Raw genomic sequence first — 132979 nt, forward strand, 5'->3', positions numbered from 1 at the left:
GTATGACGGTGATGTTGACACTTCGATTTCTACTGCGGTTATAATATAATATAATTAATAGGCTGCCACTCAAAGATTTAAATCATAACCGCACTAGAAATCGAAGTGTCAACATGACCGTCATACCGAAGAAAAAATAAAAATAAAAAAAACAGGGAGTCTGGAACACTGACGCTAACCATTACCTCGACGTGTTTCGACTTATGAGTACCTTACAAGTAACGTGTGTGGACGTGTGTCAACGATCGCGTAACGTGACAACAACACGTTACTCATGGGTTAGAAATAAGTTTTGGGTACGCTAAACATTACCTCGACGTGTTTTGACTTATGATTAACTTACAATTAACGTGTGTCGACGTGTGTCAACAATCGCATAACGTGCCTACAACTTATGGCCAGCGTAGCGGAACTTGTGAGTCATACGCTGGCATAATTCGTAAAATTTCAAGCATGCTAAAATTTGAGGACAACCGCAAAGTACGATGAAAGCCAGCGTACTACGGCGTATGGCAGTGTTTTTCAGCGTGCTCTCAATGTTTCCAAAACTTACCCATAACGTATTCGACGTGTCAGCGTTTTAGACAAATTTTTCAAAAATCGGCATAAGCTGGCTAAAACGTCAAGGTGTGACTGGGCCTTTGCACTTGACTATTGCAAGATGCGATTCGTGAATCAAGGCTCAGCATGCGGAGTCTCAGAGTAGGTGGTATGACAATTCGCATGCCTTTGTATATGATGCGGTCCATAACCGAAAGTTCACTCTGGGAATCCCAGTATGGTTGAAGACAGAATGATACATCTCGCCTGGCCTCTGGCCATCCGTCAAGAATCATGGACTGTAAATGACGGAGTTCTGACTGAGTAGCTTTTTGAAGATCTGCATACCTCTCGTCAGAGATGGATAGAAAGTCCAGCATTGAAATATGCTCCAAGTTGTCCAGTTCCGAATGAGTATCTGGCAGGTAGGCTCAAGAAAGGGTGTCTGGAAGCTGCATATCCTCCCCTCTTCTGTACTGAATGTTGAGGTCATACCATTGCAATCATAGTAGCATGCTCTGCAGTCTCATCAGAGCGGACAGCAACGGCTTATTGGTGATCATTTCCAGAGGCTTATGGTCATTGTAGACGGTGACTGGTTTCCCAAATATACAACAATGAAACTTCCTTGCAGGCATGAACTTTGGATAGCATCTCCTTCTCTATTTGTCCATACCATGTCTGCATCTCCGTAAAGATCCTGGAGCTGTATGCAACGGGTCAGTTGTCCTGTAAGAGAACTGCACCAAGTCCACTTCGACTAGCATCACAGTGAATCTCGACTGCTTTGTTAACATCAAAGTACACAAAAACAGGTGGAGAACAGCAAAGTTCCTTCAGTCTCTCAAATGCTCTGGCTTGAGCCGATTGCCAATGATATTCAATGCTTGATTTCAGCAGCTGGCGGAGTGGAGCTAACTCGTCACTCAATCGAGGGATGAACTTTGACAGATACGTGATAAATCCAATGAAGCATCTCACAGCTTCCTTATCAGTCAGAATCGGCATACTATGAACTGCCTCAACTTTGGCCGGATCAGGCGATAATCCATCAGCAGACAGTATGTGTCCTACGTACTGCACCTGTGGCTGGCGGGTTTTGCACTTCTGCAGATTCAACTTCAGATTGTAATTTGTTGCTCTCTCAAAAACCTTTTTCAGAATTTGATCATGCAACTCCACGTTTGGACCAGCTGCAAGAATATCATCCATGATTGTGAATGCTCCATCTATGCCTTCTATCATCTGGTCCATAATCCTCTGAAAATTTTCAGGTGCACATTTCAGTCCAAAGGGAAGCCAAAGCCACCTGTACCTACCGAATGGTGTATTGAAACACATCAGATAGGATGACTCCTCATCCAGTTTGATTTGTAGGAATCCTGACCGCGTCAAACACTGAGAACACCTTGGCATCAGGTATACTTGCAATGACCTCCTCAACCTTGCGCATGGGATGATGCTCCCTCTTGATGACTTTGTTCAGATCAGATGGATCAAGACAGATTCTCAGTTTGTCATTAATGAGAGATACCACCATTGAACTGACCCATTCAGTTGGTTAATTGACTTTGGCAATGTATTCATTGGATTCCATCTCCCTCATTCGGGTTATTATACATGGCAAGAGGGAAGCTGGTTGTCGCTGCGAAGCGTGCATTACTCCCTTCACACCAGGTTCCAATTTAATTGTATACATGCCTGGCAGAGTTCCAGTAGTTCGCACTAGGTCCAGATATTCCTTCAACTCAGAAAGAATGTCACCGTGATCCACTTCAGTTCCAATGGAATCGAGTCTGATGATCAGACCCAGAACTTCAGCTGTATCTCTGGATATTATGTTTTCCTGTGAGAGAGACCACTTCAAGGTTGTGGTGAATGTCTTGCCACGGTACTGAACAGGAAGATTCACAGCTGCTATGTTTTATCCTGCGATTCGACCAGGTACACAATACCTTTGCTGATTGATGGATTTTGGCAGGGTGCATGAGTCGCTGATATCAGATAGTGTCATTGTTTTGCAGCGAGCTCCAGTATCAATTCTGAAGGTCATTTGCCTTCTTGATACCAAGAGAGACTGTCTCCATTTATCACCTCGTGATGCAGCCATTGTCTGCAGTGCACTGATCCATAGATTTTTTCCATTGGTTTCACCCATGTACTCGGTTGTATCAGCACAAGCACCATCCAACTGAGTTTCAACTGAATGTATGCTGGCACGTCGACGGTAAGCTGCAAGCCAATGGTTCGGTTTCTTGCAGTAAGAGCAGGTGGATGTAATTGCTGGGCATTCACCATGATTCCATGCATGATTAGGATCCTTACCACAGTGGTGGCAGCTGTCCTTACACTGGGGTCTATTCGGGGTTGATCTCCTGTGTTATGGCAGTTGTGGTGCTGGGTTCAATTGTGGTTTCGGCCTCGCATGTTTGTAGTATACTGCAGCTACACTTGTGTCCTCATCATGGACAATGCGAACTTGAGTCCTTGAAAGCTAATATTGCTGACCCACTTGAAGAGCTTTGACCAGCATAAGTTCCTCACCTCTGTCTAGTAGGCGCTCTTGGACCGTCTCCTCGTGCACGCTTTTGATAATTGCATCCACAAGCACATCTTCAGATTGCATATACTCACAGTCCAAGAGAATGAGATGCAAGTCCTTAACAAAGTTGTCAAACGATTCCTCGGAGCTTTGTTTCCTCTTGAACAGCCGATGCCACATGATGTGCTTGTTTTTTCGGGGACGAATATACAATTTAAATTTATCCAGAACTTTGTGTCTGACATTTCCGAATGAGTATCTGGCAGGTAGGCTCGAGAAAGGGTGTCTGGAAGTTCCATATCCTTCCCTCTTCTGTACTCAATGTTGAGGTCATACGGTTGCAATGGTATGACCTCAACATTCAGCACCGAAGAGGGGATGATATCCCACTTCTGACACCATGCAACCTAAGCAAGACTCCAGCTTGTAAGCCATCCAAGCCACGCCGGAATTGCCTTCTTTATTTTTCTAGTTCCGTTGAGATAACCAACAACAACAACAGCACTAAAGTTGTTTCTGAATTGCAGGCACTACAAACATATTGTTACGAATTTCAGAATCCGGTCTGATGAATGCATCCACACATCCAGGTCCTCAAACAGTTATTTCCTTAAATGCATGTTCAGATTAGCCCCATCCCCATGTCTAATGGGATCTTAAATGTGATGCGTTAAGAAGGGTGAAGGGTAGATCCCCTCTCTTATGGGAAGCTTTTTTTCTTTATGACAGACACATTTACACACATTTCTTTCACGAGCTCTGAAGCCTGCCCCCATTCTTCCTCAGCGGAAATCTTTTCTGAGCTCCGATGCCCACCTTTTTTGGGAGCGCACGGGTCGTCATGGTAACCGTGCGCCAGTGGGGCGGGGTGAGCTTGGGGCGGACGGCACCCCGCGGAGATATAAAAACGAGCCAGAGGTACGTTCTGAGAGAAAAGCGTGAGGAGAGAAAAGGGTGAGGAAAAAAAAAGCGTGAGGAGAGAAAAGCGTGAGGAAAGAAAAGCATGAGGAGAAAAAGCGAAAGGATAGAGGAAAAAGCAAAGGGCAAGAGAAGCGAGCAAGAAGCTGGTGTCTGACCAGCGCCGATGAGGCAGTTCATCCTTTCCAGTACTTGGGCAAGCGAATGTGTGGTGCGCGTGTGGGTGTCTGACCAGCGCCAACAACGAGACGGTTCGTCCTTCCCAGTGCTTCGGCTGGCGAGCGTGTGATGCACGTGTGGGTGTGAGCAGCGCCGCCAACAAGTGAGGCACAGGTTGGTCACCAACAACACCAGGGTCTAAACCCATGACAGATGATCTCGGTGCCCTCCAGACTTCGACTGGCGTTCAAGGCTGCCCCGCAAGAGGGTGTACGGCAAAGCTGAGTGCTGGCGACGGACGTGACACACGCACACATTTCAGGACGTTTTCGCTTCACGGACGACTTTCTGGTGAGCGAGACGATTCTTCCCCCCCCTTCCCCCTCAATGATCCGTTAGTTACCCATGTCTGTGTTTAGCTGTGAGTCGAACCCCCGATAAGCATCTGCTCTTTGTCTATTTCTTGGCATTTTGATTGATTTTGCTTTGAAATTCATTCTTTATTTACCTCAGCAAATAAAAAGTTCTTTTTATTTATTTATTTATTTTATTATCAATAAATAATTTGTCGATTTCCAACCTGTCCATGTTTGTTCTTTCCTTCCATTAATCCAGCATTGTCCGAACCGAGATAGACTGGGAGGTAATTACCACAGATTTGACCAAAAATAGTCGGCACGCACCAGCGGTTAAAACGCTCGGCTGTCCTAATTAAAATCTAATCAAGATAACATTGGTGCTTTGCTGAGGGCACGCTATCTGCTCAGGTAACCACGTGACCTCGAGTTAAACGGAATAATTAGACGGCGGACACTGGAACTTGTGGTTGACTGGGTGGCGTTCGTGGTTTTAAAACAACCCACCGTACCACAACGTTGTGAGCGGTGGCCCCAGGTCCGGCTCTACCGAGGACAACCGGGGATTAATCTCCCTGAGTGACAAGCTGGTGTCTTGGTACCCGTGGCCACTATATATTACATACACCATTAAAATAACAAAATACAATATTACATACACCATTAATATAACAAAATACAATATTACATACACCATTAATATAACAAAATACAATATTACATACACCATTAATATAACAAAATACAATATTACATACACCATTAATATAACAAAATACAATATTACATGCACCATTAATATAACAAAATACAATATTACATACACCATTAATATAACAAAATACAATATTACATGCACCATTAATATAACAAAATACAATATTACATGCACCATTAATATAACAAAATACAATATTACATACACCATTAATATAACAAAATACAATATTACATACACCATTAATATAACAAAATACAATATTACATACACCATTAATATAACAAAATACAATATTACATACACCATTAATATAACAAAATACAATATTACATACACCATTAATATCACAAAATACAATATTACATACACCATTAATATAACAAAATACAATATTACATACACCATTAATATAACAAAATACAATATTACAAACACCATTAATATAACAAAATACAATATTACATACACCATTAATATAACAAAATACAATATTACATACACCATTAATATAACAAAATACAATATTACATACACCATTAATATAACAAAATACAATATTACATACACCATTAATATCACAAAATACAATATTACATACACCATTAATATAGCAAAATAAAATATTACATACACAATTAATATAACAAAATACAATATTACATACACCATTAATATAACAAAACACAATATTACATACACCATTAATATAACAAAATACAATATAACATACACCATTAATATAACAAAATACAATATTACATACACCATTAATATAACAAAACACAATATTACAAACACCATTAATATAACAAAATACAATATTACATACACCATTAATATAACAAAATACAATATAACATGCACCATTAATATAACAAAATACAATATTACATACACCATTAATATAACAAAATACAATATTACATACACCATTAATATAACAAAATACAATATTACATACACCATTAATATAACAAAATACAATAGTACATACACCATTAATATCACAAAATACAATATTACATACACCATTGATATAACAAAATACAATATTACATACACCATTAATATAGCAAAACACAATATTACAAACACCATTAATATAACAAAATACAATATTACATACACCATTAATATAACAAAATACAATATTACATGCACCATTAATATAACAAAATACAATATTACATACAGCATTAATATAACAAAATAAAATATTACATACACAATTAATATAAGAAAATACAATATTACATACATCATTAATATATCAAAACTCAATATTACAAACGCCATTAATATAACAAAATACAATATTACATACACCATTAATATAACAAAATACAATATTACATACACCATTAATATAACAAAACACAATATTACAAACACCATTAATATAACAAAATACAATATTACATACACCATTAATATTACAAACACCATTAATATAACAAAATACAATATTACATACACCATTAATATAACAAAATACAATATTACATACACCATTAATATAACAAAATACAATATTACATACACCATTAATATAACAAAATACAATATTACATACACCATTAATATAACAAAATACAATATTACATACACCATTAATATAACAAAATACAATATTACATACACCATTAATATTACAAACACCATTAATATAACAAAATACAATATTACATACACCATTAATATAACAAAATACAATATTACAAACACCATTAATATAACAAAATACAATATTACATACACCATTAATATAACAAAATACAATATTACAAACGCTCGTGAGGTAAACCAAGAGAAAAGTCATTCTGACATTGCATCCGGATCGGGAGCATCTTCGTACGAATCGAAAGTCGAAATCATAATTGTATTGAGGTATTTATTAAATCTCGCACCCACCTTCGGACAGTGGCTGGGACCTCAAAACGTTCCACAGAAGGTTTGGCAGGGCTAGCCCTAAAACTGAGGGAGTAGTTCAGGATCAGACGTCTGTCCAATGGACGGCGCACAGTGATGTCTCAACCAGCCTGTGAAACGCTTGAGTGACAGTTTATCGTTGCCTAGACCGTCCTAACCACCCAGCACAACCATCCTGTGGTGGAGTCTGCGGGCCTACGGGGAAGGGCATGGTGGTGTGGGAGTGGTCGGAGTGGTCATTGTATCTGCAAGGGATATAAGGTGTGCGCGCCGCCTGAGGAGTCGTAGTAATGCTGGAGTCGTCCGGCTCGTGAGTGTGCTTATACGCAATAAAGGAGAGCCACGGGCAGAGTACGCCCGCGCTCGTGCTTGTGCACCACAGCCCGGCTCGACTGTTCCTCCGCATCGTGTCTGCCTGCTAAGCATCTTCTATTCAGTACATTACAGTTGGCTGACGAGGATCTTCGGATCGGCGTGTGCAGGGCGGCAAGTAACCCGTGCGGTTCCAAGCTACGGAGCCAAGGGTCTCGCCAGCACGAGCATGGCAGAAGGTCGGGGCACGGCGCACGGACGCGTACCCGTGTTCGGGGGAGATGAGTTCGAGTTGTTTTCTGAACAGTTAGGTTGCTACTTTCGCGCGAATGATGTAGAGGATGAAGAGAAGCGCAAGGCGATCTTGCTCGCCTCGCTATCAACAGAGCACTACCGGCTGCTAAGTGATTTGGTGGCTCCAAATAGACCCAGTGATGACGGGCTATCGTTTCAGGACATCGTGGCGAAAATGAAGACCCACTTGGCGCCAGAGAAGTCGTTACATCTCGCGCGGTTCCAGTTCGATCACTTCGCTAAGGGTGGCGAGGAGCGCGTTGCAGACTTCGTAGCACGGGTGAAGCATTCGGCTGTGCCGTGCAAATTCACAACAGAGGAACGTCCGGCACGGCTCAGAGATTGTTTTATTTCTGGTCTGCGAGACGCAAAGATGGTAGCAGCCATCCTGCGGTTGACCGACATCACATTCGACTCGGCGGTCGCGACTGCTTCGTCTGTCGAGCAGACACTCACGGATGTCCGCACCATTGCTGGCCAGGACGTAATGAGTAGCTCCAGCTGGGGCATGTCGGCTAATCCCGAGGTCCACGCGGTGACCGCACAAGTGCCGCAGGTCGCGCAGCCCGGAGTCCGCGCGATGGCTCAAGTGCCGCAGGTCGCACGCGCGCCTGGCGGTGCGGGACGAGGGGCACCGCAGCACGGTCGCACCGGGAGCGAAGGGGCTTTCCGGGGGTGCTGGGGGTGCGGGGGTCCGCACCTGCGACAAATGTGCCCGTATAAGAACACCGTGTGTTTGCATTGTCACAAGGTGGGACATTTGAAGCGTGTGTGTCGGATGGCGGGGGCCTCCGTTGGGGTCTTGGATGACGAGGTGCGGGAGGACCCCAGTGACCTGGAGATCGGCCTGCAACCGGGGCATGGCGATGCCGGCGAGCCGGAGCAGGAGATGCAACCACGGTTGAGTCTGTTTTCCGTTGGTTCGGAGATGACGACGCCTTTCACGGTGGAGGTCGAAGTGAATGGCGCACCGACCGTGTTTTGCGTGGATATCGGGGCTGCGGTGTCGGTCATGGGTGAGCAGGCGGCTCGTGGTCTTCGCGGTATTCGCCTGGTCAAGACGGCCTTGTCGTTATACACGTACACCGATGAAGCGATTGCACCGCTTGCGAGGGCCGACGTCTCAGTGCGCTACCGAGGTCGACGCGCCCGACTCTCGGTGTTCGTTGTACGAGGGGAGGGGCCCGCCCTTTTGGGTCGGGACTGGCTGGCACACCTCGGACTGGATCTCCGGTTCGTACCTCCAGTTGTGCCAGTGCTCTCTTCGAGGCCTTCGTCGAGTACCGAGGGCGAGGCTCTGGCGGCGGGGCCGCATCGATGCAACGGGAGCGGCCGTTCGTTGCTGCCTGCGGCGGTGATGTGCGGTTCGGGAGCGGCGAGAGCCGTATCAGCTCTCGCGATGAGTTCCCGCATTTCGGTGGCGCTCGTGAGGCAATGCGCGCCGGTGTTGTTCGGGCGGCTGCGACAGGTTGCGGTGAGCCCGTGGCGTTAAAGGGAGTCGCGAGTCACAACATTGAGTCGACAACCAAGAAACGGACTCGTGATGTGGGTTGTGGGTTGTTGTTCATGGCATATGTGTTTTTCCTTGCTCTAGTGATGCAGTTTAACGTTGTTGAAGTTAATGCCAGCAGTTCCCGTCTGAAAGTGGATTCGGCGGAGATCAATCAATGGGATTTGTGTTATGATCAATGTGATGTGGGGGCTTTGGAAGCGGTGGTGGCGAATAAAGAGGTTGGGTTGGCCTTCCATTGTCCCGGGCCGCGGGTTGTTGCTTTGTCATGTGCTGGGATTTTATCAGAAGAGCGCGCTGTACGGAGAAATGAGTTTGCAATGCTTCGAATGATGTTCGTAGCGATTTATAACGAGCCTATGATTGAAGTGTGGTTTAAATGGAATTGCTACTGTCTAGCTGCCGTGTGGGTCTTGGAGATCGACTCGGAACCAAAACTGGTGCACTGGTCTGCGTTACCCCCACCTCTGGTTGCGAGCGCAGCTCTCTGTGTTCGCTCAAGGCCGTTTAGACGGGCGTTGGCATCTCAACTGATTGTGGTGCGCGGGTTGTTTTGGAGCATTAAGTGCGTACAGCCAGCGGCGCTGTTCAGCGCCCCCGGCCAAGGTCGATCAAGGCTGGCGCTGGCGCCACGGCTTCCAGACAGCGGGCTTCCGGCCTCAGAATGTTTATCTACGTCGGGTCTGCCTGGGGGGAGTGGGCCGGAGGCGTTTGATGGTGCCGGGGGAGGTTGGCTCGAAAGATCGCCACGACCTCGGCGAGGGCCATGTCAGCATGAGCCGCCTGGGGGCGTTTCCGCTGTGTAGGGCTGCTGTGTTTTTCGCCTTGCTGCTTCATATCGGTAACGCGGCCAGAGTTTGGGAGGTGCTGTGTCTTCGGAATCTGGTCGTGGCAGCTCCATTAACTCGCTTTCACGCATTATATGATGTGGTGTGCTGTTCTACTTCGCTGTTTTCATTATATTTTCATGGTTATTATACCGAAGTCCTTCGTGTTGTTTATGCTTCTTATAATGGTGATCATTTAATAATCATAGTTTTAGGGGGGAGGAGTGTGGTGGAGTCTGCGGGCCTACGGGGAAGGGCATGGTGGTGTGGGAGTGGTCGGAGTGGTCATCGTATCTGCAAGGGATATAAGGTGTGCGCGCCGCCTGAGGCATCGTAGTAATGCTGGAGTCGTCCGGCTCGTGAGTGTGCTAATACGCAATAAAGGAGAGCCACGGGCAGAGTACGCCCGCGCTCGTGCTTGTGCACCACAGCCCGGCTCGACTGTTCCTCCGCATCGTGTCTGCCTGCTAAGCATCTTCTATTCAGTACATTACACATCCCACTAACCACTAAATCAAACTGTTATTCAAATATTCAAACGGTTTTTATAACGGGTTTCTATATGCTGCCCTGTTTCCTCGCAACCACTGAAAATGGTTTAATTTTTTGTTGAAAGTAATATATTTAGATAACTATCTCGTTAATAATATCTTTACTATTCATATTGTATTTTACCAATTCTATTTGTCGTTTTATGTTCTTAGACTTGTTTTAAAACTTGTTCAAGAAAACTTGTTTTAATCTGCTAACTGTAACTCCCTGTGTTAGCATAAGTCTGACTAGTTGTTTAAACCATTGACAAGTTCAGTGCTGTGTGTGATTGCTCTCACAGTCCTAATTATTTAACCTGTAACTGTACCATGGAATAGTTTCTTAGTAATGTTTCTGTCTAAAAAGGCATTCGTACAATGTAGATTGGAAAAACATCTCGTTTATCAAACAATTTGGTGTGAAATCTATAAAAAAAATTGATGTCGATTTGTAATTCTAAAAAAGAAACTGAAATGAGAGTTTGGTTTTTCCTTTTGTGATTCGAGTTCTTTTGGATATATATCATGAAGCTGATCAAATACAATAAATATTTTAAAATAAATACCTGAATAAAACACACACACACACACACACACACACACACACACACACACAAACACACACCTCACCTGTCCCTTTGGGAATAGGTGAGGCTAAGATTTTTTTTTAAACCCTCAGGGTTTTTGGACAGAGGGAATTCACAAATGACTAAAGTAGAGTTCAAATCCACAAGACAAAGACAAGCAGGCATGCTGAAACAAATCAGGGTAGTGTGGTGGTTGTTGGTGTTGCATTTTAGTGGGTTCCTCAGGTTGGCAACCCCGTGAGACCTTGTATTACTGTTCTGGTGTATCGTACCAAATTTGGTCCATATTGGTCATGTAGTTTGTGATGAAAATGTTTCTTGGTGAATATGAGGGATTATGAGAGGGAGGCCGTGGCCACCTTTCCAGGGGAGAAATGGCCTTGGGAAGCACAACATAATGTTCGGGCATGGTGTATGGCCAGTTTTGTCTGGATCCGGTTGTCGGTTTCTGAGAAGATTTTTGAATGAAATACCAATATTTGGGGTAAACCCCCCATTTCAGCCCCTCTAAATGGGCGGATCAAAATGGGGAGCACAATTCCATAAGACCTTACGGTCCTGATGCATCTATCTATAATTCCAGCAATCTCTGTGTGTCTGTGTGTGTGTGTCTGTGACCGCTGTTTCTCGACAACCACTGGTCCGATCTCATTGAAACTTGCCAGGTATATTGCTGGGGACCTGAGTATGTGCCTTTTCAAGGTTTGATATTAATCTGACAAGTGGTTTCCAAGTTATGGCCATTTATTTACCAAACCAATGACAGGACACGGTGCTATGACGTGACGATTGACGTCACAATTCTTTTTTGTATTTTTTTATTTTTGCACGTATGGCCACTCACGTACGGGCACACACGTATGGGCCCGCACTAGTTGTACCAAATTTGGTCCATAATTAATCGGTCAGGTAGTTTTCGTCAAATGTTAATGGACGTACGGAAGGACACCGGGACCCACTCTATGAGCTTATTTTGGAAAAACAACCGAATTTTTTTTATTATTTTTTTTGGAGGAACATGGGGTGCCGAGGCAGTTTCATTTGGTGAAGCTAAAGGAGTACATTTCTGCACGGGTCGCCACTCTGACGCAGGATATGACCTCGACAATGCGAGCGGGAAAAGAGATTAACTATCACCAAAAAGGTTGTCTTACTAAAACAAACTCGACTCAAACTCAACCACTTGCCGAATTAAATTTCCTTGTCTGCATGTACCTTCACACTGGAAATTTTTACGAGAATATAGCTATTTTCCTCGCCATCAAGCTCAGCCTATTTTGAGGCGAACTCTCGCACTCTTTCCCAGCTCTTCTCTTTTAATTCAATCAAATTTCCACTTTTTTTATACAAACATGCATAAGGCACCGCATTGTTAACCTCCGCCATCTTCGAAGATGGATGGAGGTTAGTTTTCTCCCCTTTCTGTTTGTTTGTTTGTTTGTTTGTTTGTGTGTTTGTTTGTGAACAGTATTACGGAAAAACTCCTCGACGGATTTCGATGAAACTTGGTGGGGCGGGGGGGGGGGGTTAGGTATGGTCCAAGGATCATGCCATTAAATTTTGGACTTGGTCCCCCCCCCCAAAAAAAAATTGTTAGAGAAAATTTTTTTTTTTTGCATTTCTACATGTTTTAATTGATTTCCAACCCCCCCTCCAAATTTTTTTACCCCCCAAAATAGAGAATTTTTTTTTTTGCATTTCTACATGTTTTTAGTGATTTCCAACCCCACCCCCCCCCAAAAAAAAATTGTTAGAGAAATTTTTTTTTGCATTTCTACATGTTTTAAGTGATTTCCAACCCCCCAAAAAATTGTTACCCCCCCCCAAAAAAATAGAATTTCTTTTTTGCATTTCTACATGTTTTGTGATTTCCAACCCCCCCAAAAAAATTATTACTCTCCCCCAAAAAAATTGTTAGAAATAAATTTTTTTTGCATTTCTACATATTTTGTGATTTCCAACCCCCCCCCCAAAAAAAAAAATTGAGAAAAATTTTTTTTTTTTGCATTTTTACATGTTTTAAGTGATTTCCAACCCCCCAAAAAAAAAATTGTTACCCCCCCAAAAAAGGGAATTTTTTTGCATTTCTACATGTTTTTAGTGATTTCCAACCCCCCAAAAAAAATTGTTACCCCCCAAAAAAAATTGTTAGAGAAATTTTTTTGCATTTCTACATGTTTTAAGTGATTTCCAACCCCCTCAAAAAAATTGTTACCCCCCAAAAAAAAGAGAATTTTTTTTTTGCATTTCTACATGTTTTAAGTGATTTCCAACCCCCTCAAAAAAAATTGTTACCCCCCCGAAAAAATAGAGAATTTTTTTTGCATTTCTACATGTTTTAAGTGATTTCCAACCCCCCCCCCCCCAAAAAAAAAAAAATTATTACTCTCCCCACAAAAAAATTGTTAGAGAAATAATTTTTTTTTGCATTTCTACATATTTTAAGTGATTTCCTCTTCTTCTTATTTCGGCTGCTCCCGTTAGGGGTCGCCACAGCGGATCATCCGTATGATCCGCATAGTGATTTGGCACACGTTTTATGCTGGATGCCCTTCCTGACGCAACCCTGGTCGCCTCTTACGACACAGGGATATGGTACACCTATTTAACCGGGGTATACCATTTTAACTGGGGTATACCTATTTTAACCGGGGTATACTATTTTAACCAGGCCCAGTACACTGGTACTCACTTTGCTGACCTCGGAAGGATGACAGGCTGAGTCAACCCCCTGGTGTATTAATTCAGTGGCCCAACGGGGCTTGAACTCAGGACCTTTTGGATCCCAAGCTGCTGCCCTAACCACTGCGCCAACACCAGGCTCATTTTAAGTGATTTCCAACCCCCCGAAAAAAATTGAGAATTTTTTTTTTTTTTTTGCATTTTTACATGTTTTAAGTGATTTCCAACCCCCCCCCCCCCCAAAAAAAAAATGTTGGAGAAAAGAACTATAACTCTCAGCATTGCTGACATCATATTTAATGAATAACATAGAAGGTTCACTTGAGTGACCCAGCAGTATTGGCGGCGGAGGTTTTGCACTCTCCCGAGTGCTCCCCCTCTAGTTTCTGGTTGCTTTCTTCAACAACTAGAGTGGACCAGAATTATATGACGAAAATAAAATAGTGCCGTAAATTCATCCGCCTGCCTCTGTTTGGTCGACGTTGCTATAGCACTGAGTGATCAGGCCACTGTGAATATAATGTAGTGATCTTGTCCTCGGGTTAAATAAAAAAATAGGACCACTGGACCTGTAGCTTATCTAGGCCCAGGCCTAATGTTGTAATGCAAATTTGGAAGGATTCTGACTGGTGGGTCTGGAGAAGAAGATATCAAAAAAGGAATTAATGCAATTTTCCCAAAAGTTGACCGAGTCAGCCATTTTGACACACTTCCAGTCACGTAATCAGCATGGCCTCCACAATTTAACATTAGGACCGTGTCCTAATGTTGTAACCCAAATTTGGAAGGATTCTGACTGGTGGGGCTGGAGAGAATTCTTGAAGGAATTTACTAAGTCGGCTATTTTGACCTACATAAAGTCAAGTGACCAGAACGAGCTTTGCAATTCCGGTTACCAGTCACGAGAGGAATGCTGCTGACAAATTTCAGCCAGGTGGGCCCAGCACTTTGGCCGGAGAAGTCGAAAAAGGAGACGGATGGACGGACGGTATGCGATGACAATACCTTATCCTTTATCAGAAATGTAAACTCCAGATAAGCTAATAATCTTTTGTGGTGGAATATTAAGTGTGGAACAGTAGATTTGGACTTAATTTATGCTGATCTAATATTCAAAATGAAATGCACTTCTCCATTATATATTCATGGCTATCTATCATTATATATTTATATATTTTGGCCTCATCTATCAAAGATAAAGAATCAGTTAAAAAATTATAAAATTCTCGGATCCGGATCTTCACCAAAATCTAAGCAATTCGTCCTTGTCACACACCCAAGCTGTCCACAAAGTTTCATCTGAATCCATCCATAACTGTTTCGCAAGGAATCACAAGGAATATAGATGCAGGAGCAGGCCATTTGGCCCATCGTGCCAGCACTACATCAACACCAGACCAATTTATGACCGTTGTCCACTGCCAAAAAATGTTTTTGTCGTTTTTTCTTTCTTTCCAGGGGGAGTGGGTAAAGGCGGTTCCTGGGTGAGAAACACACATCAACCACACACCGCCCCTTGATGGGACCCCCCACAAACAACACTCCACACACCCACACACAATCATCCATCCACACTCAAGGTACCGCAAAGCCCTGCCAATGTCCCTATACCCCCTCCATCTCCAATACTTACAGGAACCTATCTAATTCTAATTTAAACTTATCTACTGTTTCTGCTGCCACTACCTTTCCAGGGAGACCAGTCCATGCATTAACGACTCTCTGAGTAAAAGACCCCTGCCTTACTACCGTTTCAATTCTCTTCTTTGCTCTCAGACTACGGCCCCTCTTCCTCCTATCTCTGGCCACTTTGCTGAATAATTCTTCTGCACTTATTTTATTGATACCCGTCATTATCTTAAACATGTCCATCATATCCCCTCGATACCACCTCCTTTCTCGTGGAAAAAGCCCCATCTCCTTCAGCTGCTCCAAAGAGCTAAGTCGAGCTTGGCCCGAAATCAATCTTATTGTCCTCACTGAACACTCTCAATGACATCTATGTCCTTCCTGAGTTGTGGTGACCAAAATTGCACACAATATTCTAGATGTGGCCCTCACTAAATTCCTGTACAATGTTAACACCTCCTCTTTTGATTTACAAATGATCCCCCTCCGAATACAACCCAAAACCCTATTTGCTTTACCTATAGCTGCCTGGCACTGTGCTGCCTGCTTACGTCCATTATTTATTACCACCCCCAGATCCTTCTCCTGGGTGACACGCTCCAAAATTACCCCTTGTATCCTGTAATCTCTATTTTCATTGTTATTCCCCATCCCCAACACCTTACACTTGCTCAGGTTAAATTCCATCTGCCAATCTTTCGCCCAATCCATGCAAGTATCAATACTTTCCTGAATCTGATCATCACCTCCTCTGCTATCCACCTCACCTCCAAGCTTTGTGTCATCCGCAAATTTGGAAAGCTACACTATCCAAATCGTTGATATAAATAACGATCCAAGTACTGATCCCTGAGGTACCCCACAACTTAAATCTCCAGCAAGATATCCTCCCACTCACAGCCACTCTTTGCTTCCTACCACAAAGCCAGTTTGCAATCCATTTAGCTACCTGACCAGCCACTCCACAAACCCTCACTTTGGCGAACAACCTCCGATGTGGTACCTTATCAAATGTCTTCTTAAAGTCCTGATATACTACGTCCACTGCCTTTCCCTCATCCACCCAATCAAACCCTGCTACATAGAACTCTAAAAGATTTGTGAGACAAGAACTACCTTTGGTAAACCCATGCTGACTACTTTTAATTAGTTTGTATTTATTTAAATGGTTCCTCATCTGGTCCCTAATTAATGCCTCCAACACCTTCCGCACAACTGAAATCAAACTAACAGGTCTATAGTTTCCCAATTCTTCTTTGGATCCTTTCTTAAATAATGGTGTTACATTTGCTTCTCTCCAATCCTCCAGTACCCGTCCTAACTCCAGTGAGCTGTTGGAAATATCCATTAACATCTCGCTTACCTGCTCACCCACTTCCCTCAATACTCTCAGGTGCATATTATCTGGACCCAGAGCCTTATCTACACTTAGATTTCCGAGCTGAAATTTGGAGAAGAAGAGAGTTAAAACAGTCGTAAGGTGGAGGTCTTTTATTCAGAGTCAAGTAGGACTGGATGCATGAAGTAGTTAATGCATGCAATCCATACATCCATCACAAGCACACTCTGAACAGAGCGTTGGTGGTGCCAAAGCTGTCTCCTGGGCTATTGGGCACAATCCTGGACAGGTCGCCACTCTGACACCAGAAACTCAAATGGTTCAATCATCCCAGAAAGCTGGTATTCATTTTGCTGACCTCAGAAGGATGACAGGCTGAGTTGTAACCTCACCTGTTATTCATTCAACGGCCAAAAAGGATTTGAACTCAGGACCCTAGGATCCCAAGCCCACCAACCTTACCATTAAGCCAACACCAGGCATATGCATGGAATTGGTCTCCCTGGAAAGGTAGTGACAGGAGAAACAGTTGGTAATAGATAGGTACCTGCCGCTGATTCCCCATTTATTTATCTTTCTTTCCCTCTTCCTCGTAGTCTGCAGCTGCTGCTAAAACAATAAATCAGTTTGGAGAAGTTGTCACAAGAGGATCGAGGAGAATTGAAAACGACACCCCGGGCGAGCAAATTGTCCCACAATAGCATTGTTTCCATGGAGACCGCCATGTTGTTAAGAGGTGCTGAATGCTCTGTTCCGTTGGAGTGTTTGCTTGAGCACTTTGAATCAGGCAAGCCGCTTGCTAACGAAACACACTCCAGATGTGCAGATGCTACTTCACTCTCTGTTACTATGTTCCAGTGCTCTGAACTTTACATGATCATGTCATGCTCAAATTTACAAAACGTGTCATTGAATATTTTGCCTTCAGAAAGTCACATCATTTGTCAATGTTGGAGTATGGAGTCTCAATATGGCGGCCGGTATGGAGTCTCAATATGGCGGCCGGTATGGCGTCTCAATATGGCGGCCGCATGGAGTATCAATATTGTGGCCTCATCAGCAGACTCACTCTCATTGTCCGATAGTTCCTCCACGTTATAGAGCTCAGTGGCTCGAAATCGGAAAGTATAAATACCTCGAAATGACTAATCTTTGTTGAAAGGTGATAACTATTTTCCAAGCCCATTAGTATTATTCAGATGATAATTCATTATTATTGTGAGGACCAATTGAAACGAATAGTGTGTGATCGGGTCAGAAAAGAAGGGGAGGATTATATATACATGATTATAATATATTAATTAGCATACTGTTTTCAAGTAACAACAGCCGTTCAAAAACACTTTGGACCGCCGATCGTTTGTCAATGATATTTAGCAAAAAAAATTACAAGAAATATCGACTTCTCTTCAGGCGAAGAGTGCTTGATTTTAAAACGTCATAGATACGTCACGCTCAGTGCGAATAATGCGAGTGGTCGCTTCTTTTGGGTGTCTCAAGATGGCGGCGTGTTGACTTCAACATTCAGCGGTGAAAGTCAATCCAGTTTGTTTGGAGACCGGTGTTGATGATGCGACACCCAGGTGTGAAAAACTTTTAAATCTGTAAAGCAGAAAACTAGAAAGCCAGAAGGAATGCCTTTTTATTTTTAGGAACGAATAATACTGAGCGGAAATATGCGGTTTGATTTTTAATGGAATAATTTATCGTTTCGTTCCTCATCAGTCTCGTCACCATTCCAAATACTGTACCATGGCTGTCGGACAGGTGACTTGTTGATTCCGCCATGGAACACATACACACTCCCAGGGTAAGTACTCCAACCTCATTGTATCATGGAGCAAAAGTGAATTTCCGAGGCTTTGTGTCGTTTTCTGTTTTTCCTTGTAACTTGCTGTGAGTTTTGTTATCGTGTTTTCCCAAATCTGTGATCTGCTTTCCTCAAACCTCATCTCACGTTTACGCGATTGTATTCACGGCTGATTGTATCGTACCCAATCTTTCACCTCTATTCTTTATACCCTCATCCCCCACTCCTCCTCTTCACTTCCACCTCCCCCCTCCTCTTCACTCTCACCTCCTCCTCCTCTTCACCCTCACCTCCCACCCTCCTCTTCACCCTCACCTCCCACCCTCCTCTTCACCCTCACCTCCCACCCTCCTCTTCACCCTCACCTCCCACCCTCCTCTTCACCCACACCTCCCACCCTGCTCTTCACCCTCACCTCCCACCCTCCTCTTCACCCTCACCTCCCACCCTCCTCTTCACCCTCACCTCCCACCCTCCTCTTCACCCTCACCTCCCACCCTCCTCTTCACCCTCACCTCCCACCCTCCTCTTCACCCTCACCTCCCAACCTCCTCTTCACCCTCACCTCCCACCCTCCTCTTCACCCTCACCTCCCACCCTCCTCTTCACCCTCACCTCCCACCCTCCTCTTCACCCTCACCTCCCACCCTCCTCTTCACCCTCACCTCCCACCCTCCTCTTCACCCTCACCTCCCACCCTCCTCTTCACCCTCACCTCCCACCCTCCTCTTCACCCTCACCTCCCACCCTCCTCTTCACCCTCACCTCACACCCACCTCTTCACCCTCACCTCACACCCACCTCTTCACCCTCACCTCACACCCACCTCTTCACCCTCACCTCCCACCTCTTCACCCTCACCTCCCACCTCTTCACCCTCACCTCCCACCCCCTCTTTCATCCTCACCTCCCCCTCTTTCATCCTCACCTCCCCCTCTTTCATCCTCACCTCCCCCTCTTTCATCCTCACCTCCTCCCTCCTCTTCCACTCTCCTTCCTCTCTTCCCCTCTTCTCTCCTCCAACCACCACTTCCCCTCTCCCCAAACTGATTCCCTCTTCCCCCTTCTCGGACTCCCTCCCCCCTTCTCCGACTCCCCTCCACCCCCTTCTCCGACTCCCCTCCACCCCCTTCTCCGACTCCCCTCCACCCCCTTCTCCGACTCCCCTCCACCCCCTTCTCCGACTCCCATCCACCCCCTTCTCCGACTCCCCTCCACCCCCTTCTCCGACTCCCCCTCCACCCCCTTCTCCGACTCCCCCTCCACCCCCTTCTCCGACTCCCCCTCCACCCCCTTCTCCGACTCCCCCTCCACCCCCTTCTCCGACTCCCCTCCACCCCCTTCTCCGACTCCCTCCCCCCTTCTCCGACTCCCCTTCCCCCTTCTCCGACTCCCCTCCCCCCTTCTCCGACTCCCCTTCCCCCTTCTCCGACTCCCCTTCCCCCTTCTCCGACTCCCCTTCCCCCCTTCTCCGACTCCCCTTCCCCCCTTCTCCGACTCCCCTTCCCCCCTTCTCCGACTCCCCTTCCCCCTTCTCCGACTCCCCTTCCCCCCTTCTCCGACTCCCCTTCCCCCCTTCTCCGACTCCCCTTCCCCCCCTTCTCCGACTCCCCTTCCCCCCTTCTCCGACTCCCCTTCCCCCCCCCCTTCTCCGACTCCCCTTCCCCCCTTCTCCGACTCCCCTTCCCCCCCTTCTCCGACTCCCCTTCCCCCCTTCTCCGACTCCCCTTCCCCCTTCTCCGACTCCCCTTCCCCCCCTTCTCCGACTCCCCTTCCCCCCTTCTCCGACTCCCCTTCCCCCCTTCTCCGACTCCCCTTCCCCCCTTCTCCGACTCCCCTTCCCCCCTTCTCCGACTCCCCTTCCCCCCTTCTCCGACTCCCCTTCCCCCCCTTCTCCGACTCCCCCTCCCCCCTTCTCCGACTCCCCTTCTCCGACTCCCCTTCTCCGACTCCCCCCTTCTCCGACTCCCTCCCCCTTCTCCGACTCCCTTCTCCGACTCCCTCCCCCTTCTCCGACTCCCCTCCCCCCCTTTCTCCAACTTCCCCCCCCACAAAGTTGGAGAATGTGTGTTTAGTCGACCGGTTCGCGTCCAAAAAGGCAGTCAAAGGAACCTTGCACCTAACTGCTACACATCTGATCTTCATTGAGAACTCTGGAAACAAGGAGACCTGGGTGAGTCAACGGTTTTGTAACAGAATAATTTAGTTTGTGACACTGAGTAACTGGATAGGTGCCTAACGTTGATTGGTCGGGGGGGGGGGGGGTCTTGAAGCCACAGGAAGCGCTCAGCCTGCCATATTCCTTCTCCCACAACACCGAAAATCCTGTTTGCCTCAATACAAATACTTGCTTCAAGGTGCATATTTCCTATGAAAATTCCACCTTCCTACTTGATTTTAGTCCAGTCCCACTTTATTTTATTCGATTCCTGGGTTGGAAAAGCGTTGTTATAGTATAGTATTTACTCGCAAATACCACCCGTCGCGTCACTGACGGGAATACTGAGAAGGGGGGAGAGGGAGAGAGGGGGCGGGAGATTGAGAAGGTGGAGGGCGAGGGGGAAAGAGAGAGGAAGGGGAAGAATGAGGAGGGGTGTGGAAAGGGAAAGCAGTGTGAGGTGAGAGGAAGGGATGGTATACGTGCGGTGGAGCATCGATTACGAGTCATACTGTCTCATCAAAATGATTCTGCATAGAATAACAGTGGAGATGGAAACAAAATAATCTGAAATCCATTTTCTACCGGTCATACGATAAATACTGTGCAGAGACAAACACCATCTAGACACGTCCGGAGAGGAACACTGCCCGGACAAAATCACCGTACAGCCATGTCTGGTGATCACCACCTGCGGTGGAGCATCGATTACGAGTCGTACTGTCTCATCAAAATGATTCTGCATAGAATAACAGTGGAGATGGAAACAAAATAATCTGAAATCCATTTTCTACCGGTCATACGATAAATACTGTGCAGAGACAAACACCATCTAGACACGTCCGGAGAGGAACACTGCCCGGACAAAATCACCGTACAGCCATGTCTGGTGATCACCACCGTCTGGATACGTCAAGAGATAGGGAGGGAGAGAGAAGGAGAAGAAGAGAAGAGGTGTAGGAAGATGGTGCTGCACTGTATTGAGACAGAGATAAACAGGCATTGGGGGCATGGAAGTTCGCATAGAGAATGTTATGTTTTATGAAACACACACACGTATAGGTATTGGCGAATACAACCCATCGCTTTGATGATGGGAATATTAAGGGGGGGAGGAGCATGGAGGAGGGGAGCGAGGGAGGAGGAGAAGGGATATCGAGGGGGGAGCGAGGAGGAGTGCGGAAAGGGAAGGCAGTGTGAGGGGAGGGTCCGACCAGACATAACCATCGTCTGGATGACAGGTTCATTGAGTGGGCAGAGAGAGGGGTGGAGGAGCGGGGAGGAAGGGAGGGGTTGAGGAGGGGTGAGGGAGTGAAGAGGGGTCGGGGAGCAAAGAAGCAGGAGGGGTGGGGGGCGCGAGGAAGGACGACTCGCCCTGAAGGACGGGGCACGGGTGACTCGCCCTGAAGGACGGGGCACGGGCGACTCGCCCTGAATGATTAGCTCAGAATGATTTGGCATGGTTGTTCTTTCTTTCTTTTGTGGGTTTAATGGTGATTTCAGAGCCTCGAGGCTCTATATACGCCTCTCAGCTAAACATCTCGGATATGGATACTGGAGGCTTATATTGGTCGCCCCATTTCTTTTATGAATTGTAAAACTGATTGACAGAACCGGGGGTGCTTCTGAGTCAGATGGCAAAATGCATCTGGCAGGCCTGACCATGTGATCCCCATGATACGGACAGAACGCGGTAGATGTCATCTGGGCTCATTGTACCCAGGGCAGAGAGAGAAAACGTGAACCAAATCCTCGGGAACATTACACCAGTCACACAACACCGTGGGGTGATGCCCTATCCTCTGAAGATAGAGGTTGAGAGAACAATGCCCGTGCGGTTGTTGTTATTGAATTCAATCCACGCTGTCGCAAAAACGAGTTATCATAACAGGTTCTACCTCGCAGCAACTGCCGACAGTACATCTCATTCAGGAAGGGAAGTACACCACCATCCACTGTGGGGTGCTCGGCAGGCGGCTTAAGCACTCAAGCAATCACTCCAATTGAATGAATGGCTAATGATCGCGATGTCTGAATGTCCAAACCATGATCTAATTGGACAAATCAACACTTTTTTTTGGAGTCGGAACTGATGATATTTTCGAATCTGGAGCTTACATTTTGTAATTCTGGTTAGTTTCAGAGATTCTCTCGGTTATTCATATGCAGAAATGAAATAAAACCACAAACGCTGACGTCTCTGGGTGTTTAAAAGCACTGCAATGTACCCAGCTGTTCGTAACTATGATGAACAGGTATTCGATAACATGAGTGAGGAAAGTGGGGGGGGGGGGAAACAACTTTATTATGAAGAAATCATTGCGACCTATTCCAAATCACTGCATGATTGAGCAGGCCAAAAAAACGTGGTGGCTTCAAACCCCAGTGAGCGAGGTGGCCGATGATTTCCTGATGAGGGATATAATTAAATAAAGCTGTTAATTATCTTCAAAAGTGGTGTTTTAATTAGTTTTGTTAGTATGCATGCAAAGTTTCAGGCTGCTTGGTTTTATGGTTTTGGAGTTATGGAGGACAGACTGACAGACGCACGTGCACACTGACAGGCGCGCATGCACACACACACACACACACACACACACACACACACACACACACACACACACACACACACACACACACACACACACACACACACACACACACACATTTGTTTGTATCGATGAAATGGCATCTTGCTGTTGTAAAAACTGCAACGGTCGTGATCAAAGGAGAAGAGGAATCACATTTCATCGGTCAAGTAGAATTCAACTTGGTTACTAACAGTCCCATTCATTCATTCGGGAGAGCAAAGATGGCAGCCAAATGGTTTCAAAAAATGAGCTTCCCCTCCTTTCCAGTTAGTATCGAGATCAGTGGTTGGTGATGATTGGTTTTCAATGAGGGATTGAGGTGGAGGGAGGTGTTTTTGTTTATCTTCTTGCACCGATAGTCTAGACATCCTTCCTAAGGTCCACAAAATACTCTTACTATTCCTCTTGGAAGAACGTTTCATGTTTGATGTTTATCTTACAGAAATCGCTCAAAAATCACATTTCTAAACTCTACATGTTCCTTTTTGATTGTTCTCAGAGCTTTCCCATAATGCTGTGCATGCCGCCATGTTGGTTGGATTCACTTCCCGACAACAATAGCATCAGTAGCTCTACAATCAAGCGCGTTTATCTTGTCCTTCTGACTTGCTGCGATCGAAGGTTACGCTAATTCTCTTGCCTTGTTAGGTCTTGTTTACCTTTTGCTCACGGGTTTAACTTGCCAAGCAATATGGTTGCACGCGTTGCATTATGGGTACTGAAACCCCTCTATATCAGCAATGAATGTATCGTTGTCTTCTACTTTCCACACATGCATGCAGCTTGAATGCCTTTCATTATCCCCATGCTATTTTGAAGAAAAAAAATGGGGAGGGGGGAGGATATTGTAAGGCCATATAAAAAAAAAATTACCTGTTCATTGTCGATTTTTATTTCTTTTTTTTTTAGATTGAAGGAGCCACTTTTAATTTATTTATTACATTTATGTGTTTTCAAAATGGCCACCAGCTTTTAGTACCTGACCAATCACGTACCTGACATGGCAGTTTTTTTTCACCTCCCCACCTCCAAAAAATTTAATTGCATGAGTCATGTACCCGACATGTCAGTTCTCTACCCCAAATCAAATATGACTTGGGTCATATACCTGAATATGCTGGGTCATTCCATGTCAAATCAGCCCAAAAAAATGAAAGTCTGCGGTGACCCCCTCAGATTTTCCTGAAAAAAATTCTCAAAGCTACCTTAACATATATGAGGAAGGTTTGCCAAGTTATAGCTCTAAATTCCAAGTAGTGTCTGAAATATGGCCCTGCAAACACCCTAGGGGTGTTTCAATTCTGGCAGTCGCAAGTTGCAGATTTGTATCTGAAGCATTTTTGGAGGGCTCTAGATTCCAGAGTTTTACAAACGGCGTTCTGAAAATTCACACAAATGGCGTCTGTTAGTGAGGCTTTCAGAATCTGACATCAAAAATGTTCTACTTAAAGTACTTTTTAATATAAGTACTCTCAAATCTCATAACTTGGCAAACCTTCCTCATATATGTTAAGGTAGCTTTGAGAATTTTTTTCAGAAAAATCTGAGGGGGTCACCGCAACCCCTGGCTGAAATGACACAGAATGACTGTGCTTGGTGTTGGCTTCATGGTTAAGGTGGTGGGCTTGGGAATCTAGGATCCTGAGTTAAAATCCCCCTTGGCTGTTGAATTAATACCAGGTGGAGTTGACTCTTCCTGTCATCCTTCTGAGGTCAGCAAAATGAGTGCCAGCTTGCTGGTATCCTGTGTCGGAGTGGCGACCCATCCAGGATTGTGTCCAATACCCAAGGAGACTGTTTAGGCAGCACCAACACTCTGCACAGAGCATGGTCCCAATGGATGGATATACCTGACATGTCATGTACACACTCACCAAGTCTATTAAAATATAATCCACAGTTGAAAAATATATAATGACTGTATGGTGGAATACAAAAAAAAAATTCACACTTCATGTATATTAAAATGATTGGCTATGCCATATATGTATATAGATCTGCAGTAAACATTTAATACACGACTTGCATATGTGGAATGTGGACTCACCAGTGCTTCCTGGTCCAGCTCTCCACTAACGAAATCGGAGAAAACATCATAGAGCGAGCTTCACCCGTCAAGAACTGTTCTCGCATATCACGGCTTCAGGACTATAACTTCCCGTCCAAATTTGCAAACGGATGAAAACCATCTTCAGAAATGAAGCTTAAATCACGAAAATGATTCGTCGCATTCACACAATTTGCTAGTTTTATAACCAGTCGTAGCTTGCATCATTTTACTCGGAAGCATGCACTGAATTTTACTGCAGCAGCTGCGATGAAACTTACGTGTACACGGATCAGCATTGCTCACATATCGCACACGTAAACGGAAAGCGACAGTACAGTTATTGGCACTGCAACTTGGTGGAAGTTATATCAACTCAGAATCGACGTTGGGGGAAATTAATTATTCAAAGAATGGTGCAAGAGTCATATATGGAGATATGCATTTTTAAGTGATGCAAATCGCTTCAATATATGTTAGTCAGCTTGTATGTTTTTTTTTTGTTTTTTTTTTTTTGTTTGTTTGTTTGTTTGTTTGTTTGTTTGTTTGTTTGTTTGTTTGTCTGTAATCACGTATAAAAAATTCTGCAGAGCACAGTTATCATTGGAAATTTTTGTAACTTCGCATATCAGAGGCCTATAGAGGTCCCGTTCAGCGCATAAAATTTTGAAGGTCAAGGTCACTTTGTCGCAAATCAGGGGAGTTGACGAAACCCTTATTTTTTGAGTAATTTTGATCGGATCGTCTTCAAACTTCATGGGAAGATAGTTCATGGTCTGGCGCTCAGCTGATTAATTTTTGGTGGCGATTGGCCTTGACCTTCATATGTTTTTTTTTGTCTGTAATCACGTATAAATCACTCTGCAGAGCACAGTTATCATTGGAAATTTTTGTAACTTCGCATATCAGAGGCCTATAGAGGTCCCTTTCAGCGCATAAAATTTTGAAGGTCAAGGTCACTTTGTCGCAAATCAGGGGAGTCGACGAAACCCTTATTTTTTGAGTAATTTTAATCGAATCATCTCCAAACTTTATGGGAATGTAGTATATGGTCTGGCGCTCAGCTGATTAGTTTTTGGTGTCGATTGGCCTTGACCTTCATGGTTAGCACCTGAGGTCAAACATATTTGACCCCAAGGTCAAATTTTCAAGTTTTAGGAACCATATCGTGTAGTACCTCAAATTGAACACCTCGAAGAGTGCTTTCTAGATTTGTCAAGCTTGAGACATTATGACGTCATTTGGTGACGTTATGAGGCAAACATATTTTTCATGGTTACTCTGTAATTCTCATCGGAATCTCTCGTAGGCAGATATTCCTCAAGGAGTTGCTCCTGGTGGATAGCAGCTCTGTTCACCTCAGTGTGACCTTAAAGAAGTCACACGTGGTCACCTTTTGGCAAGATACGGGTCATCCTGTGGGTGACATTGGTTTTTTTTTTTGGGTTGTTTGACAGCTACCTATACTAACAAAAGTGTGTGTGTGTGTGTGTGTGTGTGTGTGTGTGTGTGTGTGTGTGTGTGTGTGTGTGTGTGTGTGTGTGTGTGTGTGTGTGTGTGTGTGTGTGTGTGTGTGTGTGTGTGTGTGTGTGTGTGTGTCCTCCATAACTCCAAAACCATAAAACCTAGCAGCTTGAAACTTTGCATACTAAGAAAACTCCAAGGAAGTGCAAGAGTGAAAATTGGATGGTTGGGTTAATTAAAACGCCCCTTTTGAAAATAATTAACAGCCTTATTTAATTATATCCTTCATCAGGCGATCCTCGGCCACCTCACTCTCTGGGGTCTTAAGGCGTTTCCTGGGTAATCTTGCTGGGGTCTGAAACCACCATGTTTTTTGGCCTGCTCAACGATGCCATGACTTGGAACAGGCCGCAATGATTTCGTAACGATAAAGTTTTTCTTTTTTTTCAATTTCCTCACTCGTTATCAAATGCCTGTTCATCATAGCTACGAATAGTTGTGTGCATCGCTTTTGTAAATACTTGGAGTGATTTCATGATTTTCCACTATCACTTCCGTTTCTGGTTCTTGAGCGACGGTGGGGGTTCTTCTTCAGGGACTCTGCGGAATTTCTCACAGATCAGTTTTCCGGTCGTTTTTGTCGTGTTTTTCTGTCATTTTATTATCTCGGTGTTTACTGTGTGTTTCTAGTTACCTCCGCCACCGAGGGTGAAGGAGGTGATGTTTTCACCCCCTTTCTGTCTGTCTGTTACTTGCAAAATCGAAGATTTTTCAAGTATATTGGTCAGTCGATTTTGTTATTCTGTCTGTCTGTCTTTTTTATCGCCGACGCATCACAATTTTAAACCGATCTTCACAAAACTTCACCACGTGGTAGAGTTTGTCATAAGGAAGAAGCTTATTGTTGTCGGGGTCAAAAGGTCAATGTTGGCCAAAGGTCAACAACTTAAGTGAGATTTATAAAATCATCAATTCTCATCTGATTGATTTGAAATTTGAAGAGGATTTATATTTCAGGTCACTGAATTCAACTAGCCAATTATGTTTAAGGTCAACATAGGACCAAGGTCAACAACCAAGGTGGCATTTCTAAAATCCTCATTTTTCATACAAGTGACTTGAAATTTGAAGAAGATTTACAGTATATTTCAGGTCACTGAATTCAACAAACAATTATTTTAGAGGTCAACATCCGAGGCCGGATTTCTAACATTGTCAATTTTCATCTGATTGACTTTAAATATGAAGAGTAGTTGCGTATTTGGTCATTGAATTCAACCATCAATTAGTTTTGAGGTTAAATTTGTTTTATGGGTTTTGCAAGGACTGTGCTCTGCACTATGTCTTCTTCTTGTTTGTCTATTTGTTTGGCTGTTTGTTTACAGGATATCTCAAAAAGTTGTGGATGGATCCGGATGAAATTTTGTGGACAGGTTTGGTGTGTGACCACGATAAATTGATTCGATTTTGGAGAAGATCCGACTCCGGATCCGACGACTAGAATTTTAAAGTGATTCTTCACCATTGAGAGATGGGGCGAAAAATGATATGTAGCACGATATCTCAAAAAGTTGTGGACGGATTTGGACGAAACTTGGTGGAGAGAATGGGCATGTGGCAAGGACGAATTTATTCGATTTTGGTGAAGATCCGAATGCGGATGTGGATATGAGAATGATTAAATTTTTAAAGTTATTCTTCACCATTGAGAGATAGGGCCAAAAACGATATGGTACTGTATAGTATAGCATGATATTTCAAAAATGTATTGTGCCCGATATGTTCTCATGGATCAGGCATTACGTGGTGGAGGTATACGCTCTACCGAGTGCCATTCGAGTTTGATCTTGTGTTAAAACTTTTGCTAATTATGCAGTTTTTGTCGTATTTTCATATCGGGTTTCCTTGAGGCCTACCCTTTTTCCTGTTTGTGTGTGGTTGTGTTTATTGTGTTTTCTTCTTATTACCATCAGTTTTTATGTTCTCCACTTTTCCCTCCACCCTCCGATCCCTCTCAACTGTACCCTCTGTTTCATGTCTCAAAATAGAACAAAAAAATACCTTTTACCTCACATCATACCCAACATAACCACAAGACTTTCTGCACCGACTCTTTTTCCTCCTCCTTCTGCCGGTCGATCTACCATCTCCTACTTTTGCCAACCCACATTCACTATACACCTTCACGATTTTTTCTTCAACCTTTCCTTTTCCTTATCTTGCGTTATCTTTATCAAAAAAATTTTTTTTAAAGGTCTCTTAAAATGTTACAACTTCCTCTTTCACACGTGTGGTTTTCGGTATTGTATCATAATTCACTACTCTTCTTCTTTCTCCTCTTATTCCTCTTCTTATTCCTATTCATCTTCTTATTCCTCTTCCTCTTTTTATTCCTCTTCCTCTTCCTCTTTTTATTCCTCTTCCTCTTCCTCTTTTTATTCCTCTTCCTCTTCCTCTTTTTATTCCTCTTCCTCTTCCTCTTTTTATTCCTATTCCTCTTCCTCTTTTTATTCCTATTCCTCTTCCTCTTTTTATTCCTCTTCCTCTTTTTATTCCTCTTCCTCTTTTTATTCCTCTTCCTCTTTTTATTCCTCTTCCTCTTTTTATTCCTCTTCCTCTTTTTATTCCTCTTCCTCTTTTTATTCCTCTTCCTCTTTTTATTCCTCTTGCTCTTTTTATTCCTCTTCTTCTTTTTATTCCTCTTCCTCTTTTTATTCCTCTTCCTCTTTTTATTCCTCTTCCTCTTTTTATTCCTCTTCCTCTTTTTATTCCTATTCCTCTTTTTATTCCTATTCCTCTTTTTATTCCTCTTTTTATTCCTCTTTTTATTCCTCTTTTTATTCCTCTTTTTCTTCTCCTTTCTTCTTCCTCTTTTTCTTCTCCTTTCCTCTTCCTCTTTTTCTTCTCCTTTCCTCTTCTCTTTTCTTCTTCCCATGTCTAAAACATCCCACTGTTACAACGTTTCTTTTCTTCATTCTCTGAATTCTTCTTTATTGCATCCCTCACGTAATATCTTGAATCTCATCTCTGACATTAAACATTTGAAAAATCCCAGTCTTTTGTCCTCCTCCCCCTCATCTGGCCCTCTCCCCCGGCTCTTCTTCAATCCTCCACACACTGTCAGCAACTCTCCCTACCTCCCCCCCCCCACTCCTCCCTCATCTTACCCTCCCCCTCCCCTGCACCCAAAGCCTCCTGCCCTCCCTCTTCCTTAACAGTGCGGACCTCAAACAATCGGGGCTTTTGCTCAAATCTGACAAATCTTTCCATAACATAAGGTTGCCAAATGCCACTAACAAACCCGACATAATCTGCTTATGCTAGGTTCCCACTGTCGTGCGATCCTTAACGAACGCCACGATTGGCCATTCGTACCTGATCATGGAATTTCTCTGAAAGTCTGTTCCCACTATCACGATGCGCGGCACGATTGAAATCGTGGTCTCACAGAGCGTGGTGTTTGTCTTGTCGAAGATCGATCCTGATCACCACGATTAGGAAGCACGATTAGATGCGATCTGTCGCGCTTTGTTACGATGCAATACGATGATCCCGATTGACAATTGATCGTGTTGATCGTAGAAAAATTTCGAACCGTTCAAAAATTTTCTACGATTAACACGATTGCCACGACTGACCTCAAGATCTGATAAGATCTGATAGGATCACCACGATTAGTCCACGATTAAGACCACGATTTCAATCGTGCCGCGCATCGTGATAGTAGGAACCTAGCATTAACAGAAACTTTCCTGCTTCAAGACATCTCTGATTCCTAGTATCTCTTCCTGCTTATTCCCTCCTCCGGCATGACAGAAATGAGCCTCGTCCTGGTGGAGGAGTTGCTTTCTTCATCAAAGACTCTATTTCTTACTCACCATGCACTGCCCTCTCTACCCCACACCCCCAGAAATACCTCTAGCTATAGCTTCCCCTCCACTCCCACCTCATGTTTATATGTGTGCTGTACCATCCACCAAACAGTGATGACTCCCTTTACATCTCACAATCCGAAAACATGGACCAACTTCTATCCTCTCCTCCCAACTCTCTCTCTTCCTCATATGTGGTGACTTCAACTGTCTTCATGCCAGTTGGTGGGGTGTGGGTACCTCTCTCACCTGCCATGGCACTTCAGCAAAAGATTTCTGTGACTCATTGGGACTGACACAGTCTGTCAACTTCCCGATCCGGATCTCAACCAACGATATTTCATCTCTTCTGGATCTGATTTTGACAAATTTCCCTGAAAATATCTGCTGTTCTTCCTCTGCTCCTCAGTTCATCTGACCACATGCTTGTCAAAGTAGACATCTCTCTGGCTGTTATTAGAGAACCACCTCAGCGATGACGAGTCTGGCACTTCACTCAGGCCGACTCGTAGGGTCTTCGAGCAGCCATCAAACTTCCAGATTGGTCTCCCATTTCTACTCTCACTGACAGCAACTCATCCTGGGAATTCTTTCAAAGAAATTTGCTCTCTCTCATGCACAGATTTATCCCATCTCGTCTTCAGTTGTCCTACCCTTCCTCCTGCCCATTGTTCCATTGAAGCCTGTGGTGAGGCAGTTGTCCTGAAACATTTGCCTTCTCCTCATAGAAGGCTCATCCAACTGAGGGAAATCTCAGTTCCTTCCACAATGCTCGGAGCGAGTGTGTATCTCCCCTCAGGAGAGCCAGAAAACAAAATCTTTCCAATCTCAAGTCTGAACTCTCAAACCTCTCTCCCTCCTTGAAATCCTGGTGGCGACTAGTTAAGTCTGTTTCTGGTGTATGTCCCCCCTCCATCCCCTCCCTTACCTCAAATGGCCACACAGCTGACGCTGCACGAGAAAAGGCTGAATGTCTAAACTCCGTGTTTCTTCTAAATCGTGTGTCCCAAACCCATCGCTTTCTGTACCCACTTTACCCAGTCTTACCCAGCTGTCTCTGGGACAGACTGTGTTCTTTTCTCCTGATAAAGTGGACAGCTTGCTGTCAAACCTCGACTCAGATTCTGCAACTGGTCCAGACGGCATCGGTCAACGTATCCTAAAACAACCTGCTCTGCTGCTCTTGCTCACCCACTCTCTGTTCTATTCATTCTCCCGTTTGCTCAAGATAATCTGCCATCTGATTGGAAATCAGCAAACATCACTGCCCTGCATAAAAAAGATGCAAACACAAATCCCTGCAACCACAGACCAATCAGCCTTCTCCCAATCATCAGCAAGGTTATGGAATCCATCATCGCTTCAGACATGAAATCCTTCCTCTTCTCCAATGGCTTGATTTCCGATCATCAATTTGGTTTCAGACCAGGTCACTCTACCCTAGATATGCTGCTTCTGCTCTCCCAAAAATAGATGGAGGTCCTCAATGCAGGACATGAAATCAGAGCCATATCCCTAGACATATTGCGTGCCTTCGAAACGGTCTGGCACCCTGTCCTGCTCACCAAACTCTCTTCCTATGGTATCGACGGCCATCTCCACTCATGGAACGCAGACTTCCTCTCCTGTCACAGCCAACATGTGGCCCTAAATGGAGTTCTCTCATCCCCTCTTCCTGTCCAGGCTGGAGTTCCTCAAGGTAGCATTCTGGGCCCTGTTCTTTTTATGGTTTTCATCAATGATCTCTCCGACTCTCTGGAAAATCCACTTTATCTCTTTGCTGATGACTCCACCCTCTGCCGCACCATCTGTCATCCCTTAGATCAGCAAGCAGCAACCTCTTCACATTCTGCAGATCTGGATAAAATCACAAGCTGATCCAAAACGTGGAACATGTCTTTCAAACCTGATAAATCTCACACTCTCATTATGTCTCCCCGAAAGGACCGTCTGCCCCCCCCCCGACCCATATACTTTCGCAACAACCCTCTTGAAGAAGTCCTTTTATTCAAGCTTCCGGGTCTCACTATCTGCCACGATCTTTCCTGGGAAGGCCATATTTCCAAGCTGCCCTCCGAAGCTAGTCGCCGACTGAAAATCCTCCGTCGTGCAAAGTCCTTCCTTGGCACATCTGAGCTCCTGACCACATACAAAGCTTTTGTCCACAGTCTGATGGAGTACCGCTCTCCCCTCTGGGCTGGTGCTCCCACCTCTCACGTTTCTTGGCTTCACCCTGTGGAAACTGAGGCATTTAGGATCATTGGTATCTCTTGCGATGAAGATGAGTCTTTGGGTCTTTCAATGTCAAACCAACTCCTCTCCAGCCTGCCCCCCCCTGTTCTGTCTGAGATATGTCCCCTCTCCCCATATTTCTGCAGTGTGCTCAAGTTCTGCCAGCAACCCCCTTCTGATAAAACGACCAAAATCAAGAATCACTGCTCACCTTCACTCTTTCATTCCTCTTTTTTTCCCACCTTTGGTACAAACTCACACACTCTTTTCAATCCCACTCTTCCCTCCAGGTTTTCAAAACAGCTGTTCACCACCATCTGTTATCTAACCCCATCCAAAAGCATAATCTTTTCTACCCCCACTAATCCACCCCAAACCAAGTCAGGTCAGGTATGGGAGCATGCGCCAGAGCAGCGCATCGCTGCGACCACTTTCTCCTGGTACTCCAGGGGCCTCCGTCTGGCCATCCCCCAGGCAAATGCCAGGCCCATCCCCATCCCCTTGAGATGCCGAACAACCTGCTGCAACCACGAGGCATGTGGTCAGCCTATTGGCCTCCTCCACTCACGAGACTCCCTCTCTGAGAGAATCTGGTGAGCAGGATCAGTGTCAGGAAAACGAGCCACATGTCCATACAGCCGCAGCTGACGCTCACGGACTATGCAGGTAACAAATCTCATCCGAGTCTCTCTCAGCAACCGCTCGTTGGACACAAAGTTCAACCAGCGATAACCAAGGATTCTCCGAAGAGACCTGGTACCAAAAGAATTAAATCTGCATCTCAGATCCTTAGTCAGAGTCCAAGTCTCACATCCATAGAGCAAGACTGGAAGCACCAAGGACCTGAAGACTCAGACTTTCGTCCTCCCGCACAGGTACCAGCAGCGCCACAACCCATTATCCAGTGAATCCATAACTCCCAGGCTCGACCCAGACATCTATTGACCTCTGACTCACAGCCAGTAAAGACATGAATATCACTGCCAAGGTAAGTGAATCTCTCCACGACCTCAACATCCTCACCACAAACAGGCACAGACAGGACAGCAACATCCAAGATGTCATTGAAAACCTGGATCTTAGTTTTGACGCAGGAATCCTGTAATCCCAGCGGCTCCGACTCCTCATTCAGCACCTCGAGAGCCCCCAAATGGATATCTAAAGTCTCCGCAAGGATGACTGCATCATCTGCGAAATCAAGGTCAGAGATCTTGACATTCCCAAACGATGCACCACAACTTGACAAATCCAGTCCATACAAGTGCTGAAAAGTGTGGGGACCAGTACACGCCCCTGACGAACTCCAGTCACAACTGGAAATAAGTCAGAGATGGTACCACCACATCTCACAGCACTCTCAGTACCAGAGTAGAGTTCAGACATCAGATCGATCAGTTTTGGTGGGACTCCACGAAGACGAAGAATCCTCCAGAGGGCATCCCGATTCCTTGAATCGAACGCTTTGCAGAGATTAGCAAAGGATGCAAGCAGACCCTGCCGAAACTCTCGTCTTCGTTCGGTGAGGACCCGAAGAGCAAGGATGCGGTCAATCGTTGACCTCTTTGGTGTAAAGCCTGACTGCTCTGGACGCTGGTGCTCAAGGAGATTGTGGCGAACCCGATCAATAATTATCCGAGCAAAGATGATGCCCGTCACTGAGAGTAGCGTCACCCCTCGGTAGTTGTTGTAGTCTTGTCGATCACCCTTCCCTTTCCAGAGAGGGACAACAAGACCCCTCTTTCAGTCAGTTGGGATGATGCCTGTGTTCCAGGTGGAGCACAGAATTGCATGCAACGACGTGCAACAGAATTTCCACCAGCCTTGAGAAGTTCAGCATGGATGCCACAGATCCCTGAAGCTTCACCTCATTTCAACCGGTTCACCTTAGCCTGTGTTTCCACAAACGAAGGTGGACCACAGTTGATTGGAGGGTCAGCAACAGTGATTGTAACACCCCTGACGTCTAACTCGACAGCTGGTGGATCAGCCTGGTACAACCGCTCAAAGTTACCGGCCCAGCGGGCCTTCACTTCGGACTCCTCTGTCAAGAGCCTACCACTCTCTGCTCTAACTGCAGTACACCGAGGGATGAACACAATGCGCGAATTCCCCTGTAACCAAGACGAGAATCATTTGACCACAGGTGACACTCTACCCCTCACAGATTCCTCGCACATAGGCCTCCTTGTCCACCCTTAGCGCACGTGCAGTTTTACGCCTCAGCTCCCTGAACAGCTCACCTCTGCCATTCAGCCTGCTCCTGCAACTCTCCTCAATGGTATCCAGTGTCCCTTGAGAGACAAAATTCTTCTTTGCCCTTCGGTGAGTTCCAAGACATCCACCGGCAACATCAAGGATGGTGGTCTTGGAGGTAATCCATAACTCTTCAGGACCTTCCAAAGCACCCAGACACCCCAAATGTCCACTCAGCCTGTTCGCAAACTCCTCAGCTACCCTCTCATCCTTGAGCTTGCCAACATCCAGCCTAGGCTGGGATGGTACCATTCTCCTGGATTTAAGGTGCAACTTAAGAGTTGCTACAACAAGCCGGTGGTCAGTATTGAGGAACTGAGCACTCCGGTAGACCCTGCAGCTCTGGATCATCCTCCAGCGACCGTCAACGAGGACATGGTCAATCTCCTTTGCCACACCGCCAGCGTTGGAATACCAAGTCCAGCGATGAGCTTGTGGGTGCTGAAACCATGAACTGGCCACCCTAACTCCATGACTTCTTGCAAAGTCAAGGAACTTCGTGCAATTCAGGTTCACAGTTCCAGACCCATGGGGACCAACACACGTCTCCTAACAATCCCTATCAGTTCCAGTCGATGCATTTAAATCCCCCAAGACTGGAAGTGCATCTCGCCTTGGGCACTGATCAACCACAGACCCGAGCGTGGCGTAGAATGCATCCTTCCCGGTGAGATCACTCTCCTCAGTCGGAGCATAAACAGAGACCAGGGAAATGACACCCAAGGAGTGACGAATCCTTAGTCTCATAATATGCTCGTTGACCATTGACATAATATGCCCAAACCCACCTCCTTCAAATTATCTGCTTTCCTTCCTGAAAGTCCCTGTGGTGTCCATATTCTTTACCCAGTGTACCCCACCCCATCCCTTCCACAGATCTCCTCATATCTCTGTTCCCCACTGTTTTTTCCTTCCCTCTCTCACTCCTCTTGTCTCCTGCTCCTCTTGTACGTTCTGTGTGTTCGCTCTCATACAAGCCTCGATGGTGTACACACACAAAAAGATTTTTAAAAACCTACTCTCACGGACTAATTAAACTATACATTCGAAATATTATTTCAGTTTTCAGGATCAGATATCGTCCAGACTCTAAGTGTCAAAATCTATTGAGAAATCTGATAATTTAAAGAAATGACGAGTCTTCGAACTAAACTGATATACGTATTTACTTGAAACAAGCAAGGCTATGTTCTCTCCTCGTCTTGCGTACACAAGAAAATGTGAAATTTTCAAACCATTGAACTTATCTTTTTTCTACAGTTAGGAGAATTATATTGAGTGAACAAAAAATCTCGAATGTCCCAAAATTAACTGGCTTCATTGAGCTGTATGATTTAATGCATTCACTGCGAGACCTCGCACCCTGTCCGTAAGAGGGACTGCCTATCCAAAACATCTGCTGGATCTGTGTATTTTTTCGGAGGTTTCGTGAGGTGCTCTGCAGTGAATCAAAGCAAATCTGGTAAAAAAAAAATGACGAGAGCGACCGCTAGGTGGGGGAAGTTACGTTGTCTCCCACAAGACTCCTGGAATTGTAGGCCATCGCTCACGGATAATTCCGTGAGGCGGTGGGTCGCTTAACCCAATGGTTCTCAACCTGGGGGTCGCGAGATTGTTTTCGGGGGTCGCGGGAACGTTGTCAAAACAAATAAACAAACAAATATATAATAAAGAAATTCATAAATATTTTTTGAAAATGATTTTTCAATTAAATCTCCCATTCCAATGTTATAATGTATTCATTATGAAACAGATTTGAGCAGCAAGTGAAGTGTGTGTGTGTGTGTGTGTGTGTGTGTGTGTGTCTGTGTGTGTGTGTCTGTGTGTGTGTGTGTGTGTGTGTGTGTGTGTGTGTGTGTGTGTGTGTGTGTGTGTGTGTGTGTGTGTGTGAAAAAGAAGAAGAAGCACAGTGGCGGGTGCTGAAAGTGAATGTTAGCGCTAGCTCACTACTGCAAGGTGGCTAAATATGGATAGGTGGCTTGTCCAAAAACGTCTGCCAGCTCAAGATGTGGACCAAGACGACACATGTGAAGGTGGGCCAACTGTTACAAGTTCAACTGAAAAACGTAAGGCGCCGGTGGCAGATTTGGCCTCCAACAAGCGTCGGAAATATCAGACTGACTTTCTGCAGTACGGATTCACATGCCTAGCCAAAAATGAAGTGGAACATCCACAGTGTGTTCTGTGTTCAGAAGTGCTTGCTCACGAAAGCTTGAAACCAGTGATATTGAAGAGACATTTACAAACCAAACACCCATCCTACATTGACAAACCATTAGATTTTTTTTTTCGTCGTAAGGAGGGAGAACTACAGAGCCAAAAGACGACTGTACGTGAGCACTGTACAATCCCTGTCAAAGCCCTGTTGGCTTCATATGAAGTGGCATACCTGGTTGCTCAATCCAAAAAGTCCCGTAATATTGCAGAGAGCCTGATCCGCCCAGCAGCGATTGCAATGACCAGAGCTATGCATGGTGAAAAAATAGCTAGCACACTTGAGACTATTCCACTGTCTCATGACACAATGGCGAGGCGCATTGGTGAAATGGCCAACGACATGAAAGAGCAGCTCATTGAACGAGTGAAGAAAAGTGGAAGATTTTTCCCTCCAAATTGACGAAACAACGGATGTTTCCAGTGATACACAGTTGCTTGTTTTTGCAAGATACAGCTACGAGGGGAAAATGTACGAGGATATGTTGTTTTGCTCGACACTTGAAGGAACTTGCACTGGTCGTGACATTTTTAACAAACTGGACAGTAAAATGCGCGAGGAGGGGCTAAGTTGGGAAAATTGCATCTCTGTGTGTACAGATGGAGCTGGCGCCATGCAGGGGACAATCAGGGGACTGAAAGCTAAAGTTTTGGAAGTGGTAGTTTTGGTAGTTTTTGTTTTGTTTTTTTTGTATATTTTTGGTCAGTAATGCAAGGTTTGTGTACGTCTGGTAGCTGTCATGTGTGATAGTAACCTCTGTCTGCAGCAGAGGGTTGCTCAATCTTCCAGTCTGTGTCCCGTGCATAAATAGGCTACATACCGCTCTTTGCAATTACAGAAGCCTTTTTAATGAACGTGGCTGGCTGTTTTTACTGTATTATACATTAGAGTGTAAATTATTAATTTGTGATGCCAGTTTAGTTTAGTTTAGTTCTGTTTAGTTTTAACAGCTGGCAGTACCTAGGTGTTGACCAATGTGCTCCAGGCACTGGATTTTTTTATGCGCTCTGTGAAGTCACTGCAGTGTTTCAAGTGTGAGTCGGGAGGGGGGTGGCGAACCCCAACTTAAATTATTTGGGGGGTCGCGGCTCCAAAAGGTTGAGAACCACTGGCTTAACCCACCGTGGACGCCAATACCTCGACTGCGTAGCGTAGGGTCTTTTTGTCTGGAACCAATTTACCTAATTAACCATGCGGTGTCGTCTACCAGGGAACCACACCCTCGGTACACCTTGCCTGATCCGAATCACTCTACCAACTACCTTTCCGGATCGGATGCAGCCGAGCGGAACTACCAAGGATGTACCGGCAAGAATGAAAAAAATTATTGGGGATAAAGACACGGCTAAACTTAGATCCAAGCCATGCTGGACCAATGATGGAAAAGACAAAAACGAACTGGGAACATTTCTACAATAATTTATTTACAATAAAGCGAGGAAAAATATGTGGCACAGGAAACAGGTTTATTGGGAGTGTTATGCAGGGGAAAGAAAGAAAGAAGCATAGTGCGACAATTTACAGCAACTTACAAAAGAAGACACAGAGCAGACTTATGCGGGAATAAAACGGGCAAGATTTACAATGATCAAATAAAAACGCATGCAATTCTACTTAAAGACGGCGCCACACACTCAGACCCACACTCAGACGAAAATATACCCAGATGTATGGCAAAGACTTTTGTAGCCAGAGAGGGAGGTGAGCTGAGGTCGCAGTTCTTTCGGGTACCTGAACGTTGGAGGAAGGGATGCTCTGTCCACTGTCGCTCGCGTGGAGATCGTGTTTGCGAAGGAGCCCGGGTCGAGTAGAGCGGAGTCCGAGGCGGGGATCAGGGCTGCAGACAGGACCCTACGAGAGACCCGGTCGAGGTCTTCCCAGCTCTCGCACTCGAAACGAACGACCCCCAAAGAGCGCAACCACTCCACGACTTTCCTCCTTTATTTCGCTATCAGCCAACGAACTGTCTCACTCCAACGCTCCGCTCAAGACTCACTTTCCAGCTCACTCTCAGGACGAGTCACTTTCCAGCTCACCCCCTCACCCTCTCGGCACTCGACCTTGAGGATGATGTCATAATTTGTAGATCACCCTCAGCGGGGAGGGGCCTTGGTGAAGCCGACGTCACTTTTCGCCCTGATTGGACGGGGCTTCCATGGGGCCGCCCTTTCTGGTCGGCATTTCAGCTATACCGGGAAGCCCGCCCATTCCGCGTGTCTGGACTCACCACAAAAGGTACCACACAAAGATTCTGCCTCGGAAGCGAGTTGCCAGTTAGGCGAGTAGGCGGACACGCGCTTGTTCAGCCCATGCAAGAGTAGCAAGCGAGATGAATGTGCGAGCAGGCAGAGGGTACCGTGGGTCGTGGGTTGACCATGGGTTGTCGTGGATGGGATATAATGATTTATTAATCTAACTAAAAAAACATCGCAACGCATCCCAGTGTCCTCCCACTACACACAAGGAGGGATTCTGTCTACACATATACTAAACGGAATAACTGACTTCGGGACAATTCTATGTTTGTATGCATACTGTTCCTAGAACCGTAACATACATAAAATACATATGATAGGCCAGCATGGCTTAGAACATAAATTTTCCATGGAAAAGAATGAATAGTGATTTTCTTCATTTAAAAAAAATTTTTTAGACATTGATAAATTACGATGCCAGCTATATTTTAACTTTGTGGTTCATGTTGGTACTTTTAACGTCTTTCTCAAAGTATTAGCAATTAGTTGATGTGTTCAGAAATTCATCATTTTCTCAAACATTATTTTATTGTGCCTGATGATTCTCAATGAAACAATATATACATTTTTGTTGGAACAGAAACGAAGATTAGGACAGATTCTTGAAATAAATTCTAAACAATGCCAACACTCATCGATCAGAGCAAAATGCAAATGGCTGCGACTTCTGGTAAAACAAAGTACTTCCTTCCTGTCCACAAGGTTACTCCAGAAATCATGATGAAATTGTTCATAACAATAAGGGTCACCTAAGTGAATGCAATTTGACGCGTGAATCAATTAAAGCTACCTATTTGAAGTGTCCAGCAAGCATTTTTGGCATTAGGTAATCATCATTGACTACTGGTATGAAGTTTTTATGTTATGTTTGGTACCTCCTGGTGGCACTAATCACCCTTACTGGCCTATGGACTAAAACGCCACTATTGTTATCCACATAGAGATCTCCACCATGTGTGGTGTCTGTGTCAGCTCTGTTTGAGCAGTTTATGTGGGGTTGTACACTGCCCAAAAATGGAACACAGTTTAGTATAATCCATTTTTGTCAAATTTCAGCTTTTACATGAAATTTCATCTACAGTGTCTCCTCTATCTCTCCATTTTAGTCTCATCTCTCAGATTAGCATAGTTCCATAGATAGGTGGACTCAATAACACAGTAACGTCCGCATGAGATGGGTGTTTAACAAAAAAAGCACAGTATCTCAAAATCGTGAAATTGGGCATACTGTGTTCTAGCATTTTTGAGAAATACCTGCATCAGTAGATTCTCACACATTTTACAGAAGTTGTGTGCAGGCTTGCACATTTGTACTAAAGGACATGCTTAATCTGAGGCAGATATTAATTCCTTGACCTCTGCCACCCATACATCTACAAATGTCAGCATTGGGGAAGGTGTTGTGTTCTTATCCATACCAAGACATCATGTTGGTGTTCCAAAGGTGACTTTGACTTTGCAGACTTTGCGTATGCGGCTGTGACATGACACTCGTGACTTTGCAGCCATTGAGGTGTTTTAAATGTGCATTATTTCCTTTAAAGTGTATTATTTCAGACTTGAGGCCAGATATTAAAGTGATATTGTCAATCATGATTGCAGACAGCTTTCCATTTCCTTGCTGCAAAATTGTATCCATCTTTTTTTTCAGGAAAGAAAACTACGCTGAGTCTTGCCAGGGTATATAGATTATACTATATCTGAAAGCAGTGCAGACTCACTTGCTCGCCAACACATAACACCACTACAACAGCTTTTCGTGTTCTTTCGGGAACGTGTCAGTATGAGGAATATGCCACCTAATAAATTACCACATCATTGCGTAGTTGTCTGCAAAACATGTGTTCCTCCTGCATCTACAGTACTCCACTTGGACATACAAGTATGGCCCTTGACAACAACATGCAGACGCACAGACAGGGTGATTAATTACACAAATTATTAAGCACAGAATTAATTGGAATGGCACTCGGTAAACCGAAAACCTCTGCCAGGCTGAAGAGTTTACGTTTTGTGTCCTACTTATAGGCCGGATTTGGATCCGTACCTGAACCAAAATCGTATCTACTTATTCTTGTCACCTACCCAACTCGTCCACCAAGTTTGTGTGATCCGTCCACAACTTTTTGAGATATTGTGCTAAAAATCGTTTTTGGCCCCATCTCTGAATGGTCAAGAATCACTTTTTAAAATTGAAAAATTCTCAGATCCGGATCCGGATATTCACCACATCAAATAGATTCTCAGACACCCAACCTGTTCACCAAATTTCATCCGAATCCGTCCATAACTTTTTGAGATATCCTGCTCACTGACAGACAAACAACCAGGGGTGAAAACATAACCTCTGTCCATCTTTAGTGGCAGAAGTAATAATTTTCTCTGACTTGGACAAAATGTACAGGGCATCCACAAATTACTGTTCTGAATTAAAACCGTTATAAAAAAGTAATGAAATGGATACAGTGATGCAGTTTACTGCATGTGAAAGAACATTTCTCAAAGTTTTATTGCTGAGGTTTGTCACGATCACCATCCAAATCCGAATGAATTTATGGGGATTGTGTTCTAACGACTTACGAACACATTCAACATCCTTACCACTTTTGCTTGGCTGGCCTGCCCCCTTCCTCCACAAGATGCTACCAGTCTCCATAAGCTTCTTCAGCTACTAATGAATCTGTTTTTATTGATGGTGGCTCCCTTCCAAAAGTCACCCTGAACCTTTGTTGAACCTGTGTGGCTGATTTAATCTCTATAAACCAGGTAAAAGACTGCACCTTTTCTTGTAGGGGATCATTTATAGTAAATGCAATGTTGTGTTACAGGACACGTCTGGAAATATATATATATATTTTTTAAGTTGATAAAACCTAGAAACGTTCTTTCACATGCAGCAAACTGCCGTGACCACCCTTTGTATTCAAGGTAAATAATCTAACTTTTGGGAAATTGGACATAAAAATGTTATGTTGACTGTACATTCACCAGCTTTGTTGAAATGTGCTTCAGGCGCCTTGGGAGCTCTTTATTAAAGTTGCTCATTTTGCTCCTGTTATTCCACAATGTTAATTAAAATATAATGGATGTAAAGATTTTTTTTCTTCATTAGATGATTGACATTTGGAGACCTCAATGTTTGAACCTCAGTAGCACCTTCCAGTTTGTACCCTCGACATTTGCTTTAAAATACCATAAATGATCTCACTTAAAACCTACTTTCATATTAAAAACAGTGATCCACCACTCAGTTTATTTTATGACCGTTATTGGAGAACTTGTTCTGTCTGATAAGTTATTGGAAATTAAAAACTTTACCCTGACTGTCCTCTGTTGTATACTGCTTGTGACTTGAGTTTGCAACTATTCAGATTGTAAGATTTCACAAGTATGTGTAGTTTATAATGTTCACCCAAAAACATTTCGTCTTGATGTGATAATAGCAACACTAATCCACTTCATCACCCGCTTAGAAGTTGTCTTGATTATGAACTTTAGATGGACACTTTTATTTGTTTATTTTCTATTTTTTTTTCATGATCAGATCCTTCACAACCATATTTCATCAGTAGAGAAGCAGGCAACATGCCCAACTGGTTGTCCACTACTAATCTCGTGCAAGACCTTCCAACTGATTACTCTCATCCTTCCCAGGGAGAGAGATGGACACCAACTCTATAATTCACTCCTCAAGCTATCTCAACCAGGCATGTTATCTGCAATATTGCCACGCATGCATATTCTCATCGCTTTTGCATTCATCATCATTGAATTGGTCACTTGTTTTTATTCCAGCATTCAGCAGCTAATGCTAACCTAACCAATTTCCTATTATTCTGTCACTGTCTTCTTCCTAATTAATGTTCCCTCCCCCCCCTCCCCCCCAGATAACTATGATCAGGTGTACGCATTCTTGTACAACCCTAGAAGCAGCGAGACAGACCGGGCTGCTGGTTGGGACTTACTCTCGTCCCAGGATGATTACGAACGCATGGGGTTACCCAATGCTGCATGGCACTGCACCCATGTGAATTACAAGTACAAAGTAGGTGTGACACTTCCAAGTTGGTCTCACCAAGCTCTCACCAAGCTTGGCAATAGTAATGCTAAATCATTCTATGTGACTACTTGTCTTTTTTTGAGTATTTTAAAATTGCATATCCCATGGGCTATTTTTTTTCTACAAATATTCTTTGGTGAATTAACAATTTAATATTTCTGAATCTTAATTTATTTCATATGAGCTCGTTAACCCTCGAGCAAGCACGACAGCCATACTATACATCTTACCATGAATAATATTTCCAGGGCATTAATTTGTCAATGAAGAGAGGTCGAAGTACGACAGCAATATAAACAAAATTAGCATCCGTTGAAGACAAAGTCTTCGATATCCCCCGCCATAGTAAATGAGGATTAACAAACATATTCCCTAAAGGCCCTGTCACACCTTGATGATTTAGCCAGCGTATGCCTGACATATGCAAAATTTGGCTAAAACGCTGGCACACGTCGAATACGTTATGGGTAAGTTTGTATACGTTAAGAGCACGCTGGCATACGTCGTAGTACGCCGAGCTGTTAGACAAATTTTCCATGCTTGAAATTTTTCGACGTATGCCAGCGTATGACTCACTCGTTCCACATACGCTTGGCCATAAGTTGTAGGCACGTTACGCGATCGTTGACACGCGTCGACACACGTAACTTGTAAGTTACTCATAAGTCGAAACACGTCGAGGTAATGTTTAGCGTACCCGAAACTTATTTCTAACCTATGTCTATGAGTAACGTGTTGTAGGCACGTTACACGATCGTTGACACACATCGACACACGTTACTTGTAAGTTACTCATAAGTCAAAACACGTCAAGGTAATGGTTAGCGTCAGTGTTCCAGACTCCCTGTTTTGTTTTTTTCTTTGGCGTGACGGTGATGTTGACACTTTGATTTCTAGTGCAGTTATGATATAATATAATTAATAGGCTGCCGCTCAACGATTTAAATCATAACCGCACGAGAAATCGAAGTGTCAACATCACAGTCATACCGAAGAAAAAATAAAAACAATGTCACCCACAGGGTGACCTGTATCTTGCCAAAAGGTGACCACGTGTGACTTCGTTAAGGTCACACTGAGGTGAACAGAGCTGCTATCCACCAGGAGCGACTCCTTGAGGAATATCTGCCGACTAGAGATTCCGATGAGAATCGTTCTACAGAGTAACCATGAAAAATATGCTTTTGCCTCATAACGTCACCAAATGACGTCATAATGTCTCAAGCTTGACATATCTAGAAAGCACTCATCGAGGTGTTCAATTTGAGGTACTACACGATCTGGTTCCTAAAAATTGAAAATTTGACCTTGGGGTCAAATATGTTTGACCTCAGGCGCTAACCATGAAGGTCAAGGCCAATCGCCACCAAAAATTAATCAGCTGAGCGCCAGACCATGAACTATATTCCCATGAAGTTTGAAGACGATCCGATCGAAATTACTTAAAAAATAAGGGTTTCGTCGACTCCCCTGATTTGCGACAAAGTGACCTTGACCTTTGACCTTGACCTTCAAAAATTTGTGCACTGAAAGGGACCTCTATAGGCCTCTGATATGCAAAGTTACAAAAATTTCCAATGATAACTGTGCTCTGCAGAATTTTTTATACGTGATTACAGACAAACAAACAAAAAAATAAAAATAAAAAATAAAAAAACATACAAGCTGACTAACATATCTTGCAAAAACTTCGTTTTGGCAAGATAAAAAAAAAAATAGAACTGCCACTTTACAACTGCTGGCAGTGATGACCGGGTACCCGTATACAACGCCTTTGATACGACGTCAGACTTAAATGATGGTCGACAGGATGAGCGGTTCCGGAGAAAACGATATTTAATGTTATTCTTGAATCTGACGTGGCTGCCAAACCGTGTGACCTATCGATTAGAAATTAACAAACTTATATTCCCCACTCGTGTGCGATACGTATGTGAAGTTTCCCCTCGATCTGACCGGCCGTTCTGGAGAAGAAGATGTTCAAAGGTTTTAGGGTAAATTCGACGTGGCCGCCAAACCGTGTGACCTATCGATTAGAAATTAACAAACTTGTGAAAGGATGTCTTGGGGGAAGCGTACATGAATTTTTCCCTCAATCTGTCTGGCCGTTCTGGAGAAGAAGATTTTTTAAATTTATTAATTTTCAATCCCAGATGGCTGACGAACCATATGACCTATGACATCATAAGTTTACATCCTGCCTCCAATCCCATAGTGGAATGCGTGCGTGAAGTTTCGTGTTCATCGGATAAGGTGCGTTTTTCTATCCAAGATGGCTGCCAAACCCTGCGAATTGTGACGTCATAATTTTTAGCATGTCTTATTTTAGCACTTCATTATTTGCTCTTCTTCTTCATTTTTTTACTCTTCTTCATTTTTTTACTCTTCTTCATTTTATTACTCTTCTTCATTTTATTACTCTTCTTCTTCTTTTTATTACTCTTCTTCTTCATTTCATTACTCTTCCTCATTGATTACTCGTCTTCATTTTATTACTCTTCTTCTTTTTATTACTCTTCTTCTTCATTTTATTACTCTCCATTTTATTGCTCTTCTTTTTATTACTCTTCCTCTTCATATTTTTACTCTTCTTCTTCATTTTTTACTCTTCTGAAATGAATGTGAGAGAAAAACCTTCGGAGTATAAGGCTTTATTTCACTTGATTGAAGCCGTCTCTACAAACACAAAAGGAATACATGTGCAGTCAATCACCGCAAAGTATAACAACAATTAGCCAGCATAAGCACGGAGTCCGGTATACTCTCAATTCTCACCATTCAAGGAGCACCAAGTGAACCACCGCAGTTAATGACAATGCCCCAGGGACAATCCCACCGACCACGCGGCATCTCGGTTTTATCTGTCTCGTGTGCGAGCCACGCGTCACGTGATCGCGCGTCACTTCATCTTTTATTTCATCACATTCTCCCCATCTTTAATATGTAACTAGAGGTTCAACTAACGCACCATTATTACTTCAAAGCTATAGGAGCATACATTTCAAGCAGTGTGAACTATTTAATCTACAGAAGCATACATTTCAAGCAGTGAGGATTATTTTGAGTTATAGAAGCATAGTAAGGTGCCATCAAGGGATGCCAATAATCCCCTTTACAGATAGAGTCGTCGAGGGGGTTTTATCTGTCGGCCTCTCTGGGAGTAAATGGTGGTTTCACTTGAGGGAGGCATCCGATCCCCTTGGGGAGCCTCGATTCGTGCCGGGGATGACTCCCCGATCGCTCTCGGGTGGAATGCGGTAGCTTCGTCTACCTCAACCCCGACGCCACCATTCTCGGTTGGAGAAGTTCCTGAGGGAGAAACACCTGGGGAGGGAATGTCAGAGGGAGGAGTACCTGCGGGAGCCAGATGGCGAACCGACACAGTGGTCTCCCTGCCATCAGGAAGTCTAACATGAGCATACTCAGGATTAGCATCGATGAGTTCGACCTTCTCCACCATCGGTTCATACTTGCTTTGTCGTACCGGGCGCTTCATGGACACTGTACTCAGATAGGTTAGCCAGTTGGGCACCGATTGGCCGCCGGTATATCGTCATTGGTGAGTAAACATTCGTTCGTGCGGAGTAGCATTGATGGACGTACAGAAAAAAGAGCGTATGGAATGCAGGGCATCGGGAAGGGTAACCTCCCACCACTCGGGCCCCAGTCCTCTCGATCTCAGCACCAGGGTTACTGCTTTCCAAATGACTCCATTATACCGTTCCACCTGCCCATTACCCTGTGGGTTGTAACCCGTCGTTCGACTAGTTGCTATGCCGTGTTCATATAGGAACTGTTTGAGCTCGGCCGACATGAAACACGGTCCTCTGTCTGAATGTATGTACGAAGGTTTCCCAAACATGGCAAAGAGGTCAGAGAAACATTTCACGACAGTGCCCGAGGTCATATCCGAGCACGGGAATGCAAATGGGAACCTTGAGTATTCATCAACAACAGTGAGTATGTATCTGTTGTCTGTCTCAGTCGGCAGGGGCCCTTTGAAGTCGATATTTAGTCTCTCGAAGGGTGAAGTGGCCTTGATCAACCTGCCAGAAGCGGCGCCATAGAATCTGGGTTTTAGTTCAGCACAAACAGGGCAAGAAGCACTCACTTGTTTAATATCTTCGATAGAATAGGGAAGGTTTTGTCTACGCACAAAATGTGCCATTCTGGTTACCCCTGGGTGGCACAGAGACACATGAAGGTCTTGCAAAGCCCGACCGGATGTGGCCGAACAGTAGACCGAGAGAAGGTGTCTACAGCAGGGTTTTCCCTCCCGGGCCGATAAACAATGTCGTAACTATAACAAGATAGATCTATCCGCCATCTCATTATTTTCTCGTTCTTAATTTTCCCGTTATTTTTCCCATCAAACATGAAGGCAACGGATCGCTGGTCCGTGACGAGTGTGAAGTGGTTGCCCAGTAAATAATGTCTCCATTTACGTAGGGCTTCGACAATAGCGTACGCTTCCTTCTCTATCGCCGAGTGTCTCTGCTCGCTTCCAGAGAGAGTTCTCGAGAAGAACGCGACGGGTCGGCCGGACTGATTGAGCGTCGCGGCGATCGCGTGATCGGAAGCGTCCGTTTCCACCACGAACGGCACCGTGCTATCGATCGATAATACCACGGAATTACTGATATCATCTTTGAGGCTGTGGAAAGCTTTTACAACAGCGGCATCTAGCGGGAAGCTTTTGCAATGGACCAGGGGATGTATTTTCTCAGAATATTGGGGAATCCATTTAGCGTAGTAAGCGAACATCCCAATCAACCGGCGCAATGACTGCAGGTCATGAGGTGGCGGTAGCTCACGGAGCAGGCGCAATCGTTCAGGATCGGGCTTAATCGCGCCGTCGGCTATCGTGTAGCCGAGAAGATCAATTGACTTTGCCGAGAATACGCATTTGTCGTAGTTGAGTGTCAGATTATATTTTCTAGCAATGCTCAAGAATCTGTCCAGATTCGCATCATGTTCCCCCCGATCCTTACCGCACACCGTGACATTGTCCACGTAAACAAAAGTGTCTTTGAGGTTTTCATCCGAGATGATGTCGTCCATGACTCGTTGGAAGCGAGCTACTCTATTAGTGACACCGAACGGGATCCTCTTAAATTGATAGAGGCCTCTACCTGCCTCGAACGCGGTGTAAGGTTTGTCTTCCTCTCGAATGGGAATTTGATGATAGGCGCTTCGCAAATCGATGGTGCTGAATATTTTGTAGTTGGCCACGCGTTCGACCATCTCGTCTATGCGCGGCAAAGGGTAGGCATCGAGGTGGGTGAAGCGATTGACCGTTTGAGAGTAATCGACAACCATTCGTTTCTTATGGTTCTGGCTGGTGGTCACCAATACCTGCGCGCGCCATGGCGAATCGCTCGGTTCTATAATACCTTCTTCCAGTAATCGCTTAGTCTCAGAAGTGATGAAGTTCATATCGGCGGTGGTATATCGTCGCGATTTGATCGCTATCGGTTTACAGTCCGGCGACAAGTTAGCAAACAGCAGGGGGGACGATACCTCTGCGGTGGTCAGAGCATTTAGAATTAGACGAGGTTTGTTTCCTCCAAAGGGTATTTCGACACTCGTGTGCTGCTTGAGGACATTATGACCCAAAATTACATCTGCGCATAAATCACGAAGCACCAGTACCCTTACATCCCGATACGTGTACCCTTTTACGTCCAGCTCAACATTACAGTACCCTCGTACGCTGGACTGTTGTGATGTGGAGGCCATGCATACCGTATTGTCTGTCGGGTGGATCTTCCATTTCCTGTCTTTCGCTAGTGAGCTGTTGACGAAACTTTCAGAGCTACCGGTATCGATCAGCGCCTCGGCCATATGCCCGTTAATTCGTACGTTGATGATAACTTTGGGTAGATTTCCCGGTGAAGCTGCTGTTACTTTCTTTTGAGAGTAGAAGGCCGCAGAAGTGGGTTTATTTCTTCTAAGAGTAGATTTGCATACCCTGGCATAATGCCCTTTCTTGTCACAGTTCATACATGTGGCATCCCTGGCGGGGCATTTGCTACGAGGGTGTCTTTTATACCCACAAAAGAAACATTTACCAACCGAAGTGGTTGCCGAGGAGTTCGACGAGGTCTGGGTGTCCGATTCCTTGGGTTTATCTCCATCCTCAGTGTCGGAGGTATCCCGGGGAGTTCTTTGAGTTTCCGCTGTAGCAGCATTCATTAGCAACATCGGTGTCCCATATGACTCAGATTGCTGCTGGGCCGCGTCCATAGCTCGGGCCTGGTCGGCAACCGTTTCAACATTGGGTTGTGCTTTTTCCAGTAAGCGTTGCTGAATGGGGGCTGACCTGAGCCCCTGGATGAAAGCCTCTCGGGTCACTTCATCTCGATGTTCCTCGGCGGTTACAGCCCGGAAATTGCAGTCTTTGCCCAACTGCCTCAGAGCTTGCAGGTACTGATCGATTGTCTCACCGGCCTCTTGCCTGCGTGTGGTGAGAAGATGTCTTGTGTATACCTCGTTCTTGCGCTTCACGTAGAGCGCCCGCAGCACGTCGATCGCTGCGTCATAAGTGTTACACTCCGAGAAGAGCCTGAATACACTTGGCGAGACATGGTTTACAAGTGCGGCCAGTTTGTCGGCTCCCTCTTCAATGATGGTCAGATAGTGTGAGAAGGAGCGGTACCAATGGGACCACTTCATTTTCTAGTCGGTGGCGTTCGGGTCCGCATCGAACCTCTCCGGCTTGTAGATCTTGTCCATAGTCGGTTGAGGCAGCCGAAGGAATCAAGTGAAATAAATTGAAATGAATGTGAGAGAAAAACCTTCGGAGTATAAGGCTTTATTTCACTTGATTGAAGCCGTCTCTACAAACACAAAAGGAATACATGTGCAGTCAATCACCGCAAAGTATAACAACAATTAGCCAGCATAAGCACGGAGTCCGGTATACTCTCAATTCTCACCATTCAAGGAGCACCAAGTGAACCACCGCAGTTAATGACAATGCCCCAGGGACAATCCCACCGACCGCGTGGCATCTCGGTTTTATCTCTTATTTTTTATTCTTATTCTTCATTTTTTACTCTTCTTCTTCTTTTTTTACTCTTCTTCTTCATTTTTTTTACTCTTCTTCATCATTGTTTTACTCTTCTTCTTCATTGTTTTACTCTTCTTCTTCATTTTTTACTCTTCTTCTTCATTTTTTTATTCTTCTTCTTCTTCTTCATTTTTTAGTCTTCTTCTTCTTCATTTTTTACTCTTGTTCTTCATTATTTACTCTTGTTCTTCATTATTTACTCTTGTTCTTCATTATTTACTCTTGTTCTTCATTATTTACTCTTGTTCTTCATTATTTACTCTTCTTCTTCATTTTTTACTCTTCTTCATTTTATACTCCTTCATTTTTTACTCTTCTTCATTTTTTACTCTTCTAAATTAAAATTAAGAGAGCTCGGCGTTGTTGTTGTTGTTCTTCTTCTTCTTCTTCTTCTTCTTCTTCTTCTTCTGGTGAAGACAAATCCTTTAGGACTCGACTCTTTCATATACAGGATCCGGATCTCCTTAAATACTAAACACTTGTACACATCCTCGCATTGCGGGTGCCTTTTGAGAGCGTCTATCATGAACTTTTAAATATATTCGGACATTTGCTTTAAAGTTTCGAAAAGTTCACGTTACTATTTAAAGATTATTCTATTTAATGTATTGTAATTTCGTAAATACACTATTTTCTCGTCATGAACGACGATCGTCCATGACGAGTCTCGCTATTCGCTCCTTCAAGGCACGTGACGAAATATCGGAAGTTGTTTTTTTTTCTTTTCTTCTTCTTCTTGTTCTTGTTCTTCTTCTTCTGGTGAAGACAAAACCTTTAGGACGCGGCTCTTGGACACATTTGTCCTCGTTAACATATGTGCAGGCATGGGGCTAGATTATAGTAGCCAAGTCTTGCTTCGATATGTTATGTGGTTCCAGAGAAAACGTTATTTAATATAATTCTTGAATCCAACATGGCCGCCAAACCATGTGACCTATCAATTAGAAATTAACAAACTTGTGAAGGGATGTCTTGCAGAAAGTGTGTGTGAATTTTTGCCTCAATCTGTCTGGCTGTTCTGGAGAAGAAGATTTTCAAAATTTATTAATTTTTAATCCAAGATGGCAAACGAACCACGTGATCCATGACATCATAAATTTAAATTCTGCTTCCAATCGTGTAGTGGAACACGTTCGTGAAGTTTCGTCTTTATCGGACAAAGTGCGTCATTCTATCCAAGACTGCCACCAAACCATGTGACATGTGACGTCATCATTTTTAACGTGCATGTAGGCATGGGGGTAGATTATGTTGGCCAAGTTTCGCTTGGATAGGTTATGTGGTTCCAGAGAAAACATTATTTAATATAATTCTTCAATCCAACATGGCACCAAACCATGTGACCTATCGATTAGAAATTAACAGTTATATTCACCACTCGTGTGTGAAGTTTCCCCTTGATCTGACCGGTCGTTCTGGAGAAGAAGTTTGAAGGTTGTAGGGTAAATTCAACATGGCCGCCAAACCGTGTGACCTATCAATTAGAAATTACCAAACTTGTGAAAGGATGTCTTGGGGAAAGCGTACGTCAATTTTTGCCTCAATCTGTCTGGCCGTTCTGGAGAAGATTTTTAAAATTTATTAATTTTCAATCCAAGATGGCTGACGAACCATATGACTTATGACATCATAAGTTTACATCCTGCCTCCTATCCCATAGTGGAATACGTGTGTGAAGTTTCGTGTTAATCGGATTAGATGCGTTTTTCTATCCAAGATGGCCGCCAAACCCTGTGACTTGTGACATCGTTTTTACTATTAATGCAGACATCATGGAGGATGATGGTTGCAAATTTTCGCTTCGATAGGTTATGTGATTCCAGAGAAAACATTGAATATTTTTCTTGAATCCAACATGGCTGCCAAACCATGTGACCTATCAATTAGAAATTAACAAACTTTTTTCACTACGCGTGGGCAATACGTTTGAAGTTTCTCCTTGATCTGACAAGCCGTTCTGGAGAAGAAGATGTTTGAAGGTTTTGGGTAAATTCAAGATGGCCGCCAAACCATGTGACCGATAAAGAATAAATTAACAAACTTGATAAAGGAACTCATGGGGAATGTGTGTGAAGTATCGCCTTGATCTGTCTCGCCGTTCTGGAGAAGAAGATTTTTAAAATTTATTAATTTTCAATCCAAGATTGCTGACGAACCATAGGACCTATGACATCATAAGTTTACATCCTGCCTCCAATCCCATAATGGAATATGTGTGTAAAGTTTCGTGTTAATCGGATAAGGTGCATTTTTCCATCCAAGATGGCCGCCAAACCCTGTGACTTATGACGTCATTTTTACTATGAATGCAGACATCATGAAGGATGATGGTTGCAAATTTTCACTTCAATAGGTTATGTGATTCCAGAGAAAACATTATTTAATATTTTTCTTGAATCCAACATGGCTGCCAAACCATGTGACCTATCAATTAGAAATTAACAAACTTATATTTCCTACTCGCGTGCAATACGTTTGTGAAGTTTCCCCTTGATCTGACGAGCCATTCTGGAGAAGAAGATGTTTGAAGGTTTACGGTAAATTCAAGATTGCCGCCAAACCGTATGACCGATAAATAAGAAATTAACAAACTTGATAAAGGACCTCATGGGGAATGTGTGTGTAAAGTTTCGCTTCAATCTGTTCAGCCGTTCTGGAGAAGATTTTTTTTTTTTTAATTCCCAAAACAAGATGGCTGCCGAACCAAGTGACCTATGCCGTCATAATATATTTTTTCTACGGTGAATTGTGCAGATGAGGCTCAAGAAATTTCAAATTTTTCCGATGCAGCGTTGTACCTAACGAATTTTGACCGGCACACCTCTTGACCGATGACCTCACGAAAAATCACCCCTGTTCCCCTTAAAGAGCTTATTCAAATGTATGAAGCGAAAAAATTTTCCATCGCACCGTTTCAGAGATACAGAGGTCCAAAGTTTTTTGGTTTTTTTTCAAGATGGCGCCCGTACCACGTGACGCATGACGTCACAATTACCAATTAAGTTTGCTATCAAAAAAGATACATACTATGGTGAAAATTTCGTGTCAATCGGACTTACCGTTCCTGAGAAAATGATTTTTAAAGCGGAAAAAGAATAAATAATAAAGAATAAGGAAATACAGAAGAAAAACAATAGGGTTCCCTGTCAGAATGACAGGGTACCCTAAAAACAGGGAATCTGGAACACTGACGCTAACCATTACATTGACGTGTTTTGACTTATGAGTAACGTGTGTCAACGATCACGTAACGTGCCTACAACTTATGGCCAGCATATGCGGAACATGTGTCATACGCCGAGTACGTCGAGAAATTATCAACATGCTGGAAATTTATCGACGTACTTGGCGTACTACGACGTATGCTTGCGTGCTCTTAACGTATACAAAACTTACCCATAACGTATTCGACGTGTGCCAGCTTGGTTCGGCAAATTTTTCATACGTCGGCCTACACTGACTAAGACGTCAAGGTGTGACAGCGGCTTCACACTTCGATGTCTAGTGCGGTTATGATTTGAATTGTCGAGCCGCAGCCTATTAATAGCCTACACCACGTGATCGTCGGCGATACGTTGCCACGCTATGCATACGTTAGGCTATCGTTGGGCATAGGTTGTGAACACCGACTACACGCTCAGCATTCGTTGGTATAAGTTATCTATATGTGATTGAAACGTTCTGTGTACGTTACTTATACGTTATGCATACGTCCAACACGTTATTATACGCCCAAAACTTAAAAAAAAAATAGTTCAGCGTACGCCAGCGTTTTACATACGTTTTGATACCTTGCCATACGCTGGCGAAAACGTCAAGGTGCGACAGCCCCTTTAGCGTGTGCAATATGTATGTGAAGTTTCCCCTTGATCTGTCCAGCCGTTCTGGGGAAGAAGATTTTTGAATTTTATTAATTTTCAATCCAAGATGGCTGACGAACCATGTGACCTATGACATCATAAATTTCACATTCTGCCTCTAATACTCCAGTGGAATACGTGTTTGAAGTTTCGTGTTAATCGGATGAAGTGTTTTTCTCTCCAAGATGGCCACCAAACCATGTGACTTGTGATGTCATAATTTTTACTATGTATGCAGACATGATGGGAGATGATAGTTGCAAATTTTCACTTTGTTAGGTTATGTGATTCCAGAGAAAACATTATTTAATATTTTTCTTGAATCCAACATGGCTGCCAAACCATGTGACCTATCAATTAGAAAATATCAAAAGCCACCAGTTCACCACTTGCTTGATATGTGTACCAAATTTCGTAAATATATCTTGAGGGGATTTGTAGTTAAGCTCCGGAAATGAAATGTGACGGACGGACGGAACCCATTTCTCTCCCCCGCCAACTTCGTTGGTTGGCGGGGGATAATAACAACGTTTCATGACCATTTCCCCCTTTTTTCATTTGGTTGGTCATTTCTCAATAAGGACTGACAGGATGACCTAGAGGTAGGCACATTCACCTCTCTGCTGTCTAGCCTGGGTTTGAATCCTGAACCAGCTATAAACTGTCATTCCGTTGTTTCACAGGCAGGGTGATTCATCAATGTGTGCTTTACCCTGGATGGACATTAAACGGGTGTCCCATCTTCTGGCATTAATTGGTGGATGTTAAAAATCCCATCGTGTGCTTCGTGAAGAGTTGGCAAGCTATCGCCGAACCTGTGGCTGAATTCCAAATTCTTGCCTTAACCAGCAGAGGGCATTGCATCAGCGGCACAGCCACACTCTCAGCCAATGATGCCACCCTGCAGCCTTGTGCTGCATTTGAGTAAAGAGGGATTCCTCCTTATGGATCCTCTTTGACAGTTTCAATCCATGTATTTTAGGATGTCCTCTCGACTTTTTCCTTCTTCCACAAGCTGTTAGTTTCTTTCTTTCTGGATTCATCTTCTGGTCTTTGTTGCACATCACCATACCAACTCAGTCTATTCTTCCTAAGTTCTTCGTCTATTGATTTTTATCCCCTGCTAACTTCATGGGTTCTGTCCGTCCGTCCGTTGGTTGGCGTGGGATAGGTTACTCCCCCCTCCCTTTCTACGTAAAGACGTCGCTTAAAGACATAAAGAGGATATATAAATGGGTTTTCTATCAGGTTACTCCCCCCTCCCTTTCTACAACAATCCCTCCTCTCTCCAATTTTCCAGTTTAAACTCCTTGGAGTTTCCTTCTGTGTCCATATTGTGCACTCCATGCATGCGTGTTTTGCATGTTGCGTTCTGATCTGTTCAATGTACTCGCTCTTCCATGAGCCTCGATTATGCACACAAAAAACACACCTTACCTCATGCAGTCTTGAGAAAAAGGATACGGGACTTTGTTGGTAAGTTTACTGGAAGAAGAAAAAGAATCTCGAAGTTCCCCCGCCTCGAACACTTGTGTGGAAAATTTGATTGGTCAAGACGGCGTACAACTTTGGCAAAGTACTGCTAAACTGCAGCTTCATGCTCTCCAATGTTCAAAATATAAAACTTAATTGGAATTAAGTAGTTCCTCAATCATAGACTGCCAGACACAGAGTTGTTGTTGTTTTGTATGCAGTTGTGGCTGCTGTTTGCTTCATTTTCTGGAAGCATGGTCCTGTTACTAGTAAGCTGGTACGCATTTTGCCGACCTCGGAAGGATGACAGGCTGAGTCAACCCACCTGGTGATATTTCCACGGCAGGTCTGGAGCTCAAACTCGAGACCCTAAGATCTTAAGCTAGCCACCTTAACCGTTAAACCAACAACAGTCTTCACAGAGTGAACCAATTGCTTAACCCCGCTATGTGCTCTGCGTGCTGTTCACCACCATCTCAGGTCTTCCAAATTCAAAACCATGATTTTTTCTACCCTCGTTAACCGCACCCAAATCCCTACCCCTGACAATTTTCCAGTTTTCCCTCCTTGGAGTTTCCTTCTGTATCCATCTTCTCTTCTACCCCCCCCCCTCCATTCCTCCCCACACCCATTGTTTGTCCAAGTCTCCCTCTATCTTGACCTTCAACTCTGTTGTTGGTGGTTCCCCACTCTTTATACTTCTCCTTTTGCTTGCATCTCCACTGTTCCTTCTGTGTGTTTTGTGTCCTGTTTTTATATATTACGTTCTTATCCGTTCAGTGTACTAGTTCTTCCACGAGCTTCGACTATGTACACACAAAAAAAGTTGTCTCCACCTATGCCAGGCTGACTTAATTCTTGATCTAATTGCTAATTCTACTCCTGATGCCTCTTTCATGTCTCCGAGTGAACAAACTTTTGATCTTTTCTGATTTGAATTCTGAGCTCAGGAGCATTTCTCTTTGTTCTTTGTCTTTCTCTTGAAATGATTGATCCCCACATCTTTTACATATGAAAATCCAAGCTTTTGTTACTAAATTTCCTGTGATACAACTGCACCGTGTGTGACGCCATCAATAGTACTGCATACATTGAATTGAATTGAATTCCTTCCAACTCTTTTGTCCGCTTTCTTTCCTTTCTCCTTCTTCACCACTACTTAAAAACGGCATGAACCGTCTTCTGAGAGTCCATTCAACAACTGCTCTTGGAACTCGTTCATATGCTTCTCTCAGTCAACATAAACATGATTGTTCATTTTCTTGGCCAAATACTTATTTTTACATTCTCAAAATAAAAATCACTTCTGTTGTTCTTCCTGCCATCAAACTAAACTGATTGTTGTCTACATTTACCACTTTTCTTGGTCTTCTTTAAACCACCTTTTCAAAAACTTTCAATGCCTGTTCATTTACTTTAACTCCTCTGTAAGATGAACATAATAAAGGGTCTCCCTTCATTTTGAACAAAGGCACAACATTGCTATTTGCTCATTCTTTAGCGACCACTCCTTTCCGACTTTTCAACACAACTCCATTATGCATTAGATTCCTACATCTGAATGCCGCTTCGATCATCTTGAATTGTTTGTTGTTTTTTGTTGTTTTTTGAAAGTAAGCTTTTCATTCCTTATGAACATCATCTTTTTTCACGTCAGTTTCTGTTTTTCAAACGATTAACTTTTTTTTTTTTTGGTATACATTGTCAAGGCTCGTGTAAGAGCTAACACACAGAGCATATAACAAAGGGAGCAGGAGATGAGAGGAAAGTACAAAACAGGAGGGAACATAGACATGAGGAAATCTGTGGAAGGGAAAGGATTGAGTCGGGGACACGGGGTAAACAAGATGGGCACTACAGGGACTTTCAGGAATTAAAGCAGGGAATTTGAAGGAGGTGGGTTTGCGGTGGATTCATGGGGAGGGGGGGAGAAAAGATCATGGTTTTGGATGGGGAAGTTATGAGATGGTGGTGAACAGCTGTTTTGAAGACTTGGAGGGAACAGTGGGATTGAATAGAGTGTGGGAGTTCATTCCAGAGGCAGGAAAAAAAGAGGAATGAAAAAGTGAAGGTGAGTAGTAAATTCTTGATTTTGGCAGTTTCACCAGAAGGGGGTTGCTGCAGAACCTAAGTGCCCTGCATAAATAAAGGGGGACAGAGCAGGGGGAGCATAGCCGGAGAGGAGATGGTAGAAGACAGAAAGACCACTGACCTGCCTGCAGTGAGAGAGTGAGAGACCCAAAGACTCTGCTTCATCGTGGAAGATACCAATCATCCTAAAAGACTTGGTTTCCACAGTGTGAAGCCAAGCCAGGTGTGAGGCAGGAGCACCAGCCCAGAGGGGAGAGCAGTACTCCATCAGGCTGAGAATGAAACCTTTGTTTGTGGTTATGAGCTCAGGTGTGTCAAGGAAGGACTTTGCACTTCCTTGATTTATTGTTTGTTGTTTTTCCCAGTCGGTGACTGGCTTTGGAGGCCAGCTTGGAAATGTGGCTTTTCCAGGAAAGATCACGGCAAATAGTGAGGCCCAAAAGCTTGAATGAACGGACTTTCTTCAAGAGGATTGTTGAGAAAGTTGATGGGGGTGGGGGGAGGGGTGGTGTTCCAGACGGTCCTTTCGGAGAGACAGTGAGAGTGTGAGATTTGTCAGGATTGAAAGACATGTTCCAGGTGGTGGACCCACTTGTGATTTTATCCAGATCTGCAGAGAGTGAAGATGTTGCTGCTTGTCGATCTGAGGGATGAGAGATGGTACGGCCGAGGGTGGAGTCATCAGCAAAGAGATGAAGAGGATTTTCCAGAGAGTCGGAGAGATCATTCATGAAAACCAGAAAGAGTACAGTACCCAGAACACTGTCTTGAAGATCTCCAGCTTCGACAGGAAGAGGAGATGAGAAAATTCCATTAAGAGTCACACACTGACTACGACAGGAGAGTAAGTCCGCGAACCCTGAGTGGGGATTACCTTGGATGGTAATTTTTGCTGGTTTCCAAGCAGATGGCAGATGACCTTGAGCAAATGAGAGGGTGAATACAACAGAGAGGGGTGAGCAAAAGCAGCAGAGCAGGTTTTTTTTGGACACGTGGGCTGATGCCGTCTGGACCGGTTGCAGAATCAGAGTCGAGGCTTGACAGCAAACTTTCCAGATTTTCTTGAGATAAAGGACACAGTCTCCAGGAACAGCTGGGTGCAACTCGGTAAGGTGGGTGCAGAAAGTGATGGGTTTGGGACACAATATTTAGAGGCAAACACGGAGTTCAGGCATTCAGCCTTTTCACGTGCAGTGTCAGCTGTGTGGCCATTTGAGGTAAGGGAGGGGACAGAGGAGGAACATACACCAGAAACAGACTGGTTCTCTTATAACAGCCAGAGAGTTGTCTACTTTAACAAGCATATGGTCAGATGCCTGGTGTTTGCTTAATGGTTGGGTTGGCAGGCTTTATATCCTCTGGTCCTGAGTTCAAATCCCTCTCAGCTGTTGAATTAATACCAGTTGGGGTTAACTCGGCCTGTCATCTTTCCGAGGTCGGCAAAATGAGTGCCAGCATGCTGGTGCAGCAAAGACATGGAGGTAAACTTGATTTTAATTTGGACTTTAATTAACTCTGCGTGTGTAAGTATCACAGCAGTTGTTTCTTCAATGCAAGCGAAAATTCGTGGAATGCATGTGAACATTCTGTACGGGCACGCACCACTTCCGGATAGTGATGACTTACTGTATTCTAATAATTTCTCGATTTCTTATGCGCATTTATTGATAAACACAATACCCCAATCCAGTCGTCGTTTACGAGAGCGAAGGAACGGACTGTGGTTGTTTCTGGCTCGCGGTTTGAAAGTTTTTTTTTTTTGAGCGAAGGAACGGCCTGTGCGGTTGTTTGAAATGTTTTTTTTTGTTTTTTGGGGGTTCGCACATATGGCCACGCACGTACGGGCACGCGAGAGCGAAGGAACGGCCTGTGTGGTTGTTGTTTCTGGCTCGCGGTTTGAATTATTTTATTTTTTGCACTACGGGCACGTACTAGTAATTGTAAATTGTAAGTTTAAATACTCCAAGTCAAAGTGGCATTTAAATCGTTACAAACTCATTTTATGGGATCAGGACATGCACGGGGCCAAGCTTTCCCAATTCAACACGAATGTCGATGACATGGTTTGAATAAAGTTGTGCTTCCATTGGTAAGACTGGTCCTTGTCAATTGGGCATGGTGTGCTGTTTGGAGAGTGGACACTCCCTTTAACCTTAGTGGAGAACAGTATGCGACCCGGCAGCTGTAAGTGCTGGCACTCTGCACATGTACAGTACAAGCGATACGTCGTCATTGACCGAACTATGCACGCTGATGACTGAAAATAATTTACCCTTGATGTTAAACCCTGTTTTAATTCAATGTGTATTAAACGATTATTTCCATTGTGAAAAAGTCATTACAACTTCAGGTCACATGTAAGTTGCAAGTCACAAGTCTCAAGTTGAGTGGCAAGATTTCGCTCATCGAAAATATAGACCAACTTCTATCCACTCATCCGAAACTCTCTCTTCCTCGTATGTGATTTCATTTGTCATCATGCCAGTTGGCTGGGTGTGGGTACCTCTCTCACCTGCCATGGCACTTCAGTCAAGGACTTCTGCAACTTATTGGAACTGACACAATCTGTCAACTTCCCAACTTGGATCTGAGTCAATGGTACTCCATCTCTACTGGATTTGGTTTTGACCAATTTCCCTGCAAGTATCTGCTGTTATTCCTCTGCTCAAATCGGTTCATCTGACCGTCCATCTATCCATTGGACCATAATCTGTGCAGTGTTGGTGCTGCTTAAGCCGTCTCCTTGGCTATTGGGCAAAATCCTGGATGGGTCGCTACTCCGACACAGTACACAGCTTGCCATGACATTCGCTGCCATTGACCATTGCCACTCCTACGCCACGGTAACTAAGCGCCTTTCCCCATCGTAACCGGCACGGCCCGTGACGTCATCGTCGGCCGGCCGCGCACCGGCCTACGCAGCCACGCCTCCGCAGCAACTTGTCTTGTCATTGGTTTGGTAAATAAATGGCCGCAGCAACGTGTCTTATCATTGGTTTGGTAAATAAATGGCCATAACTTGGGAAGCACTTGTCCGATTAATATCAAACCTTGAAAAGGCACATCCTCGCGTCCCCAGCAATATATCTGGCAAGTTTCAATTATATCGGACCAGTGGTTGTCGAGAAACAGCGGTCACAGACCACACACACACACACACACACACACACACACACACACACACACACACACACACACACACACACACACACACACACACACACACACACACAGACACAGACACAGACACAGACACAGACACAGACACAGACACATTGCTGGAATTATAGATAGATTGATGAAGTTTATCTTGACAACAAATAAGGTTTATTAGTTATATATCTTTCATTTCTTTCAGCAGTGTTCCACCATCTTTCTGCTTCCACAGCGTCCCGCTCCCTTCCAAAAAAACCCCAGCATCCCGCCCCCTTCCTGATTTGACACATTGATTCCTGTTTATAGGTATTTGTTTATTTATTTATTTTGTATACATAATCTAGGCTCATGAAAGAGTTAGTACCAGTGCTTGGACCGGAAGAGGAGGTGAAAGTGCACTGAACTGATCAGGACAAAACGAACAGCAGAGAGAGAGGTTAAACACCAACAGCAGAGCCAAAGGCAAAGACAGAGGGAGATGGACAAACAATGGGTGTGGGGAGGAATGGAAGACCAGGAGAGGAAGCATGGAGTGGACGAGATGGATGCAGAAGGAACCACTTAGGTGTGGAAAACTGGAAATTTGGAAGGAGGAGGGATTGGTACAACCCAGTGCCGCCACTAAGGCGATGGGGCGAGGAACTCTCTCCCTCTCTCTCATCACATTGGCACCTATCTCAGGCCTGGCTCACACCACTGCCTGCTCCTCGAGGGAGCGAAGACTCTCAAGGACCTAGAGGATAGGGGCACGGGGATCAATACTCCATGCCGATTTCCACCAGGCCTGAAGGCGCCCATGCACTCTCATGACCTGCCCTGTGATGGTTAATGATGAAATTCACCAGCACTTCAGTGGATCTGCACCCATCATTAGGATGTAGTCCATAGCCCTGCAGGTTATCATTTGGTCTCTAAAATTGTCTGGTGTCCTCGAGAAGTGAGGAACAGAATTGCCATAGGGCTGACGGGTCATGCACGTAATCATATACAAGTGTAGAAAGCCATCGGTAGAGTCTAGGCCCTCCACCATCCGCCAGCTACCACCAGGTAGGGTCAGGAAAAGCAAGCCAAATCAGCATCTCAATGGGATCTGTACGCACGTGAAGCCCAGGCCCACCTAGTACAGTGCCCAGCGACTTGCCCGGCCTGCAGGCTGGCCAGGCCCCCATGGGGCACGAGTCAAAAACCACCTGGCTGACTAGGAGGATGCGGGAGCAGCCCTTGGGATCTGGCCCATGAGGCCAGCCCGGGATATACGACCATGAGCACTTCAGCGATCCGTGCAGTACAGTCGGGGCCCCGCGCGACAAGGTCACAGGCCACGGGCCTGAGCACAACCCACCAGGGGAGGTCTTTGCTATGCTCTGGTAAACTGAGCCCAGTGCTGATCAACCCCTTGAGGGGAAAGGCTCAGGTCCATTGGCCAAAGGACATCACATGGCAGCAGTCCTCCATGTGCTCTAAGACCGTCAAGGGCAGCTCTTGCTCTCGTAATTCTGACCAATCCAGTTTGATTGTAAAAGTTTGATTGTCTAGTTTGTCTGGGCTGGCGAACTTTGCAGGGGACGTCTGGCACACTTGCCTGCACCTCCCAGCACACCGAGAAAACCTCGTCAAAGAAGATCCCATAGTGCACTGATTGTGGGCACTTGTCCGCAGAAAACTGACCGCCCAAAAGGGCAACTGCTTCGCTGTAAGCCTGCACCACGAATGGAGACCAGGCGGCAACCAGGTCATCTCCACAGATGCGGAACGACTGAAGAGCTTGTGTCCCATGATCATCTCGGTGCCCGAATGCTCGTCTATCATGGACTTTGCTAACCCGAGATGTACATGATTGAGGATTGGCCAAGAGAGGGTGGGGGCCCATTAGGACCCCCCCCACATCCCCCGCTTACTCGAGGCCTCTTCTCTATCTGGCCACTTAACCATCTGTGGCCCAAGGCCGAGGAACCTGACCCAGACCATGTAGTGAGGCAGACCCAACCCGTCCGCTAACCCCTACCAAATGGCCTTTCATAAGTCCACTTTGAAGAGGTCGGTGGTGGAAGTCAGATCTGTCGACAGGAGAAGCCGAGGACCGGGTAGTGGATTGTCAAGTCAGCCCAGATCACATCTGTGATTTGCTTACAAGTACCATGTAAACCTGCACCAACCCATTTCATGTTCGGGATGTCGGCGACGAAACCGTCTCTCCAACCACGTTTCCTGATGAGGATGAGGATGATGTATGGATATGGACACCCAGCAGGATTAAAAACAAAACCTGTCAAAGGGCGGAGTAGCTCCTTGTGAGCCAACACCCATCCATATCTGTTGTCCAATTGTCTGCGAACGTCGTCCTGCAGTTGGGTTTCCTTTTTCTCGGAGGTTGGTGGCAGGATTTGCACTCTGGCCACCATCAAACACTTCATTCTGCAAAACGCAAAGAAAACTGAAAATCTAAGCCGCAGGAGTACCTCGTGTGTAGCTGCTCTTCGCAAGGGAGCTCACCGGATGATAGGGTTTGGGCAAAGCCTTCGTGACCTGTGATGTAACCAAGTTTGAATGTAAAATGTATATTCATGTTTTGCTTCAGGCATATTTATGTTCTCCTCACTTTCTTGCCACATGCATATTTATGCTCCACCCATGTATGGCGTCATCTACGCTGCAACGGGTGAGCGGACTCTTCCCCTTTCTGGCAGGACGTGTGGTTTTGTTGAAAAGGAACGTTTTTTTTCTTCTTCTTTTTTACCGGTGCTGAAGGAGTGAATTTAAACGTCTGCAAGTGTTAGTTAAACTGCCTGGAGCATTTTTCTTCAAGAATATGGACACATAGGACGTTCCAGGATCGTAAAAAAAACAACAACCTAACTTCACGCTCGTCTCGCCGCCGGGAGGAACAATCACCGCAATGGTGAGCTCGCTTCATACGCGCTGTGTCACTGGCTCCGGTGGTTCGGCGAGAGCAGCCATGTCAAGGAGCTTGCTTCACACATGGTCTGTCACTGAGTTATCCAACTCTTTACGGTCTTCACTTTTGTTAAAGGCCAAAGTAGTAGCAGCTGAGGCCTCTGTCAGAGCTGCCATGGCATGTAAATCAGATGAAGCTCGATAGCTACTCGAAGAGCAACATGCAGCAACAATTGAAAGTTTCGCAGCAAAATATATATTTTTGAACAGCTGAAGCGGGAGGAAGACGCTGCTGTCGCTCGTACCCGCTTGGAGGTGATTACTGACCCTCTGATTTGGGACGAATTTGATAATATTTTGGCAGCTGGATTACCTACACCTGCGGAGAAGGTGGGATTGCTCTTGTCCAGGCAAGCCACGTCTTCGCTGCCATGCATTCTATCTGAAGACGACACTGAAGATATTCCACAGGGTACGTGCTGACCTTCCAGAACCTGATCAGAGGAGTATCACCAGCATCTTACGAACAGCGTAACCTCATGGTTGAACATATGGCTGATGGTTAAGACATTCTACAGGTGCTTTGGATTCTGAACCAAGTCTACATTTCTAACCCTGATGTCAGTTTTGAGCATGTCTGGAATCGCCTTCTAGAAAGAATTGGCAGTGATGAAGCAGTTACACAATCATTGCTAAACGAGCTGGAACTTTTGCCTCAAGTCTCTCCTCATGACCGCAAAATTTTGCAGACGTTTAGCGACAGCATCGAGAAAATAGAGGCTGCCGAAAACATTGGTTCCCTTCCCGGATTTGCAGCTTTGGCTATATCACTGTTCCTCAAACCAATCATAGTAAAGCTTACACCTAACCTTGTGGATTGTTGGAGGAGGGAGACCTTCGAGTACAAAGAACCCCACAGTGTCACCTTTCTGCTATTTTCGATGCTCGCATCCTTCATTCAGTGCAATGCAAAGATTCAACATTACCTCATTCTGATTGTTTCTTCTGACGGATCACATACTTTGGTTACTCAGGTAAAAGCTCCACTCGCCACGAAGAACAGAATGTCTGCCCTCACGAGTGACACTCGTCCAAGGGTCAGAGTAAGCAAGACCGAGGTCACGTCGCCTTCTGAAAATCGGCACACTCATCGTCGATTGGAAGATCCGCAACAATTCTGCCCTATTCACAGGACCAAAAACATCTTGCGCATTACAGAACATTCAAAGCAAAAATATTGCGATCCAGACTCATCCTTCTTGATGAATGGAAAATATGTACCAGATGCACTCTGTCGATTACCCATTCAGGATCTAAGACTCGTAGTAGTGCTGTCACACACATCTCACACACATGGACATTCGGACGAATACACAAGACATAAAACGCAGGATTGTTATAAGCTTTTGTATATTATGGTCTGAAGGAGTGGTGACCCAACTAGGGCCAGTATAATTGATGGTTGTCTGGATGAATTGTTTGTGCGTTGTTCCAAGTGATTGTTTGTGTTGTCCAAAGGTTGTAGTCATGAGTGCTTTTTTGGTGTGTTGATTTTACCATTAGTTTTGGCAGTGGGTTGATCTGTTTGTTGTGTGAAGGTCGTATGGGTATCCATGATGTGATACCCAGGATTGTTTATTGTCTGTTGAGAAATTGTTGATTGACTTGGGTAAACGGGTTGGATGTGCATTTGATTCATGTCTGTTTGGAGTGAGAAGGGTGACAAAAGATTTGGGTGGCCATGTAGTCATGAGGTTCAGCATGAGGCAGTTTTCATGGTCGTAGAGATATTGCTGAAGGGTGTTGGTAGCCTGGACAAAATTAGAATGTTGAGGAAATGGTTCGATCATCTGCATATACAGTGCCTATAGAAAGTCTACACCCCCTTTGAAATTTTTCACCTTTTGTTGCCTTATCGCCTGGAATTAAATCGCATTAAATCAGAATTTTTCTTCCATTATTTTCACATCGTAACCCACAAATTCTACAAATTCCAGAAAATTAATTTAAAATACAAAACTAGGGTTGGATAAGTGTCCACCCTACTTATAATAGCAATTGTAAACAAGAAAAAAAGCAATCATAGATTGGAGACCCTCACCAGGACTTCTTACCTCCACCACTGAAGGTGAAGGAGGTTATGTTTTCACCCCTTTCTGTCTTTATTACTTACGAAATCTAAAGATTTCGTAAGTATATTGATGACTTCCATCCTCTGTTTGTGTGTTTGTAGGCACGATAACTCGAGAACGGAAGAAGCTACCAATGTCAAATTACACCACGTGATTCAGGAGGGTGATGGCTAGCGCTGATTATATTTTGGTCAAAGGTCAAGGTCACAGTGAGGTCAAACATTTGATTTTTGATGGTTTGGTACAGAATCATGGTAGAAACTTCTGGTTTGCGTCGCTACCTTCTCCAGAGACAGTTTTTATTAGACAAGGTCAGAGGTCAAGTTGACGATTTCGTAAGTACCAGTCTATGACTGCTTGTTTGTTTGTTTGTCTGTTTGTCTGCAGAATATCTCAAAAAGTTGAGGACGGATGCGGATGAAATTTTGTGGACAGATTCGTTGTGTGACGAAGAATTTATTCAATTTTGGTGAAAATCTGAATCCGGATCCAGATCTGAAAATTGTTTAAAGTGATTCTTCACCATTGAGCGATAGTGCTACACCAATATATAGCACGATATCTCAAAAAGTTGTGGATGGATTCGGACGAATCTTGATGGACGGGTTGTGTGTGTCGCAAGGACGAATTGATTCGATGTTTGTGAAGATCTGAATCCGAATCTGGATACGAAAATTATTTGTTTTGTAATGTGATTCTTCATCATTGAGAGATAGGGCCAAAAACGATATGGTACTGTCCAGCTGTTCTGGAGAAGATTTTTTTATAGGTTTTAGGATAAATCCAACATGGCTGCCAAACCATGTGACCTATGATGTCATATTTGTGATCATTTTGTTCCTCATAGATAGGCATTCATACATGTAAAGTTTTTGCCTCAATCTGTTCTGCCATTTCAGAGAATATTTTCTGAAGGGTTTTTTATTTTTATTATTTTGAAGCACAATTTGGCTGCCAAATCCTGTGACTGATGACGTCATCTTTTTTTTTTTTCTGTCGACCAATTTATCCTTACATGAGCCTCATTTTCATACTGATCAGATGTAGCATTCTTCATATACAATTATGTTGTCATAACAAAGGCATAAAAAATCACATTTTATATCGTCATAGGTGCCTTTGAATCCCCATCCCCATTAGGAGTACTTGCCATGTGCCAAGTTTCAATTTCTTCCTTGATGTGGTTTCAGAGATAGAGGTCCAACGTTTTTCAGTTCTTCCAACATGGCTGCCACACCATGTGACCGATGACGTAATTACCATTAAAACATTCCACATGAGTAGTCGCAACTATGGTGAAAATTTCATCTCAATCCGACAAAGCGGTTATCAAGAAAAACATTAGTGTTCTGTCCGGACAAACAAATAGACCCAAATGCAATACCCTCTCCTCTGACAATGGTAATTAGCTCAGGTGTAACCAATTACCTCCAAAATCACACACCAAGTTAATTTGCCTCCACCTGTGTTAAATTGTAGTGATTCTGATTATTTCAGAATAATATCAGCTGTTCCTGTATGTTTCCTCTGCTGGGTAGTGCATTTCACAACAAAGACTCAACCATGAGCACCAAAGCGCTTTCAAAAGACCTCCAGGATAAAGTTGTGGAAGGCATAGGTTTAAAAATACTTCAAAGGCCTTGAATATCCCTTGGAACACAGTCAAGACAGTCATAAAGAAGTGGAAGGCGTATGGTACCACCAAGACCCTGCCTTGATCAGGCCGTCCCTCAAAACTTGACCAAGCAAGGAGGAGACTGATCAGGAAGGCCATCAAGAGGCTCGTGGCAACTTTGAAAGAGCTACACGCCTTCATGGCAAAGACTGGTCACTGTGTGCATGTGACAACAATATTCCAAGCACTTCACAAGTCTGGCCTGTACGGTGTGGTGGCAAGAAGGAAGCCATTACTAAAAAAAAGCCGACCTTGAGTCACATTTGAGGTATGCATAAAAAACACTCCGGAAATGCTAAAACTATGTGGCAAAAAGTTTTGTTGTTTGTCGAAACCAAGATGGAACTTCTTGGCTGAAATGCAAAACGTTATGTTTGGTGCAAACCCAACACAGCACATCACCCAAAGAACACCATCCCTTCTGTGAAGCATGATGGTGATAGCATCGTGTTATGAGGATGTCTCATCGGCAGGGACTGGGGCACTTGTCCGAATAGAAGGGAAAATTGATGGAGCAAAAATTCTGAAAAATCCGAGAGGAAAACCTCCTGTCTTCTGCAAGAAAAGAAACAGAAGTTCACCTTCCAGCATGACAATGACCTGAAGCACACAGCTAAAGCTACACTGGAGTGGCCCAGTCAGAGCCCCGACCAAAATCCAATCAAAAATCTGTGCCATGACTTGAAGATTGCTGTCCATCAACGCTCCCAACACAACTTGACTGAGCTTGAACAATTTTGTGCAGAAGAATGGGCAAATATTGCCCAATCAAGGTGTGCAAAGTTGGTAGAGACCTATCCCAACAGACTCACAGCTGAAATTGCTGTTAAAGGTGCTTCCTCCAAGTATTAACTCAGGGGAGTGGACACTTATACAACCAAGATATTCTGGTTGTGTTGGCTTCATGGTTATGGTGGCGGGCTTGGGATCCTCGGGTCTTGAGTTCAAATCCTGCATTTCCGTTGAATTAACACCAGGTGGGGTTGGCTCAGCCCATCATCCTTCGGAGGTCGGCAAAATGAGTACCAGCTTGCTGGGATGATTGAGCCATTTGAGTATCCTGTGTCAGAGTGGCGACCCATCCAGGATTGTGCCCAATAGCCCAGGAGACTGCTTTGGCAGCACCGACACTGTTCAGAGTATGGTCCCAGTGGATGGGTCGATGGATATTCTAGTTTTGTATTTTTTTCTGAAATTTGTAGAATTTGTTTTTCACTTCGAAGTTGGGGGTTGCGATATGTAAATAAAGGCGGGAAAAGTCTGAGTTAATGCAATTAAATTCCAGGCGAGAAGGCAACAAAAGGTGAAAAATTTGAAAGGGGGTGTAGATTTTCTATAGACACTGTATGATAGAAGTAGTGAGTCAGATTGAGGGGTCGGAAGGTCATGAAGGAATTGATTAATGAGTGAGAGAGATAGTATGGAGTTATGTAGAAGTCTGAAGGAAGAGAGAGTGTGGTAAATGGTGGGGTACGGCGTCAATAGCTTTATTCATGATTATTGCCGTGAGGACAGTTGTCAGAGGGAGTTGTGTTTTTTGGGGGTTTTTTTTTGTTGTTGAAGCTGTCTAGAATGTATTGTGTTCATGTGGAGAAGAGTGGTTGTTGAGTGTAGTGTAGTGGATAAAAAACATGGTGTGATGTGATTAGAGGAATAAAAGGGAGATTTTTACTCGGTGTGCAAAAGAGAGAAATAGGCCATTTATGATGCTGGGTTATTGGTAGGTTTGTTAGGTTTCAGTTTTGGTATGATTGTTTTTTGTCCAAATGCAGGGAATTTTGTGTCTGAGTGGTCGTCTGTTTTAGTTTGGCGATTTCAATCGTGTCTGTAACTGCTTTAAAGGTGAAAGGTGATGGAGCTTCATCGTCATGTTTCAATTTATTTAGCCTTTTTATGATTGATCTGTTTTTGTGATCGATCTAGTTGATGAGTTGTCCATTTGCTGCTTATGTGTTGGGGTTGTGTCGTCTTGATTGATTTCCGATTCGTGTGATGGGGTGGGCTGTTCCGTGAGTTGTGTGTATTTGATGTAATCCGCCAGGATTTTCTGGTGTTTGTTTTATGGTCGATGAAACTGATGAATTTTTTCCCAATTTTTTTTTTTTGTTTGTTTTTGTTGTTGATGAGTGTGGTAATTGTGTTCTTTAAGGTATTGATTTGCTGCTGGTCATGAAGGTTTGAGAGTATTTTTCTTTGTTTTAATGAATTGTTCTATTTCTGTTGTGAAGTTGGAATTTGGGATGAATTTTTTTTTTGGATTCATTTGTTACTATTTTGTTAAAATGTTTTACTGCTGTTATCTATTAAATTGAATGCAGGGAAGTCGTAATTTGTTTAAGCTTGTTCTACGTATTGTGTGAAATTAGGCTTTTCAGCTTTAGTAAAGTTTGTCTTTCGGAATGGATGTTCTTCTGTGATCTTTCGTAATGGATTTTGGCCTGAGTTGATGTATGATGATTGTAAGGTGAGCTGATAAAAAGGTCGGAAATAGTGTGCCAGGATGTGGTTGTCTTGAGTATGGGAGAGCATTGAGTTTTATTGAGGGATGGGGGAAAGTCCTGCCAGGGGCGGAGAGGGAGTCTTGTGGGCGAGTTTTGATCATTAAGGATATTTGGTTTAATTGTTCTGTAATTGGTGTACCCCTTGTGTCTTGCTTTTGGTTGGTTAACCAGGAGGGGTCTTTTGCATTGAGATTCCCTCCGGTTATGAAGTAAGGGATATGTTGGAGTTGGTATCCTGGTGGGCACGAGTTTGATGGTGGTATTCACGGAAACATTATCAACCTATGTAAAGGTTGCTGATGTTTCTGTGAATTTTCCCCAATTTTTATAGTTATTGACGGTGACTTTGATGTTACTGTTCGGAAGCAGCTGGAGGATGTGTGGAGTTGTGCTGGAAAATATTCTGTTTTTGTGAACGAGGGTAAGGAGCCCTCTACCACCTCTACTGCCTGGTCTATTCTTTCTGATGAAACAGTGGTTTGGGAAGATGTGGGAAAGTTTGGTGGCATTGTTAAGTTTAGTGTTGAGTTGGAGCTGCATCTCTTTTGTGTTTATTGATGAAATTTTGGAACTCTGTTATTTTGTGTTGAATGCCATTTACGCTAACCTGTGGAATGTTCAGGTGAAACGTCTTGTTTTGTGATTGTGGGGTAAATTGAATAACTGCAGGGAGTTGTTGTGTAGGACAGCTTCAGGGCCATTGTGAGCTGTAATGTTTGTATGAAAGTAGTTTGTACATGTGACAGAGTCATTTGTTACATCTAGTGCAGAGAACTGAGTTGTGACCGTTGATGATTCTCAGGTTGCATGTCAGGCAAATGTAGTTTGGACCAGGGTTGAATTTGATGTCTCCAGCTAGTTGAAGTAGAAATAGAAGATTCAGTTTTCTGGAAACAAGACTGTGACCTCCATGTGTGCGGCGTTGCTGTAGTTCTTCCTTGGTAGAAGAACTGTATCGAGGAGGATGATGCTTCTTTAAGTCAGAGCCACTACATGAAGGTGATCCTCTGCAGTTCCACTGATAACACAAACTGTACTTACATGTATGTTGAAGTTGACATGTCTTGAACTATTGTATCTAGTTTGTATAACTTTGAACTTTAGAGCCATTTGGTGATTTATTTATTTATTTTAAACATGCAGTTGATATACTGAAGATTAAATGACAATTTCTCTGAAATGTTTAAAAAAAAAATTTTGCTCCATTACTTTTGCAGGTGTGCAGCACATATCCTGAGGATGTATATACACCCATCTCAGTGAGCGTTCCTATTCTTGTTGCCAGTGCCAAGTTCCGCAGCAAGAATCGGTTGCCAGCCCTCAGTCTGCTCCTTCCCAATGGGGTAATTAATGAATGTTTACATTCTGCAGCTGATACAATTTTCTTTCCTTTGTATAAAACCCGATTCCATTGCCTCCTTGAATGAATACATTTCCTTGCCACAAAACCCCTCTCCAAATACCTGCACGCTGTAATCTTTCTTCGTGTTTCAAACACTCGTGCAGTTGTTCTCTGATTATTTTTGGTGATGAAACATCTCACACCCGACCACCGCAATCTTGGTGCTGAAACTTATTTTTGTTGATTTATGCAATAATAGCACCTTGTACTTTTTCATCTGATTTCTGTCTTTGGGTTAAAAGTTGTATTAATGTGTTAATTTCTAAATTCTGGCCAATGGATAAGCACTCGGTGGTGGTCCTTATTTGCAGGTAAAATTTTAAATTCTAAAGCTATCATCTCCTAATTTTGTTCTGATGTTTAAAAAAAGGTCTAATTTCATCCATTTTTAACCATATTTGGAGGTTTCTCAGCCTTCGTGGTATAATAGTTAGAACATCCACTCTGAGTCTGGGAGGTCGGTTGGTTCAAACCTCAGCCGAGTTGTAACAAAGATTTAAAAAATGGTACGTGCCGCTTCCTTGCTTGACACTCAACACAGGTTGGCGCTCAAAAACGATAGAGCACAGCCAAACAACCATAGGTTGGTCATAATAGCACAGGCTTTGACGGCCTTAATGGCCTCCTCCTGCATCATAATTCCTTAAAAGGGAACTCCAATTATTATAAAATAGTATAAAACCCGTCCAAAGTGATGGGGCCAAGATAATCCCTCTCATCACCACTATTGCAGCGCAGTTGTTAAATTGCTCTCAGGCTTATGGATTTACTTTGTTTCATAAAGAATAGGATGATTATTTCAGAAATGTATTTATTATCAAAGAGAAAATGGAATTTCAAATGACTGAGTAAAATTACTCACCCATATATATATTTTTTTTTTTTACTGCAAATAAAAAAGACTAATGTCTCACCTCGAGTGTTATCGTTGTGAAAACAACTGGAATGGTCATGCCATCAGCCCAAATTCAATCCGGTGTCGTAAAATTTTGGACGGCATGAAATTCACCTTTCCCGAGTGGAAACAAAATGGCAAGTTTCGCTGGCACTGATAATTGCGTGTGCCTCATTTTCAGTGATTAATGCGACATCATTTCCGTGAACGTGAGGTCACTTCCTGCGTGACAGAGAAATAACTACACAGCGCTTTGATATATCTCTCGGATCTGGTTCGCAGCCATTTTAGGACATTTACTTTCGCATCTTCTTCACTTTGAAGCCATTTGCAATTGGGATGCAACTTGAGTGGCCTGAAGAATGGAGAGAGAAAAAATGTGGTGACAAATCTGAACTGTCTCAACTCTGTAACATGGAATGCGATCTTCTATTGTTTGCAGCACAACACTGTGGGTGCCATCATTGACTGGGGGCATGGCTGTGCCGCTGATGCAGTGCCCTCCGGACGTTATGGCAGGAGTTTGGAATTTGTTCATGGTGCCGGCGATAGTTCACATACTTTTTGTGAAGGACACTGTGGGATCCTTAACGTCTACCAACAACTAATGCTGGCAGACGAGATAAGATTCCCGTTTAACTTCTTTCTGAGGGATGGCACTCTTATCGATGAATCTCCCTGCCTGTGAAACACCAGGATGACAGTTTTATAGCTATGCTGAGATTCAAATCCAGACGAGACAGCTTAGCAGTAAGTGTGCATACCTCGAGGCCATCCTGCCAGCCCATTTAATGAGATGCTTAAAGCACATTTTCATCTCAACTCTGCAATAGTTAAGTTGTCACATTGGCTGTATGAGGGTGAGCGTTGATCTGCAACAATATGACAACATTTGACAATCCTGGCTGTCGTTATTTTATCAATACGAGCAGAGTATCCGCCCGACAGGCGATCTTGTTCCAAGCATGCAACGCGTTCTTCTGACGCATACCTGTATTTGGGCGATGTATCGGCAAGTGACAGCTCAGTATAGGAAAAATACATGTAACCTGGGTTACGTACATGAAGCAAAAACATACCTACTGCTTATAATTCAAAACACCTCACTACACTGGAAAACGTGGGGACAGTAAATGGTGAGGGCTTGTAATACCCCTCCCCACTTGGAGGGGGTGCTACATGATACACATTTACATATAGAATTTGCATTCCTCCCCTCATCCCCCTCCCCCCCCCCAAAGACCATAAGCAAAGATAAAAACACCCCGAAACATTAATTGGAGTCATGCTGATCCTATGTAGCAAGTCTGGATGTAATTGCGCCAGAACTGTAGGAGTAGTAGCCTGACAAACAAACCCACAAACAAACACACAAACACCAGTCCGTGAATTATAGTAAGGATAATGTGTTCCATGTTAAAAGTGATCATAGTAAGAAATGTACCATGTTAATACAATGCTATTAAAAATTTTATGTTGTGGGAGAAAGTGGATGCAGGCGGTGAGGAGGTTTAATCAATGGGGTTTTTTTTTTTGACCTCGTATGTTTTTCTCTGCACCGATAGGCAGCACTGTGTCGATGCAGCCAGCCATTATCTGGATTCAGTGCACGTTGTGAAGAGGATGAACGGTTGCTGCAAGCAATCAGACTGGCTAACCCAAACTGCAACTACTTGTATGTGGTAGACACACGGCCTAAGGTACTGGTATTCATTCTAAAATGAACACACTTGAATCAATGTTTGGTTATGTAGCTTTTAATTGCATAGCACACTGTATTTTTTTGTTGTTGTTGTTGTTGTTGTTGTTTACAGATAAATGCATTGGCAAACCGGGCAGCTGGTAAGGGTTATGAGAATGAAGATAACTACACTAATGTCCGATTTCGGTTTGTGGGCATTGACAACATTCATGTCATGCGAAGCAGCTTGCAGCGGCTGCTCGAAGGTAATAAACTGTTCTGAGGGATTAAAGAAAAAAGGTTTTCTTGCAGCAATATTTTCTTTCTCGCTGTTTAAATGTACTTCTTTTGTTTTTATCTTTTTGAATCCTGATGGGCCATCTATCGATAAATATACACACGGTTGTAGGATGCAGTACAAGAAGCTCTCTTTGCAACACTCTTGCCACTGTCAGCATGTTCTGTATTAGTTTTCTTGGTTGTCAATTTTGCTCTTCATGCTGTTCTTCTGTGGATCTTAATTATGTAAACAGAAATTACATCTTTCCTTCTGGACCTCGTAATGACTAACTCTTCATCCAATCTCTGTTGTTCTTCTGCTGCGATTGGCTCTTCTGATCACGTTCTTCTCAAGGCCCATATCTCTCTGGCTATTTAAGAGAGCAGCTCGATGATGAAGAAGGTGGCTATTCACATAGGCCAACTGGCATGGACTTCAATGTGCCATCTCGCAAAAGGACTTGATATTGATTTTACCTGGGAATACTTGCATTAAAGTCTACTTTCTCTTATGCACCGGTTTGTCCCATTATCTCATCCCTGGTACGGTGACTCCTGTGAGGAGGCGGTTGCTAACCCGATGAGGTTATCTTTCATCCATTCAGGAAAGTGCGCAACAACTGTGTCCATCATGAGGAAAGCCAGAAAACATCTTCTTTAAAATCTCGATGCTGAACTCTCTCTATCCAGTCTCCTTTCTCCAAGTCATGGTGGTACTTCGTCAAGTCTGTCTCTGGTGTCTGCTACCCCTCCATTCTGTCCCTCACCTCAATCAGCATCACTGCAGACTCTGCTCAAGATAAGGTAGAATGTCTAAACTCTGTCTTTGCTTCCAAATCTCATGTACCCTACGCAATCCGTTCTGTTCCTATCTTACCACAAAGTACCCACTGTCTACTGGACTCTCCTTCTCACATAAGAAGGTAAAGAAAATTATGTCTGGCCTTGACCCTGCATGGGCCCAGATGACAGTGCCCTTGTTTTTCAATCCTGCTGTATCATTCTTGCTTCCCCTCCATACGTGCTATTCAGTCAGTCCTCCTTTGGTTGCCTTCTCTCTGCACGGAACTCAGCAAACCTTATTCCCGTGCAAAAACAGAACCTACCAATTATAGACCAGTGAGCTTGCTTATCATTACAAGCAAAGTGATGGAATCCATCATTGCTTCTGATGTCAAATCTTTCCTGTTTTCAGACAGCCTGATCTCTAACCACAACTGTTGATTCTGTGTTGGTCACTCAACTCTGGACATGCTGCTGCTTCTCTCTCTCTCTCTCTCTTTCTCTTTCTCTCTTTCTCTCTTTCTCTCTTCCTCTCTTCCTCTCTTCCCTCTCTTCCCTCTCTTCCCTCTCTTCCCTCTCTTCCCTCTCTTCCCTCTCTTCCCTCTCTTCCCTCTCTTCCCTCTCTTCCCTCTCTTCCCTCTCTTCCCTCTCTTCCCTCTCTTCCCTCTCTTCCCTCTCTTCCCTCTCTTCCCTCTCTTCCCTCTCTTCCCTCTCTTCCCTCTCTTCCCTCTCTTCCCTCTCTTCCCTCTCTTCCCTCTCTTCCCTCTCTTCCCTCTCTTCCCTCTCTTCCCTCTCTTCCCTCTCTTCCCTCTCTTCCCTCTCTTCCCTCTCTTCCCTCTCTTCCCTCTCTTCCCTCTCTTCCCTCTCTTCCCTCTCTTCCCTCTCTTCCCTCTCTCTTCCCTCTCTTCCCTCTCTTCCCTCTCTTCCCTCTCTTCCCTCTCTTCCCTCTCTTCCCTCTCTTCCCTCTCTTCCCTCTCTTCCCTCTCTTCCCTCTCTCCTCCTCCTCTCTCTGTTGATCTGGAAATTATTATACACTACTCTGATAAATGAACCATCCTTCAATCCTGAAAAATTTCAGTCTCACCCTATCATCCCCGAAGGATCATCAAGCGAACCCACCAATAAATTTCCTTGGTCATCCACTGGAATAAGTTCGGTCTCTTGTCAATCTGTCTTTTCTTGGGAAATCGGAGCTATTCACTCTCTGTTAGGCCTTATCTGTAGCTCAATGCTCCTCAGAAGCATTTAGAGCTACTACTCCTCCCCAATGTTAAGCTCCTCCATCCCACCTCACCAAAGCTGAGTTTTTCGAATGAAGCTGTGAAGTTGGCCGAACCACTGACGTCTGAGAAGCAGCAGAAAATTGATTTTATAAATGGGGTTCCTTCACGACAGCATCTATCAAAGGCCTGTCAATCAATATTTTGGAAAGTCGGCGAGTAAGATTTTGTGAGACGTCGATGACTGATGACATCATCATGACTTGACTATTACATTATAGTACAGTCGTGTGTGTGTGTGTGTGTGTGCGTGCGTGCGTGCGTGCGTGTGTCAGATCAGCCTAGAGCCAGAATGGGGCCCGGTGTAAAGACTTCAAGCAACCCCCCCCCCTTTCAAAAGTTACCTCCCCGTAATCTGAAATCGATTTCATCCTACCCCCCCCCCCTCAAAACATTTATTTATGTATGTTTATTTACAAAAAATAGTAATTTAATTGATATTGAAAACTAATTAGGGAAAAACCATTGACCACATGACCGCCTTTAAAGAGTTTGCAATGAATTTTGATTTTATTATGAATGATTCTATTTTAATATTGTTATTAATTGAAATCCGTATTTCTCATACAGTTATAGTTTTTGCCACATTTTAATGAAATCCTTCTTCGATATAGTTGATACAAATAGACATACTGGTATATCTTTTTAACCAACTAAGGCTATATTTACAATTATAGTAACAACGCAATAAAATCATTGTGTAAGAAAGGCAATGAAAACAGCTTATTTTTAATTCACAATTTAGTTGTAGTAGTGGTGGTGGTGGTGGTGGTGGTGGTGGTGGTGGTATGGCAGCTTAGCTGCTGGGGTAGCTCTCATTTCTTGAAGCACGACTGTGTCGCTGATGCAGTGCCCCTCTACCAGTACACACACTGGAACTGGTACTCATTTTGCCGACCTCGGAAGGATGACAGGCTGAGTCAACCTCCTGGTGTATTAATTCAGCGGCTGACGGGGCTTGAACTCAGGACCCTAGGATCCCAAGCCGCCACCCGAACCACTGAGCCAACACCAGGCTGCACACTCAGCCTGTCGTACTTCCGAGGTCGGCAAAATGAGTACCAGTTCGTGTGTGTGTGTGTGTGTGTGTGTGTGTGTGTGTGTGTGTGTGTGTGTGTGTGTGTGTGTGTGTGTGTGTGTGTGTGTGTGTGTGTGTGTGTGTTTTTCCCCACATACGTGAAGTGAAAAGCAGGGTTAAATAATTGGTTCTCTTGTCTGTCTGTCTTTCTGTCAACAAACGTCAGTTTATCATCAAGGAACAACTTGATTCCAATTGAATGTTATATTTTGAACACAAATTGGAACTTGAATCTGAAAACAAACCTTCAGTTTAACCATATACTTTGGCTCTGAATTTGTCCCGATCTCCAACGTATGTGCAGAGAGGAGTGAGATGATTAAAAAAAATTTTTTAATTTTTGTTAACTCTGTTTACCTGTTTGGCAGTCACACAAAACCGAAAAACATTCCAAACTGGAAACTAACTATTTTTTAACATCATGGACACAAACAGGCAGAAATAACTAATGGAACGTGTTCAATAAGATGTTGTAAAATAAGCTACATCAACAGCGGTGAACTTCCAGAATTTTTTTTTTCTACACCTTTAAAATCTCTTATTTCAATTGAATTATATACCTGAACACTGTAGAATGCAAATCACCTTTTTGGTTCACGAAAAATATTTTCACGAAAAAAATAATTGGTTCACGAAAAAATACGTGACCACTATATTCGTTATTGTTGTGTGTCATGTCTGTCTGTCTGTCCCGAGCATAGCTCCGTGGGTTTTGATCTGATCCTAATATAATTTTGGTGGGAGGTTTATATCGTGATCTAGTTGTGTTTTCCTGAAAATGAGCGTGGTGCGCCCATTATGGGCAGAGCCACGCCCAAAAAACGTGTTTTTAGGGGGTAGCCGATTTCAATTTGCATCTTCTCCGCGGGGGTTTGTCGATCTGGCAGGGGTTTCGGTATTTGGTTAGCCCAATGGCACCTGCATAGCCTCACGGAGCTCGATTTTTCATTTTTGTCCCAAGGTCAAGGTCACGAACTTAGAAAATTGCGAATTTTGACATAAAATTTCATCTCCGAGGGGTTTGTCGAATCTGGCAGGGGTTTTGGTATTGGTTAGCCCAATGGCACGTGCATAGCCCCACAGACCTCGATTTTTCATTTTTGTCCCAAGGTCAAGGCCACAAGGTCACAAACTTTAAAAATTTCGAATTGTATTTTTAGGGGGTAGCCGATTTCAATTTGCATCTTCTCCTAGGGGGTTTGTCGAATCTGGCAGGGGTTTTCGGTATTTGGTTAGCCCAATGGCACCTGCATAGCCCCACAGACCTCGATTTTTCATTTTTGTCCCAAGGTCAAGGCCACAAGGTCACGAACTTAGAAAATTTCGAATTGTATTTTTAGGGGGTAGCTGATTTCAATTTGCATCTTCTCCTAGGGGGTTTGTCGAATCTGGCAGGGGTTTTCGGTATTTGGTTAGCCCAATGGCACCTGCATAGCCCCACGGAGCTCGATTTTTTTTTTTATTTTTTTTTTTTTTTTTTTTTTTTCCATTTTCGTCACAAGGTCACGAACTTAGAAAATTTCGAATTTTGACATAAAAATCATACGACCGCCCAAACTTTGAGATCTAGGATGACAATATTTTTTTATGCATAATCTTGAGGTCATTCTCCACCTAAGGTCTTGAAACCATTTTGCTCTATCTCGAACACCTTGACGTGGCGCCCCCTTCGAGTTTGTTTTTATGCCGATTTCATCAAAGTATGGATAATCCGAGGAGTGCGAAATGCCATATAGCCTATATGACGTTATATTGTTCCTGGAATGTTCCAGAGGAAGTTTTGCACCAAAGGTCATAATCCTTGACCTTTGACCTTTAAAGTTCACAAAGGTCAAATTTTCAAACTTGTGGGAATCGAACCGGGTTTTCGACCTTCTTCGACGAACTAATTCCATTAAAGGCCCAGTCACACCTTGACGTTTTAGCCAGCGATGGCAACGTATTAAAATGTATGTAAAACGCTGGCTTACGTTGAACTTTTGATGTTTTTTTTTTTAAAGATTCGGACGTATTCATAGCGACTTGGTCTTATGTATAACGCATTAGTAACGGACACAGAACGTTTCGTTGTGTTATAGATAACTTATACCAACGAATGCTGAACCTGTTGTCGGCCTACACAACCGATGCCCAACGATAGTCTAACTTAGGCATAGCGCGTTGCACGCATCGCCGACGATGTCGTGACGTAGCCTATTAAAAGGCTGACGCACAACGATTCGAATCATAACTGCCGTAGAAATGGAAGTGTCAACATCGCAGTCACACCTTGGCGATCTTGCCAGCGTATGCCGACCTAAGAAAAATGTGTCTAAAACGTTGGGGCACGTCAAATACGGTATGAGTAAGTTTGGTATACGTGAGTACAACGCTAAAGTACGCTATCATACGTCGTAGTAAGTGGAGTACGTCAAGAAATTTTATACATGTTCAAAATTTTACGACGTACTTGGCGTATGACACACGTTCCGCATGCGATGGGGATAAGTTTTACACACGATATGTGGACGCTTACACACGTCCACAAAGGCGACTTAAAAGCTACTCATAAGTCGAAACACGTCGCGGTAATGTCTTTTTTACGCGAAACTTATTTCTAACTTATGTTTGACGTGCTTTGAACCAATACTTTATGTAGTCCGAACACACATTGACGTATGTAGACGTATTCCAATGACGTCTTCCGGTCGACAAAAAAAAATAAATGAACGTGTTTCTAACTTGCAACTGCCATATAAAGACGTGTTCCCAGCGATTTTGGGAATTGGTATATAAAAATGGTGTTCATAAAAGGGGAACCCAACAGTGTTTTCGAGTCCTTTTTGAGTCGATGTCCATGTCAGCAGTAACAGTATCAGTATTAGTATCAGTATTAGTAGTAGTTTGTTCATGTTGGCAGTAGTAGGTGAGTGTGAGGGGGAGGGGGTGTGGGTTATGATGGATCCTCCTTGCGTCCGCGTGTCCACGGGTAGGAGACATCTTTGCACCATTGTTCGAAGTTCTTCGCGGATAATTTTTTATGGGGCTTTTTCAACAATGAGCTATGGCTTGTTTTTACGATTTAGGTCTATTCATAACGGGTTGGACAAATGCACAATGAATTAATAATGTGCATAGAGCGCTTCAATAACTTATAGATACGGTATACCAACGAATAATTATCGTGTAGCCGGCGTTCACAAACTATGCCCAACGATAGCCTAACTTATCCATCTCGTGCGGCAGTTTATCTTTGCCGGTGACGTGTGGTTTGCTATTCATAGGCTGCCACTCAACGATTTAAATGGCTGCATCTCCACTATTGAAAGTAGACGCTTGCGCTCAACAATTGGATTTTTTTTTACAGTCAACGACTTTTAAACGGTACCACTCAGATATTTTCATTGTTTGCAATGAACGATTTAAATTGCTGTCACTCGCCTTTGTTTTTTGACGCTGGCGCTCGGAAATTTTAATCGTTTCTATTGAACGTGCTAAATCGCTCAAACTCCACTATTGAAAGTAGACGCTTGCGCTCAACAATTGGATTTTTTTTTTACACTCAACGACTTTTAAACGGTACCACTCAACTATTTTCATTCTTTACAATGAACGATTTAAATTGCTGTCACTCGCCTTTGTTTTTTGACGCTGGGGTTTGGAAATTTGAAGCGTTTCTTCTGAACGTGTTAAAATGCTCAAACTCGACTATTTTAAATATACGCTGCCGATGGACAATTGGAATCATAGCCAAGCTAGACATCGAAGTGTGAACATCCTCGTCATGCCGAAGAAAAGTTTGAAGAATGCTGCAAGTAAGTGGCCTGGCCGTGGCCGTGGACGCTGACGCAAGGACGATCCATTATACCAACGTCTTTCAGCCTATGAGTAACTTAAAAGTAACGTCTGTCGACGTGTGGCAACGATCGCGTAACGTGCCAACAACACGTTAATCATAGTTAGAAATAAGTTTCGGGTACGCTAAACATTACCTCGGCGTGTCTCAACTTATGATTAACTTACAAGTAGTATGTGTTGACGTCTGTCAACGATCGCAGACCGTGCAAACAACTTGTGGCCAGCGTAGCAGAACGTGTGAGTCATACGCCGGCATACGTCGTGAAATTTCAAGCATGCAAAAATTTGAGGACAACCGAAAAGTACAACGTTTAAAGCCAGTGTACAATGACGTATGGAATTGTTTTTCAGCGTGCTCTCAATGTTATCAAAACTTACCCATAACGTATTCAACGTGTGCCAGCGTTTTAGAAAAAAAAATCAAAAATCGGCATACGTTGGCTAAAACGTCAAGATGTGACTGGGGCCTTAAGCTATAGCACGTATCCTGTTTCCTTATTTTAATGTCCACAACATTGTTTTGTGACCTTTAAAGGTTATGCAAAGGTCAAATTTTTTAAGTTGTTGAACGAAACCGGTTTTTCGACATTTTGCAGCTAATAACCTGTCACTCGTACCACATCATGTTGATCATTTTTATAACTTGGTCAAACATTATCACGTTGTCTCATCCTCGACTTCTGAAACAATCTACATCGTCAAATACCGCTCGTGAACCATCGTTGTCTTCAGACTTGTTCACACTTTTAAAACCCTTCCGTTTCGCAGTAATTGGACAAAATGTTTCGGCATTTTACGTCATTACGGCTAATAAAATTTTCTGCTCGCAGACCTTGTTTCTTAAGACAGTGCGGTGTAATAATGTGTTCTATTAACTTCTTTTTTTTTTTCTTTCCTTCTTTCTTTCTTTCTTTTTTTTTGTTTCTTTTTCTTCTTTATGCATTTCATCTTGATTACCAAATGGGTTTCAGAAATGTTGCATTTGGACCTGCACATGATAAAAATTGGAGAATGACCGTTTACATTAATTGCACTGCAGAATGTTTTTTATTTATTATTATTTTATTTCTAAGAGATAGCAGAGGTAACTTCATTCTTGACCCAACCTTAAACTCTCACCCTGCTGCTTTGCATTCAGGGTGTTACATCAATGACTATGCCATCCTTGAGAGGTATGTGGAAATGTGCCCCATCTGACAGCAGTCAATAGTGGATGTTGAAGATATATTCGTAAGTTTTGCAACAGTAGGCCATTGTGTTCTTGCACCCAAGCAAAATGTTAAATTCCTGCCCAAACCAATTGTGCTCTGTGGCACTGTTAGAGCAGAGACCGACCTTGGGTTGTTTCTTGGCTCCAGAAATGTTCACAACTAATTGTGGGCATTCTGTTACTCCAAATAAATTTGAGACTTTCAAGACAATTTTTTTTTCTATTCTTCCTCTACTTTTTGATATAGTGGTTTCAGTTGGCATATTCAAAACTAATATGTTCAATGCTTAGTAGCATATGGCATTTCAGTAGTTGCAGCAGTGAATGGTGAAAGCTACTTCTTTTACTGCACTTGCAGATATTCTTGGAGGTTGAACACGGAAAAAAAATTGACAGTTTTGTATTGCCTTCACTGATGATGATTAATGATTGTATTGTATGCTCTTTTTGTCCAACAGCATGTCAAGCTCAGTGTATAACTGTGTCTGCTTTCTTGTCTGGGCTTGAGGCGTCTGGCTGGCTACGGCACATCAAGACGGTCACAGATACTGCTGTATTCATTGCCAAGGTAGTTGCACTCGTGAACTTATTTCAATGTGCTGATTGTGAATGCATCATGCAAAACACATTTCCTGTTTGAAAAAAAATTATAGATTGTATCTAAGCATATTGTCTTTTTCACGATAGTAATTGTGATCCTTTATTTTTGAATGTTAGATGGTTCTATATTTTCTCACCATGCTACGACCCCATGGTCTGCTCGACAGGGCTGGAAAGTCTCTTTTTCTGAATTTTGCATCTGCAGGGTACAGTGACATTTAAGCATTAGCTTTTTGTCCAAAAATATCTGTTTGAAATGGGTGGCACATTTTGACCCAAGGATGTGTTACAAAAATTATGTGGGTGGTGGCTGGGTTAATTTGTTTTCTTTCATCATCAATGTTGATACAAGGCGTTTTGTAGCCCCCAATCTAGCCGTTGCCATGATTGAGTGTATGGAGAGCTCCTTGTCATCCCAGCCCCCATGTCTGTCTCTTTTCTCTTTTTTTTCCCCCTTCTGTATTTCGTGTTCTTAATCCTTCTCCCTTGTCTTTCCTCACACCCTACTTGGCCGTGAAAACAACATGGCAGCACCACGTGTGCGACCTCTGATTCTGTGTGAAGCCAGCATGCTGGTGTCACGTGTGCGACTTTTTTGCATGTGCCGCGAACATGGTGGGGTCCACTTGAGCGAGGTCTGATGCACCATGCCAGCATGGCAAAAGCATGTGTGTGAGTGACCTCTAACATGGGAGGGGGAAAGGGAGTATTCTCACTGTGGGGGTTGTTGGACTGGAGATATAAAAGTCCACACGGTGAGGGGTCTCTCTAACGAGTGTCCCAAGACCGGAGAGGAAGTTCCCGGAGATGGACGGTCACATTCGGCACCTGGAAAGGGAGGGAAGCCCCTCAAGAGAGACGGTCACGTTCAGCACCTGCTGAAAGAGGAGGGTCCCAAGGGAGGAGAGATTGCGGCGGGAGAGGTCCAGGTCGGTGCCGTGCTCAGTCCTGTGTTCAAGCCGCAACACGAGCATCTCAAGCCACAGCACAAACAACAAGGGCCCTCGCTTATAAGCTCCTTGGCCCGTCACTTTTGCTTCACGGCCACGTGAGGGAAGCTCCCCTCCACATCAATCTATCCTTCTGTGTCCTCTTTCATCTTTCTTGTGTCCCTGAACAAGTCTGTGCGCGATAAGTTAGAGTATGGTTAGGCGTTCAATTCATCTTCGTCTAGTTTTATGCGCATTGTGCTGATCAGGTTTTCTTTCCTGTTTTCTCGTTTGCTGTGTTCCCCACCCCCGTTTTATAATCTGTTAAACCTATTCATTGTCAAATGACTGTGATTTATGAGCTGTGGGTCCGCCCTCTGGTGTGACAAAATTATCCGTAAACCGAATGTGTGCAAGGCTGATTAATTTAATTATTAACGGCACTGGCATGGCATGCGAGTGAAACTTGTACACTTGGCATCTTGGGAGTTGATCCCCTGTGGTCTTGGGGCACCCGTTAGGGAGGCTCGGGTCCTCGGCACATGAAAAAAAAAAGTCTTGTTTAAGCTTTTGGAAGAGGCTGAGATTTTTGTCAATGCATTGGTGTCTATTTTCCATTGAATTGCTGGAATACTTGGATGCAAATATAACATTGACAGTTGTTGTTTGATTTCTCCTTCCTTCATTTTATCTGTATATCAACTTATTTAAATACGGCTGGATACATTTTGATAAGTATATTGGAATATTGCACCAAGCATTTGGCACAATGGCTCGTGACGATGTGACGGTTTTGTGTCACATTCGTGTGGACGTTATGAATTTTGACCTTTGTGGGATGGGCTAGCTTTTAATCTGTAAAGGTTGGCAGTTTACTTTTCTTTCTTTTTATCTTGCCAAAACGAAGTTTTGCAAGATATGTTAGTCAGCTTGTATGTTTTTTTTTGTTTGTTTGTTTGTTTGTCTGTAATCATGTATAAAAAATTCTGCAGAGCACAGTTATCATTGGAAATTTTTGTAACTTCGCATATCAGAGGCCTATAGAGGTCCCTTTCAGTGCACAAAATTTTGAAGGTCAAGGTCAAAGGTCAAGGTCACTTTGTCGCAAATCAGGGGAGTCGACGAAACCCTTATTTTTTGAGTAATTTTGATCGGATCGTCTTCAAACTTCATGGGAATATAGTTCATGGTCTGGCGCTCAGCTGATTAATTTTTGGTGGCGATTGGCCTTGACCTTAATATGTTTTTTTTTTTTTGTTTTTTTTTTTGTTTTTTTTTGGTCTGTAATCACGTATTAATCACTCTGCAGAGCACAGTTATCATTGGAAATTTTTGTAACTTCGCATATCAGAGGCCTATAGAGGTCCCTTTCAGCGCATAAAATTGAAGGTCAAGGTCACTTTGTCGCAAATCAGGGGAGTCGACGAAACCCTTATTTTTTGAGTAATTTTGATCGGATCGTCTTCAAATTTCATGGGAATATAGTTCATGGTCTGGCGCCCAGCTGATTAATTTTTGGTGGCGATTGGCCTTGACCTTCATGGTTAGCGCCTCAGGTCAAACATATTTGACCCCAAGGTCAAATTTTCAAGTTTTAGGAACCATATCGTGTAGTACCTCAAATTGAACACCTAAATGAGTGCTTTCTAGATATGTCAAGCTTGAGACATTATGACGTCATTTGGTGACGTTATGAGGCAAACGCATATTTTTCATAGTTACTCTGTAGAACGATTCTCATCGGAATCTCTCGTAGGCAGATATTCCTCAAGGAGTCGCTCCTGGTGGATAGCAGCTCTGTTCACCTCAGTGTGACCTTAAAGAAGTCACACGTGGTCACCTTTTGGCAAGATACGGGTCACCCTGCGGGTGACATTGGTTTATTTTTTTTTTCCATCAGTAGAAAAATGTTACAAGATTGGCTTTTGTTGGTAATGAATATCAGTATTTGTCGATAATTGGTGGATCCAAATTGGACAAAGGGGATGGGGAAGGGTCGGGGGGTGAGAGCAGTCCGTAAGCTATCCTCAGAACCTCGCTTACACTCTGCCCAGAGACCAGTTCTGAACTGATTGATAATTGGAGCAAGGTAACCTATCCCAGACTCCTATTACACCTGATCTGGCTCATTTTCCTTACCGTTCAAAGACAGTTGTTACTGACCAGGTATACTTTTAGCTCCAGACACATGCAGACACTAGTCCCGTTCTTTAACATTTATCATCTGTACATTAGCTTTTCTGTATTGTTAACATTGCATTAACATCACCTTCATGTGGCCTGCTATGTCATTATCGGGATATGAAGTGCGATTTTTGGAGACTCTTCAAACTTGCGCTTGTCCAGCTTTGTCACGAACTATGTACAGGCAGCATGCAGGACTTTACTCTCCGTTAATGCATTCCTTCCCCTTATAAATGTTGATCTCCTTATGTTAACATTAAATTGGATTTTTGTTTGACATGAACATCTTCAAATCTTGTACATTTCTATTTTGAGGTCTTGGGTTTGGGAAATACTGTACAGGATGTCCATGAAGTCTTTGTGTAACTTTGAACCTTTATAACTTTTGATGTACACATGATGGAAACAAACTGTACATGGCATATGAAAGCATTCATCAAGTTTTCATGTTTTTTTGGAAGAAGTAACAGTAAAGAGTGAATGTTGTTTTCCAATGTTGTAGAATTTCAAAGGTGTGATCACACACAGATTTGTCTGAAGTTTTGACATTTGCGGTATATGTGAATGGAAACAAGACTAGTTTATCTTTACTGAATGACCGTTTTTACAGCCATTTTTCCCTGCTGTGCAGGGGTTAGGCTTTTTCTTGAGGCAATGTTTTTTTTTTTTATGGCCGGATGCCCTTCCTGACACCAACCCTGGTCGCTAGTTGATCTTTACTGGATGATTGATTAGTTTGTTCATTGTCCCGAGTAAACATATATATATATATATATATATATATATATATATATATATATATATATATATATATATATATATATATAAACAGGACACAAGCATATGGTACTGCATGATGCAATATCTGAGAGCATGACCTACTATTTGAAGGCACTGTCTGTGGCAGTTCTCACAGCTACAATAGTGAGGTATTCCACCGCAATGCTTTCTCGTGATGTCAATTCTACCTTCCACCTGTTCCGTACATTTTCATGTGAATGCCACTTCCTCCCTCCCCCACCCCCCCCCCATGGATCAAAATTATTGTGATGTTCTTTGTGAACACACCTCAAAAGTGGGTCGATTATATTTGATGGTGTCTGCTCTGCTTTCTTCAGCTGAAGCTCCTTTAGCATGTCTTTATGCTCATACCTTCACGTCTTGAAATGTGTGTGACAGCTTTTGGGTGTGTGACAGCTACAAAACGTCTGTGTGAGCAGTACAACTGGTGCTTTATTTCCATCATGAGTAATACAGATTGTTGTCCATTTTCTCAGGACTAATTTATTTGCTCTTTAATATTGTAGTTGATGTATACATTACCTTGCTGCAGGCACTGTGGGAGGAGGGTGCCAGTGTATTGGTACACTGCTCAGATGGCTGGGACAGAACCGCACAAGTTTGTTCCTTGTCTGCAGTTATTTTGCATCCTTACTACCGGACAACTCGTGGCTTTATGGCAAGTCAGCTTGGTGACCAACATGCTTCTTTGTTGAGATAAAAGAGGATAGTTCTTGTGGAAGTTGCACTTTTACACTAATGGAATATCTTGATGTCTTGCAAATGTTTTTACAGAAACGTATATGTTCGTTATGTAGCTTCTGAACTCTAAATCCCAATTGAGTGTCCCATAACAGGGAAGGATATTTTGCATCCAAGATATCCTTCCCTGTTATGTGATGGTCAACCCTGCCATAGCAATTTGTTCCTGCTTGCAGATCTGATTCCTCGATGACCAGAACCAGGGTATTCAATATATTCCACGTGGTCATGATTTGCTTTGAACAATTCACCGGCTACGTATACTTTGTGACTTGACTGCATGAATTTTTGTAAAGTTGCCCCCTCTTTCGTCAAAATATTCATTTGTTATTTCTCATTTGTGAGCACCTACACTGACTGTGCCAAAGTGTTGGACACATTCAGGAAATTACAATGTATGGACGTTTTTATCATGAACAATTTACTCAAAGTTTCTACTAATGTTTTCTACTATTATAACAACATTGATTGTTATTAATACAGTTCGCTTGGATGAAAATAAACCAAGGTTGTCATTCAGCAATCTTTAATTCACAATGATCAGCATCTTCAAAAACTTGTTGACTCAAAGTAAACTATGCATGAGCAGCTAATATGAAGCATTGTCATCGCTAATCCATCGCATTTACCAATCAAGTTTGATTCCGGTTCTGGGTTTGGGGCGACGGCAGCTTCTTTCAGGGCTCTCTGCCGACTTTCTCAAAGTTAAGTTTCCGGTCATTATATGCCACGTTTTAACTTTTTGTTTTCTCACCGACATGTTTACTGTGTGTTCCTAGTTCAGTTTTGTTTCAAAGATCGCGCTATTTTGTGAGTTGAACTTCTTCCCCGCCCCATCCCTCTCCTTTCCACAGATCTCTGAATGTCTCTGTTCCCCACTGTTTTGTCCTACCCTCTCCCACCCCTCTTGTCTAATGCCCCCCTTGTTGTGCGTTGTGTTTGCTCTCATATGAGCCTCGACAATGTACACATACAAAAAAGTCTCACTGATAACTCATTGTCAGGTGTTCTTTGTCATCAATAGCTGGTGATTCCTCTCTACACATCCACAACAATAAAAGCCCACTTTTTGTGCTGCAGAATACAGATCTACCAGGATTAACTGTTAAATTAAAACAAAATGGCGAAGATTTCAGTCGAAGATCGCCATAGAATTGTTAATGCACAAAGAAGGATCGCACTCCATCGCAAATCCCCACACTTCCCACCGAAAGCAAAGTTTTAAAATGGCAAAAAGTTGCACCAGGAATGACTCTATATCAAAAATTGTTTCTGCACAAGGAAGGTAAAACATTAAGTGTTTAGCTCGCATTACTTGTTTAAAATAAATTATTTATTTATTTTTCTGAGGTCTGGTATCCAAAGTACAATCAAAACTAGATGGGCACTCTTTGACGTCGCGACATCGCCAGATATGCCTTCGCCCACATTATTACATCAATGATCATTGTACATATTTGTACCAAGTTTGGTTTAAATCCCTGAACCCAGATTCAAAGTATTAAATAATTCTGGCTGGCAGACCATGCGTCCGATCAGGTTGAAATTTAAAACGTATATATTCCCCATGACTATTAGATCGTAACTGTGACATTTCACATTGATTGATGAAGCGGTTCAAGGGAAATAATTTTACCAAGATTTTTGTTCAATCCAATATGGCTGCCAGGCCATGTGACCTATTTATTATTCGTAAACACTGGTATCCGCAAGACTTGGGGAACATGTGGGTGAAGTTTCCCTTTCTATTTGTCAAGCTGTTTTGGAGAAGATGATTTTTTTTAAAGTTTGAGGGTAAATTCAATCATGTGACCTATGATGTCATAGTTGGAAAACTTTTTGTTCCTCGTGGATCAGTGATGAACCTGTAAATTTTGCCATGATCTGCTCAGCCGTTTCGGAGAAGATTTTTGAAGGTTTTTTATGTTAAAAACAATATGGCTGCCAAACCACATGACCGATGCCGTCATCAAATTCCCCCCCCCACCCCATACAATTTATCCATAGATTACCCTCGGAAATTTTCATATCGATCGGATAAAGCGTTTGACATATGCAGTTATGATGTCATAACGAAGCCACCGATGACATTAAAAAAATCACATTTGTTTCCCATGGGGAGTACTTCACATGTACCAAGTTTCAATCTTTTCCAGAGAGCGGTTTCGGATATATAAAGGTCCAAAATTTATCCTTTTTTTTTCCCCAATATGGCTGCTACACCACGTGACCTATAACATCAGAATTATCATAACATTTTACATGAGTAGTCGCACCTATGGTGAAAATTGTCAATTGAATAAGCGGTTGCAGAGAAAACAGAGAAAATTATCATGGACGGACAACTTGAAAATATAATGCCATCGGCGACTTTGTCAGCAAGGCATAACTAGAGCGGCACTCGGGAGAGAGCATACCTCTGTCAGGCTGAACAGTTAACATGTTGTATCCCACTGATGGGCTGGACCTGCATCCGGTTCTTAACCAAAATCGAATTGGCTTCTTATCACCTACCCAACTCATCCATCTAGTTTCGTTATAATCCATCGACAACTTTTTGAAATATAGTGCGCTGTATCGTTTTTGTCCTTTTCTCTCAATCGTAAAGAATCACTTTTTTTAATTATTGTGTCCAGATCTTCACCAAAATCGAAGTGATTCCTCCTTGGCACACTCTCAACCTGTCTACCAAATTTCATTGGACTCTGTCCATAACTTTTTGAGATATCCTGCTCACAGACAATCAGACAGAAGTGGTGAAAACCTAACCTCCATCCACCTTTGGTGCTGAGGTAATCAACAAGTACAGAGAAAAATAATCTATAATTAAGAAACCCAGCACTGGAAGACCAAAAAAGGTGTCCAACAAGGATGAGCAATATTTGAAGATAATAATCCTTAAGGAATAGAAAGAAGATGATTGAATTGACAACAGAACTGTCAAATGGTTCACGTGTCGTCATCCATCCATCAACAGTACAAAGGTCACTTTTGAAATCAGGACTTAAAGGATGTGTTGCAAGAAGAAAACCTCTTGTTTGGAAAAGGAGACAAGAATAATAGGCTAAAATATACACGAGAACACAGAAATTGGACAATGGAGCAATGGTCAAAGTTGCTTTGGACACACGAATTTGTTTGTTATTTGGATGTAATTGGAGATGGTTTGTGAGATGATAAAAAACTGAAACCGATAAAACCTTGCTCGAAGCCAACAATTAAGCATGGAGGAGGTTCACTGCAAGTTTGGGGGGTGCATATCCTTCAGTGGTGTTCATAAAACTTTATGCTGTATTTACTGCAGCAAGGTACAAACAAATTTTAATCCATCATGCTGTCCTCAGTGGTGCAAGACTTATCGGTCCAAACTTCATCTTGTGTCAAGATAATGATCCAAAACACCCAGCTGGAGTAATTAAATTTATTTGCAAAAGAAAGAGGAAGCGGAGTCCTTCAACGTGTGGAATGCCCCCCCCCTCAAAGTCCGGATCTCAATGTCATTGAAGCTGTATGGAACCATTTGGGCAAAGAAAGAAGTTTCTTTAGATCCCAGCAATTTCAGTGATCTTTGGAAGGCCTTGGAAGAAGCATGGAACACCATTATAATATTATTTGTGGAAAAGTTCAATGACCAGTTCATAACATTCTTTGAAGGTGTCCCTAGAAGAATTTCAATTGTTTTGAAGGAAAATTGTGGACACACATTTGGTTTGGTTATTTGAATATATATGTGTGTGTGTGTATATATATATATATATATATTTATATATATATATATATATATATATATATATATATATATTTATATATATATATATATATATATATATATATATAATTTTTCATAACTATTTTATTTTTGTTTCCTTTTGCATCAGAATAGAAAAATGTAAAATATTCAAGAATTTTGCACAGCAGTCTACACCACCTTAATTCTAATAGATACACGTGAGCACAAATATATAGGCATATCCAGTTGCAACATCTCCATGCTGAGTAGAGGCATAGTGTGTTGTATACACCAACAGTTATCAGAAGTGTAACTTTCATTGCAATAATCTTTGTAAAAGATTGAACTGCAAACTGTATCAAATAGTACCACTTCCATGATATAGCTGCATGATGAAGAATTTTTGAAATGATTACAAGCTACTTGGGCATGAGACTTGGCCACTTAAGCTTCTGACTACTTAATACATCTTTTTGGTTTTTTTTGTTCGTTTTTTGTTTTTTAACCTGGTTTGCTATTCAAAGCTTCCTGATGGTGTAAAGATATGAGTGCAAAGGTCAACTTATAACTTATTTTCTCTGTTCACAGACTGTGATTGAAAAAGAATGGATAAAATTTGGTCACAAGTTTGCGCAAAGGTGAAGTGCATTGCACACACACAATTTCCTTCAATGTAAAAAGTCTTCCAGTATTTCTTGTGAAATTACTTCCAACTTAAAATTTTTATCATTTGATGTTTGAGAAATGCCAAGCTTCTGGCAATCATTGTATTTCTGCTGCTCCCTTCTCCCTCCCTCCTTCCTCAAAATTTATCGATCGTGAAATGAATGTAAATTGAGGGGGTTGGGGTGAAGGGAGGTACAAGGAGGGAGCAGTAAATGACAATGTTTACAAACATACTTCTCATGTTTGTATGCTGAGTGTCATATTTTGCTTCACTTTATTAGCGAACGAAGTAGGCTTCATACTTAACGTGTGCACATGAGAGAATAGGAAACAACAACAACAACACAATACCCCTGACGATTTGGAATCCATGTCGTTGGCTATGACCCTTTTGCTTCCGGTTGTTGTTAAACGCTTTGCGGTGTATAAACACGATTGGGTTTTATTTCTATCTTGTGAATATTACTTAACGCGTGCACATGAGAGAATAGGAAAACAAAAACAACAACAACACAATACCATGGCAATTTGGAATCCGTGTCATTGCCTATGACCCTTTTACTTCCATTTTTGTTTTGTTTCTGTTTTTTTTTTTTGTTTCCGGTTTTTGTCATGGGGAATGATGCATGCCAGGAGATAAACTCATCGTCGGAGACATGAAAGACCCAAATAATATCAGACATGGTGTATATTTCCTCCACTGATTTTAATAAAGATATCTCCCGCATCATCAAAAAATACTTTTTAATCGTGATTTACATTATTTGATTGCTGATCCCGAATCCAGGCCGAAGTAACTGGAAATTGTGTATACAGTTGTGAACAAGTTATAGGTAAAGTCAGAAGCGAATGTAAGAAGAATTCTACGTTCAATCTAGTATTTTTTTTTTTTTTAGATGAGATCCTGTTCTTGGTGGTGTAGTTGTCGTTGTGAAGGTAATGTTGAGGTAATTTTTTTTTTATATGAGATCCTGTTCTAGGCGGTGTAGTTGTCGTTGTGAAGGTAATGTTGAGATAATATTTATTTTTTAGATGAGATCCTGTTCTAGGCGGTGTAGTTGTCGTTGTGAAGGTAATGTTGAGAATTTTTTTTTTTTTTGCAGATGGGATCCTGTTATAGGCGGTGTAGTTGTTGTGAAGGTAATGTTGAGGTATAATGTTGAGGTAATATTTATTTTTTTAGTTGAGATCGTGTTTTAGGCGGTGTAGTTGTTGTTGTGAAGGTAATGTTGAGGTAATATATATATTTTTTTTTTTAGATGAGATCCTGTTCTAGGCAGTGTAGTTGTCGTTGTGAAGGTAATGTTGAGGTAATATTTATTTTTTAGATGAGATCCTGTTCTCGGCGGTGTAGTTGTCGTTGTTGAGGTAATATTTATATTTTTAGATGAGATCCTGTTCTCGGCGGTGAAGTTGTTGTTGTGAAGGTAATGTTGAGGATTTTTTTTTTTAAGATGAGATCCTGTTCCAGGTGGTGTAGTTGTTGTGAAGGTAATGTTGAGGTAATATTTATTTTTTTTAGATGAGATCCTGTTCTAGGCGGTGTAGTTGTTGTTGTGAAGGTAATGTTGAGGATTTTTTTTTCACATGAGATCCTGCTCTAGGCGGTGTAGTTGTCATTGTGAAGGTAATGTTGAGGATTTTTTTTTTGTTAAGATGAGATCCTGTTCTCGGTGGTGTAGTTGTTGTGAAGGTAATGTTGAGGTAATATTAATTTTTTCAGATGAGATCTTGTTCTCGGCAGTGTAGTTGTTGTGAAGGTAATGTTGAGGTATAATGTTGAGGTTATATTAATTTTTTTAGATGAGATCCTGTTCTAGGCGGTGTAGTTGTCGTGAAGGTAATGTTGAGGTAATATTTATTTTTTCGGTGAGATCCTGTTCTAGGCGGTGTAGTTGTTGTGAAGGTAATGTTGAGGTAATATTTATTTTTTTTCGATGAGATCCTGTTCTAGGCAGTGTAGTTGTCGTTGTGAAGGTAATGTTGAGGTAATATATATATATATATATATATATATATATATATATATATATATATTTTTTTTTAGATGAGATCCTGTTCTAGGCAGTGACGTTGTCGTTGTGAAGGTAATGTTGAGGATTTTTTTTTTAAGATGAGATCCTGTTCTTGGCGGTGTAGTTGTTGTGAAGGTAATGTTGAGGTAATATTAATTTTTTCAGATGAGATCTTGTTCTTGGCGGTATAGTTGTTGTGAAGGTAATGTTGAGGTATAATGTTGAGGTAATATATTTTTTTTAGATGAGATCCTGTTCTTGGCGGTATAGTTGTTGTGAAGGTAATGTTGAGGTATAATGTTGAGGTAATATATTTTTTTTAGATGAGATCCTGTTCTAGGCAGTGTAGTTGTCGTTGTGAAGGTAATGTTGAGGAATTTTTTTTTCAAATGACATCCTGTTCTTGGCGGTGTAGTTGTTGTGAAGGTTATGTTGAGGTAATATTTATTTTTTAGATGAGATCCTGTTCTAGGCGGTGTAGTTGTTGTTGTGAAGGTAATGTTGAGGTAATATTTATTTTTTTAGATGAGATCCTGTTCTCGGCGGTGAACTTGTCGTTGTGAAGGTAATGTTGAGGATTTTTTTTTTTTAAGATGAGATCCTGTTCTAGGTGGTGTAGTTGTTGTGAAGGTAATGTTGAGGACTTTTTTTTTCAGAAGAGATCCTGTTCTAGGCGGTGTAGTTGTCGTTGTGAAGGTAATGTTGAGGATTTTTTTTTTTAAGATGAGATCCTGTTCTCGTTGGTGTAGTTGTTATGAAGGTAATGTTGAGGTAATATTAATTTTTTCAGATGATATCTTGTCCTCGGCGGTGTAGTTGTCGTTGTGAAGGTAATGTTGAGGATTTTTTTTTTTAAGCTGAGATCCTGTTCTCGTTGGTGTAGTTGTTGTGAAGGTAATGTTGAGGTAATATTTATTTTTTTTAGATGAGATCCTGTTCTAGGCTGTGTAGTTGTCGTTGTGAAGGTAATGTTGAGGTAATATTTATTTTTTAGGTGAGATCCTGTTCTAGGTGGTGTAGTTGTTGTTGTGAAGGTAATGTTGAGGACTTTTTTTTTTCAGATGAGATCCTGTTCTAGGCGGTGTAGTTGTCGTTGTGAAGGTAATGTTGAGGATTTTTTTTTTTAAGATGAGATCCTGTTCTCGTTGGTGTAGTTGTTGTGAAGGTAATGTTAAGGTAATATTAATTTTTTCAGATGAGATCTTGTTCTCGGCGGTGTAGTTGTTGTGAACGTAATGTTGAAGTATAATGTTGAGGTAATATTTATTTTTTTAGATGAGATCCTGTTCTAGGCAGTGTAGTTGTCGTTGTGAAGTTAATGTTGAGGTAATATTTATTTTTTAGATGAGATCCTGTTCTAGGCGGTGTAGTTGTTGTGAAGGTAATGTTGAGGTAATATTTTTTTTTTTTAGATGAGATCCTGTTCTAGGCGGTGTAGTTGTCGTTGTGAAGGTAATGTTGAGGTAATATTAATTTTTTTCAGATGAGATCTTGTTCTTGGCGGTATAGTTGTTGTGAAGGTAAAGTTGAGGTATAATGTTGAGGTAATATTAATTTTTTTAAATGAGATCCTATTGTAGGCGGTGTTGTTGTTTTTGTGAAGGTAATGTTGAGGTAATATTTTTTTTTTAGATGAGATCCTGTTCTAGGCGGTGTAGTTGTCGTTCGTTGTGAAGGTAATATTGAGGTAATATTTATTTTTTAGATGAGATCCTGTTCTTGGCGGTGTAGTTGTTGTGAAGGTAAAGTTGAGGTAATATTATTTTTTTCAGATGAGATCTTGTTCTTGGCGGTATAGTTGTTGTGAAGGTAATGTTGAGGTATAATGTTGAGGTAATATTTTTTTTTTTAGATGAGATCCTGTTCTAGGCAGTGTATTTGTCGTTGTGAAGGTAATGTTGAGGATTTTTTTTTTTGAGATGACATCCTGTTCTTGGCGGTGTAGTTGTCGTTGTGATGGTAATGTGGAGATAATATTTTTTTTTCAGATGAGATCCTGTTCTCGTTGGTGTAGTTGTTATGAAGGTAATGTTGAGGTAATATTAATTTTTTCAGATGAGATCTTGTCCTCGGCGGTGTAGTTGTTGTGAACGTAATGTTGAGGTAATATTTATTTTTTTTAGATGAGATACTGTTCTAGGCGGTGTTGTTGTTTTTGTGAAGGTAATGTTGAGGTAATATTATTTTTTTTCGATGAGATCCTGTTCTAGGCGGTGTAGTTGTCGTTGTGAAGGTAATGTTGAGATAATATTTATTTTTTAGGTGAGATCCTGTTCTAGGCGGTGTAGTTGTCGTTGTGAAGGTAATGTTGAGGATTTTTTTTTTTTTAAGATGAGATTCTGTTCTCGTTGGTGTAGTTGTTGTGAAGGTAATGTTGAGGTAATATTATTTTTTTCAGATGAGATCTTGTTCTCGGCGGTGTAGTTGTCGTTGTGAAGGTAATGTTGAGGATTTTTTTTTTTTAAGCTGAGATCCTGTTCTCGTTGGTGTAGTTGTTGTGAAGGTAATGTTGAGGTAATATTTATTTTTTTTAGATGAGATCCTGTTCTAGGCGGTGTAGTTGTCGTTGTGAAGCAAATGTTGAGGTAATATTTATTTTTTAGGTGAGATCCTGTTCTAGGTGGTGTAGTTGTTGTTGTGAAGGTAATGTTGAGGACTTTTTTTTTTCAGATGAGATCCTGTTCTAGGCGGTGTAGTTGTCGTTGTGAAGGTAATGTTGAGGATTTTTTTTTTAAGATGAGATCCTGTTCTCGTTGGTGTAGTTGTTGTGAAGGTAATGTTAAGGTAATATTAATTTTTTCAGATGAGATCTTGTTCTCGGCGGTGTAGTTGTTGTGAACGTAATGTTGAGGTATAATGTTGAGGTAATATTTATTTTTTTAGATGAGATCCTGTTCTAGGCAGTGTAGTTGTCGTTGTGAAGTTAATGTTGAGGTAATATTTATTTTTTAGATGAGATCCTGTTCTAGGCGGTGTAGTTGTTGTGAAGGTAATGTTGAGATAATATTTTTTTTTTTTAGATGAGATCCTGTTCTAGGCGGTGTAGTTGTCGTTGTGAAGGTAATGTTGAGGTAATATTAATTTTTTTCAGATGAGATCTTGTTCTTGGCGGTATAGTTGTTGTGAAGGTAATGTTGAGGTATAATGTTGAGGTAATATTAATTTTTTTAAATGAGATCCTATTGTAGGCGGTGTTGTTGTTTTTGTGAAGGTAATGTTGAGGTAATATTTATTTTTTTTTAGATGAGATCCTGTTCTTGGCGGTGTAGTTGTTGTGAAGGTAAAGTTGAGGTAATATTATTTTTTTCAGATGAGATCTTGTTCTTGGCGGTATAGTTGTTGTGAAGGTAATGTTGAGGTAATATTTTTTTTTTTAGATGAGATCCTGTTCTAGGCAGTGTATTTGTCGTTGTGAAGGTAATGTTGAGGATTTTTTTTTTTGAGATGACATCCTGTTCTTGGCGGTGTAGTTGTCGTTGTGATGGTAATGTGGAGATAATATTTTTTTTTCAGATGAGATCCTGTTCTTGGCGGTGTAGTTGTTGTGAAGGTAATGTTGAGGTAATATTAATTTTTTCAGATGAGATCTTGTTCTTGGCGGTATAGTTGTTGTGAAGGTAATGTTGAGGTAATATTTTTTTTTTTAGATGAGATCCTGTTCTAGGCAGTGTATTTGTCGTTGTGAAGGTAATGTTGAGGATTTTTTTTTTTGAGATGACATCCTGTTCTTGGCGGTGTAGTTGTCGTTGTGATGGTAATGTGGAGATAATATTTTTTTTTCAGATGAGATCCTGTTCTTGGCGGTGTAGTTGTTGTGAAGGTAATGTTGAGGTAATATTAATTTTTTCAGATGAGATCTTGTTCTTGGCGGTATAGTTGTTGTGAAGGTAATGTTGAGGTATAATGTTGAGGTAATATATTTTTTTTAGATGAGATCCTGTTTTAGGTGGTGTAGTTGTCATTGTGAAGGTAATGTTGAGGACTTTTTTTTTCAGATGAGATCCTGTTCTCGGCGCTGTAGTTGTTGTTGTGAAGATAATGTTGAGGTAATATTTATTTTTGCAGTTGAGATCCTGTTCTCGGCGGTGTAGTTGTTGTTGTGAAGGTAATGTTGAGGTAATCTTAATTTTTTCATAGCAAAAAGACGGTTTAATTTGATATATTTAAGAAGCGAATGTAAGAAGAATTCTACGTTCGCTTCTAGGCTTTGCCTATTCCATATTAGCCCTTCCCCCATGCAGTGGGAAATGTCCCTGGCCTCCCGACAAATTAATTACCTATGCAGTCATTTCACTTCCAAGCCGATTTTCATCACCTCTTATATTTATTTGCTTCACATAATATGTGAATTACATGTCCCTCAGTTTGTAAGCCTTGAAAAGTTGGGCAAAAACCAAAAAATATTTTTTATAACGAAAAGCTGCCTCCATCGCTGTGAACAAAACATACATTATCTCATTTCCTCTGCATGAGTTGTAATCAGAATGTACCAATTTGTTTCCTCAAAGTGATACCTTAATTTAATGATAGAAGATGCGTTGTCCAGTCTTCAATTGTACACCTGAGGCCTGTGTGACCTGTTCCAAGGCAAGGCATTTTTGATTAGGCCGAAACAAAGTGGCGAATTGAGACCCTTGGAAGGTGAATGTGAGCTGACCAAGGATAAGCCTGTTTTTGTTTCTTCATGATGAGAGGAATTGATTATCTTCAGAAGGGTTGTGTTTAAATATACCCAAATACCCAGTTTTCATTCATGCACTCCCTTGGTTTTGGGCCACTGGATTTCATGGTTTTGGAGTTGAGGAGGAGAGACACTCTGACACACACACTGAAATATATTATTTTAGATATGAAATGTGCACTTCTATATAGCTAAAAACTAATTTTATGATAAAGCAATAGTGTTGACCAAAAATAAAGCATGATATTTTAAATGAAGCTTTTTATGCCTCCGCACCAAGGGTGCCGGAGGTATTATGTTTCCGGGTTGTCCATTCGTTCGTCCGTCCGGATTTTCATTTAAGCGATAACTCAAGAAGCAAATTGTAGAATTTCATCAAACTTGGTAAAAAGGTAAAGTAAGACAGGTCAATTAACTGATTACATTTTGAGCCTGATATGATAAAGGTCAAGGGTCAAGGTCAAACTGAAATTTCACTGTTTACACCCTAACTCAAGAAATATTGGACAGAATTTCATCAAACTTGGTACAAAGGTAAAGTTAGACAGGGCAATTAAGTGATTAGATTTTGGGCTAGATATGATAAAGGTCAAGGGTGAAATATGTCAATACTCAAGTGTTTGTGCAGGAGAGCGGAGGCATACCCGTCGACTGCGCACAGTCGAATTACTCTAGTTTTTAAATCCATTGAAGACACCAACACAGTGAAGTCTGGGTAGCTCTACTGAAAAGTTCAACAATCAATCTTGTAACATCAATGGATGATTTGATTAATTTGTGATTAACATCTATCTAACAAATGGTATTATCAACAGGGGTTCTGTAGACCCCTCAGTTTCCCAAAGCAGTGTTCATGAGATCTGCAGAGTGAGAAGAGGGGAAAAAAATGTAAGAAAACACATCGTATGTATTGTTTCAGGAATTCGTCAGAGGGGGAAAGTAAGAATTGTTTCCAAGAAAATGTCCCGCAACTTCTTGAGACGGATTTTAAAACTTCATTAAAATTGGAATGGCACTCGGAAGAGCGCATACCTCTGCCAGGCTGAACAGTTTACGTTTTGTATCCCACTGATCAGCTGGATCTCCGTCCAGACCTGAACTAAAGTCCAATCGTCTTGTTCTTGTCACCAAACTAACTCATCCACTAAGTTTTGTCAAAACATGTCCACTACTTTTTGAAATATCGTGATGTATAGGGTGGGGCAGAGAAAGGGGAGATTTAAAAAAAACTCATGAATTGAATTAACATTTTGTATTTGCTAAATTACAAATATGCCATCTTAAAGTACATAGCACGCCATTTATTTATTGAAGATCACATCCTCGAGGTGACCGTCTCTGCACAGGCTTTCCTCTAGTCGTCCACACATGTTTCCCATGACACAGCGTAGCATCTCCAAACAAATTCTGGCAATTTTTTGACGAAGTCTTTCTTTCAGCTCTTCAATATTGTGTGGGTGATGAGTATACACTTTGCTTTTTAAGTACCCCCATAAAAAAGTCACTTGCTGACAGGTCTGGAAACCTTGGAGGCCAAGTAATGTTGATATTCCTGCAGATTATGTGGTTCTGAAAAAGTCGTCATACGGCGGCCATTCACACTCTGGCAGTATGAGGCGTCACACCATCTTGTTAAAACCAACTGGCCTCATTAACTTGTACCTAGTTGATCAGTCAAAAAAGTTGCGATCATGTTGGCATAGCAGAGATCGGTTTTTAAAATCTCTCGTTTCTCTGCCCCACCCTGGATAACATTTTTGGCCTTATCTCTCGATTATGAAGAAGCACTTTAAAAAAAATTAAAAATAATTGTTCTATCTGGACACGGATATTCACCAAAATCTAATTATTTCTTCCTCCTCACATGCCCAACATATCCACCAAGTTTAGTTTGAATACGTCCATAACCTTTTGTGCTATCCTGCTCACAGACAAACGGGTGAAAACATAACCTCCATCCACATTCAGTGGTGGATGTAAATATTAATTATAAGCATTATAGAAAATATCCAATTGCATTTTTACAACCAATATGAAAAGATTTGTAAGAAAGATTTGAATTTGCACAGTGTTGTGATGCCTTGCACACACTGATGGTTTAACCTCGTGTGCCAAAGAAGATGACAAGCTTATGGAATTTTCTACCGAGAGTGTACAAAGAAATTGATATGCCAGGTTCTGGATTGGTAGCCAGAATGAACCAGTTATTAGTAACATGAAAGGCCCGAGCGGTGGGAGGCCTTTGAGTTGAGATACCGAAACTAAATTAAGAACCCAATCTTCAAAAGACCGTAAATAATTTGACGCAATGTGACTGCACACACATTCAAAGCACGTGCTTATTCACTTTATATACGTGGGAAGATCGACTTTAGAACTAAAAGAAAACGTCAATTGTAAAAGAAATTTTAAAGAATTTAATGATTATAATAACAATGCAAACTGTGGTGTCTATCCGTATGTTCATCTGTCTCCTGTTTACGGCAGTCACTTCCCACACTGTATTTAAAAAGCTGCGCATGCAGGCAAAGCTCAACGTTTACTTTTGAAATGATGGGAGAACAGTCATGAACTAGAAGGGCACTCGGTAGAGTGAATACCTCCGCCACGTAATGCCTGATCCACGAGAACATATCGGGCCCAATACATTTTTCAAATATCATGCTATACAGTACTATATCATTTTTTTGGCCCTTTCTCTTAATGGTGAAGAATCGCTTCAAAATTAAAGAATTATCTTATCCGGATTCGGATTTGGATCTCCACCAAAATTGAATCAATTCTTCCTTGTCACACACCCAACGTGTCCACCATGTTTTATCCGAATCTGTCCACAACTTTTTTGAGATATTGTGCTGTATATCGTCTTTGGCCCTATCTCTCAATGGTGAAGAATCACTTTAAAAAAATTCTAGTATCCGGATCCAGATCTTCACCAAAATCTAAGCAGTTCGTCCTTTTCGCACACCTAACCTGTCCACAAAATTTCATCCGGATTCGTCCACAATTTTTGAGATATCTTGCACACAAACAGACAAACAAACATACCGACAGAAAGGTGTGAAACATAACCTCCTTCACCTTCGGTGGCGCATGTAATAATGTTGACAAATCTTATTTTACAATCAGGATATTCTGCACTAAATTGTTTGGAATTAATCATACTATCATTCACATTTCAAAATGTGATGTAACTTACAAAATTGAAATCTTGATGCAATATAGTCAGTCACTTTATTGTCCCTTGCAGTAATAATTCCAGAGATTATTGTGCATATGGTATCTGATATATTAGAAGTGTTGTATAGTAGAAGATTGGTTTTCCCTTGGCCTGGTGGTGGGAAGATGTTGGAATCATTATTGGTGCAGCGATCATGGCGTCAGCATCTCCCGTGCAATTTGCTTTGCTGGATTAACTTTTTCGCTACGTAAATCTGGTGGGACCTACAAACAGAACTTCCCATCTGAATTAAAGGCTGGAAGGAGCTGTGCGCTTATATTGTTCGATCATCTCTGCAGTAGTGTAGTATCAATAGCGGGCAGTGGCCATGGCGGTGTAGTGTCCAACTGCGGCGCCATGGTGGCATAACTGAAGCATCGTGTTTTTTAACATTCCATTCTGGAATATTGCCTACAGGATAACAGACAGCGATAACAGACAGCGATACAATGACTACAGGATAACAGTCATTGTTTACGTTTGGTTAGCTGGGTGGTAATGTGATAAGGCTGAGTAAGCGGATATTTAACTCTTATGTTTTGAGTGGGTTTTCTTGATCTATTTCTTGGCCAAAAAAAAAAAAGAATGAAGCCAGAAATGTCTGCAACAAAAGGAAATGAAATACGATGAAGGCAAAATCAAGTTTGGCTTCACAGTCATAAAAAAAAATGTAATTGACCTTCCTCGGTGCATCGAATGCCATGCAGTTTTCAGTAATGATGCCATGATACATGGCTGTCTTGAGCTCCATTCGAAGATGAACTGCGAGGCATTGAAAGACGAGCCAAAATCGTTTTTCACTGCCAAACTTCAGTGCTTGAAATGCATGAAGCTGGACGCCACCAGAGCTTTTCATCAGGAGACGGTCAATCTGGTGGAAGCATCTTACGAGCTGTCACTACTTGATGCCAAAGCAAATAAAGCTCACACGATTGGACAGACACTCGTGAAACCAAGCTTGTTGAGTGCTGCAAAATTTGTGCTTGGTGCCGAAAGCCAGAAAAAGTCATCAAAAACTTCGCTGTCTGATAACACACTGAAGCGTCGCAACGATGAACTTGAAGAGGACATAACGAGACAAGTTTTGGAACATGAAAGCATCGTGGTTTTTTTTTGCAATTCATTGCGATGAAACCATTAATATGTCCCAATGCTGTCAGTTGCTCATTTATTCTCGATTTATGGGTGATGGAGCTGTGAAAGAAGAAATGCTTTTCTCAAAAGCATTGGAGACCACATCAAAGGCTTCTGATGTTTTGGAACAGTTTGACTTTTTTTTCCAAGAAAATGGTCTTTCATGGGAAAAGTGAGTTGGTGTTTGCACCGACGGTGCCCAAGCAATGCTTGGCTCTCGTTCGCAATTCATGACATTGGCCAAATAAAATAATCAATCATAACTGGGACATAACTAGACCCAAAACATGGAGAAGAAGCATTGTGTTTGATCATTCCTTTTTCTTCTACTTAATTGTGCGAAGCTGTTTTTTTTTTTTAGCCTATCTGGAATTTAAATTTCAGATAAGGTATTGTCATCGCGCACCGTCCGTCTATCCATCTCCTTTTTCGACTTCTCTGGCCAAACCGATGGGCCGATCTGGCTGAAAATTTGCCGCAACATTCCTCTCCTGACTGGTAACCGGAATTGCAAAGTGCATTCCACTCACATAACCTAAAGTAGGTCAAAATTTCCGACTTCGTAAATTTCTTCAAAAATATTCTCCAGACCCACCAGTCAGAATGCTACCAAATTTGGGTTACATTCGGCCAAGATAGGGATGTTAAATTGCGAAGGTCATGCCGATCACATGACCGGAAATGTGTGTCAAAATGACCGAATTGGTCAACTTTGGGAAAATCGCATTAAATCCTTTAAAAATCTTCTTCTCCTGATCCACCAGTCAGAATGCTACCAAATTCGGGTGACAACATTAGGATAGGGCCCTGATGTTAAATTGCAGAGGCCATGCTGATCACTTGACCGGAAGTGTGTCAAAATGGCCGACTTTATCAATTTTTGTGAAAATTGCATAAATTCCTTCAAAAAATCCTCTTCTCGAGACTCATCTGTCAGAATGCTAACAAATTTGGGTTTCAGCATTATTTGTACGGTAGGGATGTTAATTATATTGTGGAAGTCATGCGGATCATGTGACCGGAAATGTGTCAAAATGGCCGACTTGGTCAACTTTTGGGAAAATCTCATTAATTCCTTTTTTAAATCATTTTCTGCAGAGCCACCCATCAGAATGTTACAAAATTTGGATTATGACATGAGGAGGGTCGTGATGTTAAATTGTGGAGGTCATGCCGATCACATGACCGGAAGTGTCAAAAATGGCAGACCGAGTAAAAATTTATGGAAAATCACATAAATTCCTTCAAAAATCTTCCACACCAGACCCACAAGTTAAAATTCTACCAAATTTAGGAAACAACATTAGGCCAGGGCCCAGATGCTGTCAAACAGGTCCAGTAGTTCCATATATATATATATATATATATATATATATATATATATATATATATATATATATATATATATATATATATATATATATATATATATATATATATATTGTATTAAAAACCTAACCTAACCCTAACTATTATTGTATTAAAAACAAAACGGTGCAAAGTGACTGGTGTTTTGCTCCTTCATCTTTCAAACCTAACATTTTTGAGCTACTGAGTAAAAAACAGTATATTCTGTCTCATTAAATGAATTTGATTCAAATCACATTTATTTGCAGTATGATAATTACCAAATATTCTGTGCTGGTAGTCAGTCTTCATTCATAGTTTGAGATATATACAAGTTTGTGTCGGAGCTGGGTTGAGAGATGTAAACGTGTTGTGTTGTGCTCTGATTTCATCGCTGATCATATTAAGTACCCAACTAGTTAACCCTCCTTGCCAAGGAGGATGTCATCTTCTTTCTTAAAGATGGTATGAATAAATTTGCTTTTGTTTCATGAGTGGAAATTGAAGATATGAAGTACTCTTTTCATTGTGAAACTGATATTTTTGATATTTTGCAGATTTTATTTTCTTAAATTTCTCTTCTGTGTTCAAAAGCAAATGACTAGAAAAAAATTCATATGGTTTACTACCAGTATGCAGGTGTTTTTGTGTATGTGTATATATATATATATATATATATATATATATATATATATATATATATATATATATATATATGTATATATGTATATGTGTATATATATGTATATGTATATATGTGTATATATATGTATATATATATATGTATATATGTATATGTATATATATATATATATATATATATATATATATATATATATATATATATATATATATATATATATATATATATATATATATATATGTATATATATGTATGTATATATATATATATATATATATATATATATATATATATATATATAAATAAATATATATATCTTGTTGCGGCCACGGGTACCAACATTAGGACCGCCAATATGAAAAGTCTTTCTGGAATATTGGCCGGCCACCGTCCAGTGACCCACACGGTCCGTTATCTCCTGTGCAGCTATTGTCAGGCCAGGCCAGATCAGATCTGTGACTTGCTCCAGGTATCACGTAAACCTGTACTGACCTGTTCCATGGTCGGGTTGTCGGCGACTGAACCGTCTCCCCCATCAGGTTTTTTTTAGTGAGGAGGGTGTTTGGATATGGACACCCAGCAGGATTAAAAACAAAACCTGTCAAAGGGCGGAGGAGCTCCTTGTGAGCCAACGCCATCCATATCTAGTACCCAACTGTGTCTGCGGACGTCCTCCTGCAGTTGGGTTACTTCTTATTAGGAGGTTGGTGGTAGGATTTGCACTCCGGCCACCGTAAAACCCTTCATTCCGCAAAACACAAAAACGCAAATAAATCTGAAAACCCACTACGTGGGAGTACCTCCTGTGCAGCTTCCCTTCGCAGGGCAGCTCACGGGATGACGGGATTGGGGCAAAGCCTTTGGGACCCCCAATCTTTGATGATAGGAGGGAAACCAAGGGGTAACATTCCCAGGTCAGATTGTGTTGTGGTGGTGCTGAGGTGTCATCCACCAGACGGCGGTCTCCTTGGGTTAACCTGAGGCGGTCCCTTCGGATGGGTGCCTGGAATGTCCTATCCCTAAGAGAGGATGATCACCTGTCTCTATTACTGTCTGAGCTCAAGCGTTTGGACATCGGTATTGCAACTCTCTGAGGTTCGGAGACCAGATTGCGGAGAGATAATGCTGGGTGGTTACACCTACTATTGGTCTGGTCACTCTGATCCATCAGCTGTCGAGTTGGACGTCATGGTTGTTACAATAACTGTTGCTGAACCCCCCCCCCCCCAATCAACTGTGATCTTCGCTTGTGGAAACACAGGCTGCGGTGAACCGGTTGAAAAGGGGTAAAGCTAAAGGGATCTGTGGCATCCATGCTGAACTTCTCAAGGCTGGTGGAAATGCTGTACATGTCATTGCATGCATTTTCTTGTTCTGTCTTGAACACAGGCATCATCCTAACTGACTGGAAGAGGGGCCTTGTTGTCCCTCTCTGGAAAGGGAAGGGTGATCGCCAAGACTGCAACAACTACCGAGGGGTGACGCTGCTCTCAGTGCCGGGAAAGGTCTTTGCTCAGATTATGCTTGATAGGGTTCGCCACCATCTGCTTGAGCACCAGCGTCCAGAGCAGTCAGGCTTTGCACCAAAGAGGTCAACGATTGACTGTATCCTTGCTCTTCGGGTCCTCACCGAACGCAGACGAGAGTTTCGGCAGGGGCTGCTTGCAGCTTGTGTTGATCTCTGTAAAGCGTTTGATTCAGTGAATCGGGATGCCCTCTGGAGGATTATTGGTCTTTGTGGGGTGCCACCAAAACTGGTCGATCTGATTTCTGAACTCTACTCTGGTACTGAGAGTGCTGTGAGATGTGGTGGTACCATCTCTGACTTATTTCCAGTTGTTACTGGAGTTTGTCAGGGGTGTGTACTGGCCCCCTACACTTTTCAGCACTCGTATGGACTGGATTCTAGGGAGGATGTCAGAGAGATCAAGCTGTGGTGCATCGTTTGGGAATGTCAAGATCTCTGACCTTGATTTTGCAGATGATTCACTCATCTTTGCTGAGACTTTAGATATCCTTCGGGGGCCCTCAAGGTGCTGAATGAAGAGTAGGAGCCGCTGGGATTACGGATTTCCTGGGTCAAAACTAAGATCCAGGCTTTCAATGACATCTTGGATGCTGCTGTTCTGTCTGTGCCTGTTTGTGGTGAGGATGTTGAGGTCGTGGAGAGATTCACTTACCTTGGCAGTGATATTCATGTCTCTGCTGGCTGTGAGTCAGAGGTCAAGAGACGTCTGGGTTGGGCCTGGGGAGTCATGGATTCACAGGATAATGGGGTGTGGCACTGCCGGTATCTGTGCGGCAGGACGAAAGTCCGAGTCTTCAGGTCCTTGGTACTTCCAGTCTTGCTCTATGGATGCGAGACTTGGACTCTGACCAAGGATCTGAGACGGAGATTTAATTCCTTTGGTACCAGGTCTCTTCAGAGAATCCTTGGCTATCGCTGGTCGAACTTTGTGTCCAACAAACGGTTTCTGAGAGAGACTCAAATGAGATTTGTTCAATTTGATTTGTTCAAATGAGACCTGCATAGTCCGTGAGCGTCACCTGTGGCTGTATGGACATGTGGCTTGTTTTCCTGACGCTCATCCTGCCCACCAGATTCTCTCAGCAAGGGAGTCTCGTGAATGGAGGAGGCCAATGGGCCGACCACGTGCCTCGTGGTTGCAGCAGGTTGATCGGCATCTCAAGGAGATGGGGATGGGCCAGGCATCTGCCTGGGGGATGGCCAGACGGAGGCCCCTGGAGTACCGGCGGAAAGTGGACACAGCAACGTGCTGCTCTGGCGCATGCTCCCATACCTGACCTGACCTGACGGGTACTGAGACACCAGCTTGTCACTCGGGGGGATTAATCCCCGGTTGTCCTCGGAAGAGCTGGTCCTGGGGCCACCGCTCACAATTAACGTTGTGGTACGGTGGGTTGTTTTAAAACCACGAACGCCACCCAGTTAACCAAGTGTTCCAGTGTCCACCATCTAATTATGCCATTTAACTAGACGTCACGTGGTTACCTGAGCAGGGAGCGCGCCCTCGGCAAAGCACCAATATTATCTCGATAAGATTTTAATTAGGGCGGCCGAGCGTTTTGACCGCTGGTGCGTGCCGACTATTTTTGTTCAAATCTGTGGTAATTACCTCCCAGTCTATTGAGGTTCGGACAATGCTCGACCAATGGAAGGAAAGGACAAACACGGACAGGTTGGAAGTTGACAAATGATTTGTTAATAATCAAATAAATAAATAAAAAGAACTTTTTATTTTCTGAGGTAAATAAATGAATAAGTTTCAGAGCAACTGAAATGAATAATTACTCAGGCAAAATCAATCAAAATGCCAGGAAAGAGACAGAGAACAGATGCTTATCAGGGGTTGACTTACTGACAGCTAATCACAGACAAGGGTACCCAGCAGATCATTAAGAGGGGGGGGGGGGGGAGAAGAGTCGTCTCGCTCACCAGAGAGTAGTTGTCCGTGAAGTGAAAATGTCCTGAAATGTGTGCGTGCATATCACGTCCGTCGCCAGCACCCACCCTTGCAGTGCACCCTCTCGAGAACAGCCTTGAACGCCAGTCGACGTCTGGGAGGGCACTGATATTGTCTATCATGGGTTTTGACCCTGGTGCTGCGACACGGACAGCTCCTCACCCTTCACGAAACCAGTGACGTCCAGTGACCCACACGATTCGTTGTTGGCCTGGTCAGACATGCACCACACGCTTGCTCACTTGCGGGCTCGCACGCTTCCTCGCTTGCACGCTTCCTCTCTGGCTCACTTCTTCCCTCGCGCGCTTCAACTCTCGCTTACTTCTCGGCTCGCTTGCCCGCTTCTTGCTCGCTTCTCTCGCGCTTCCTCTCTCGCTCACTTCTCTCCTTCTTTTGTGCGCTTACACCCGCTTCTTGCTCGCTTCTCACGCGCTTCCTCTCTTGCTTGCTTTTCGCGTGCTTCCTCTCTCGCTTTCTTTTTTATCTGCGGCCCGTCTAGGCGGGTGCAGAGTCCCCCAAGCTCACCCCTCCCCACTTGTGCACCGTTACCATGATAACCCATGCACTCCAAAAAAGGCGGGTGTCGGCGCTCACGAAAGAAATATGTGCATTAACGTTGCTGAGGAAAATAATGCGGGGTCAGTGCTCGCAAAATAAATATGTGTAAACGTGTCTGTCGTGAAGAAAAAAAAAAGCTTCCCATTAAGAGAGGGGATCTATTCTTCACCCTTCTCAACATGTCACATTTAATATCCCATTAGCATAACCCGCGCTCTGCGCGACATGTTGGGGTGGGTGTGTTTGAGAAAGGAACTGATGCAGAGTATCAGTCGTAATTTTACTTTAATGCAGTAAGTGGAATACGATTTCACTGTTTCAGAACCATTTTATTTACTTTTTTGTACCATGTACCTCATATGGTCTTTGAGATAATGTAAGCCGAATATCACGTTACTCGAGCGCAGAACAAAGTCGAAGATAGCGCGACACGAAACCACAAACTCGGAAATAATATATAAGATTAGACATGGGGATGAGGCTAATCTGAACATGCATTTAAGGAAATAACTGTCTGAGGACCTGAATGTGTGGATGCATTCATCAGACCGGATTCTGAAATCCATAACTATATATATATATATATATATATATATATATATATATATATATATATATATATACTTTTTCTCTTGTACATTAGGAAATTTTCAATGAAATAAAATTAACGTTTTTATGCGTATATTTCAGTCTTTCTTTTATGCACCAAATGCATTGATATAAAATAATGACGAGTTAAAGATGAAGGGCTTCAGTCAATCGGGTTCCGTGAGTTGGAAAAATCCTCGGGCAAGACGAACTCCATGCGATGACGTTTGCAGAACTCTCCGGGGCACATTCAGACCTCCATGCTTGTAGCACGTCCTGCACCACTCCAGCAAACTGACAAGCTCTGAAGTCTCAGCACCTTGCTGCACAAAGAGCTGTCACATCCACCCTTCCTGGTTTGTGGAGTGGGTATCGGTCCAAAAGCTTTAAACCCATTGGTCCAGCAGGCCGATCACTCGCGCCCCTTGCTAGGCCACACCCTAACGTTCAAACCATCCAATTAGGACATGAATTGGGGCTCGGTGACATCATAAGGCTTACTTACGTTTACCGTAATGCTACTGTGAAGAATATAGAAAATAGAGTATTAAAAACAATAAAATAATCAGAGAAATGATTGACATGTAAAAGTGAAATTATCGAGGGATGAGAAGGATGACAAATAACTACTACCACGTGGTCTCTGGAAAGCCAGTGGGGGATTTGATCAGGCGGCTATGCTGAATACACGCCAAGAAATATCTAACTATTGTAAATGAATTATCCCTAGCCATAGGCCATTTTCGTGACAATATTCTAACCGCAATGAGAAGCAAAGAAACACTGACATTTGGGGCATTCGTCCTTCAATGAAGCCTGTTGCTGACTGTTTGAACACAGCTGAGGTGATGAACCCATTATTTGGAGAGTTTCTGGTCAGAAAGGGTCAAAATCTCAATGAAGAACAGAGTGCAGATGATGATCCAGGCATTCTTAAAATTGGTTGCAAATTACTGAGGTTATGACTTTCGGCATATAACTATTTTGAAGTTTGCTATCAAGATAGAGTTAAGTATCAGGTAATGTAGAATTAATATCACTATCACTTAAAACTTCCCTTGCATGTGAATTTAATGCATTAGGAATAACTGTTACTGTTAAATAAATTATTGTAATTGTGAAGAACAACTTGATAAACAAAAAGGTGCGTGCGTGCGTGCGCTGTGGCACTGCCTGTTACTTTAATGATACAACTCCTTTCACCCACCCTTTTCCCCATCGATAATTATTTGTTTTAAAGTGAGATATTATGGAATCATTCCAGATGCGGACATCTGGAAGGAGACATCAAAGAGACGTCTCCAGTGTTTCTGCAGTTCTTGGAGACTGTGTGGCAACTGGCTCAACAGTTTCCCTCGGCATTTGAATTCGGAGAAGAATTGCTGATTCAACTGCATCACCACACCACTTCTTGCCAGTTTGGGAACTTTCTGGGAAACTGTGATAACAACCGCCAGATGCTCAGGTCTGTCTTCCATTTCTGCAGGCTCTCAGTAATCTGCATCTTTTAAACACTTTCCTCAATAATTTTGATAACGTTAATCCCTCGTTTAATTGTCTCAGCAATCTTTAAGCTGCCAACCATTCGAGAATTAGAAAAAAATAGTCTGATGCATCTTTCGCCTGTTCTGTCATTAATGTTCACAGCCATGTGGCTTATTTGTTCCTATCTTCAATCAACTTTCACTTTTGTAACCAGAATTCATAGAACACCTTACCCCATGCAGTGTTCAAGTTACAATTCAGTTGAAATAAACCACAGAAAGAGCAGAGGGTGCAAGACCACAAAGGAGATGGTAGAAGATAGAGAGACCACCAACCTGTCTGTGATGGCAAAGTGAGAAGCCCATTGACTCAGCTTCAGCGTGGGAGATTCCATTGATCTTAAAGGTCTTGGTTTCCACAGCATCAAGTTGAGCAATATGTGAGGCAGGGGAGCCAATCCAGAGGGGAAAGCAGTACTCCATCAAGCTGTGGATAAAGGCCTTGTAAGTGGATAGGAGTTCAGGTGTGTGAAGGAAAAATCCTCACCAGGATTTCCGGGTGTTCTCTGAACTCTCGATTTTTGATTTTATTTTGCCAGCAATTCGGAGTGTTGTTTTAAAGGCTGGTGAAGTACATAATTTGTGCTGTAATTTTAACAGTTGCCAATGATGCAGAAGCAATAATCTTCCATTCATTGCTCATCATTCATTCCCACCATCATTTTGGATATTTTATTTGACATTGTTAAAATGGTCATCACGTTAGTTTGCTCTTTCTTCCCCTACCCCTCCCACCCCGTGATATTTTCCTTTTTATTTTCATCACTTCTAAATATCTTTAACTTCCTGTGTTTGCCCATTAGAGTGCGGGATCGCACATATTCTGTTTGGGCTCATCTCTGGGACCAGCGGGACACCTTTGCCAACCCTCACTACCGCCCGAACAACAATGCAGGGCCAATTTGGCCAAATACAGCTGCCTGCAACTTTATGTAGGTTGAGCACAATCACAGTACTGCCTTCATGTTACTGCCTTCTTGTAAGGGTACTTAGAGTGCTGTGCTTGCACAGCCTTCCAGTAGCATGATTGCATGTCTTCCATAGTACTGTCGTCCTGCGAGTTTACTTGAAATTGAGATTAACTTGGTGTAGTGTGGTTGCAGGTTTTGGAGAGGCATGTACAACCACTTTGAAACAAGTCTACAACCACGACAGAGTTATTTGAAGGCATTGACTGCAATGCAAAAGCGATGCAATGAGCTGGAGCAGGAGGTTGACCAACTGGAAGATGTATGTTTGTGCCTTTTGTATCTTGTTTTTTTTGTATCTGCCAACTTTAAGATAAGGTTTAACACTAACTTTCCTTTACATTATGATGAATCATGAGATTGATTGATTGTAGTAACAACTAACAAAGCTCCGGTGAGCTGTTTGGGAAGCAAATGCAACAACATGCATGAGTTTGTATTGCAAGGCTTTAAATAAATATCGCACCCATTTCCAATGGAAGCGAGTGGTTCAGTTTGGCATTTTTAATATGAAATGGCGAAACGCTAGAAACGAAGAAAAACCATTCAAATTACCCTTTCGAACCCCCCTTTAGAATCCTTCAGAACCCTCTGGGATCACCCTTGAGAATTACCCTTTAGATTTACCCTTCAGAAAACCCTTTAGAATAACCCTTCAGAATAACCCTTCAGAATAACCCTTCAGAATAACCCTTTAGAATAACCCTTTAGAATAACCCTTTAGAATAACCCTTTAGAATAACCCTTTAGAATAACCCTTTAGAATAACCCTTTAGAATAACCCTTGAGAATAACCCTTTAGAATAACCCGTTAGAGTTACCCTTTGGAATAACCCTTTAGAATAACCCTTCGGAATAACCCTTTAGAAATAACCCTTGAGAATAACCCTTGAGAATAACCCTTTAGAATAACCCTTTAGAATAACCCTTTAGAATAACCCTTTAGAATAACCCTTTAGAATAACCCTTTAGAATAACCCTTTAGAATAACCCTTTAGAATAACCCTTTAGAATAACCCTTAAGAATAACCCTTCAGAATAACACTTTGGAATTACCCTTTCGAATAACCCTTGAGAATTACCCTTTGCAATTACCCTTTAAAATAACCCTTGAGAATTACCCTTGAGAATTACCCTTGAGAATTACCCTTGAGAATTATGCTTCAAAATTACCCTTCAGAATAACCCTTCAGAATAACCCTTTAGAATTACCTTTTAGAATAACCCTTCAGAATAACCCTTCAGAATAACCCTTCAGAATTACCCTTTGGAATATCCCTTTAGAATATCCCTTCAGAATAACCCTTCAGAATAACCCTTCAGAATTACCCTTTAGAATAACCCTTGCGAATTACACTTGAGAATAACCCTTCAGAATAACCCTTCAGAATAACCCTTCAGAACAACCCTTCAGAATAACCCTTCAGAATAACCCTTCAGAATAACCCTTCAGAATAACCCTTCAGAATAACCCTTCAGAATAACCCTTCAGAATAACCCTTCAGAATAACCCTTTGGAATAACCCTTTGGAATAACCCTTTAGAATAACCCTTTGGAATAACCCTTTGGAATAACCCTTTAGAATAACCCTTCAGAATAACCCTTCAGAATAACCCTTTAGAATAACCCTTTAGAATAACCCTTTGGAATAACCCTTTGGAATAACCCTTTAGAATAACCCTTTAGAATAACCCTTTGGAATAACCCTTTGGAATAACCCTTTGGAATAACCCTTTAGAATAACCCTTTAGAATAACCCTTCAGAATAACCCTTTAGAATAACCCTTTAGAATAACCCTTTAGAAATAGCCCTTTAGAAATAGCCCTTTAGAATAACCCTTCAGAATAACCCTTTAGAATAGCCCTTTCGAATAGCCCTTTCGAATAGCCCTTTCGAATAGCCCTTTCGAATAGCCCTTGAGAATAACCCTTGAGAATAACCCTTGAGAATAACCCTTGAGAATAACCCTTGAGAATAACCCTTGAGAATAACCCTTGAGAATAACCCTTGAGAATAACCCTTGAGAATAACCCTTGAGAATAACCCTTGGGAATTACCCTTGGAATTACCCTTGGAATTACCCTTGGAATTTCCCTTTAGAATAACCCTTTAGAATAACCCTTTAGAATAACCCTTTAGAATAACCCGTTAGAATTACCCTTTAGAATTACACGTTGGAATAACCCTTTGGAATAACCAAGCTGTTACATTTTATCCTATTTCATGGGTGTCTTGCACTTTACTATGCTTGGGGACCTGTTAGGGTCCACTGATGCTAGGTTGAAAAAGCTTGCTTTGGATCATTGTGATGGATCCAGCCATAATCTACCATTTCTCGATGAGCATCTTGAAAGTATGATTTTTTGTGGTAAAACATCTACACATTGTTTCTGCTGTATTAATAAATTGCTGCGCTCTCTTCTCTTCCAGAAATGTCATAGTTTTTTAAAATACATTCATATATATGACCTTTGTGATCTTGTTTCTTTTTACAAATGGAGTATAATGAGCTTACTGATTTTTAGCAGTGAAGTTTTGTGGCGTTTAACCAACTCTATCTCTGCTCACGTCACATGTTCTCATTTAAACCTTTTCCACACCCTTTCCCTTGACTGTCCCTGCAGCGTCTCACACTGCTTCAAGGTCCACGGCCAGACAAAGCCCAGATCAGACGGTTGCCCACCTCTGTGGGCCTGAATCCCCCTCCTCCCGACTCTAATTCAATGTCTACTCCCTCACTTTCTCCTGGTACTCCACAGGATGCATATGCTGGTGTTCCCAACAATACAACAAATTTGGTCACTCTTCCTTCGAGTTCTCCTTCATCCAGTGATGGTAGTAGTGGTGTTGATGATGATGATGATGATGATGATGATGATGATTTTGTGATCTCAAATGGAGTTTTGAGCTGCAGTGACAATTCGGAAGGACTTGAATAACCAAAGTAAGAGATTTGGAGGAAAAAAGTAGAAGAAGCAAGACCTTTGTAACGACATTACAAATATTGCTCCATGTTCATACATTTTTATATATTTGGCGAAGCCTATGGGATTGAAAGGTGTTTATTACATAAATGAGTGCAACATTTTGTTGAAATGCACTGAGCTTGGCACTAGAAAAATAAAATATGCACTGTGTAATCAAATTATTTGGCGTGTTTGGGAAGTCCTTAATGGCTTAATCAGCTATGGAGATAAAGGTGGAATGTCCTTTCCATAATTTTGCATCTGTATATTGTATACTGAATGTGTCATGGTCAGAAGCTCAGCTTGGTGTATATAGTAAACTTCCTTTTGCAGTGGATATATCAAGATATTAGTTTGAAATACACAAGGTGATGTATATTCTATTCATTTATTTCCACTGTACGTAAGAACTTGGTCTTCAGACAAAGTTTTTCCTTCACATTGGCATTGGAGATGAAAGCAAGTCAATTATGTTGGTATTTTCCACTTTTGTGTGGGTTTTTTTAAAATTTTATTTGAACTCAACCCAGTGGACACAGTTATGGGAATGTAATGGAGAAGTAATTGGACGAGAAAATATTTGTTCTTGAATCATCAGAGTCAAACTTGAATCTTTTTGCCGTCGTGTTTGTCTGAAAGAAATGAGAACTTATTGCAGCTTGTGCCAAAAGGGCTTTGCAGTCACCTCCTGCAAGACGCATGGCATTGGTGTAAAATGTTGCTCTTAGCTATGAAAATGATTGGACAAAAAGCAACATGTTTATTGCTGTGTCTTGCAGGTAAAGTGCTTTGGATGTGTGGATGGAGGGGTTGGGGTGGGGGAATAGAGTAGCACTTTAATAATAATAATAATAATAATAATAATAATAAAAGGAACAACATTGTGTTACTTTTTTTGTATTCTTGGAGCGACAGCCTCGGCTGTCCGTGAATTAAGCGTTTGGTTTTTCTCTCGCCATTCTTCATAGAAAATGCAAAAGTACATCAAAGAATCAAACTTACTTTGTGCTCTTGACATGGGAATTTGCAGACCACCTACAAACCGCCTATGTTGGAATGGGGTTGAGGGTTGTGGATTGAGAGAAAGTAAGGTAATGGTGGAGGATATTGCTCACCTTCATGGCTTTCCATTGGGGTGAGCTGTAGTCTAATTCTCTTTGGGATTAAATGTTTATTACACATGCAAATGTGGCAACATTTTTGACCTTCACATCCACGATATCAATCGGTCCCAATCCCACCCTCCGTGCATGAAATGCAAATTAGAACTTGATTGTTTTCACAATTTGACATCTCACTGCCAGAACATGCAGTGCAATTTTTGAAGTTTAAAAACCACCACAAAAACCCCCGACATTGTAATATTTTCTAAGATCTGAAGTACCCGGCGTTGCCTGGGAAATTCAATGCAATATGTGGTGAAATGTTTCCTGGATGACAAATTGGGGAATGTTGGACTTGTGGTTTTGATTGAATTACCAATCTTGGGCATTGCAAAGTCTATGTCTGCTCTGTAGTCTCAGCTGCCCAGGAGGCTGTTTGTCTTGCACGTTGATCCTCAACCCAAGCCTCTGTCTGCTCTGTCATCTCAGCTGCTTGCCTTGCACGTTGATCATTGAGCCGAGCCTGCGTCTGCTCTTGAGTGTCAAGTGACTTGAAGACTGCCATTCTCTTTGCATCTGATTGTTGTTTTTTTCTGCCCATCAGGTGTCTTTGGTGCCATGTGGCAGTATTTATATTGCAAGCAAGGTCCTGTAGGTTAAGATATTTCTTAACAGAAGTGTTGCCATGGTACTTCCAGAAGTGCTCTGGTGGGCATCTTACCATGTTGATCTTCGTGATGTGGTAGATTAAAGTTAAAAAGCAATAGAGGGATCGTATCGAGACAGGAAGGACAAGAGGTTGGGGTATACATATTGTTACGAATTTGGAATTCGATTGCACACAACATACAGGTTCCTTTAGTCAGCTATGTCGATAAGTGCTTTTTCCCTAGATAGCTCACCTTCCATTGTTTAAATGTTCAGAAATCGATTAGATGCGCTGCGGATCAATTTAATAGTTAGGGAACGAATCAATGGAGTCGTCCCTCCCCCTCTTCTGCGAATAGGAAGAAGAAACCTGCCGTCCCGTGATTCATGTCAACAACTCCCACCCGTGATTGAGCGGGGGATGGAGCATGAGGGCATGAGTCACACCGGGAGCGGGGGAAGGGCGGAAGAGGATAAGGAAGAGATCCTTTCTTGGTTCGTGTTCGGAGTTGGAGAAAGGAGTTGAGGGTAGTCGTTCAGCAGACCTTCGGGTCCTGTTTGGCTTGGGTTAGGGTTGAGGCCTTCGGAAGCTTTTTGCTTCGGCTGGCTCAGTGAGCTTCGGCTGCGGCCTGGTTCGGGAGGAAGCTTTTTGGAGGCTTTTTGCTTTGGTGGTTCAGTGGACCTTCTGCTTGGCTCGGTAGACTTCTTGGAGAGCTGCTTTGCTTTGGAAGAAAGTCGAGCCGGTTGCTTGGCTCGAGCTGCGAATGGTGGCTGCTTCTTCTTCTTGGTTCGTGGAGCTCTTTGTTCTCCGTTTGGTTCCTGGCTTGGTGCGAATCATCGACCTCTTCTTGGAGGTGGTTCCTTGGGGGAAGCGGCGCATCGATGGGAAGGATCGGCACATCGATGGGAAGGATTGGCACATCGACGGGAATGATTGGCGCCACGTCTCACCAGCACGTGTTGAGAAGCGCGGGAGGATTCGCGGGAGCTCGGGAGGGATCGCGGACCAGCGATTGGATCCAGCTCGCTCTCGCTGGAGCCCAGGTCCGAACAACTTGAAGACCACACGAGGTGGAGATGTTCGAGATAGGCTCTGGGTTTCATCTCACCTGCCCTCCGAGCTGGAACTCGTGATTAAAGGCCTCTGCCACCATTTATTGGTTGTGTGTGTGTGCGTGCGTGTGTCCGTGGGCCCGTGTCTACTAAGTAGTAAAAACTGTTAAGTAATTGTGTAGAACGGTTGTAGTTCTCCTGTCATGCGTGTTGGCCTTGTATAATTCAGGTCAGGTCAGGTATGGGAGCATGTGCCAGAACAGCGCGTCCCTGTGTCCACTTTCCGCCGGTACTCCAGGGGCCTCCGTCTGGCCATCCCCCAGGCAGATGCCAGGCCCATCCCCATCTCCTTGAGATGATGGTCAACCTGTTGCAACCATGAGGCACGTGGTTGGCCCACTGGCCTCCTCCACTCATGAGACTCCCTCGCTGAGAGAATCTGGTGAGCAGGATCAGAGTCAGGAAAACGAGCCACATGTCCATACAGCCACAACTGACGCTCACGGACTATGCAGGTAACAAATCTCATCCGAGTCTCTCTCAGCAACCGCTCGTTGGACACAAAATCCGACCAGCGATAGCCAAGGATTCTCCGAAGAGACCTGGTACCAAAGGAATTAAGTCTCTGTCTCAGATCCTTGGTCAGAGTCCAAGTCTCGCACCCATAGAGCAAGACTGGAAGTACCAAGGACCTGAAGACTCGGACTTTCGTCCTCCCGCACAGGTACCGGCAGCGCCACACCCCATGATCCAGTGAATCCATGACTCCCCAGGCCCGACCCAGACGTCTATTGACCTCTGACTCGCAGCCAGCAGAGACATGAATATCACTGCCAAGGTAAGTGAATCTCTCCATGACCTCAACATCCTCACCACAAACAGACACAGACAGGACAGCAGCATCCAAGATGTCACCAAAAGCCTGGATCTTAGTTTTGACCCAAGAAACCCGTAATCCCAACGGCTCCGACTCTTCATTCAGCACCTCGAGGGCCCCCAAGAGGATATCTAAAGTCTCCGCAAAGATGACTGCATCATCTGCAAAATCAAGGTCCGAGATCTTGACATTCCCAAATGATGCACCGCAACTTGATCTCTCCGACATCCTCCCTAAAATCCAGTCCATACAAGTGCTGAAAAGTGTGGGGTCAAGTACACATCCCTGACGAACTCCAGTAACAACTGGAAATAAGTCAGAGATGGTACCACCACACTTCACAGCACTCTCAGTACCAGAGTAAAGTTCAGACATCAGATCGATCAGTTTTGGTGGCACCCCACGAAGACCAAGAATCCTCCAGAGGACATCCCGATTCACTGAATCGAACGCTTTACAGAGATCAACATAGGCTGCAAGCAGCCCCTGCCGAAACTCTCGTCTGCGTTCGGTGAGGACACGAAGTGCAAGGATACGGTCAATTGTTGACCTCTTTGGTGTAAAGCCTGACTGCTCTGGACGTAACACCCTTGATTGTAACACCCTTGACGTCCAACTCGACAGTTGGGGGATCAGCCTGGTACAACCGCTCAAAGTAACCGGCCCAGCGGGCCTTCACTTCAGACTCCTCTGTTAAGAGCCTTCCACTCTCTGCTCTAAATGCAGTGCTCCGAGGGATGGGCTTGGATGAACGTAATGCGCGAATTCCCCTGTAAGCGGGACGAGAATCACCTGTCCACAGGTGATGCTCTACCCCCTCACAGATTCCTCGCACATAGGCCTCCTTGTCCACCCTCAGTGCACGTACAGTTTTACGCCTCAGCTCCCTGAACAGCTCAGCTCTGCCATTCAGCCTGGCCCTGCGACTCTGGTCAATGGTATCCAGTGTCCCTTGAGAGACAAAATTCTTCTTTGCCCTGCGGTGAGCTCCAAGGCATCCACCGGCAACATCAAGGATGGTGGTCTTGAAGGCGCTCCACAACTCTTCAGGACCCCCCAAAGCACCCAGACCCCCCAAGTGTCCACTCAGCCTGTTCGCAAACTCCTCAGCTACTCTCTCATCCCTGAGCTTGGCAACATCCAGCCGAGGCTGGGATGGTACCATTCTCCAGGATTCAAGGTGCAGCTTTAGAGTTGCTACAACAAGCCTGTGGTCAGTATTGAGGAACTGAGCACTCCGGTAGACCCTGCAGTTCTGGATCATCCTCCAACGACCGTCAATGAGGACATGGTCAATCTCCTTTGCCACACCGCCAGCGTTGGAATACCAAGTCCAGTGATGAGCTTGTGGGCGCTGAAACCATGAACCAGCCACCCTAAGTCCATGACTTCTTGCAAAGTCAAGGAACTTAGTGCTATTCTGGTTCATAGTTCCTGACCCATGGGGACCAACACACACCTCATAACCGTCCCTATCAGTTCCAGTCGATGCATTGAAATCCCCCAAGACTAGAAGTGTATCTCATCTGGGGCACTGATCAACCACAGACTTTAGTGTGGCGTAGAATGCATCCTTCACGGTGAAATCACTCGCCTCAGTCGGAGCATAAACAGAGACCAGGGAAATGACACCTAAGGAGTGACGAATCCTTAATCTCATAATACGCTCGTTGACCGGTGTTACCTCAATTATCATTGGGGTCAGCTTATTGGACACAGCTACAGCAACTCCTTGGGTATGGTAACCATCAGAGCGACCAGACCAATAGTAGGTGTAACCACCCACCATTATCTCGCCGCAATCCGGTCTCCGAACCTCAGAGAGAGCTACAATCCCGATGTCCAAACGCTTGAGCTCAGATGATAACAGAGACAGGTGATCATCCTCTCTTAGGGATAGGACATTCCAGGCACCCACCCGAAGGGACCGCCTCAGGTTGACCCAAGGAGACCGCCGTCTGGTGAACGACACCTCAGCACTACTCCGACACACTCTCCCGCAATCTGACCCAGGGATGTTACCCCGTGGTTTCCCTCCTATCATCAAAGATTGGGGGTCCCAAAGGCTTTGCCCCAATCCCGTCATCCGGTGAGCTGCCCTGCGAAGGGAAGCTGCACAGGAGGTACTCCCACGGAGTGGGTTTTCAGATTTTTTTGCGTTTTGCGGAATGAAGGGTTTTACGGTGGCTGGAGTGCAAATCCTGCCACCAACCTCCTAATAAGAAGTGACCCAACTGCAGGAGGACGTCCGCAGACACATTTGGGCACGAGATATGGATGGCCGTTGGCTCACAAGGAGCTCCTCCGCCCTTTGATTGCATACGCGTTTTGTATAATTGTATAATTGCATACGCGTTTTGCCTTGTTTTAATTGCATACGTGCATGCCTGCTTACGTACTTTATTGCAATAAATGTCCTTGTGTGAATGTAAACCCGTTTGTTGCGTCCATTCCCTCTTCTCTCAATTGAGCTGCCATCTTGCTCTCGGAATATAGTTGGTTTTAAATAGCCGGTAAAGTGATCGGGTCTAACGGGACTGTGCGATAATACACCGCTCGGTTATCCCAAAAGGAAGCGAGCTGCTTAAGTGGCTCGTTTCCAAGCGGTCCCGTTGAGGTACAATCTCTCGGTAGTCTACCCACGCGATTAATTAGGTATATCGACAATTCGACGATTGACCCTGTAACGCGCGGGTAGAGTGCGGACAAGGTTGTGGTGTGGTTAAAAACACACCCGTGGCTGGTTTTCGACGTTGATCCGGAAAGCCGCGACTGGATTGTCCGTTCGGTGGGCGAAGCGACCGCTATTGGTTAAACGCGGTCGTTCGCACGCCGGCGGGCGGAAATCTACAACAATATATACCAAGGGAACACGCAGTTTCCATTAGCTTGCATACATAATATGACCTAAACTTGTGATCTTAACAATACATATTACTCGATCACGGCAGTGTGTAAGCACCATACCCGCTTGAGGCATGAACACGGAAGTTATAATAAACCTGTGTAAAGGAATCTTTTTAATAACAGGGGCATGTGTAAACATGCCCAGGCAAAAGTGCTAGTTAGAATTATAGTATACTGACGGGGTGTGCTTACACCTTGTGTAAGCATATGAACCATGCTTCCCCATTGTCTCGAGTCTCTCACCTGCTTTTCATTTTTTTTTTTCATTTAATTATATCTTCATTTACGGATGTTGTCCGATTCTGTGTTTTATCCGTTTGTTTGGTTGTTTTTTTTTCGGTGTACAATGTCCATCGGCATGCAAAATTTCAGCTTTCTATGTCACCCGGAAGGTACTGATCTTTCATGTCAGTCAGTCGGTGGTTAGAAAGAGCTTTATGTTGTGGTGTATGAGAGTAGTACTTTCATATACTATAGTTGGTAACAGGTCCCACTACAGTAGTCTGCAGAGAATTATGACGGGAAAGGAATGCCTGGGCGATCATTTAATTTGTGTTGTTTTCAACAAATCACAACAACCACGACACAGATCTTCACAATACAGTACATATTATTTGATTGCTTCTGATTAAAAAATGTAGGCATTGTAATAGCACAAGACCCGATCAAAGCTGAAAAAAATCTGATTTTCATTTTTCAATTTTTTTTTAAATCCATATATATATATATATATATATATATATATATATATATATATATATATATATATATATATATATATATATATATATGTATATGTTTATTAGTGTCAGTGTGTCTCCTTCATATGCTTGGTGTTGGCTTATGGTTAGGGTTGTGGGCTTGGGATCCTAGGATCCTGAGTTCAAATCACACTCAGATGCTGAATTAATACCAGGTGGGGTTGACTCTGCCTGTCATCCTTCCGAGGTCGGCAAAATGAGTGCCAGCTTGCTGGTGTCCTGTGTCGGAGTGGTGACCTGTTCAGGATTGTGTCCAATAGCCAAGGAGACTGCTTAGGAAGCACCAACGCTCTGTGCAGAGTATGGTCCCAATGGAGGGATGTCTCCTCCATAACTCGAAAACTATAAAACCTAGCAGCGTGAAACTTTGCATACACATTAAGAAAACTCAAAGGAAGTGCAAGAGTGAAAATTGGGGGGGGGGGGTTGCCTTGATTAAATCAGCCCTTTTGAAGACAATTAATAGCCTTATTTAATTATATTCTTCGTTAGGAGATCCCCGACCAACTCGCTCTTTGGGGTCTTAAGGCGTTTCCTGGGTAACCTTGCTGGGGTCTGAAAGGCACCATGTTTTTGGTCTGCTCAACCTTGTCTTGACTTGGAGCAGGCCGCAACGATTTCTTAATGATAAGGTTTTTTGTTTTTCACTTTCCTCACTCATATTATGGAATGCCTGTTCATCATAGCTTCGAATCACTGCGTACAGTGTGATGCTTATAAACGCCCAGAGACGAAATATGAGCAATACCACTCGTCCAGACATAAACAGTAGAGCGGGTACACCACAACCAGCTACACCTGTGAGAGAACATTACACAACCGACTGCACGCACACTGCAACACACATGCGTCCAACCGTGCAGCGAACTTAACAAGGACATGAGATTGATTAGCCTCAGAAGTAAAAACATTTTGTTTCCTAAATTCATAAACTTCTTGTAAACTGGTGTTCATGACCATTGCAGACTTGTACTGATAGACCTGACATACGAAGTTGATTAAACTTTCACTCAAACTTGGTTTCTGGTGGCACTTTATGCCAGTAAGTAGTTTAACATGTTGCTAGAGCTTTGTGGACGTTGTGGACAAGAAACATCATTTCACCAATGTTGTCGATAATGATTCCAGATAACCACTTGGTTCCACATCCGGAGTTCAACACGTGTACAGGATCGTTAATCAGGAAGTTGCGGTATACAGATGTTTGGTCGTGATTACGTTTCTGTTGATACTTGTTATTCTCGACCTCGACTGTTTTATCCAGGTGCACTAATGATAACCATGTCAATTCACGACCCATCAGAAGCTTGGCAGGTGAGCGACCGGTGGTTTGATGTGGCCTGGTTCTGGTAGTTGAGCAACACACGAGCTCGGCGAGATTGAATGGAGCCTTCCTTGACGCGGCTGAGACCATTCTTGATCTGAACAGCACGTTCGGCTTGACCGTTACTGGCAGGTTTGTAGGGGGCAGATATGTCGTGCTTAATGCCATTCATTTTACAAAAGTTCTGAAACTCTGAACTCGTAAATGACGATCCATTATCTGATACAACGGAGTTTGGAATACCATGTTGTGCGAACATGGTACTTCAATTGTTACAGCAGAGGATGAGGATGGCACCACGAGAGCTTCAATCCATTTGGAGTGGGCATCAACTACGACAAGGAAAAGCTTCCCTTGAGACGGAGTAGCATGGTCGATGTGGAGTCTGAACCATGGCTTTGATTTCCACGGCCAATGGAGACTGTGGCGGTGTCTTGGCATGGGTTTGACAAGTGTAACAATGGCGTACACTGGACTCAATGTCACTGTCCAAACCAGGCCACCAAACATGGGCTCGGGCAATCGTCTTCATGGTGACTCCGCCTGGATGGGCTTTGTCGAGTTCACTGATAATTTTCCCTTGGAGTTTCGGCAGAATTATCACTCAGCTACCCTGAAGCAGGCAGTCTGCATCAATAGAGAGCCCATCCTTCTGGATGAGGTACGGTTTCGCCCCTTGCGGTAGTGATGCCCAATAACCTGAGAGAACACAGCGTTTAATTTGTGACAAATCTGGATTGCTATTGGTAGCACAAACAATCTGCTTCGTGGTTACGGCTGTCTCATTGTGAATGACGTTGGCCATGAGATGAATAATATCACCAGATTGTGGAGGTTCTGGGATGGTTATGGGAAGCAGCAAGTGACTGAGCGCGTCAGAACAGTACATTTTCTTACCCGTATGGTAAACCAATGAATAGTCATAATCGGCAAGGGTCAATGCCTAACGTTGTACACGACCTGATGATGTCAGCAGGATGGCTGTGGTTTCTCCCAGGAGACCTAACAAGGGTTTGTGATCAGTCTCAATGGTAATATTGTTGTGGGCAGGGCGTCGGTGGCGAGGAACGGCCGCCAGGTGGAGCAGTAGAGCCGTCTCTCACCGAACACCCGGAATTGCAGGTCGTAACCTTCGGACAACTCCGAAAGTCACGGGTCACTTAAGGACCGTGCTCGCCAATTCTCTGACGGCGTGGGGTAGGGTTAATAGCCAAATTTCAATATACCTAAGTACCCACGTCGTCAAATTACCAGGGAAGTCACACCCTCAATGGACTCTGTCGAACCGGGTCGCCCTAGTGACCTCGGTCCAATGTAACCGAGCGGAATTACCAAAGTCCGTCGGTCCAAACGACAACTTACAGCCCAATCGGCTTACTGGTTCTCAAGCACGAACCGTGCTGGGTCAGTAATAGAAAGCACAACGAGCTGGTACATTGAACAATTGGGGGGTTTATTTATAATGTGGCAGGGGAGCACAAAAAGAGCAGAGTTAAACCGACTATCAGAAATGCAATTTACAAGGAACACAGGCACTTAACAGTTTCTACTTACAGGACGGGTGCTACCAACGCACACACACACACCCAAAAGAAATGGGGCTGGTTGGGCACCTTTCCGCCTTGTGCGATCTGGTCGAGATGAGTTGGTTCGGGGGGGGGGGGACTCAAACCCACACCTTCGTCGCCGCACCAAGCACCAGCGACCGTGCCCTCCAACCAGCCATGAACCAAGACCAAGGAGAAGACCAGAGATGATGATGACCCAGGGCCAGACGAACCAGCCAGCATCAAGACCTGCGACCCCCGAAGACCAGCACTCCGGAGCCTGGCGTTTCTTTATTCATTTCTTGTGCGGAGTGAAAAAATTGCCATCTGAGGCATCTCAACCCTCATTGGCCGGGGTGTCGTGGGAAAGTCGCCCTCTGTGGCAACCTCAAACCTCATTGGCCGGGGTGTCATGGGAAAGTCGCCCTCTGTGCGTGATTGGACAAGGGGCACGCCCTGCCTTTCTGGGTGGAGTCTCGAGCTGAGGCGATGAGCCTCCTGATTGGACAAAGGGCACGCCCTTGCCCTTGTGGGCGGAGTCGGCTCTGGAGCGAGGCGTCCCGCCGACGTCCGCAGCCAGAAACACGTGCGCAACGGTGACCGGGTTGAGGGACAGTGCAGCTGTTGTTGTAAAAAAAAACCTAACCAATAAACCCGCAGCGCACACATGAAATTCCCATTAGACATAAGGGACGGGACCCCAGCTATAAACATATACTTAACGAAATAACTAAACTTTGGGACTGCTGACTGTCTGTGTGCAAGAGGCTTCCAAATCCGTAACAACATGTCATCCAAAGACATTTGGTGCATCTTGATTGTGCACCAGACACACACTAACGCCTCTCGTTCTACTTGAGCAGAGCGACGTTCAGTGTCGGATAGGGTTCGTGATGCATATGCAACAGGCTGGAGATTCCGGTTCCATTTGTTTGCAACAACGCACACCCGATGCCAGATGAAGAGCTATCACAACTGAGAACAAGTCCCTTCGATGGGTCGTAATGGACAAGTAACGGCAAGGAGGACAATACGGTTTTAGCGGCCTTGAACGCTCTTGTTTGGACAGCTTCCCATTTCCAGCCAATGCCTTTCCTAAGGAGAAGATGCAGAGGCTCGATGGTTGTGTTTAGTTGAGGCAGGAAATTACCAAAGTCGGTCAACATACCCAGGAATGCACGAAGTACTGAAATGTTTTGTGGCATTGGTGCATTCGCAATTGCTTCAACTTTGCTCAGAGAGGGCAAAATGCCTTGACAGGAGATTTGATGACCCAGGTATATAACTTCACGTGCTATAAAGGTACACTTCTCGTGCCTTAGGCATAACCCAGCTTGTGACAGCCGATTGAGGACTTCGTTTAGGTTCTCGAGGTGTTCATGTTGTGACTTGCCAGTCACTAGTATGTCCTCCTGGAACACGACTGTCTTTGGTACAGTTTTCAATGTCTCCATCTTGCGTTGGAAGATTGGTGCAGCAGAGCATATGGCAAATGGGCATCTGTTGTACATGTGGAGTCCTCGATGAGTGTTGATTCATGTCTAGGGCTTGGAATCATCATCCAGTTCCATTTGAGCATAGGCATTGGTCAAGTCAAGCTTCCTGAATGTCTGGCCACCCATGAGAGTGGTGAACAGATCCTCTGCTTTGGACAAAGGGTAGACATCCAGCTTTGAATGATGGTTGGTTGTCGTTTTGCAGTCCCCACAAATGCGCACTGTTCCATCTGCTTTGAGTATTGAAACGATAGGTGCCGCCCAGTTGGAGTACTCGACTGGTGAGATTATGCCCTCACTCTGCAGGTGGTCAAGCTTACATTTGATCATTGATCGCATCGTGTCAGGCACAGGTCTCACCTTATGGAACAATGGCTGAGCATCTGTACAAACATGAATCCTCACTTTGGGCCCTGGAAAGGTGCCAACACCATCGCTGAACAGGCCAGGGTACTTATTGAGCACAGTATCGTATCCAGCATCAGAGTTGGAGACTCTGTTTACATCACTCCAATGAAGTCTGATGATTCGTAACCAATCTTGGCCTAAGAGAGTTGATCCTTCTCCATGTACTATCAGTCGTGGTAGGATATGAGTGCTGTTTCCATATCCTCCAGTTGTGTTAGCTGAGCCAACTACAGGAACCACCTCTTTGGTGTATGTTCTCAAGTCAGTAGATACAGGGTAGAGTGCAGGAGCCTTTCTCGCAGGGTAGATGGAGGTGAACTTGTTCTCACTCATAATTGATCTGGAAGCGTCGGTATCAACTTCCATTCTCACCGGGATCTCATCGATTGTTGCATCAACTAAAATTGGTGCGGCAGAGCTCTTTGTTCCAACAGAGAAAACCTCATGAAGTTCCTCACTTGACTCTTGGCTGCAGGCAGTGCTCTGTGACCTATCGTCCGCTGCATCAGGGTTCATCCCAATGTGATAAGCAGGAGACAAGTTCTTTGACTTGGATCCAGAACAACGACACTTCAAGTGTCCCTGTTTACTACATTTGTCACTGGTATAATTCCTGTTCCGACATTGAAAAGCTTGATGATTACCACAACACAAATAAGTTACCTCCAACCGTACGAGTAGATTCAGAAATGTCAGGAGGTGGAGGTGAATTTGGTGGCTTGCTAAAACACTTTTGCTTGTAGCCAAAGGTTACCTTGTTAACCGATGGGTCCTGATGAATAACTTTTGACTTGTTAGAGATCACACGCAGGCTCTCGGCAGTTTGCATACGCGCAGTGGCTATTTCCATGCCTTTAGCCAAATTGGGGTCAGATTCAGAAAGGAGTTTCTGCAGAATTGAATCGTCTTTGCCAATTATGAAGAAATCACACAACATCTCTTCGAGATTATCTAAACTCACAATGTTGGGCGAGTCGGTGTAAATCAGCCACAAACTCTGATGTTGACTGACCATCTTACCCGGTTTAGGGTGATAATGTCTTTTCACGAGAATGACGAGCTTTTCATACAACTTGTCAGAAGGTTTGGCTGGGGCAAGAAGATCTTTTATGAGGCTGAACGTCGGAGTGCCGCATACGGTCAGTAATACAGCTCGCAGTCTTTCAGCGTCCTCATTGGTGTCCATTTTGTTTGCCACGAAGTACTCCTTCAGACGATCGGTGTGGTCTTCCAAATCATCCCCCACTGCAACAGTATATACATACATATATATATTGTTGCGGATTTCGCGCCCGCCGGCGTGCTGACGGCCACGTAACTCGAATCGCGGCACGTCGCCCACCGGACGGACAATCCAGTCGTGACCCTCTCGGACTAACGCCGGGAACCAGTCACGGGTGGACCTTTCGGTCTCACCGCGATCGAGCCAATCAGCCCCCGCGTGGGATAGGGTTGCTCGCCAAATTCGACCTACCTAAGTACCCACGCGGAGGGTAGACCGGGCGATCGCACCTCGCCGCAGGTCGACTTCGGACACGGGCCACTTAAGCGACCCGTTCCGTACTATCAGAATAACCGAGCGGTGTTATCGTCGACCTCGACGGTTCGATTAATTATCGGGCGTATTCAGCCCACTACCAACCCTTTACGTGAAGCAAGATGGGGATTCAATAGAGGAAAAGACGAAGCGAAGCGGGAAACAGTTCAACACAAAGCACATTTATTCGCGGCACACGGGAGCACACATATACAATTCCACCAAATGCACACAGAAAAGACACAATGTAATTTACACAAAAAGCAAATGTAAAAGCGAAAACACAATGCAGAGCTAATACCGACTACCGAGCACACGGCAACACTTGTACAATTCTACTTCACAGACGGCGCCGACAACACACACCCAAAACCAAGGAAAAGAATACCCTCAAGGATGAGGCGGGCCTGAGGCCGAGACCGGGTCGCGCCTACCCGTCTGGTGATGAGACGCGGAGCGGCGATGGCGCCTCAACTCCGCGGGCCTCGCGGACAGTGTCTGGTAGGGGGTGGGAAAGGGGCCCCCTTGGTCGCACTATCTCAGCGCGGGGGGAAACAGGAGGGGGTTGCTGATGCTCGGGGTATAGAGGATTTTTATTATCCCGCGACGAGCGTCTCCACCTCGGCCAGGTCGCGCTGTCGGCCTCCCTGGGGTGCAGCTCCCTGCACGAGCACCCCCTCGTCTGGTGTCGCTGCCTTTCCACAGCTCCGTCCCCTCCGTTCCGACTCCAACGCACACGACGACCAGCTCCTTCTTGCCAACTCCACCGCCCGCGAAGTCTTGACTCTCTGTTTCCGACTCTCCTACTCTCCGCCTCTGGACTCTCCTACTCTCCGCCTCTGGACTCCCTGGACTGACGAACACGGTCCTTTTATCAGCCCCGTAGCTTCGCCCTCTCATCTTTGACCCCCTCCCTTCGACCTTTCACCTCGCTCCCCATTGGCCCGAGAAAAAGTGGGCGTGAAGGCTTTTTGATCCATAAATTTGCATATATCGATCGCCCTGGGGGCGGGGCCAATTCGCCCCTCGCTCACCGATTGGACGGCAAAAAGTGGGCGTGTGTCGTTTTTGATCCGTTTTTGAAGCACAAAATCCGTGATTTTGTACACGCTGTTCGGCGCGCGCCCTGCACGAGTCCAACACCGGTACCCACAGTGGGGCAAGAACGGCGGCGATGCGACGGTTGCGAGGTGTGACGGGAAGGTCGTGGCGGTTGTGGTGAAGCGGTGGTTGGTGGTGGTAACAATGGCGGTTGGTCCAAATTAAAGATAGTAAAAGAAAAACGGCTATCCTGAAGAGTCGCAGCACGCATAAATGACATGTATTCCCACTAGACAACGGGTTTGGGCCTAACTACACATGTACTTACCGAGATACCTCACCTAAGGGACCTGAATGGTGGTTTGCGAATTTGGTAACCACAACAATATATATACATACATATATATATATATATATATATATATATATATATATATATATATATATATATATATATATATATATATATATATATATATATATAAATATATATATATATATATATATATATATATACATACATATATATACACATACATATATATATATATATATATACATACATATATATAGATATATATATATACATACATATATACATATATACATACATACATATATATATATATATATATATATATATATATATATATATATATATATATACATACATATATATATATATATATATATATATATATATACATACATATATATATATATATATATATATATATATATACATACATATATATATATATATATATATATATATATATACATATATATATATATATATACATATACATATATATATATATATATATATATATATATATACATATATATATATATATATACATATATATATATACATACCTATATATATATATATATATATATATATATATATATATATATACATATACATATATACATATACATATATATATACATATATATATATATATATACATACATATACACATATATACACTAGCGATACCCGTGCACATGCACGGGATAGCAGTACAACATAGCTGGTAGCAGACGACAGACTGTACACGGGGAATGACAAAAATACGCATTGTGCAAAATGAAAGTGGTATGATGGAACGCAAAGACTTCCCAAACATTGTCGGCATGTCCGCGAAGTGCCACAGCAATTTCATAGGGATCGCGTGACGGCGAGCCGAGTTTTTAGTGTGCACGCTTGGTATTATAATACAGATTAGTCTGAAGACGACGATGGTTCCTGAGCGATATTTGACGATGTAGATTGTTTCAGAAGTCAAGGATGAGACAATGTGATGATGTTTGACCAAGTTATAAAAATGATCAACATGATGTGGTACGAGTGACAGGTTATTAGCTGCAAAATGTCGAAAACCCGGTTTCGTTCAACAACTTTTAAAATTTGACCTTTGCATAACCTTTAAAGGTCACAAAACGATGTTGTGGACATTAAAATAAGGAAACAGGATACGTGCTATAGCTTATTGGAGTTAGTTCGTCGAAGAAGGTCGAAAACCCGGTTCGATTCCCACAACTTTGAAAATATGACCTTTGTGAACTTTAAAGGTCAAAGGTCAAGGATTATGACCTTTGGTGCAAAACTTCCTCTGGAACATTCCAGGAACAATACAACGTCATATCGGCTATATGGCATTTTGCACTCCTCGGATTATCCATACTTTGATGAAATCAGCGTAAAAACAAACTCAAAGGGGGCGCCACGGGCAAGGTGTTCGAGATAGAGCAAAATGGTTTCAAGACTTTAGGTGGGGAATGACCTCAAGATTATGCATCAAAAATATTGTCATCTCAAAGTTTGGGCGGTCGTCTGATTTTTATGTCAATATTCGAAATTTTCAAAGTTCGTGACCTTGTGACCTTGACCTTCGGACGAAAATGAAAAATCGAGCTCTGTTGGGCTATGCAGGTGCCAGTGGGCTAACCAAATACCGAAACCCCTGCCAGATTCGACAAACCCCTCGGAGAAGATGGATTATTGTGTTAAAATCGCAATTTTCTAAGTTCGTGACCTTGTGACCTTCACCTTGGGACGAAAATGAAAAATCGAGCTCCATGGGGCTATGCAGGTGCCATTGGGCTAACCAAATACCGAAACCCCTGTCAGATTCGACAAACCCCCTAGGAGAAGATGCAAATTGACATCGGCTACCCCCCTAAAAACACGTTTTTTGGGGCGTGGCTCCGCCCATAATGAGCGCACCACGCTCATTTTCAGGAAAACACAACAAGATCATGATATAAACCTCCCACCAAAATTTTATCAGGATCGGATCAAAACCCACGGAGCTATGCTCAGGACAGACAGAC

General features: G+C 43.1%; 1 protein-coding gene across 1 annotated transcript; it reads left to right on the plus strand.

Moving 5' to 3' along the window:
* The first annotated feature begins 18335 nt into the window (after positions 1-18335).
* Positions 18336-116113, plus strand: LOC147024797 (phosphatidylinositol-3,5-bisphosphate 3-phosphatase MTMR6-like). Its single transcript, XM_085885064.1, has 15 exons — positions 18336-18458; positions 18601-18685; positions 20742-20858; positions 43317-43479; positions 43660-43817; positions 71905-72030; positions 74550-74684; positions 74799-74931; positions 83591-83700; positions 88179-88304; positions 92706-92755; positions 111719-111919; positions 112802-112930; positions 113102-113228; positions 115593-116113. Exons 2-15 carry the CDS (start codon positions 18662-18664, stop codon positions 115905-115907), a joined length of 1914 nt encoding a protein of 637 aa, XP_085741190.1. The 5' UTR covers positions 18336-18458; positions 18601-18661; the 3' UTR covers positions 115908-116113.
* Positions 116114-132979: the final 16866 nt, after the last annotated feature.

This window comes from Eptatretus burgeri, chromosome 6 (genome assembly GCF_056783735.1).
Source record: "Eptatretus burgeri isolate ZD-2024b chromosome 6, Ebu_testis_v1, whole genome shotgun sequence".
Taxonomy (NCBI): Eukaryota; Metazoa; Chordata; class Myxini; order Myxiniformes; family Myxinidae; genus Eptatretus; species Eptatretus burgeri.

What these genes read in the sequence shown, in the direction of transcription:
- LOC147024797 (XM_085885064.1), top strand. Translation starts at nt 18,662, where the DNA reads ATGGAACACATACACACTCCCAGG. An exon ending in TGGTAGACACACGGCCTAAG is followed by an intron (nt 74,685 to 74,798) that starts GTACTGGTATTC and finishes TGTTGTTTACAG; the next exon opens with ATAAATGCATTGGCAAACCG. An exon ending in ACAGCTGCCTGCAACTTTAT is followed by an intron (nt 112,931 to 113,101) that starts GTAGGTTGAGCA and finishes GTGTGGTTGCAG; the next exon opens with GTTTTGGAGAGGCATGTACA.